Source organism: Equus quagga, unplaced genomic scaffold, assembly GCF_021613505.1.
Source record: "Equus quagga isolate Etosha38 unplaced genomic scaffold, UCLA_HA_Equagga_1.0 73442_RagTag, whole genome shotgun sequence".
NCBI classification, from domain to species: Eukaryota; Metazoa; Chordata; class Mammalia; order Perissodactyla; family Equidae; genus Equus; species Equus quagga.
Window position 1 is genome coordinate 1911898 of NW_025802777.1, and position 142971 is coordinate 2054868.

The window sequence follows — 142971 nt, forward strand, 5'->3', positions numbered from 1 at the left end:
GTTGGACAAGTCAACAACTGAGTCATGAGGGGCCGAGAATGTCTATAGAGTTTGCATCTCAAGACCATCCCAACTGTAATAAGCAGTCCTTGTGTCTGGGTCTCCTGTAATGGTGACAACAGCACCAGCTACTAGCCCAGCGATGGTGATTTACCCTGGGCGCTGCTTGAGCCTCACACCTACCTAGGGAAGCCTCATGGTTATCCATCAGGAAACAGGGCTCAGCTGTCCAGGGAAACCCACAAAACCTTGAATCCCAGTCTTTTGACTCTAGACCCTACAGGAACATCCTCTCTCAACCTTCCTGGACTACAGCAAAGATGGAGGTGAAAGGCCAGGCCATGACCACTGTGCTCTGTCCTTGAGCAGCTGCCATTGGAAGCCAAGTACTGGGGACTCCTCTGCCCAGGGGTCATCCAGGGTCTCTTCCACCATGTATGCTCCAAGTCTCAGGACTGTTACGCTCTGCCCCGATGCCCCAGGAAGAGACATTTTCTTGTTGCATCTTCATTCATATTCATCTTTCTCATGTTTTAGGCAACACACCCCATTGACTCAAAGACATCAGTTCTGCCTGGCAGAGCCCAGTTCAGAGCTTCCCCTAATGCTTCCTCTGTCAGGAAGAAGGATGTGCTAACGTCAAGGTCCCAAAACCCACACATCTTTTCCTCTCACAAGGCTGCATGTGTATGTGTGAATTTATTCTTGAAATTAGCATATTCACCTACTCAATCCTTCTTAATAGGTGGAGCCACGGGAAGGCAGTAGCTACGGCAAGAGGAAAGCTGTGTGGATTCCATACACAGGTCTGAGTGGAGTTTCTGAGGACCCCTCTGTGACTACAGCTTTCTTATCAGTAGTGACCACATCATCTTCTTCCTCTATAACCTCCCACAGCACCTGGGCTGAAGCCTGTGCACACAATAGATGTTTAGTAAATATTGACTGATTACTCTTTGTTCAATGACGTATCCACCTGTAGGAGTTCAACAAATATTAACGTTTTGGTTAAACCCTTCAAGATATTCAAAACTAAGATATCTTCTGAGTGCTTTGTCTGTATGAGTAATCTATTAATGAACCTTGGTATTTAGCTTCTTGCCATTTGATATGCAGAAGAGGGCTATTATGAGTCTTGAGAACATGTGGGCACCCTTACAACTAAGAGCTGTGGGGAGGCACTGGCTGTTGAGGTAGGCTCTGGCCTGTGGACGTTGGCATTCTTTGTGCTGTCACGCTTTGCTTCCAATTCCCTGGTGGATTAAATGCTTAAAGAGATGAATACACTACAGCAGGGAAAAAGCGGTCTTTGAAACACTGAAATGATGGTGGATATGAAGCAGGTCAATGTGAAAATTATGCTTGCTTCAAACCCAACAAATGTCCACATGGCACCTGTAGCAAAAACCAGCCAGAGTCCCTGCAAGCAGCAGCCCTGGAAAGATGGCCAACCATGAGGAATTTCTCCTCCATACGGAGAAATCTCCCTTCCCCCTGTGTAGATGGGTTCAAGGAATCATGTGGAGGCTCCAGTTTGGGCCATCTTACACATTTTCTTTGCAGTTTTGATGGTCCAGTATGTTTTTGCTTTTGGCAAACAATACATTTCCTAAGGGTGGGATCTGCTTTCAATTTCTTTTGAATTCCCTAAAATCTACTCTCTACGTTGCTGAGCTAACAATCGTTGGGGATGTGGTGGAAAGAACCAGGTATGGGGGAGGAAGACATTTCCTTTACCAGCTCTGGGTTCTTCTGGCCAGAGAACAAATTAAATTCACATGAGACAGAATAACAGGAGAAAGTTAAACAAAACTTTAGAACATGTATACATGGGAGAGGCTCAGGCAAACTGAGTAACTCATCAAAATGGCCAAAGCCATCACCTTAAATATCATCTTCAGCTAAAGACAAAGGAGGATGTTAGGGGTGGGGGAGTCAGTTACAGGAGGTTACCAGACAGGTACAGTAAACAAGAGTGAGATTATTATGCAGATTTAAGTCCTTGCCTTTCTCATTGATTAAGAGTTTCTAGAGACAAGGTCGTCCCCCCTTCTTCCTGGTACTGAGAGGGAGACACCTTTACAGACGGAGATTTCCTTTACAAATGTAAATGTCTGTTAACAAAGGGTATGTAAATTCTACTTTTCAGAGTTTCTTTCCTATCTGCAGTTTTTAAAAGTAACCAGCCCAAAATAACCCTCACGCCAAAGAGACATATCTTGGGGTGGCCAATTCCCATCCCCTACACAGGTGGGAGGTATGGCTGTGTTTCACGATTTGTAAGATACTTTCCATTCTGATCATTCTTCTTCTACATTTTAGTGAAAAATCTAATAGGCCATTTATTCTCCTCTGCTGGAACTACCTGCTCTTTGAACAAACTAGTGGTCATTTTTAAGAAGTTGGAGGCATTATCTCTAGTTTGTTTTCTCTGATGTACTTTGAGGTGAAGGGGAAAATGGTATGTGGCATGGGGGACATACTGAGAGCACAGTTGATCCAGAGATTACTAGCATGCAACATGATCACTTACTTGGTCTCGTATTAGCTAGTTGGCCATCTATATTTTCTTTTTAATACTTTAAGGTTTACTTTTCACTTTTGGGCCTTTAATTCTTCTGCAGGTTTGGGTTAATGGGTTGTACATTGTGGATCTAAATGTACCTTTTTTTCCCAATATGGATAATTAGAAGATGCTTAATGGTTTGAGGTAGGGATCTTAATTTATCTTTTCCTAATATGGATAACTGATGGTCCCGACACCATTTATTCAATTATTCGTTCTTCCTCCACTGATATGAAATATATTATTATCCAAGTTTCCTTGCATGACTGGGTCTATTGCTGAGCTTTCTGCCCTGTTCTAGCTGTCTCAGATCCTCTCTCTGTGCCACTCCTCCCCTGCTTTAACACAGTAGTTTCCTAATCAGTCTTAATTTCTGATTGTATAGAAACCTCAGATTCTTCTCTTCCTCTTTTTGCTGCTTGTTCTTTAAACTTTTACTGGATATTTTTGGCCACTTACCTTTTCCATATAAATCCTAGGATCTATTTGTGGCATTTCATAAAAATCTCCCTTGGGGACTTTGATAAAAAATTCATTGAATATATATGTTGACTTTGAGAAAATCGCCTCCTTTACATCAGTGGTCTTCTTTCAGGAGCTTCAGTAAAGTACATGATTTGCTTGCATATCTAGCCTTTCATTACTCTAAAAAGCCCCCCCAAGAAGGAAATGGATGTCATTTCCTGTGTTTTCTCTCACTAGTGTCTGTCCCAATGATCTGCCCTTTTGAGGATCTCAGGAAACAAATTTAGAACTCCTGTCTGTGTAATAAACAAATGGTGTAAAACTAACTCGGCCTGACCTTCTTTTTCCAAAAGGGCCTGACGTGGCCATTGAGCATGCATTGTATATCTACTTTAGCATGTGCTGTGTCCCAAAGACAAGAACAAATGGCCTTTAGATAAAGACGCAACTTCCCCCACATTGGCATTTCCTTAAGGATAAGCATCACTCCCTAGGCTAGGAATTGATTGCTGTGCCTACCTTGTGACCACCCAGCTCAAGACCAGACCTGCTTCCTGCTATGTTCACCGAGAGAGCAGACCTACTACCTGCTGTGTGAATCGCTGTGCCAGCTAGGCAGTCTTGTGACTATTGTAAAAGGGACATTCCAATCATATGTGATAAATGCTCTTTGATGGCATATAACCATTCTGTACACCCCATTTCTTTGGTGCCCTTCCCTCCTTGGGGAAGGAAGGCTGGCCCCAGATCTGGCTTATAATGAACTCACCCCAATTTTGATTTATACATTGGTTATGGATTGTTCGCATTGACATTTGGGTTTTATATTAAATACAGAATCCAACGAATAAATATAGTTATAACCTCCCCTATTGCTCTGATATCAGCTTCTGTTGGGCTGATAGAGTGGAGGGTCAGCTGAGCCATCCAGAAACAACAGATGTCATGTTTCACAGTGAGATGACAGACCATGAAATTTAAAAAATAACTTGGCTATGACTCATTAGATCATTCTCCAATATGGTACCTGCGTTGAAGCTACAGGAAGTTCAGGGGAAGGGAATTTTGGAGAAAATGACGTGGGAGATTTAGAGAGAGCGGCTCACGTGCTGTGAGTCCTCCCGCTTCCATCTTGCCCCGAGGGGGAGCGTGGGGTGTGTCTGCCCCTAATCTCAAGCCTGGTGAATACAGCGGTGGTGGGACCACCGAGGGAGCCTGGTCCATGTCCACCATATTGGAGATGACAGAAGGCTGGTTTGTGACTCCCGAGAAGACTCATGTCCAGCAAGGAACAGGATGAGCCATAGGATCTGCCTGCATCCCAGTTTGTTGGGGTGGAGGATGAATAAATGTTTCAGTGGACCAGAGACGGTCATGGGCCCCAAGAGAACTGTGTGCAGCCACTCTAAGACTCACACTAGAGGTGTGGACGCTTGAGGTGTGAACAGACGTCATCCCAGAGAAACTCAAGACTTCACCACATTTCCAGGGGACGGGAGGAGGAGTTGATGAGCTGGGGGAGTTCATCCCCAGCATCAAAGAAACTGCAGGTAAAGCATCCCAAACGAGCCCCCCAAAGCAGCCCCTGAGATAAGGAGTTTGTTTCAAAGGTCTGATGGGCCCAGAGAGAGTGGAGCAGCCAGGGAAAAACCAGTTTAGGAAGAACTTCCCATACCCCGTACCTCTCCCAGCCCTGCCCCCGCCAGCCCGGGGTTTCTACCCTTGTAGGAGCAAGTCAGGAGAGGAGAGAAGATTAACTTTTAATTATGGCAAATTTCAAACCTATATTAAAGTAGAGATAATAGTTTGATGACCCCCTTGTGCCCACTCGTTAGTTTCAACAATGATCAACTTATGGCCAATCTTGTTTCATTTTTATCCGTCCCCTCCTCTCCTCCATCTTGGATTATTTTGAACGAAACCCCACAGATTGTAACATAATACTCCAGTATATATCCCAAGGAGCTAAGAATATATATACACACACATGCATGTGTATATCTGAATGTGCGTACAGATGCACACTCATAAATCTGCAATACTATTTTCCTGTCACAAAATTACCAGTAATTCCTTTATAGCATCAAATGAAATCAAGTTCAGAATTTTGACCATCACGAGGAACTGGACGCTTCTGTTCCTGAAGGACAGCTATGTTTTGTGACTTCAGGGGTCATAGGATCACCTGACTTTTCATCCCCAAAGGGAAAGAACAGTCTTCACTGAGAAGGAGATGAAAACAAAGATGCTTAAGGATGAAATCCCACGAGCCCTGTGTGGTTACCCAGCTTACAGGGTCTCCTGTAGCCTGAATGTTCATGTCCCTCCCCTTTGGAAATTGAGATCTAACCCCCAGTGTGATGGTATTAAGATGTGGGGCCTCCTAGAAGGTTATTAGGCCTTGAGGGTGGAGGCCCCATGAATGGGATCAGCGCTCTTATAAATAAGGCTCCAGAGAGACCCCTCACCCCTTCCACCACGTGCAGTGGAAAGGTCTGTGAGCAAGAATGCACCGTGGATGAACCAGGAAGAGGGCCATCACCAGAAGGCAACCATGCTGGCGCCACGATCCTGGACTTCCAGCCTCCAGAACTGTGAGAAATCAACGTCGTTTAGAAGCCACCCCAGCTGCGGTACTGTTACAGCAGCCTGAAGACAGGGCCAGAACACGCACTCACGTCCACGCGCATGTTTCCCACCAGCGCACAAGCACGTATGTCAGGATGCGATGGAACATGACACACTCGTGTGTGGATCCATTGGCTTGTGTCTGCTTCCCGGACTTTGGAGAATGCCCATGTCCGTGCTCCTTCAAAGTCACACAGCGCTCCAGTGAGAATCGGAAATGGCTGCCTCCCAGTGAGGAGGCTGCTGGGGTCCCCCTTGGTAGATGGGCCTCGTCCTTTTGGCCCCATTCACACCTGTTGTCCTGGCATAATCGTTAACAGCACCCCATACACTCTGAAAAGCGTCCCAATCTGGATAACTCATTACACAATCACCTCCCTATTGGGCCTCCCCGAGTGGCTGCTCCCTGCCCTGGCCCTCTGGGAACAAAGCCTGGCCGTGGCCCTGACCAGGAAGCGAGAGTCTTAACATCCCCTGCCAGCCTGTGTTCCCTTAGCCTCCCCTGAGACAGGGAAATTGGAATCAAAAATCCCGTGGGGATTATTTATGAATCACGTGGGAGCTCAGGAGGAGATTTAGCAAACACCTGGTGATTCATTATAGCCAACGATTCACAAAGACCAGCAATCAACTGTGCACAGGGAGGCCAGAGGCGGGGCCCCCAGATGGTGCGGAGTCACAGCTGCAGTCTGCAGAAGGGGGCAGGGTCTTGGGTGCGGGGGCACCAAGCACCGGGTGGAGCTCAGGGAGCCGGGTCCGGGTGGTAAAGGAGAGGGTCCCGGTGAGAAAAGCTGTCGAGTCTTTAACCGTGTCCATCCCCTCCCCTCACACAGACTCTCAGAGCCAGACGTGCCTTGGCACGCTGGCTTCCTGGGGCCGCCATAAAAACGACCAAGAACTGGGTGGTTTGCACAACAGAAATCTCCTCTCTCACAGCCTGGAGCCCAGAAGTCTGAGATTAAGGTGCGGGCAGGGCTGAGTTCCCCTGAGGCCCCAGGGGAGGAGCCCTCCTGCCTCCTCCGGCTCCCCGTGGGGGCCTGCAGTCCTTGGCGTTCCTTCGCTCTCAGCTGCATCCCTCTAGTTTCGGCCTCCGTCGCCACATGGCATCTCCCTGCATGTCTGCGTTCATGTCGTCTTCCCTCTGTGTCTGCATCTCTCTTATTAGGACACCAGCCAGAATGGAATTAGGGCCCACCCAACTCCGGTCTGACCTCATCTCAAGTTAAATAGTTACACCTGCCCCAACCCTGTTCCAGAGAAAGCCACGCTCTGCAGTTCCAGGAAGGAAACGGATGTGGGGAGGACACGAGCCACCCTGGCACACTTGCAAGTCCCTTAGTGACAATGGCTTAATTCTCAGGGAAGCAATCTGCAGCCCAAGAGCATAGTGGTCTGTCCAGTTGGGCTGCGGGCTGGCAGAGAGCAGTGCCCTGGGTCCTCCCGCCATTGCCTGGTGCCTTTGTACTTCGCTGCCTGCGCGGCGGGGTTTCAGGGAGCGTCTGCCACTTTCCCTGGCTGTCCTCCTAGGGCACAGCTCAGTGCAGGGCCACGGGCTGGGGTGCGTCGGGCGAGGGTCGAGGGCATATCCAGGTCCCGTCACGGTGTGCTGGAGCCCGTCGTCTGAGTGCACAGGGTGGGGCTGTCAGGAGGGGCCTGGTGCCCGCAGCACATCTGCTCCTGGCCCTCAGCTCTGTTTATTTCTGACTTATCTCTGCTCCTTTGGGCATCCTGGTCCTCTGTTGACTCATTCCTGGAAATCTTTCCTTTTCGTAATAGCACCTGGGGCTGAAGCAATCATTCCAAGCCTGAAGGAGTGCTGGATTTAGAGGTCACTGTGGCTGAAACCACCAGAGTCCACCTGCAGCGAGACAGTGGCTTCCCCTGAACACTCTGGGGCCGTCACACGCCCCCCGTACATGGTCGGATGGGCAATGGCCCGGTACTGGGGGCAAGAGACTCATGGTTCATGAGGGGCTTCCTAGGGCCCATGGCCTCCATCTCGACTCACCGGGACCCTCTGTCCTCTCCTCCTCCCCCACACAGTTTGTGGGCAACAGGTTTTCATGGCCAGCCTCCATGACCCATTTGTCCTCAGGCTAAACCACCCCTAGGGACAGCAGCATCCCTGAACTGGTCGCTAAGTTTGCTTCCCCAAGACATCTCCCCTCGGGTCCTGGCTGCTCAGGAGGATCCGGCAGGAGGAAGCCATGCAGAGCACAGAAGGTGGGGCTGCGCCCAAGACAGCTGCAGACCAAGGTGACAGCTGGTCAGCAGGAAGCTCCCCGGGAGGTATGTGACCCCAGGGCCAACCCAGGGAGGTTGATTAGCATGTCTTAGTACCTTCTTCTCCCACCCAGCTCTCTGCTGGCTTGAGTAACCTGAGAGTGACAATATTAGAAAGCTGAGAGGTGGCGTGGACTAGCTAACCCTGCGGAGGCCACGTGGGCTCTATGTGTTCTGGGGGGTGGTGAGTTAGGGGTGCCTGCCTGGAAGTCCCTTCTGACCCTCAGCCATCTGTGAGCTGCTCCCCATCCCTCAAGACCCGCTTCAGATTTGACTCCTGGTGTGAAGCCTGCTGCGTGGCATCCTGCCAACCCTGGTGGCATTGCATCACAATTCACGCTTCAAGGCTTGTTCTCCCTCTCAGGGCTGTGGGCTCTGAGGTCAGGGGCTCTGCCCGATGTCCTTAGGCCCCAGCATTCACGGGCCATCTGCCTGGCCTGGGATCCACACTTAGTCCGTGCTTGTTACATATACGTGCCGATGGGTACGCATCCCACAAATGGAAGGTTGCAGCCCCAGAGCTCGGGGACAGATGGCTGCTTCTCAGAGCCATCCAGGGACGCCAGCACACAAAGCCCAGGGCGGGAGGCATTGGAGGAGAGGGCTCCCAGGACAGTCCAGGCAGAGACGCGGCTGCAGAGGAGGAAGGAGACAGCCTCCAGCAGCGCCAGTGTGTGCTCATCCCAGGTTCAGGGGTGCACACGGCAGCCACCTGTCAGGGTGCGGTCGACAGCCAGTGAGCCTGGGCCTACAGCTTCCTCCTTGGAATTTGAAATCCTCTCCTCAGTGGAACAGGGAGGCGGGGGACGGCTATGGGACTGTGATCCCTGGAAGCGAGTGCAGGCATCCTCTGCTCCTGGTGGGGAGCCCAGGGTTCCTGGGTCAAGAGCTCACTGGAGCAGAAGGATGGGGGCACACAGGAACTTTCCCCACAAACACATATTGAACTGCCCAGAAAAGGTCCCAGGAATTTCCTCCAGGGCGATCTTTTTAGTAACATAAAGGTGGTATCTTTTAGCTCGGTGCCCTCTCTCCCTCTGAGAACAAAGCAAACGCCCAGAAAACAGCAAAGAAATTCCTTTTTCTGTCTTCATGCCTGCACTTGCCTTGGAAATAGTGACAAGCCAGATGGCGAGTGTCGTCTTAAGCGGATTCATCGAGGGCTCGCTGAGTACGAGGGGCTGGGCCTGGGGAGTCCCGAAGTGGGACACGGTCCTTGTTCGCAAGGCGTGCACAGTCTGGCCCTGTTAGTCTCTCAGTGAAGGAGAGCTCTGTGGGCGAACCCTTGGGTGGTTCAGGCCCCCCTCCAACACCCGACCCCCACTGGGGACTCAGTTCGACCAGCCAGGTGCACCTGGTTCTGGGATGATATACTAAGTCCATCCCGAGGTTCTGGAAGAGTCACTGGGTATCATCAGTGCTCAAGAGATGGATGAGAATGTTCCAGGCAGAAAAGAAAGATGGGACCCAACTCTCCTGTTCTCACTGGTCAGCCAGCCGCGTGGGGGTGGGTGCTGGGATCGGGGAGCTGAGACAAGATCCTGCAGAGGTGGATCCAACTCCAGCTCCAGCAGGTCGACTAGAGTGACTCTGGCAGCCACCTTCAATTTTAAGCCTCGTTTGTTCCTCCAAAAAATGGGTATCATTATTCCTGTGTCACTTAGATATGCTGTTATAAAACAACTTCCAAGACCTAGCCTTCATTTAAAAAAAAGGCAAGCTGGGAAAAGGTAATAAGTCCCCATTTGTGTTAAAAACATGCTCGGATCTAGAGAGAACATTTCTGGAAAAACACGTAAGAAAGTGTTAAACACAGACGCCCCCGGAGAGGACGGGGGTCTTTTGTATCGTCTGATTTTAAAAATCAACTGCACGTGTTATGTGTTTATTAAAATGTATTGAACAAGATTACGTAGTACATTTATTAAAATGTAGTTAACAATGAAAATTTTTTTGCTGGAAAAGAGCAAAAAGGAAAGGAATTTCTGCCTTTCGAGAGTCGAGAGAGAGAAGCGAAATTCGCACGCACGGTGCCCCTCACTCATGGTTGGCACCTGTCTTTTCAAGCACCCAGGGCTGATCCTGGATTAAGTGGCCTGGGAACTCCTGTCAACTAGTAGAGAACCTTCCGGACGGCTTCTGGGTGGGTTGTTGGGACGTATGCCCAGCCCCACACTGAGCCTATATCCTTTTCTCCAGGCCAGGCTGACTGGGGGATTGACAGAGCCCTGCTCCCTGAGAGAGAGGTGATAACCCTGGAGTCTGGAATCCACAGTTGCCCCTTGCTTGTCACCAAAATGGTGGGGTCAGAACCACCCTCTCTGCTTTAGGACGGAGGAGCATCTGGGGGCTTTACAGTCTGTACAGGGGAAAGGCAGGCGGGGCCCAGAGCTCAAGGGAAGGGCTGTCTCCAAACAAACAGGATTCAGGTGCTCGTGCAAACACAGGGGTATAAATGAATCTTCTTGGCTGACCTGGCTTGTCCTCTGAGCCCGCCCGTGACCATGGAGCCCAGGGTGCTCTGGCTGCTGGCGGTTGTCCTGGCCTTGGGGTTCTCCAGCTCGGCCGGGGAGTTCGTGGGCCTGTGTGAGTACCCCTCGGACCTTTCTCCACCCCACAGCAGGGAGGGCCCGGAGGGTGGCAGGGTAGACACACAGGATGATGGGAGGGACACGGAAGATACAGGCCTGGGGGCTTTCTGTGTGCTTGTGGAAGGTGACCAAGCCCCCGCATTGATTTAATAATTGCTGTTTACCAGACACACGCATCTTCTCTCAACAGCCCTGTCAATTGGGTCTTGCTGTCCCCATGTGGCAGACAAGGAAACTGAGACTCACGAAGGTCCATAACTGACCTGAGGCAGCCCTTCTGGTCAGTGCTGAAATCAGCATTCGGCAAGGTCTGCCTGGCTGGCGGCCGATGCCCAAGGCCGCCTCCCTGTTCCTTCTCTGCCGGAGATTTCTGAATTACAACACTGGTCTTTATTCACGGTTTTGGCATGTTCACAAAACAAGAAGGAAAGACAAAGGAAAATGATTATTTCCAGAACATTTCAGTACATACAGACAATTTTCGGGTAGCTATTGCATTGCAACTCCAGGTGGGGGACGCGGCTGTCCCACTAACCCAGTTTGAAGAAATCAGGTGTGGCTTTAATCAGGTTATCTATGAAGCCGTGTTGAAGCCGGCGGCTCCCAAGCTTGGTGCCTGTTAGAATCACCTGGAGAGCTTTTAAGACTCCTGGAGGCCAGGATGTGCCAATTCCATCAGCATGTCTCTAGGTGGGAGTGGGCATCAATAATTTTTAGAGATCCCTGGCGATCCCAACATGAGCAATTTGGGAACCACTAGAGTAAGGAATTGTGGACTGGCAGCAATAGAAGAGGGTTTCAGAGACTTCTCATGATTTCTATTTTCTTAAGGAAAAATCCAACTAGGTAATAAGGCAGAGTGGACTTATGCTGAAGTTTGGACATACAGGCTTGCTAGAAAAATGAGTATCGGAGACTGAGGGATGTACAGGGCAACTGTGACAAGCCAAACAATTTGGGGACAGGGAGATGCAGAAAAGAAATAGAAAATAGATGCGCTGTGATTTTTCTATTGAATGTATATCTCCTATTATACATTCATTTTTTTTTTTTTTAAAAAAAGAGGGAAAGTTATCATTGATAAAACAGTGAAGGGGAACTTTGGAGCCCAGATTCCCAAAGGCTCCTGCCAGCTGGAGGAAACCCAGGCCCGTCTTGTACTGACTTACCGACAAGGGGCTGGGAGCCCGCCAGTGAGAGAGACACCCCAGCAGACGGCCAGAGTTCCTCCTGAACGCTTCTCTTTAAACATTTACGTGGGAAAAGGGTCCCCTGCAAGCAGATGTTGATGGCGGTGTCGCATCCTTTGAACTCAGGAGCTGGGGGGAGGGTGCGAACTTGCAGAATGCAGCCAGAATGACTGGGCTTTGTTCCGGACAGCGGCCAGCCAGTGTACCGTCCCCGCCAAGGACAGGGTGGACTGCGGCTACCCCAAGGTCACCCCCGAGCAGTGCAACAACAGGGGCTGCTGCTTCGACTCGAGCATCCCCCGGGTGCCCTGGTGCTTTAAGCCCCTGCAGGAGACAGGTGAGCCGGCCCCACCGCATGCGGGGTGTCCTTTGCGTGCCTGGAGTGGAGTCTCCAGTTCCCCAGGAAGTTGCACACACCCGGGCCCTGGGCAGGACACCCAGCGCCATGGCTGTCCATTGGTGGAGGTCTCAGTCACAGGCTTCATGCCCAGGACAGCCAGTGACTGTCCCCTTGTCCCCTGCTGTCCCCTTGCTGAGGGATTTGTGCAAAATACAAAAGCAATCATTTCGAAAACGTGTTCAAAATCGAGGTACCATGTAGAGGGAATGAGTTCAAAAACTATCCTGGAAAGAGACGGAAAACACAGAGGTTTGGAAAGCTGGGCTGATGTTGGAGGCCATATTCAGCCAATGGACCACCCAGAGTCTCTGTCATTTGTGAGGAGCTCTCAGCAGACGGCAGACAGGTGGCAGTACTGGGCATGGAGCCCTGGCGCCTCTCTGCATCCCACTGTCTTCCCACCACCCTGAGCCCAGCAGGAAGTGCACCACCCCTTCTGTGGTGCAGTGGGTGCAGGACAAGCACCCCGGGGAACCCTGTGTCAACAGCAGATGGCTGTGCACACAGATAGCTTGCTGACCTGGCTCCATCAGCCCCGCCTACCACATCTTGGGCGTGGAGGTCTGCTACAAGCCACCTGGTGGCTGGGGTGCTGCCTCACCTCCTAAGAAGGAGATAGCTTTCCTGTCGCCTTCCTAGAATCAGCACCCGAAGGGGCCACGCTGGTCCTTTGAGCGCAGCTCCCTGATCAAGGACGGGTCCCCTGCCCGCTGTCAGGGCCTCCTCCCCCTTCCCAGCAAATCCCAGCAGAGTCCATATAAGGCTTTGGGACCAGGAAGGAGAGTCGCCTACTGCCCCTTCCCTGGTTGTCCCCATTCTTTCAGCTCCTCAGCCAGCGATGACACCCTCTTCTTTGAGCACCGGGTGACCCTGCAGTGGCCATCTCATTTATCATCTGCCCCAGTCCCCGGGGTCGTGGTGGGGCATGTAGCTATTCTCCCACAACATTTCCCCAGCAACCTGGGGGACAAGGCAGCGCTAAGTGCTGACCTTGAAGCCTGTCTTGACCTTGAGAACCAGGCAGCCGGTGGGTGGAGACGAGACTGCTCACAGTGACGCACGCCATGCTCTGTTTCCAGAATGCAAATTTTGAAGCGATGCCTGCTGCCGGTGGACACCTTGGGATGTGACCTTCCATGCTCTGGGCACCCTGCCCCCCGTTCTCAGCTCGTCTCTGCTTTCCTATCACCCTGCTCCTGGCAAGCAATTCTGTGAAAATTAGTGTCTGGGGCCTGATGTCTTAAAGAATAAAGATCCCATACTTGGTATGAGGACAGGTCTTCCTTCCTGAGACTTCATGCTGTTGTGTTTTATTTCTGCCAAGTTGCTCTCCCTCCTTTCTGAGCTATTCGCAGAGGGGGCTGGCGGGAGGGTGTCACAGCATCTCCGAGCAGAGGGTCTGCCCCCAGCCTCGGGAGCCGGAAAATAACCCCTCAGTAGCCACGTGGCTTGTGCAGATCCAGCGTTGACATGAGGCTGCCGTGGGGATGTCCTCATGTCAGCTGAGAAAAGACATTTCAAATCTATGCTTCAAGAAAGATGATTAACGTCTTTCTCGGTGAAGAGAGCGAACCAACAAAACCACCTCACAAAGTGGCACTTTTGGGCATTGATTTGCAAGTCAAGTTTAACATCTTGCGTGGCCTTCTTGTACCCTTTTCTTCTGGAAATGGATGCAGCTTTGTGAGCAAATCAACTAGTGTCACCATGCGGATCCCACCTCAAGTCCTCACGATGTCTCAACAGCCCCTAGAGGGAGGGTTGTCCCCCCACCCCCGCTTTCTGGGACGTGGAGCTCTCCATGGACATCACGAGGGTCTCCAAGGGGAAGCTCAGCGTGCACCCCCTGGTCACTTACAGTCCCGCCGGCCGCGCGTCCTGCGCTGTCTCCGCTGGTGGCGCTCTCCTAAGGCACAGACACAATCCTGCCGTGCGCTCGTTCACACTGCACAGCGGCCCGAAAGCAGCACAGCTTGCCGAGGTGGGGTTTCTTGGTCTGAGCCACCCTTCCCACTGGAAAAGGGACACCGGCTCCCTTCAAAACAACAGGCTTTGTTTGGGGGGCTTGCCCTTACGGCCGGCTCCCCAGAGCTGACAGTACCCCTGGACATGAGATATTATTACACCTGTCTTACAGATAAGGAAAGGTAAGGAGAAGAGATTAAGTAACCTGTCCAGTAGCCCCCACTGAGCAGGGACCACATCAGGACGCTGGGGTCTCTGCATTGGAAGCCCTGTATGTCCCTGCGGATGCCCAGCAGCTGTGCCTTCCGGGCCCCGGGAGAGAGCCCTTCCAGGAACAGCTCAGACCATGCGGCACATGTGAAGTGCGGCCTCCTCTCCTGGGGACCCTGCCGGCCTGAGCAGTTCTTGCCCAGACGTCACCCTAGGCCCGCCTCTGGATCCCTCTCTCCCCACAGACCGAGTCCAGCCTTTGAGGCCAGGCCGGACCTTAGCTGGAGGGGTTTAGGGGTCACTCTGGGCCTTGAGCCTCAGCCTCAGGTCACTGTGCCGTCTGTCTGGCTCTGATTACCGGGTTCTGCCCTCTCCCTCGCTCCCCCACTGCCTTTCCTCTAGGGCGGGGGTCTGCTGCCTCCTTGCCGCCCAGCCTTATCAATGGGAACAGCCTGCCTGCACTTCCAAGGAATTCCTCACCTGTCTCTTCCTACCTCCCCCACCCCTGAGTTCGGGTCTGGACACCTCCTCCCACTGTGGTCCCCATCCCGCCCCTAGACTGCCTGGTGTCTGCCACCGCGCTCGGCAGGGACAGGTTCCAGCCCAGAGCCTGCAGCTGGGGCCCACCTCCCTCCCCCACCGCAGAGCCTGTCCCTCCCTTGCCCATGACAATGCTTTCGGCATGCTCTAGACAGTTCCCCAGTTCCCCTCATTGCCCCATGTGTGGGGGGGATGGAGTCTGCTACCATCCAGTGGAAAAGAATTCGGTTGGGACATTGTCACGTGAGGTCCCTGTGACACGGCACATAACCCCCCACGTGCAGGTCCCCATGCCTGGGCCAGGGGCTGCCCTGCAGCTGCTGGTCGCCGTGTGCTCCCCACACCCTCCACCCTTCGGGTCCAGCCTTGTCCCTCCCCTCCGACTGTCCTGAGTCCCTGTCTGCTCCTGGTGGCTACCCCCGACCCTCTCCAGGTGTTCAAAGATGCAAGCTGGACTCCGCTGCAGGTGCAAACAGGGCCCAGGTCAGGGGAGGGCAACCTCACCCCTGCAGCTCTCAGCACCAGTTCCGACACCCCTGCGCGGCCCCGTGCGAGGACTCAAGGAAAATCACTGCGGCTCTCGACCAACAGCTGAGGAATCAGTACCCCAGGGGCCGGGCGTCCCGAGGGAGTGCTCCAGTGGCTGAAGAGCGGCTGCTTTTTCTTGCTCTCTGGCTGCCGGGGCCCTCAGAGGAGGCTCACCCCCGGGAAGGACATGGCAGTGGGAGCCACTCTTGCTTCCCCCGCTCAGCCACACAGCCCTGCAGGGTGAGGAGAGAGCCAGGGCCTGGGCCAGTGACAAGGGACAAACCCCCCGGAGGCATGAGGATCCTTCAGATGGAGCCCGTGGCCCAGCCGAGCTGCTCAGCAGCTGTCACCTCTCACAGACACTGCTGTCACCATCCACCCTGTCACTCGGTGGCCAGACCAGAGCCACTGCTTCTCTGCTAAGGCCATGGACACCACCAAGGAGGACGGTCCTCGCCCACATCCCCCAGCCCCCAGATAGCATCTTCTATTCTGTTCTTGGCCGTTCAGGGCCCCCGTTTTGAGAGTGTGTGTCCCTAGGAATTTGGGAAGAGCCCAGGCCAGACTCGGATGCTGAAACAACCTTCACGCCCAGTGCAGGAGCCTCCTTCCGTGACCTCCGTGCTCAGGAAAGTCATCCGCAGGTGGGGGCTGGGGAGACGGGGGCTTAATTTTCCCGTCCTGGGGCTCAAAGCTCTCTCCCCAAACTCTCTGTTATTCCTGCAGAGGGTGTAGGGGGCCATCACGCATGTCAGGCTTCTGGCGGGCCGCCCCACGCTCCCTGGGGGTCCCGGTCAACCTGAACACTAGCCACCTACTCCAAAGCCAACAGCTTGACGAATGGTCCAAGGACTGAACATGGATCTTAGAATCATCTGAAGAGTTTTCAAAGATCTCAGAGACCCAGAGATTAGATCACAGCCTTGAGGCTGGGCCGGGCCCCAGCAGTGTCCAGCTGGGTCGAGAAGCGGGGTACCTCCACCTGTGCAGGGTGGACACCCGACAACGAGAGCAAAGTGGGTTGTGAGGGGCTGAGAGGTCAGCAGGGACGAGAGCTCCAAGCCGGAGATGCAGACGCTGACCCAGAGAGCCAGATTGTTGCCCCCCGGCCCGCGTACGTTAGTTACAAACTAAACAAACAAGAAAAACCTGAGGCTCACTTGTCCCCACAAAGCCTCTGGCCAAGAAGACCACAGACATCTGGGCACCTCATCAGGCCACTTTTTAAAAATGTTACCTTAAAATATCATTTATCTTGGTTACTGAGTTTTGGGGGCACCCCCTGCAATTTTATGTCTTACCCCAGCCCTGTCCTTAGCCCGTGGGGGGCCGTTGATATCCTTGTAAATGAGTTCACAGGGCACCAACATCGGCCAGACTGCTCTGACCCACATGGAGTGAGACACACGCAAGCTCATTTCCCACCCCCACCTGACCTGGTCCAAACTGCAGTGACCAATAGCCCCCTCTGCTGGCAGAAGTGAGTGACCGCACTTCCTGCAACCCCAGCTCCTTCATGCCTCCTCCCTTCCAGTTAAGATTTGATACCCCATCACCCAACTATCCTGCCTCCTGACAGCCTCCAATCCTGAGCAAAGCCCCATTTCCTTGCAGCTCCCCAAAATCATGTAAAACAAACCCAAATCCTAGAATAAATCTTTTCTTTTCTTTTTATTTTTTGGTGAGGAAGATTGGCCCTGAGCTAACATCTGTTGCCAATCTTCCCCTTTTTGCTTAAGGGAGATTGTCCCTGAGCCAACATTCATGCCAATCTTCCTCTACTTTATATATGGGATGCTGCCACAGCATGGCTTGATTAGCCCAGGATCTGAACCTGCAAACCCCAGGCCGCCCAAGCAGAGCGCATGAACTTAACTACTACGCCACTGGGCTGGCTCCATAAATCCTTTCTAACAGCCAACTTGATGCACAGATGTTCCTGTGGTCTTTGGCAGCGGGATGTCAGTCAGCAAGACACAGGCCAAAGACTTGGTGGGGGAGATGGGGGCCCGTGGGCATGTGGTTTCAACCGGTGGGTCTCAGTGGGGCCTGCATTGCCATAGGGGACGTTTGGATCTGTGGGCATGTTTCTGAGTGTCATATGAATGGGCGGCGGCACTATTGGCATTGAGGAGGCACAAGGCTAGAGATGATGGCAGGGATCTGGGATGTGCCAGACCATCCTGTGGACTTTCCAATGCCCTGCTGGACGCTCGGGGCAGCCACAAACCTGTTTATAATGATCTGAGACCAGAACCACCTTCTGTTTAAATCTAAACAGAAAGTTGTTGTTTTGTTTTTTCGAGGTTTGACTATCCCAGAATTTTCTGGGAATGCAGTATCGTGTCACTCAACCAAAGGAAGGCTCTTGTTTAGCTTGGAGTGTCAGCCCAGTTGACCGTTTCAAACACGTCTTCTCCGGGGACAGCGCCCCTGGTTTGTGAGCTGTCTGCTCAGCCCGCCTGGGGTTGCCCGCGTTCTCGGGTGGTGCACTCACAGCGGCTCTGTGCAGGGGACTCTGTGTAGGGTCCCGCCTCCACTCCACGCTACTACCATCTCCTCTCGTCCAGTCGTGTGGACTGGGGACACACTGAAACACACGGTGCTATTGCATTAGATATCACAGTCCTTTTATTTCTCATATTTTTATAGGGCATTATGCATATGTATTTTATTAAACGTTGTGCGTAGGCGTGTATATTAAGTATGAATTTCATTTCAGGACAGCAAAAGGGGGTCTTGTGAACAACCTGGTGTAAAGAAGATGCGGGTTCTGCTGGGGTGGAGCACCTCCCAGCCAGGCCCCCTTGCCTCCCCTTGCTAGCAGGGTGTTCCTGGGAGGGAGGAGACCCCTGCCTGTGCAGTCTGAGTCGTTCCCATTTTTTCAGTCTTAAACCTGAATCACCAATTTTGAACTTAAAAAACCCCGAATGCTGACAAACGTGTTCTCTGGTCCCCCTAGGACCACCTCGCTAAAGCCCCCTCCCCCTCCTACCAGGCCGAGATGGGGGAGGGTCACCAGGCCCTGGGGTGGGGGAGGGGGCTCACACCACCCCCATCATCCTGCACCTTTACTGCCCATCCAGGCGTCCCTTCCCTCTTTCCAAGACAATCCATTTCTCCCCAGCGTCCTCCCAGCTGTGGGGGCCCAGCGGGTAAAACCTGGGGTTTCCGAAGGGCTGGCCACCCGTGCTGGACTTCCAGTGGTTCTCCCAAGACCGTCCCGGGGCACACCCCGCACCCCCGCACACAGTGATGGGCGACTCAGTGGCAGGCACCTCTGTCCACCTTGGAAGGTCCTATAGCACTGCAGTCCCTGCCTTGTCCCCACCCCTCCCTCTCTCCCTCCTCCACCCTTTCTCCCCACGCCCCCACCCCAAGCATCTCAAAGGGGCTCAGTGCTGGCTCCAGGAAATCCCTGCGTCAATGTGTGTGGGATGGCCCACCACGCTCCCCACAGGTACAAAAAAACCACCACCTTGTTGCTCCCTTTACAAACTGACACCCGGTTTCCACCGATGAAGGGAACACTTCATTTTCACAGATATCTCGGAGTTTTTCCTCATTCTCCTTTTCCCTGGGGTTGAATCTAACCCCAGATATGGACCCGGGCCCTAGGGCCCTACGGAGGGGTAGCCCCTCAGAGGGGGCAGGAGTGGGGGGGAGGCGGCTCCAGGGCGCTCATTTCAGTGAGTAACCACGGCTGCTGTGTGTCCCCCCAGGGGGAGCTGGGAGCAGCCCCGCTGATCCTGCAGGCTGCAGGAGGGCCTGGGAGGGCGTCCCAAACATCCTGGGCCCCCACCCAGGTGCGTACTAGCCCAGGGGAGCTGGAGGGAGTGGACGGGAGGAGCAGAGGTCTGGCGGAGCTTGCAGAGCTCCACTCCACCCACCCCAGCCTCTGAGAAGTGTCCCAGGGCAGGCCAAGGAGGACCCTGCCCAGCCTGCGGAAGTCAGGGCCCTAGCAAGCCCCAGGCTGGCTCAGCAGGGGAACCTGGACAAAATTTACCTGAAAGTGCCTGGGTGTGTAACCGCGAGATGGTAAGTTAACACGAGGGAAGCCATCTTAGGGAAAAGAAGCAACATTGTAACTCTGACCCTGACTCCCTAGCCTCTGTGAGTACATTCGAGCCTGCACGCAGCCTAGATGATTAAGCACCTCTCGCTTCTACAAAATACCTGATCTGCTAGTTCTATGACTCTTGCTTACGCAAGTCTCCCAGCTGTGATAAGACAACTTTGTTCTCTGAGGTCCCCAGGAACATGACGACCTCCAGAAAGAAAAACTCTGCCTTGGTGCCCGTCACGAACGACAGAAGACAGAGGTAACGTGGCGCCTTGAAGTTTGTCACACTGGAGGGTCAACATCCCTAACCCGCCCCTTCCCCGCCCGTTTCCCGTCTAACTGCCTCAGGATCCTGTATGATTGGAAGACGGTTCTTCAGGACACTAGTCTGCCATCTTCCGACAACGCCGGCTAATCGTGTAAGTTTTCCTTTCTCAACCACCGGCTTGTTTGCAATTGATTGGCACCAGATTGTGGCGAGCAGAATGAGCCCCTTTTTGCTCAGTTACAGGTGGGGGCTTTAAGTTCACAACAGAGAAAAGTCAAGTCACCATTTCGCGCAATAAATTTTAAGGTGAGGGTGAAACGTGTCCACTACACATCTGTGTGTCCACCCGAAGTGTGCAGCTGCCTCTCATCTCTCCAGGGTCGGTGTGAAGCCCCCCCATCCCCCAGCTCAGAGTGGAACCCGGGGCAGGAGGAGGAATGTGGAGGCGGATTCGGCTCCCAAAAGTGCGCCACGTCTGGGGCAGGGGGGTTTCTGCCCTTAATCCTTCCCCCAAGAATGGACATCTCATGGGGCAGCCTGCCGGGCATCACTGTGGCTGAATCCCAGAGCGGTTGGTAAAGACAATCTAATACTGACTGAGCAGGTGGCATGTGTCACACACTGATCAAGCCCTTGAGATTTGCTAACTCGTCGAATGATCTTAAACAAGCCCACGAGATGGGGGTGTTACCATCCCCATTTTCAGATGAGCAAGCAGACACGGAGCTGTGTAGTAATTGGGTCCAAGATCCTCGGCCAGGACAGCCAACACACCAACAGCAGGAGGCAGCCCCCGGCAGGGAGCCCTTCTAGAAGGTTGTGTTTGCATTATAGCACCTCCCGTAGGTCATTCTCATCTAATTCATTTTATAAGTTGCAATCTACTGTGAGTAAAGAAATTCAATAGTTAACATGCTCCCCGCCTTGTGCAAAGGTTCATAATAATTTGCTAGGTTTACCAATGAGACACTGAAATGCTAACGAATCTTGAATAATTACGTTTGCCAGGAGCCAGCAGAAAATCCCAGGAAGCCCGATTCTGCCCTTGAGCTCTATGTGACCTGCTGGGGGTGGCCAAGGGGTCCGTGGTCTTCCTCGGGAATTTTAAACAAGGTTCTTGGCTCTGGATGGTTGATGTCTATTAAGTACCCAGAGAGCGCTAACCAATTTTAACATTTGGGGTTAGGAAGTGCTACCGTGTGGACCAGAAATGTTTTTTTCTTTTACCCAAAATGCACTGAATGATTTTGTATTAATTCTTACTCTACCAATGAGGAACTTGAGAGAAATTTGCTCAAGGACACAGCCTTGCTCAGGTTCGAATCTGGAATGTGTTGGACCCTTTTCCTGGGCTACTGGTCATATCCTCGGTGGACTTCGGGCCTCCTGGGTACTCAGTTGATGCTGACTGTCCGTGGCCCAAATGGCCTTGACACCGTCCATTAAACGCCCACGGCCCCCCCCCCCCCCCCCACCCCCCCCCCCCCCCCCCCCCGCCCCGGGCAATCGCCTCTAAAATTTTCATCTACCAGTGGCATGAGGTAAATTAGGAAAATGAATTGGATTCTGTAGGACCCAGGGATTATTTTCATATCAAATACCTTCCTCACTGACTCGGAAATGGTACACATTTGTAGAACCTTCCAGAACGCATGGAATGAGAACTTTGACTTGCCCAGGAGAAGTCAGACCCCCTTGCTGCTGGTGGAAGGGGAGAGAGACACTGGACTCCCCTGTCCCAAAGCTCTGTGGCCGTTAAACCTGATGATTCTTTCCTATGCTGTTTACATGCCTTTGCCCCTCGAGTCTAAGTATGGTTGATCATTAAAAGCATCGCTTCGGCGTTTCTTTTTTGGCGATGGTTCCTTCCTTGTCAGCTGGGTAGCTGTGTATTATTCCACAACATGTTGGATGTTTTCTGGAATTCATCACTCTGTTCAAGAATTCTTAAACTTTCAATGGCATAGAGAGGAGGGTCTTTGCTTCAAACTGAGACACGAATACAGGGTCAAATCAACAGAGTCGCTGGGGAGACGTGAGAGGGAGAAGCGAGGGCAGGCATAACGAGAAGTCTCAGACCTGGCCGAGGGTCTGACATTTCTGAATGGAGAGGAGGAAGGAAAGAGTGGGTGGGGAGAGCCTCAGACCATGGTCAAGTTCAGCGGAGGTCTCCAAAGGGCCGATGGACAGTCCCCAAACAAAAGTGCCACTTCAAGGAATCCTGTTTTGAGCAGGAATGGCCTGGCATGGTGCCACGGTGGATCCTGAGGGCCAGCAGCTGGCATTGTCAGTCGGCTGTGTTGCCTCAGGTTCTCCTGGAGGGATGTCTGGGTGGCGGGTCGCGTATCTCCAGGGTTGTTATGGAAACTCCTCCCTTGCTCCCTCCGAGGCCCTTCAGGGTCTTGGGCTGCAGAGGCTGGAAATTCTCCTCTCCAATGTCCAGTCTTTGGGAACTGGATGCACAGACCCTCTGAGCCTCAAAGTTCCCAATGGCAAAATGGGGACAATGGCACTAGCAGTGTCAGCGAGTGTTCAATGACTGCAAAAGCAAGAAGCAGGCTCATAGAGCCCTTGGGAGGTCCGAGCCAGCGAACCTTGGTTGGCCACAATGCTGTGTGTGGGGCTTCTCCGTCCTTCTGGGCTGTGGCCCCTTTCTTCCTTAGCTGTGTGCTGCTTTTGAAATTGAAATGTGCTTTAAGCTGAGTGAGAAAAGCCAGACACCAAGACCACATGTGTGATTCCGTCTACATGACATGTCCAGAATAAGACAATCCGGGGAGACGGGGAGTAGGTTGGTGGTTGTCAGGGGCTGGCGGGGGGGGACGATGGGGAGTGACTGCTGATGGGCACAGGGTTTCTTCTGCAGGTGAGAAAATGTTCTGGAATTAGAGAGTGGTAATGACAGCACAATTCCGTGAAATACTAAAAAGCAGTGAGTTGTACACTTTACAAGGGTGAATTTTCTGGTATATGAATTATATCCCAATAAAAAATGCACATATAAAAACCCAAATGTGCTTATACCGTTCTTTGTGGACTTAGTGATTTTGGACAATGTCTGACTTTCTGCACTGAGAATTGAGAGTTTAGTTCCATGGATCAAGGTGTGGGCTGGCTCGTCTGGTCCTGAATGGCATCGGTCCTGCCAGATGGCCTCTGAAGGGGCCTTGTCCCCTTCTAGGTGGCCCCAGGCTGAGGGCTCTCTCCAGACCCCACTAAGGGCACAGGAATTATTAGCTACTTCTCTTGGGGCAGCTGTCTCTGTCGCTGATGTCCTGGATGTGGCTGCCTTTCCCTCTTGGGTTCTGTGGGGCACAGGCGCTCCCCACTTCTCCCCATCCTACACACCTGCTCTGTTCTCTGCGAGAGGCCGTGCTCAGCACCCCATGGGGCACAGCCCCAGCGCCCACCAGAGGGAGCCCTCAGACACCAACAGCCATTCTCATCGCTTCTGTCTCTCCCATTCCCACTCCCCAGCTCTCACCAATCCTGGGGATTTTTCTTGACGCATGGAGCTCCCTTTTCCTTCTGACACCACCTCTCAGATATGACAACCAGACGAGGAAATTAGGAGAAACGAATCAACTTCCAAGGTCACGAGCCAATGGGTGGCCGGGTTGCTGATCACTCCTGGCTGTAATTGCATTGATATCTTGCAAGTGTGGCAGCACTGAGCACGGATCCACACAGCTGCTCACACCGGGGAACCAGCTAAGAAAGGAAAAGAAATATCTCGGGAAAATCTGTTGATTCTCCTAGAAGAGTACCCTGGGTTTTACCTCTGGTTCTCATGTCATCATCTTCCTGTAGAATGAGGTTGCCAATGAGAGGCATTTACTTTTACTGCCGAGGCCACAGTGATGTTGCCAGTGAAGACCGGCACTCCTGGGTGAGGCGGGACCCACATGAGCTAATGGCTGAAGCCCTGGCAGCCTTGTGTGGGGTCCCGGCGCCCTGCGCGCTTGCAGTCCCCGAGAGTCACTGGAGGCCAGAGGGCCGGATGGGACAGCCCTGAAAGCCCCCTTGGGGCACCGTGAGAGGGAGGGGCACACGGGGGTCTGCAGGTCCCACCATCAGTGGGCGCTCTCTCTACGCACCTCATTTACATCTTGGATTTCCTTCCACTCGGGTTTCCAGAAATCCTTCTGTGGTCTAAATTGTAGCTTATGAGGATATCACTACAAGGATGCTGTCCAACTTTTCAGACTTATTGAAGCATGTTTGTTATCGTGGAAACAACCATAGTGTCAATCAGAAGGGAAATGGCTGCACGGATTCTGGAACGTTCCGGCAACAGTGTGCCCTGCAGTGGTTAAAGCTAGAATGAGGAGCCCTGTGCTTCTGGTCTGGAGCGCTGTCTGCAGTTCAGTACAAGGGAAGGCCAGCGCGTGGGGAGGCGAGCCAGTGCCGTGCCCGTCTCTTTCTTGGGGGTGATAAGCGGATGAGAGAATAAACTGTCCTTTGGTTGTCAAGGCTGGTTACCTCTGGGGGTGTGATTGGGGTGGGTTGGAGGTGAGATGATTAACTTTCGTTTTATTTGTTAAAACAAGTGTGTGGAATATTTGTAGTTTAAAAATGATGATGGAGATCATTTTGGAAGAAGTGGGGAAGGAAGGGGGATTTTGATGGGGGAGGTGGCGGGTGGTTTGGGGGCACAGAACAGCATCTAGGGACAGAGAAACCTAGGCAGGAAGAAGGGACAGGGAGCCCTGGCTTTTCTCTCAGTCCTGTCCCTGAATGCACACCGTCCTCCACACCCACAAGGGTTACCTTGTCCTACCCATCATGGCCATACCCAGCTGACCTTCCCAGAGTGACACCCGGACCCAGGCCCAGCCCGAACCCAGTACTGATCCATATGGGGCCCTTAGATCCCCAAAGTGGACTCCTGGGGACCTTCGCCGTCATTTTACCCCTTAGCAAAGTGTCTGGGAGAAGTTTCCCCCGGTCACTGGGGACAGATTCCCCCAGGCCACTTCTTGTGACAAATGGATTCTCTTCCTCTGCTGTCAATTCCTCAATGCCTTCTTCCCAAGGTGGGGCGTCAGGAGCCCTGGCTCCCCAGCTACAGTGAATTCGGCCTCGGGCAAACTACCTGGTCTCTCTGAGCTTCAGTTTCTTCATCTGTGAAACTGGACCACTGCTGGCTCTCTGGCTCCGAAGATGGCAGTTAAATGAGACGGTGAGTGAGAAGGCACTTCACCCTGTGTTACCACATGACAAGCGGGGGCTGGGGCTACGTCACTCTTACTTTTCTTCCCAGCTCCATCTGCAGCCATTACAACACCTACCAAAGGCACTGCTCCATTAAGAGCAAGGGCCGTGCAAGAAGAAAGTACCCCGCTTCTTGGGCAGACCCGGGGCCCCAGTCTCCCGGCAGGTCTGAGAGCTGGTGTTTTCGAAAGCAAGAAGGAGAGAGAAAGAGAAATCTGAAAATAATGATGCTTTATTTGATTTATGTCACATATTCATAAATGGCATCTAATTTCAGAAAACAAAGTTCAAGTCTGCAAAAACTGCACATACAAATCTTCTAAGGAGATAACTCCACAGAAATACGCAGAGCGGGACCATGGAAGGGAGAGTAGAAAGCCCACATCCGAGGGTCTGCTCGGGTCTATATTCCAAAGGAGGGAAACAAGTGCCCAAGAGAGCTGAAGTTATTTTTAAATATATATATATCTATATATATATATGTACGTATGTATATATGTTGTATTTATCTACAACAGTGCAAACCTCTTGCAGCGTGCAAGCAACAGCATTTCCTAAAGTAACATGGCTAAGTCAATAGGAAGTTACCCATACAGCATTATAAAAATCTGGGACTATATAATTACATATTAGATATACAGATCTATGCACATATTTGCACACTGATTAGAAATGTTACTTGCATTGACTCTTGCTTTGGAAGGGATAACAGAGGGGAAATCTTACGTAGCTGCTCATCAAACAAAAGGCAACGATTCATGACAGGTTCAGCTATGATCAGGTATTGCACCAATATGTCCACAAAGGAAAAAACGAATAAACCAGAGTGAGGGGGTCACTGACAGATATTAATTTTTTAAACATCCACGTTCCATTGAGAAGCCCGTCTCCAGTCACCTGCTTCCACGGGGAGCGTAAGATGATAAACATGGAGACCCATTGCGGGGTTAGTGGTCCACTTTACTAGCAGTTTGGGTAAAAAGCCTTGGGCTACAATTTTTAATCGGCTGATAGCTTAAAAATGAGATACTTAGAATGAAGCCGCAGGCAGCCTGTGATCCACAGGCCATGGAAAAGAGACCCCCAAGGTGCATGATGACAGAATCGTAAAAAAAACCCATAAAGTTATAAAGTAGAAGAGCTACCACGGCCAGTAAAACACCGTCAGAAAGTCAGTCCCTCCGTACCATTCAGAGCGGGCTGCCCCTGGGACCACCGGGAACCCACGCGTCCAGGGCTCTCAGCCCTAACCCCGCACACCCCGTGGTTTCCAGCCTTTCCCCTCAGGGCTTGATCCACTTCACCCAGCAGGACAGGGCGCACTCAGGGCCCCTCAAGAGGGCGGATAGTTTTGGTCGCTCCTCCCCCAGAGACGGCTGAGCCTGCTGTTCCAGCACAGCCCCGCTCGACAAACACTGCTTTCTGGTAAGCTCCGTGTGCTGATCCAGGGCTGCGCTGGGAGGAAGGGGCTGGTGCTGGACCAGCCTCCGGGCAGACGTGAAAGGAGACTGGTCCACTCTCAGCGCTGGCAGCAAGGCCTTTCTCAGCTCTCCTTCAGGGAGATCCGCCTGGGCGACTCGAGAACCGGCCACCACACAGGCCAGAAGGGAGGGGCCCCCCTCACGGCTCCGAGGCTTGCCAGCCGGGCCTCATTATCTGTCCCAGCTGCCCTTGGCCCCTGCTGCACGTGAGGAGTGACCCCCACCAGGAGGAGTAAGAGCGGGTGGCTTACAAGTTCCCCCAAATGAGTAACATCAGTGAACATACCAAAGGCCGTCGAACTGTACACACTCCCAGGGCCACGTCTGAATTCATGTGCAAAGTGTAAGCCAAAGGGGTCAAACAGGGGTCTCTCGTGTTTATTCAGACAGTCCAAACAGAGGATGATGAGAGAAACTTCCGCTGAAGGCAATCCTTTTGAGTTTTGCTGTTTTTAATTTTCTGTGGCTTGGGCTCACACCATTCCCAAGATGTGACATTCCCGCTTGGGGGCTGAAAGGCTGTCTCTAAAACCACAAACTCCACAGGGAACCTCCCATGGTCCTGGGGCCATGGGATATCTCCTGGGAATGGGGAGCAGCCAGGGCGCGCTCAACCATCCAGCTGTGGGAGCCCCACAGCTGGCCCCGCCTCCACGGCACAGTGAGCCCTCAGAAAGCGGAGCCCAGACCCAGCCGGCAGGCTCAGCCGGGTGTGTGACAAAACAAGGGCACTTTTGTGCTTCTGTTCCTTTCTCTTCAGCTTTACAGTGGTCCTTATAATGTGGAAAAGCCCCAAAGCGGTGCCCCACCAATGACAATCGCTCGCCCCAGAGGGAACTGGGCGCCAGTGTGCATGGATCATTTTCCCCTTTTTGATGCCGGGGAATACTTCTGAGAACAGCAGATATCAGGGTCTGTAAGCCTGACCTGTGCGCACGTGCGTCACTCATCAACTAGGTGGCCGTAAATGCACAGCAGGTTTCCTTGGCTGGCACAGGACGCACTGGAGTGGGCTATAAATGGTCTGTTGGAGGAATGATTCCAAGTTGGCACATTCAGAGATAACATAAAAAACTGGGCTAAGGCGAAACTCTTCTGTTTCCTCAAAGATAGGAATAAGGAATGGGGAGGGAGAGACAGTGTTATCAGAAAATCTAGGCTGCCCCCAGCAGAAGGATGGGCATCTGGGCGTCATCTTCGCTCACACTGTGCTCCTGCCCAGGAGGCATGGATTTCAAGTTCAGGCTGAACTGAGCTTGTGAGCATGAAAATTAGACTGTGCAATGGGGGTGTGGGACTCCCCACTTCTGGTCCCAGGCGGGCCCTGAACACAGTCATCAGAAGCCCCTGTCTTTGCAGAGGGCAATTATCTCAGAGGAACGTCCCTGATGTGAGAGGCCCAGAAGGACCAGGACCCTGATGTAAGCTGGATTGAAGGAGGCCAGGTCTGCAAAGGCAGAGAGGTGTAGAGGAGAAGTGAAGGCAGCAGGTGGGCCGGCACGCACTGCCGTCACGAGGTTGTCTCACACCTGGGGTGCTCTCTGATTGTGCACACCACTCCTCCCTCCCTGTCACTTAGGACTGCGGGCCATCGGTTCTGTGCCTTTGCCCAGCCTTGCTCTCTGTCCTGTGTCCCAGGTGGGAGGGAAGGCCAGTCTGACAGCCCAGCCTAGCACCTACCGCTGTCCTTGCAAGTCCTGGCTCTGTGTACGTGTACCAGCGGCCGTCTGGGGAGCTGGCGAGCCAACGCAACACGGGACTTCAGGCTCCTTCTGGGTCCTGCTCACTGTGACTCTGGGGAGGTGATGCTTTAGCGTAGCAGCTGACCTAGAGAGGCCGGGGCCTGAGAAATGGGTCTCCCAGATTGCTAGAGTAACAAACGAGGGGTGTCTTTCTGGTGGAACTACCTCCCGGGGCGCCCACGTCCGTGGGACCATCGCAAGGGTGGAGAGGACTGGACGGGACCTCATGGACCACGAGCATCTGGGGCCTCGGCACTTTTCAAGGCCAAGGCCAATACAAACAAGGCAGGAGGAAGTGGGTGAGGGGTCCGCGAGAATGGAGGGGAAACACAAAACTCGAAGACAGTTCAACCTAAAACGTGAAGGTTTCGGAGAGAGAAAGGTGACAATTTACAGTCGGGCGTAAGATCAGAACACGACGTGGAGAAGCAGAACCCTTACCAGACGGACGACAAATGTTTTCAAAATACCACTGAAAAATCCCTTTTGCCTAATACGATTCCAGCAAATCATTTCCCATTTTGAAGCATTTACACTGAACACGAGTAAAAAGTTTTATATAAAATACTTTATTAGCAGTCTTTATTTCTTAAAAGTATCTAACTCAAATTCGCACCCTCCACACCTCCCACCTTGGCGGCTTTGTTTTGCTTTTGGTCACAGTCTAATTTATCACATCTGACAAAAGCCTTCATGAGGCCTGACTACACTGTCATTGTCTGCACAACAGGCGTGAAGGGAGGGAATTTTTTTCTTTCCTTCTTGGAGTAAAGGACAAGCGAGGATTTAGAGACAAAGGAGACACCACAGAAGAGCCATCAGATACACACCCGGAGCAAGCCTACACGTGTGCACGTGTGTACATATGTACACACACGCACACACACCTGCCCTCTCTAGTCCTAGTGAGTGCACACACACCCACACCCCCTGTCTAGACCCAGCTGACCCACAGGTGTGCTGTGTTAGGAAGGGCAGAGCAACGCGGCTCTGCACCCAGCCGGGAGGGAGCTCAGCCCCCCGGCCAGCTCACACGCCCCTATGCAGGGCCATCGAGGGCGGGGGCCGGGCCAGCCTCCCATCTCAGCTATCTGCTCGGAGACAGCAAGTCCAGAAGGAAAAGCCCCTAAACTAGTATTGCACTTCAGACGCGACGAAGCATTTTCACGCACGCTTGTACAGCATGAACAGGAGACAACACGGCAAAGCAAAAACAGGAGAGACTTTCGGGTCAGACTGGGGCTCAAATTCCAACTCTGCTCTCTCCCGGCCCTGGGACCCGGGCCCTTACTGACCCTCTCTTGGCCTGGGCGTTCTGCAACTGCAGGATGAATACAGCGAGGCCCCCTGGGGGCAGGTCTGCAGCTGAGTTCTGGCCCCTGAGCCCTGGAGCCTGGGACAGCACCACGTACGTGGGGATGGGTCGATAAATGTGTGCTGAGTGAGCGAATGAACAGAGGGATTCGTAAGGCATCCAGTGCAGGGCCTGGAGCACTCCGCAGGAAAGATGCTCAGTGCCCTGGAGCTTTCTCTTCCCAGGGAAACAACCACAGTGATGTCCCCCTCACGGATACAGCCTGTCCCTGACCTCCTGGCAGTGCTTTTGTCAGGGTGAGAAATGGCCTTTTTGTGGGTCTCTAGGAAGGGTTTTGACCTAAAAGCTCATGTCCCATTTCCTGGTCCTGAAGGCCCCTCCCCCAAGGTGGGACATCATCAGATTGCAGCATCTTCCATGTAAAATATTCACACGGGTTTCCTCCCTTCTTGGGGAGAGACTCCCACTTCATCCAGGCAGGAACTTTTGAAGAATTTAATTCTGTAGCTGACGTTCAACGAGAGGAGGAGAAGCAGCAGCATGAAACGCTCTGAATGAGGACAGAGAGGGGGAAAGGGTCCCGAGATGGGGCTGTCAGCAAAGACCCAGGCCCTCAAGCTGTGCCGGAGTGGGAAGGGCGGGCAGAACCCACCGCGTTCCCCTTTCTCTCCCGACAAGTTTCACTGTCAAGTGATTTTCTCCACACTTCCGTTTTTCTCTCTACTAGCACTGGAGAGGTTGTGCATCCTTTATCCAAGGTCTAACCCTTCCTTCTAAGTGAAGAAGCACTATCAGAGATGAAAAGAATATTTGAGTCATTCCATCAGAAATTACTGAAAAGAATTAGATTCAGGAAGTTGGTCTGGTTTAAATTCCACAGTAGAAGGACAGCACGTCACCACCTACCTCTTAACCACAACTACGTAGAAAACAAGTCAGTAAGTCGCTTGGATGTTACCTTAGGCCGTTGGAACAAGACGTTTTATCAGACTACCCCAAAACAAATGGCAGCATTTGAGTACATGCTGCCAAGGGTTAATAATGAGAAGGCGAGAGTGAGGGGTACTTGTTGACACTTGAAGGGGGATGAAGGGAGCATTCGAGAACTGACGCATCCGTGTTCCACATGGCTGTGGTTCCTTCCTAAGCAAATTATCCAGCGGTGGGGACTTCAGAATACTTGCTACACTCTGGTAGCATCCTTTAAAAAATAGCTGTGTTCCTTTGCCCATGCGATTCCCTTCTCACAGCCCAATAGTCCTCAGGTCCCCCAAGATCTGCCCTTTGGGAGGAGCTTGATCAGTTCCCCCTCTATTAAGGGATGGATATAATCTGTTAACAGTGGAGGATGGAAATGCAGGGAGCATGAACTCCTAGGGAAATATTCTTCCCGAGGGCTTCCACGTGCTTGGAAACCAGACTTAAAATCTTGGGGAATCTCACTGTTTCCTTCCAGAATTGCTGAGATGCAGCCCCCTGGGCTCCATGAATGAGACGAAGCTGCCTGTGGAGAGCGGAGATGGGCGGCCCCACACAACGCAGCTCCCGCCCACACCTCCTTCCTAGGGTCACAGGCCCACAGCCGGAAGGACACACCCGGCAGGAAGGAGTCCTCTGAGTGCTGACCTCCCCTGCTTAGTTCTCAGCCACCATCCAGGACTCTCTCCTCTCCCGATTCGACACCTGCACCAGGCTGTTCCTGTGTGGGTCTTCCTCTGTCTGTGTGTTGTCTCGCAGGCAAATCTATCCTGAAATTCAACGAGGGCTTTTATGAAGGCTAAGCGTGACCCTGGTGAAAGAACTTCATCTGGAAGGCAATGCCTCATTTGCGTAGAATAAGCAAACTTAAAATTACATTTTAATGTATCTCAATTGTATTTACTAAAAGGGATCTAAGGGTGAAAAGGATATCTCTAAGCATTTGCAAATCAAATCCACGTACACATGGCCTCTTCTCATTCTCTTAAAGTTGGAAATAAGAGCTTCCAGAACACAACTGAGGGATCTCAGAGCTTTACAGAGCTGAGCACAGCCTTGAAGACGATCCAGGACAACTCTCTACAGAGGCGCACACTGAGGCTCAGAGAGGTTAACGAGTTTGCCCTCAAAAATACAGTCCTTCCTTCGGAGACCCCGATTTCAGGATAATGATACTCCAGAGGGGAAAGCAGTTCCATTTTCCTTCAGATGACCTTCTGTGGCCAGAATCACCTTCCACCCTTAGTCACACTGCCTCTGACCGCTGACAAGCTCAGGGCGCCCTGTGGGGAAGTCAAAGGCCGTCCACCCTGCAGATGGGCCCACCGTGCCCGCTCTGGAGGGATTTCACTGATAGGATTATGTCACGGGAAAGGAGTGTCCAGTTCTTCAACGCTACAGAAGCCCAACAGTGAGAGGGCGGTGCAGCGGAGACGCCACGGCGCGTGGACCTGGGAGACGGACTCGCCCGCAGCTCTAGGTGCATTGTTTGACGGAGCTACAAACCCCTTGGACGCACGAGGTCTTTGCCAGTGTCCTGCGAAGTCCTTGGATGCTAATGAAGTTTCAGCACCTTCCCTCTCATGCAGGTGGCTCGTCTCTCACCTGCTGCGCCTGCGGAGCCCTCAACATCCCCAACCGGAATTCCCCAAGCCCGGCTTTCCCAGGTCCCGTGGAGGTAGCTGATGTGACAGACGAGGAAAGAGAAATGTTTATAAAATATCAACAGGGTTGACCTTCTGGAATTTTTTTCTTAGGCAAAATTAAGGTGCTCAGAAAGTTAGGAAAAAAGAAACAATATATTTTGCTTAAAATATGAAGTATGGGGAAAATAAAAGACTTTGAAAGACTTGGCCGATTACACCTTACAATGTTTTTGTGTAACTTTTTAAAATTTCGGCACAACAGAGCCCATACAGTTCCAAAGTCTTCCTTCCACCCGGCGCCTGCATCTGCGTCTCACGCAGGTCCTGTCCCCAAATGAGACCAGCTCCGCGCTTCAGTTAGACTCCTCGTATCTCTAAACAAAGCATGTTATTTACCCTGAATAATTTTCTTCAACAAGTACTAAAAAGATACAGTTTCTTAAAACAAATGAAATCTATCGACATCTGGCTTGGAAAAAGAGGCAAACGGTAGAAAGATGAAATTAGGAAAACAATAGTCATAAAATGGACTCACGCTGCGCCTCGCCTTTCTGCCCCGACGCCTAACTGCACAGTGATCAGCTGAGAAGCTGCTGGAATGCTCCATCCAGGACCAGCGTCACCAGAAGGAACAGACTGAGAGAGCCTCTTGTCACCAGCTTTGTTGCAGTTTTAAATTCTGCCCTACTTGCAGTATTTTAAAATTCTTCACGTAAAAAAAAAAAAAAACAAACCTTCCTACATCTTCCTAGTGAAAGCTAGAAAGGGTAATGGACAGAAGACCCAACCCAGCTGGGCAGAGAAGTCGAATGCGTGACCCCCGTGAAACCAAACGTGGCTTCTAGGGGTTGCGTCACCGTGGTCTCTGTGTCCGTGGCACAGGCTTGCCTCCACGATCCTAGACGTGGCCCTGGGCCACAGTGTCTCGTTTTCCTCTCTGCTGGCATTCCACTGCTTTACCTCTCCGCCCGGATTTTGTACCTCAGGACAAAGTAGGCGATGAGGCGGAGGGAGATGAAGAAAACCCCCAGGACGATGAAGTCCAGGTACAGTTTGGCATTCTCCACATCCAGTTCTCTCAGGATGGCCTCCGACTTCTGGAAGTGGCACGTCTCGTCGATGTCGCAGTGCAGATCCTCTCGGTCGAGGCCATAGATGGAGAGGATGACGCCTTCAAAGCCGTACCTGAGGAGGGAAGAGCGGGGGATGAGCGAGGCCCTGACCCCACCGGCTCAGCTGACTCCCCTCCTCCCCCACTAGCCTCCCTTTGCGGAGGGTAAAGCATCATCCATGGAAACACTTCCGAACCTCTCGACTGCTTCCTCAGATAAACACGTGCAACCGCTTGACCGGGTCTTTGCCAGTTTTGTTTCCTCCAGGCTCCACCAAAAGACCCAGATTGAACGAATGGTGCATATTTGTTCAGTGGTGAAATGAATTGAAAAACACTCTAATTACTTCTGATATTACACTCTTCTTTGAACAGTCAGATATAATCAAGGGCCTCGCACCTTCCAAGGACTTTAGAGCATTTTAAATAATACATTTCTGCACCATCTATCGTTCCGTTCCAGCCCTACGCGGTCAGAACAAAAACACGAGTTTTGAGAAGAAAGACGTGGGTTTCTGATTTCTTGGTGTCAGAGCGTGCACAGACTGCCGAAACTCTGTCCAAGTGCTTTGTTTCCATTTTGTTTTCCTGAACAATATACCTGGGTCTGAACTGACATTCTAGAAAACAAAAGCTTGTTCCCAGCCTCGGATCTTGTGTGTCACGTGGAATCGCGACAGCTGGGGAGAAAAGCTTTAAAGATGGGCATGGCGCTCCGAGGGCTACCGTGCCAAAGAACCACAGAACAGAGAGAGTGAAATCTGATCGCCTCGTGCCCGAGGCGCCGGAACATTCTTGTTCAAAGATATGAGGATGCGTGAAACATGACTTGTTTCCCACTGGATTTCTTATGAAGGTTTTACAAATCTTCAGAACCTTGTTATAAGCAGCATTTATTCCAGAGAGGAATGAAGCGCCTAAAAGATGGAAACACTCCCACCCAAGGCAGTGCTCCAAAACGTGCAGAACACGGGCCCACCGTGGCTTCTCCAGGGCATGGATCACAAGTATTTATTTTATTCTCGTGTGTGCGTGCGTGCGTGTGTGTGTGTTGGTGAGGGTCATGGCACACAAAACTAGGAAAAAAAGGAAAGGCATCCACAGTCTTGAATTCACGACCTAGGAGGCACGCGGACATTTAGCCAACAGCCAAGAAGTGGCTTCTGTGAGCGTCCGCACGTTAACCAAGTCCCTTCCCTGTGTCTTGGGAAAGCCCCCCACACGCTACCTGACATAGGAGATATAGGACATCCATTGCAGATAAGTCGGGATGGTGTCGAAGCTGACGAAGAATCCCGAGAAGAGGAGGACGGGGATGGCCGTCACGGGGCCCACGAACGTTGCCACCTGGGGGGGGAACAGAGGGGAACTTACTGGGAGGGAGCAGGTGGGCCGTCCCGCCCAACATCCTCCCTAGGCAGTGCCAGAGGCCACATTCGACATTCCTGGACAGTCGCCTGGACAGCTGGGAGCAGGGCAGAGTTTTCAAGATGGGTGGGCCCCCAAGGCCAGGATGGCGCTGAGAAGCGTCTCGTTTCTGAGTGAGCAGCCTGGTGTCCTGCACAGAGAGGGTTGGGGTTTTGTGCCCAGAGGCTCAGCTGGCCCAGCAGAGGGGATGAAGGTAAAAAAGAGTAAAGCCCCCGCAGAGCAGCGGCAGGGCCGCTTCAGAAAATGGTGATGAGGGAGCTTAACGTGGGGGGGACACGGCCATCTGAGGAGCTGACCACAGGCTGGGGTCTCAGCCGTGTCTGAAGGAAGAAGGGGCAACGAGCTTCCTGTGGCTGGTGCGGGCCGAGCACTTTCCGTGGCTGTCGGCCATGCGATGGTACGGCGGCTGTTCCCACCTACGGATGAGGAGGCCGCCCTGGAGGCTGAGCAGCTCCGGGGCAGTGGGCTCCGAAGATGGAAACGGGGTCCATAGCACCCGGCAGAGGACATCGGAAGGCCTCGGCGGCGCGTGACTCACCAAGTCCTGGGTTTGTTTTTAAGGATAGGACAGGCCTGAGCACCCTAAAGCCACGAAGGTGGAGAAACCCATATGCACGCGGGTTTGGTGGGTTGGGGTGGGGTGTATAGGCGTCTAGCAGGGGCACTCGGAGCCCCAGGGAGCAGGTGGAGGGGCTTAGGGGGCGGGAGCGTGGAGTGCACTGGGGGCTCGGAGGGATGGCCGAGAGGATCACATGGAGGCAACAAAATGTAGGCACCAAGAGCTTGGCCTCCGAGCCAGCTGCGTGACTCTGACCAAATCACTGTGCCTCTCCAGCCTCAGTCTCCCCACCTGTAGAATGGGGATAGCATGGCACCTAACTCATGGATGTGCGTGGGAATAAATGAGCTAATATTTGGAAAGCACCCAGATCAGCCCTGGTATACACTAAGCACAACAGAAGGGCACCTGGTATACAGTAGGTGCCACATAAGGGCTCCCGCTGTTGTCAATTTGCCAATCCTGCCTAGCCCGGACAAGGTGATTCCTTCCCTGGGGATCAACCCAGTGAAGCCAGCCTAGGAAGTTGGGGTAGAATCAGAAGGAGGGGTCTTAGGAAGGAGGGGTGGGCTGAGCTCCACCAGGACAGCAGCCGCCCCGACCCCCACTCCGTGTCGGCCAAGGTGGGGAAGGGATGCCCGTCCCGCGGCCGGCACCTGCAGGGACGTGGAGGCAGCTCCGATCAGCAGGCCCAGGGACTGCGCCACCAGCGAGGTCATGGTGCCCAGCGCGGCAAACAGGACGAACCGCACGGCGTCGGACGGCTGCGATGTCATCCAATACACGATGCTGCAGTACGCCACGGGGAACATGATCTGGAAACACAGCGTCCGTCACCCTCTGGGGGACACCAGTGTCGCCCGCCCGGTTCACCAGGGTGTGACAGAGAATTCGTGCCCCGCTTCGAATCACGGCCCTTCCCTTACGCACCTGGAAGGGGACGTCGGCCATGGTTTTGGCCAGGTAGTAAGCCTTCAGGCTGTACCAGTAATTCAGGTGTTCTCGAAGAAACACTCCCATCTCCAGGGGAACTAGGAGACGGGAAGACGGAAAAGGGCGTCAGGCAGATGTACCTAGCGTGCCAGATAGCCAACAGGCGATCCTGTGCTGAGCGCTCTGCGACCCTGCCTGGCCTAGGCCCCGGCGTGGGCCTTCTGACACCTACAGCCCCAAGAGTTTGAAGGGAAAGGTATACCACTATCTACTAGCCTGGGAAAACGGCCGACCATTTTTAGAACCTGGAGAGGTATCCAGCGGAGAACACCCACACTACACGGATCCTGATATTTTCGTGATTAGCACAAATATTTGCTACTAAGCTTACTCTCATTGAGTGACTGTAATGACGCGATTCCTTCCCCTGGGTGGGACCTCGCAAGCTGCTCTTGGAAATTCAGGGCAATTTGAGGGGGAGGCGTTGTGGGGAGGAGGTGTTCATGCTGGAGTTCCGGTGAAGCAACAGATTCCTGCATGGCCAGTCTGAAGTGGCCAAGGGCAGCCTACTTTGCAAATAATCTAGAATTGCACGGAAATCCATCTAGAACAGCCTCATCCACTCACAAACTTGGCCATCCCAGGGATTTCTTAATAACTGAATGAGGTAATGCTTAAGGAACAGAATTTGAGGGGTTCCTGATTAGGAACCCTTTTAGTAACCTCTCTCTCATCAGCTTTCCACTATGCTCAAAAACCCTCCGTTAGTGATTCATTCCTTTGGCTTAAATATTGTACTTATTTTCTTGTCTAACAGAAAATACAATAATACCTACATCTGTCAACAAAGAAAGTGGTATTTTCAAAAGACAAGACTCTACGTGTTGAGAAAACTCATCTATTGGCCAAGCCACGCCCTCGGTCCTGCATTGGTGGGTCGGAATCACAGGTCACGAAGGAGAGGGGTACTGTGGTCAGGGAGGCACTCACACGTGAGGACGGTGGGCATGAGGGCCGCGAACATGAGGAACAACATGGAGAAGAAGAGGAAGCCGGAGTTGCTCAAGACCTTCTTGGCTTCATTCCCTATCCCCAAGTAGAGCAGGCCAATGAGGAGGCCGATCCCAATGTGGGAAGTGATCCGCAGGTGCGTCAGGACCTGGGGGCAGACACGGGTCTCACTCATGGAAGTTCCGAGGGCGGGCAGCGAAAGAATGATGGGGCCAAGGCCTTTGGAGCATCGGCCCCTGATTTCTCCTCCAGAAAAACAAGTCCCCAACCCTGAACCAAACATACACGCACAAGGCAGCCTTTTATGGCTGTTAAAACAAAAGGAATTGTTCAAAAATGGCACGCAAAGGCAGTCTACCTTCAGAGGAGAGGACGAGTGGAAACAATGGGGTGAGGGGATGAAGAGCGGACACAGCAGAGGCCTGCTCTCCAGGGGCTGCTATCAGCCCCTCCATCTTTCACACTTTAAAGGACGGACGTTATCATGGCTCCTGACCATTCACCACCCCCTTCCCCATAAGGCTTTGTAAGACCCACCAGTGCCCCATGCCTTCCAGTACTTTCTTAGGGAGGAATGTATGCCCTGATGTCAGGCTTGGCCACACGACTTGCTCTGGCCAATGGAATGTGAGCACAAGAGACCACCTGCCACCTTGAACCAGAAGTTTTAAGGGCTGCCCTTTGGGTTCTCTGTTGCACTTTCCCTTTGCCATGTTCCAGAAAGGAGCTGTTCCTCCATTCTGGGTCCCAGGATGAGAAGACACTTGGGGCAGGGCCACAACCCACAGATGCCAACACATAACACAAGCAAGATGTAAATATTTACTGCCGTAGCCGCTGGTATTTGGGGAGTGTTTGTTACTGCGGCATCACAGAGTGAAAGCTGACAGATGCAAATGGAGGAAAAACAATCTGAAATTCCTCAGGAGGAATCAACAGAAAAGGACAGACAGCTTCCTTTGTCACGAGGGACTATTGCAAAGCCCCTTACCGAGTCCCTCATGATGCTGAGGAAAGTCCTTTTGAAGAGGATGCAGAACTGCGTGAGGCAGCTGGCCGAGAAGCTGTGACAGCCTTCCATGGAAGCGGAGTCCTGAGGACACAGGAAAGGAACAGAGGTGAGACTCCAGCCCCGCCTGCCTCTCCTCTCGGCTAACAGCGTTCTCATGCAGCAGTGCAAGACGCAGCATGCACGCTCCGCGGGGCCCGGGGAGTTCCATTACCTTTCTCAACCCCTTCAATCGTTTTGCCTGCTTTACCTCTTCAGAGGGACGGTGCCAAAGAAAAGGGGTCACCTCGGCATCGCCCCCGGGCTCCCTCCTGTAGTCAGAGTCGCACATGCCCTCCCGGACGGCTCTCACCAGGCGGCTGTTCTGATCGCCATATTCACCAGACGCCACCTCCATCACTGCATGAGACACAGACGAAGTCAGCCCGGGCCCCAGGAGAGGCGCCCTGACATAGCCAATGCGAACTGAAGGCCTCTTTCATTTTGCAACAACACAGCCATTAATCCAGCAGGAATATTTTTAACGGATCACATTGATGCTGCATGATGAGGATGATGATGACATGCTAAAATCATGGAGCAACCCATGTTTGAAATGTTCAAAATCGGCTCTAGAACCCCCAGCAAGACCATTTATTCTGGCGGGAGCCTGAGAATGCAAATATGGATTGTGACGTCAGGGAGCCTGAGAAGTCATTAGCTCACGCATCCAGTAACCTGTTCATCCAGCCAGTATTTATTGAACACAGGCAAGCATCAGAGCTGGAGCTGGGAGCAGAATGGAGCGGGATTCCCATTTGGAGAGCTCGCATTTTGTGCCTGGGGAGGAGTGTGAGTGACGAGGTGTGGCAGTTCTTCAGGACCATGGAGAAGAGCCCGGGGCCATGAGGTGTGCTTGGCACCCTGGGGACCTTGAGGTCTGGGACCATCAGCCCCATCCTCAGATCCCCAGGGAGCATCTCCTCCACTGACCCTCCTCCCTTGCTCCCACCATCCCTCCTTGGCCCCAGGCATCACGCTTCCTCTGCACTCTACACTCATTCAAGGTCCCACTCTGCCTCATTGTCTCTCCTGGTTCTACACTCTCATGGCAACTGCTCTCCTTCCTGTTGCAGACCTGCTCTCTCCCAGTCTATCTGCCTTCTCCTTTCCCACGTCCTTCCTTGCGTACGTCCAGGCCTCGCATCTCAATGACTTTCTTGCTAATTCCCACAGTCCCCCGGGCCTTGGGTTTTTGGTACTCTCCTCCGGCAAAACCAGCTATCTGTTTTCCCTGAGCCCGAACCAGGGCTGCCGAGCACTCCTAGATCCAGTCGTAAACCAGGACAGTTTGGCCGCACCAGAACATCATCATCAATGATGCCATACGAGCCCAGCACTGCCCACTCCCCTGCTTACTCACACCCACCACTCTCTCCTCAACTCTGGCCCTCTCTCCAGGTGACACTGAGGGAATAGAAGCCACCAGAAGGGACACACTCTCACCTTTCTGGGACCTCCTCGAAGTCCCATGTGCCCTATTTCTTTCCTCTGTCCGTCCTGCTCTCTAAGTTCTCACCTTTTTGTAGGCCGTGGGCCTTGCTGCCCTCCCCTGCTCAGCAGCACCTGCCGCACCATCCTTCTCTCACTCGTGAACAAACAGGCAGCTACAGACAGGACCTGTCCCACTGCCTTTTCAACAGGCTCAATTCCCTCCCTAACGAAGCTCTCTCCCCGCCCCCATCTCCTTCCAGCTCACCAAGCTCTCCATCCTCTCTGTCATAGCCCACTTTGTGTAAGAGAGAAGCATTTCCCAGGGACAGTGTCTCATGGAACACCATGTGGGAGATGATGTTGGAGGAAATATGGAGTCCTGGGAGTGGCGTGGCCAGAGTCAGAAAGAAAAACTGAGCAAGAAAGGTTGATGACTGGGGGACCCAGGAGGAGGGTTGTAGAGTGTTGAATAATGTCCCCTGAAAGTTTGTGTCCACCTGGAACCTCAGAACATGGCCTTATCTGGAAAAGGTTCTTTGCAGATGTAATTAGTGATGGATTTTGAGAGGAAATCCTGGATTTATGGTGGACCCTGAGTCTAATGACTGGTGTCCTTACAAGAAGAAGAGAGGACACAGAGAGAAACACAGAGAAAAAAAGCCATGTAAAGACAGAGGCAGAGATTGGAGCAACATGGCCACAAGCCAAGGAATGCTGGAGCCAACAGAAGCTGGAGGAAGCAGGAAGGACCCTCCCCTAGAACCGTTAGAGGGAGCAGAGCCCTGCCGACATCCTGACTTCTGGCCTCAGAACCGTGAGTGAATGAACTTCTATTGTTTTAGCCCACCCAGTCTGTGGCACTTTGTTACGGCAGCCCCAGCATGGCAGGGTGCAATGGCAAGGACTGGACCCCGAGCACAGTGCTGAGGGGGACAACGGGACTGGGTAGGCGGGCGTTCGAGCACTTGGTGGCCTAGTTAATACAAAATTTGCAAGGATGAGAAAGCAAGAGGGATGCCAAGATCTCCCACTTGGAGAGTGGAATGAAGGAGGACAGATCTGATGGGAGGAAGAGGGCATTGGTTTTGGAGACACAAAGAGGCTGTCGAGTCTGCTGATAGACAGGTGGGGTGACATGTTGTGGAGAAGTGGTGCAGAGGATGGAGATCTGGTGGGAAAGTGATGTCTGACGGTGGCGGCGATGCCCTGGAGGGTGTGAGCTGAGAGGAGAAGGCAGAGGAGGAGCAGTCAGCATCGGAGGTGTCAGCTTATAAACCGCACGGCCTGTGCAAGTGATGATGCGACCGGCTGCTAAGCATTGCAGCCTGCCGACCTCGGCACCTCCACGTCAAGAGAAGCACCTCAGACCATCAACCTGGTCTCTGGACTCCGAGGGTCACCTTTATTGTCACATTTGGTCAAGACTTAAATCAGCATTTTAACATTTCTGTTAATCAATGCAAAAAGTGCCCTTTTTTTTTTAGAGGTTATTTCTTTTTAGAATAACACAGCAAAGTGTTAGGAAATGTTGCTCCTAGTCAGAGCTCCTTTGCTATAGTTTCCAGATATTTTATCTGGAGGAAAGAAAACCTCTTTTTATCGTTCTTAAAAGTTCTACCACAGGATGGCACTTGGGCCATCTGTACTTCAGGTAAAAGTGGTAACCCACCAAGATTGGAAAAGACCCCCTTTTCTTTTCCTTCTCTCAGGTCAAGGCTCTACTTACCAAAATCAGCTGGGTTGTGGTAGGTTGGGCAGTTCAGACCTAAATCTCTCAAATATGGTACAAGATTTGAGACTTTTCCCCGGTACACACATTGTCCTTGACTAAGGACATAAAGCTGGAAAAAAGTAAGGAGGGAAAAATCATCAACCCTGCTTTCTTCCACAAAGCAATAGATCTCAACCCATCCACCCATCCATCCATCCATCTGTCCATCCACCTACCCATCCATCCAACCAACCACCCCTCCACCCATCCACCATATACCCATCCACCCTTCCATCCATCCATCTGTCCATCCACACATTCATCTACTCACTCACCCACCCATCCATCCATCCATCCAACCAACCACCCATCCATCCATCCACCATATACCCATTCACCCTTCCATCCATCCATCTATCCACCCACCCATCCATCCGTCTACCCATCAATCCACCCATCCATCAATCAATTTCTCTCTCTCTCTCTCTCAGGAGAGATTTACATGACCTCCCGAGGACTCCAAGTTCAAAGGGAAATCCATGATAAGTCAGGGAAGACTGAGGATATCATGTGGCCAGGAATTACTTTATTATATTGCTTTTGCCCCCTCACAGTAACCACCTGATTAGGAAAGATTTTGGAGCTATACACATTTCATCCCTTGCTATTTTTTTTTTGCTTATAATAATATCAAAACCTAAGATTTATAAAAAAAGTGATATTGTACAAACATTAAAGCCTGCCATTTAATTCTGTAAAACAAGTGTTCCCCATTATAATGGGGAAAGGGGAGTGAAGCCATAGCAATGTCAGTGACTTGCCCAAGACCCCATGGCTGGACACCAGCCCGAGGGAGAACACTGGCCAGCTCTTCCTACCCGCTCCCACCCTGCCACCTCTGCTGCTTATAGTCTTACAGTCTTATGAAACATAGAACTTAAGCCCACTCAAAAGTGAAGACACCCCCATGAGCTACCGGGAAGCCATGAGTACCCGGGACCTGAGTCCACACGGGCTGACCACAGCAAGGCCTGCGTACCTGGTCGAACAGCTCGAAGAGCTTGGCGCTGGGCTGGTGGATGGTGCAGATGATGGACCTTCCCCCTTGAGCCAGTCCTTTCATCAGGGAGACCACCTGGAAGCAGGAGGCGCTGTCCAGGCCGCTGAAATCAAGGGGCACCATGAAACGCCTGCGGGACCCCCAAATCCTCCCGCACATTCAGAGCACACCGGGTAGGTCTGGACCCACAGCTGTCTCCTGGTCTCAGACAGGGAGAGGGAGGTAAGTCAGGCCCCTGACCCAGAACAGAAGGCAAACATGAGGCAGGCAGAGCACACAGCCCCCTTCTGAGGCCACGGCAGAGCCCCCGGACAAACCCCTGGCTGAGAGAGCAGGGGCTCTTCCCGCTGCTTCCCACTGCTCCCCGTTACCTGGTGGGCTCATCGAAGAACATGACAGGGGGGTTGTTCACCAGCTCCAGTGCGATGGCCAGGCGCTTCCGCTGGCCGCCCGAGAGGCTTCCAGTCCGCGTGTTGGCGCAAGACAGCAAGCCCAGAGCCGTCAGGATCTCCTTGACCTGGGGGGCAGCAGAGCCAGAGTGACTGTCAGGGACCACCTGCCACACCTCGCCACCTCCAGGGCCCAGGTGGAAACACCCACTGCCTCCCCCATTTGCTGGCAGCCACACGTGGAAATCAGGGCCCACCCCAGGCTGCCATTGCCAAGTGGGCAGGCGCGTTTCCAAGTCTGAGGTCCTGATTTGGGTCCAAGAGGCTAAGGAGCTGGAGCCAGGCCCCCCTGGGCTGGAGTCCTTGTTCTGCCTCCTGCTGGTGACCTTCTCTTCTAAGCCTCACTCGGGGCCCCGGTCAGGGAAGGCGTCAATAAACATTTGCAGAAAGGGGGATGGGTGGACACATAGACAGACGGATGATCAGGTTTCTGACCAGCACAGAAGGGCCATGGGAGGGCATCGGAATGAAAGTGCTTGGCACAAGATTTGGCACACAGAGCATTTAGTCAACAGCAGCTATTAACATACTATTACTAATGCACATGGCTCCAGCAGACACACAGCCACACAGGCCAGGCCTCTCGGAAAGAAGGAATGGAGTCCCTTTGGCACTTGTCGATAGGAAAACAAAGTCTCTGATGTGGCAGCAAGGCAACGACACTGCTTAAAGCTGTCACCACCTCCGACGGTGGTCCCACCGATGTCCGCCCCCAGGAAGCAGACTAGCTTCAGGATACAGATAGTCCACTGTGACCCGAGCCCTCCCTGTCTGCTCCAGATTATTGACCCAGTATCGACTCAGGGAACAGAACCGTCAGCAGCCTTCAGTGCAGGCTCGGGTGCCGGCTTCAGCCGCAGGGTTCAGGTCCATCCCAGCATCTTCTCGGAGGCAGCCGCAGGAAGGGGAGGTTAGCTGCCGCCCTCCCTGCCTCCGCGTCAGGCTCACCTGCTGGGAGCAGCCCACCTTGGAGGTCCCTCTAGAATTTGCCCAGCCATCATCCTGGCCCTGGTGGCAACAGTGGGCAGACCCCAGTCCAGTGGCTTCTCTGGGAAGATGTGGTCATCCAAAAGGAGAAGGAACTCACAAGGAAGGAACTTTCCACTCTGGTTCTTGAATTACTTATGTAGGGTCAGTAGAAAATGTGGTTTTGGTGACAGGAGGAGCCAGGGCTCCGTTGCTCCAGGGGCCGGGCAGCAGCTGAGTCAGACAGATCTGAGTTCGAATCCCACTTGGCCTCTCCCTTGCTGATCCCTACGGCCAACTCCCCTGCCTCTTCTAGAACGCACTGCCTTTGAGAGAAACCAACCAGGGAGGAAGGCCATCAAGGTGGGCAGGTGGGGAGGGATTTTTCTGGCACATGTTCCCTCCCATACAGACTGTGTGGGTCGGCTTTCCTAGAAAACAAGGCCACCGCCGTCTTCAGAACCACAGGCCGAAGCTGCAGGATGAAGAGTTGTTCTGATTGTTCCAGGCTTGCTTCGGGGCCTCCACAAACATGGCACATGCCCCTTCCTGGTCCCCCATTTTTCTTCCCAGGCCTCCCCCTTGTGGTCAAGCATGCCTTTGCCCTGACCTGCCCTCAGCCCCCATGGAGAGGATGCTGGAGGTGAAAACCAATGTGGGTGCCTTCTTGTTCCCTGCCTGTCCAGCGCACGTTCTCCAGTGTTCTCGCAAGGGTGATGCCCTGCAGGTTGGTTTTGTTTTAAAACTAGTCAGAAAGAACAAACAATGTCCCGGCCGCGGGAGACCTCGCTCCTGACAAAGCTCCCTTGCGGGGGGCTCTCGAGGGCTGAGGCTGCTTTTCCAGGAAACAAGGAAGGCTGTGGATAACACATTCCACTACCTGCTAGAACATTCCATTTGGTTGTGTTTGCATGAGATATAAACAATAGAGACCTGGGTACACGCAGACGGTTGGAGGGAAATGAGTCAAGGCACGCAGTCAGTGTTGTTTTATCTTCAAAACAATCACACGACTCTGCTGACGGCTTCTTGGGGGAGGTGGAACGTGCACATGGCTGAGCACCAGGACCGAGGGCCCACCCGGCCCAAGCTGGGGCTTCCCGTGAAATGGGTGCAGGACCCAAGAATGCCTCTAGCCCCAGCAGGGGTGGCTCGTTGTCCTGTGCAATCCAGCAGCAGTTGAATCTGAAGAGAGAGAGGCACAAGGCTCTCATGTTCTCGGGAGGATTCAGCCACACGGTGGCAGAGAAGGTGCTCACCAACTTGACGTGTTTGTTCTTGTAAACCCAGCTGAGAACAGCACAAGGCTCTCCTCCAGTCTGGGTCTTCAGACAGGCACCAGGAGGACATGCACATGGGCAGCGGCCTCCCAGGAGACATCTCCATTCCCGACCAAGACGGCCATCTCCTGCCTGTCCGTTCTGCTCTAGCAGGCAGAGCGGCTTCCTGTGGCCCTCCCCTGAGACCTGAGCAGCCATCCGAATGGGGCCTGGAAGCTGGCCTCTGAAGGCCATCACTTAACAGACAAAGCTGGTGCGGGAGGCAAAAGGCTGGCTGGCTGTGCTCCCCAATCTAGAACCTCAGCTGAGACGCACAAACTTGTCCCCCCAGCCCTTCAGGAAAACCTACTTTCCTCAGTTTCCCTTCCTGCCTGGAAAGGCTGGTCCAGGCAGGTCACACTGCAGGGAAACCACCCCACGGCCTACTGACTTATGGATCACATCTGTTCTGTGGAGCTCAAAGACATGCACGACATCATCGAATTCAGTTGCCCGCTGAATTAGAGCAGGTGACCCAGGGCAGGTGGGGCCGGGTCTTCCATCCCCCCATTATGGACGGAAGCCCGGGGCGCTGGAGGCAGTGGGTTCTAGGAGGCCAAGGCTGACGGGGCTCCCCCGTGGGCTCATTTCTGCTTCATTACAGGGTCCTCTCCACGTCAGCAAGCCCCTCTGACCTGACCTCCCTCTCCGCTCACCCTCACGCTGTGTGATTCCTGTTCGTAAGTATACACCGGTCCCTGCCTCGCTATGTGGGGCTTTCTGGCCCCCGCTGGGTCTGCCTACCCAACCCCCTCCCTGCTCCCTGGGGTGTTAGGGAACCGCAAAACAACAATGAAAGGATGAGAAGGTCTCAGTCATCCCAGGACCTTGTTTATTTTTTATAAGGCTGGTTAATAACACGTAAGAACCAAATTTCTTCTTGCCCGTGTGTGCGGGCGGAGGCTGGTTATTTTTAAGCAAATGAGTAACCATCTTTATTGTTAGTGTTTTATAAAAAAACAACTGAGTAGAAAGGGTACCAAACACTAAAAGGAGCAGAGCGCTTGGTCCAACCCTAAGGCAGGCTCTCCCGGCCATCCAAGCTCTCAGGCCGGGGTCCTGCCGTGTCCTCATGTGGCAGCATCTGGATCTGAGAGTCAAAGCCATGGCTCTTGAAGTGGAGTGCTCACTCCTGGGCCCTGGTGGCCAGGCCAGAACGCACACTGAGATGTCACCGTCCCCCCACCCTCAGAGAAGACTAGGTGACAAACCAACAAACAAAACCAGCGCCAAAAAGTCCCTCCACATGTGTTTGTCAAATGGATTTCACATGCTTTCTGGACCACCTGAGGCCCAGACACACACTTACCATCTCCCTTCTGCCTTCATCCTTCTCCTGGAGCTTCAGATGTGCAGACACCTGCAGGGGACAAGGACAACGGTACGGAATCAGAACAGGTGGCCGTGGGCAGGGTGCACCTCATGTGCCACACCGTGGGCCCAGAATCCCAGCGGCCCCTGAGCTGCTGGATGGTAGAGGAGAACCCTCGGGGGTCTTGGCTCCTCCCCTCGAGCAGCTTAGCAAAGGCAGGGTCTGGGAGAGCAGCCCGTATCGGGTGCTTCCTGTTCTCTCAGTGGAATTCTCTGCCGTGCCCACGAGAGAAGTCAGATGTGGGCAGTGGGGAGCAGGAAACCCCAGGCATCAGGGGCCTGAAGGCCATTGGTGCCTACTCAAGAGTTTCACAAGCCACCTGTTAAACCGATGACAGTGTAACGTGATCCATAGTGGCAGGGTCTACACCACAGAAATTGGCAAGTGCAGCCTTTCAGGATTCGGGTTGTATTGTTGTTGCTTTGTTTTGTTGAGGTCCTGTTTGTCAGCACACCACGGGGTCCCAACCCTGCTTGGAAAGACCTGAGCGGCCACTGTCCTGCCCCAGCATCAGCCTTGGCCGTGTCCTGCCCTGCCCACTTCTGCGGCTTTGGGAAACTGGGAGCCTCAGTTTCCTCGTGAGCACAATGATGAGGCTAGAACCCGCGCACCCAGTGAGCTAGTGAAGTTGCCATGAAGACCAGTGAGGGACTGAGACGCGGGCGAGACTGGTGGAAAGGCCCCGGTCCCAGAGTCAGACGGGACCGGGCCTAGGTCGGCTCGGCAGGGCCAGCTGCCTGCCGTGTGACACCGGGTGTCACTGCTCGGTCCTCCTGGTGGTTGTGAGGTCAGAAGTAGCACACAGAAACGCACGACCGATAGCTGGCAGCCAGTTTCACCCCTATGTGGGCGGCAGGACCGTGAATAGTCAAAAGGTGTCACTGCCTCAAGTTGAAAGTATTTTTTAGAGCTATTGAGAAATCCTCAAAATCAAAATCTAATTTAGTTCTGAAAATCAATGGATTTCACAGCAGAGCCTGGTGACAGGGTAGGGGGAGGACAGAGGTGACAATAGGAGTCACTAATCTTGTCTGCAACAGAAAGCAGTGATTGAGCTGGACATCAAAGGAAAGTTTCTCAAACAGGTGACCACGGGCTTAATTCAACAACTTGCTGAGAAGCTAAACTCTGGTCACCCAGGAGAGAGGTGAAGCAGCAATTCAGGAATCCACAGGGTACCTGAAAGCTTGTATTTACTAAATTTACCATCCTACTTACACACTCCTCTAAGTTCCCTGGGCCCCCATCAGAATGCTCATTTAGAGACAGGATAAACAATTAGGACCACCCGGCACGTGTGCCTGCAGGGTGTGGTGGCCAAGCCCAGTGGAGAGGTCTCCTCTTACTTACAGAGCACGCAGGGCCAGGGACGAAGAATGAGGACAACCCCTCAGGGCTCTCTCTTTCTGCTTCCCCACAGGTTAGGGAGCAGCTCTCATACCCTACACCTTAACCTGCTTCTCTCGGCCCAGTTAAGATTCCCTTGGAATTGCCCCTGGGATGACACGCTGGGCAGCCCCACTCTCCGACACCCCAGGGAGGAAGCTCTGCCCCCCGCAAGTGAGGGGTGCGGGGCAAGATCTATCCTGGTGGAAAAACCGAGGCAAACGCCCATCTACCGGCCAGGGCTCCAGGCAGACAGGCTGAGAACGTCCCCCAGTGCACCAGGGGAGGCCTGGAGGCTAGGCCCTGTCTTCTGCAGTGGACGAGGAGAAAGAAAAAAACAGGCAGCCCAGTGATGAGCAACGGGCTGCCAATGGGTCTTCCCATCTCCTCTTAATGGGGGGCATTCTAGCACCTCCCACTGCCCACAATTGGGTGGGTGTGGTACTTGTCAGCATTATGTTAAAATAACGGCCCTGGAAGTCCAATGTCACGACACTTGGCTGGGTCTGGTCTGTCCAGGCCAGGCTGTTCCAGACCCCTTCGAGCAGGACATCCTGGGCTAACTGCTCAACTCTCGGAGGGACTCATTCTCATGAGCTCTTGCAAGATGACATGTTTGATGACTGTGTTGGGCTACATGCCTGCAGGGCCTGGGACCCAGGAGGGTATCCAGAAAATGCTGGTTTCACTCACCCACTCAGCAGGCAGGTGAGTCAGAAGAGGAGACCCTCGGGGCCCCAACCCCGACACCGGGTTGGCTGGAACTTGGGCCCAAAGCCACAGAATGACTCAAGCACAGCTGATGAGAAGGAAGGACCCTCAGCCCACAGGCAGTAGGATTGTGGCCACCCTGGAAGTGGTTACCCACATCCGTTGGGTCAATAACCTTCCCAGAAATTTGACCTCGATTTTGTCATCCAGGGTCTATGAGAACGCAGGATCTTGGGGGTTTTTCAATGAAGCTGTCCAAACAGCATGTCTGGTGCCAGAACTCCGCTCGAGGGAGGGGTGGTGCTGACTCTGTGCAGGGCCTGGCAGAGCCCTGGCCCACTGGGGGCTGCTCCATCTAATGCGGAGGAGAGAGGGGCAGCCAGGTGCCAGAGCACAGGCCAGTGGGTGGCTCACCATCATGGCCTCCTGCACGGTGAGGTGGGGCAGCAGCATGTCGTCCTGCATGATGTAGCAGGACACCTTCCGGAAGCAGCGCAGGTCCCGGGGCAGGCCGTTGATGAGAACCGCCCCCTTCATGCCGGTCTCCCTGGAAGGCCAAGGGGAGGATACTGTTAGCCCGACTCCTCTGCTCCTCCTCCTCCTCCCGGGCCTGGGAGGAGAGTGAGAGAGAGGTGGCCCCCCTAGCATCTTCCCGGTTGGACCACCTGCCACAGAGACACCGAGGGGCAGGAAGGGACGGGAGGCCAGGAAGAACAGCAGCACTGGCAGGGAGGAATTGACGGAGAAAAGGCCCAGCGTGGAAAGGGGCAGGTGGGGCGAGCTGCCTCCGATAGCGTATTTGTAACAAGTGCCCCTAAACGCACAAAGATAGCACGGACGCTCCTACCCACAGCCACGAGGTCGGATATACATCCCTGACTTTTTGGCCATTTGTAAGATTGGCTTCTGAGCAATCCTGTGGGTAGCTGAGGCTACAGCCACAACCCCAAAGGCCAACACTCTGTAGTCATGGTATGGCTGCCACTGCAGAACCAGTTCCTGAGGATGCGACTAGGAGGGAACACAGCAGAGTCCTTGGGCTCAGGTGGCTCAGAGAGCAGGGGGCCTGGGCCCTGGATCCCCCTTAGCCAAGCGCATGGTCCTTCTCCACCGAGGAAGTTGTTCTCTCTGACCACAGTGGGCAGGTTGGGGTGTCCCGTGTGCACTGTGGGAACAGAAGGTGCAGAGCCCTGCCAGCCACTTCCCTCACTCCAGACCCACTGTGCATCTCTAGTGCCCGATGCTCTTCTGGGTGCATCAGCTCAGCCCGGGGAGGCGGTAGGAGCCATGAGCATCGCAATAAGGACCCATGTTTCCAGCCCTGCCTCCTAGATGCCATGGAAACAGAAACATGGAGGGTCTACGGAGACCAGTGAGGTTACGTCTGGTTTCTGACTTCATCAGCCCGTCTCTGTGACCGTGGGCCTGTGGTGGGCCCTTCTTTCCCCCAGGAAATGGGCTGGGGTCAGCTGGCTTCCCCAGGAGCCAGGCTTGGTGCCCACCAACTCTAGGCTGCCCTCCACCACTCCAGGAGGCCCAGGCACTGTTCAGGACGGCCAGGAGCTAGGGTGTGGGATGAGCTGCCCCACAGGAAACACTCCCCTCTCCTCCATTCCTTCCGTGATGCTGGGCGTCGGCAGTTTGGCTTAACCTTCGGGTGTGAATGCAACAGGCAGGAATTTCTCATGAGGGTTTTTTAAAATTTTAATTTCTAGTGTTAAGAAGTAATTCAGAAGTCCCAAGGAAAGCGGTGGTACTTGCTCTTTTTTCCCAGTAAATTAAATTGTTATTATTATTTGCTAAAGTTAGCAAATGGGCCCATGAGAACTGAAAAGAACTGGCTGTAGGGGAGCATTTTTGAACACTTGCAAGGGTTCAGTTTTCACAGCATTCACACAGGGATGACGCTGGGCAGGACATCAGGGATCATGGTTTCCAAACCTGGAAACAACCAACAGCCACGAGCAAAAGCCCCATGGGCTCTGGGCCCAGAGGACGGTCCTCGTCCTTCTCTGACAACGTTCCCCTGACTTTTGACCTCCAGTCATGCTTGTCTCGAGGTCTCCTGCGGGCCCCCTCCCCTCCCCTGACCCTCCCACTTCTTCCTGTCCGGAAGGCCTGGCCAGGCTGAGCTCACTCAGCAGGCTGCTGGCCGTTCTGCCCCTTGCCCTCGCTCGCTTGCGTCCATTCTCCCCGTCATGTGGCAGCAAGCAGGTGGTGCCTTTTGCCGCCTTCAAGGCCATTCTCTTCCTTGGGCTGTTTCTTAACAGATTCCAAAGCCTGTTACTGCTAACCCCTCAGGCTTTATGGGAGCCTGCACAGAACCTGAAGATGTGACAGGATGGCTGAACAGCCTTCACCGGTCACCTTGTTCCCCCAGGCCCACAACTGGGCGAGGACCTCATTCTCCTCGGCAGGGGCTGCTCACCTGTATCCGGCCAGAATGTTCATGAGCGTGGACTTCCCAGCCCCGGAAGGACCCATGATGGCCACCAGCTCCCCACTGTTGAACTTCCCAGAAATTCCTTTCAGAAGAGTCTTGTATCCTGCAGAAAGCAGATCACATTCATTTTCCATCACAGGATTGATTTGGTTTTCCCCTCGAGGCTGTATAAGCAAACACACGGTACGCCTGACTACAGAACCCAAGCCAAACGCAAGACCTTCACACCATAGTATGAAATGCCAAGCTCTCGGCAAGAAAATGGACCTTGTGTCTCTTTTACACCTTTGTCTGCTTCCTCAGTTGCATTTCACGGGTTTTATTGATGACGATGACCATTACGTGTATAATGCTTTATACAAAGTACTTCCCATATGCCATATAGGGTACGAGGAACCTGCCATTCTCATTTTGGATGAGGAAGCAGGTGTCCAGGCCCCCACAGCCAGTGTGAACAGATCCTAACCCAGTGCACCCCCAGCCACGCAGCTTCTGCCCCCACGATGGGAAGCAAATGTCTTTATTAATTAAATGATTAATGTATTAGTTGATTTACGAATTACTTATAACGTACATATTTCTATAAACATAAATTATTTATATAGAAGGTATTCATAAATCCTTACTTTACAATTAAATAATTAATATATTAATGAATGAATAATTCAAAGTTTATCATTTTGCAGCCACATCCAATTGCTTTGAAATTTCTGGCAAGTCTCCATCCCAGGGCTCTGCGAATGGAAAAAAACTACACCTCCCAAACAGAGCCACATTAATCTTTTTTTCAAGTAGACTGTTCAAATCTGCTATAAAGAATAAAATAGAAGCGACCAGATTCATAGATAAAGACTTCTAACTCAGAAACAGCTCTCAGTTCCTGAGAAGGCTGCAGAACGTACCCTGAAATAGTCAGTCGTACAAAGGCGGTCTTTTAGCTCCACACACCAGGGTTAAGGGCCCTGCTGAGAAACGGTGCATGTGAGCCCCTTGTCCTGGGCCCTCTGGTCAGTCACTAGCTGGATGCTCCCTGGACCCCCAGACCTGTATGTTGATGCAAGCCCCCCAGGGTCTGGGGAGTCTGCTCGTCTTTCACAGATGGGACACTTGAACACCAACCTGTCACCAGGTGCCACCTGGATTTGGATGCGGAGTCCCCGGGGCCTTGTTTAATCAGGCAGAGTGAAGCGGAAGCAAAAGGCAGGAAGCCAGAGGCCCTGCGATCTGACTCATTACGGAGAGTGACAGTGCCTGGGGAGGGCTGGGGAGTCGTCCCGGTGGGAGGGGGCCAGTCTAGAGGAGAGCCAGTACCGCAAATGAGTCAGATTCCTACCACTGGGATGTCGAGGATGACAGGTCAGCAAACACGGGCACTGACAGCTGGAGGAAACCAGTGTGGGGGAGGGGACAGGGCCCCCAAAGCCCCATGATTGCCCCTCGGTGGAGAGAAGAGCTGGGGGACAGCAGAGACACTTCAAGCTCCGGGTGGTCAGGCTCCTCATCAGGATGGAGCTCTGCGATGCGGGGCCAGGCACTCTGGGGACCTGAGCCACAGGGGACCGGCATGACATCACTGAGGGAGCGCTAACCGCCAGGCGTCTGCTATCACCAGGCTCTCATCAGCTCAGATCGGGATCAGGGTTACTCCCAAGCAAATCCTCCTCTAAGCTCTTCTCTCTCAAAGTTTGAAGCTAATCCCCAGCTGGGCCCCCATAAACCAGGAGCTGCCTGAGGAGGCAGACGGGTCACTGAGATGACCACCAGCCATTTGGAGGCCAAGGGCAGTCTGCAGAGGGGGGCAAGGAGCCCTGAGGGCAACCTTGTGTCTCCGGGTTCCGAGAGGCCCTATCCCCCCAGGCAGAGCCCATGGGTGCTGCTCTCACTCTGATAGCACAGGGGGCCGGCCCTTGGTGTTGAGGTCCACACTGGGGCACCACGTACTAATACTGGCTGTGGGAAGCTCACACAGGCTGCGACGCCCACGGCCAGGTCGCCAGGGACAGACCTGCGTGTGGGAGCTGCGGGAGCATCTGGCCCTTCCAAGGGAAAAGGCAGACAGAGTGAGGGTACAGACAGTGCGCTTGTCATTTAGAGCCACCAGGCTGGAACTGTGGGTCCAACCGTGAACTCTGGCAATAAGCTGATACAACGTTGAGGCCAGTGAGTGACACTGGCTCACGAGGCTGACAACGCACATCTCGGAGAGGGACGTTGGCTCCCAGGGTGACACGGAAGGATGGGGGTACCTGTGACATGCTGCCGGGCAGCTAAGGGTCTTCACCTGTGGGACCCAAGTGGGGTCCACCAACTCAGGGCTGCATTTCTCTAATATCAGAAACCTTTTTTTCTTTAAAAAACGACAAACATGCACTCGGAATTGGAGAATCTTAAAAGTGACACTGGGAGCAGAAGTCAAGAAGGCATCACATCTGTCCTACTCCTGGACCACGGAGGCTGGCCCGGGGAGGCAGTGCATACTCAGCTCCAGGGGAGGATTGGGAACACCAGCTGGGGGCCGTCCAGTTAGAGCCGGGTTTGTGAGTGTCCAACACGTGCAAATCCCTCTGTTTATGTAACGAGATCGTCCTTCACTGCAAAGCCCGGAGTTTGGTTCCCTTATTGAAATATGAAATGCGGACGGAGCCATCCCCCCCTACTTTCCCGCCAATAAGCTCTGTGCAGCCCAGTGCTTGCCCTACTGGGTAAGCCGCCTGCTTCGTGAGCTGTGGGTGCTTGTTTATGGGGGTGCTTGTCCAACACTGCTTTTCTGGTCGGGACAGCGAGCGCTCAGAGGACCACAAACATGAAAAGGACCCAAGAGGCAGGGCTGTTGAATGCCCAACAGCTCCATGCAGAGTGAGGGCGGCTCATCCTTAAAACAGCCAGACCGGAAGCCAGATCAAAACCCAGACCAGAGAGGAGACAAGAGATGGAGAGATGGAGAGACAGACAGAGAGACAAAGAGAGATGGCAGTGTCCGGGCCCATCCATCACAGGGAAGAGAACTCTGCTCAGACTCGGTCCCCGTGGCAGAGCTCTGTTAGCTGCGAGCTTAGTGAGAAGACAGGGGCGGAGGGAGGAGAGCAGGGCCCACCCCGGCAGCAGAAGCGCTGGGACAAACAGGCTGATGGGCAGGAGGATGGTCCCCGGGGGAGGAGCAGATGGACACCCAGGGTTCCAGCCACAGAACCAGGGCCGGCCTGGGGGCAGTTTGTCTCACAGACCCTGACACTTTACATCTAGGGGATTTTGAAGGGGGTCTTCTTGGAAAGAGGACAAACGTAAAATGCGATGCTTGGTTCTGGCTGAAACACAATTGGAGCCCAGTGGTCAAGAAAGGAAATGCCGTTGTTGGCAGGATGGATAGAGTGGGGATAGAGTGGGGTACCCCCCCGGGCTTGGGGGAACCATGTCTAAGCTAAGGAGAGAGGCACCCAGGCAAAGGAGCAGACCCCCCGGCCATAGGGCAGCCCAAGGACCACTGCGCCTGGTTCCATCTTTGCTGTTGAAGGGCAGTTGGGGAGAAACGGGATTCACTTTCTAGAATTCTGCTCTACAAATTAGCACGCTGTGTTTTGCAAGCAGAGCTGTAGACGTATCACAAAATAGCAAATGGGTCCTGTGCCCCACTACACTATTTAGGCTTCTGGGCAGCTCAGAGCTGGCGGACGGGCCTTGTGCCTTCTCAGCAGTACCAGGAAGCAAAAACAGAACCAGTGAGAGCTTTTTCCATACACCCCGCTGATGCCATCCAAATGAAGCCAACTGGAAGGGACTTCTCCACGATCTAATCCTGTTTCCAGGGGAGTTGTGCTGTGTTCAGAAAATCCTAAGGGGGCCACACATCCCCCCAGCACCCACCTGGTGGGGCTGTAACTGCCTACCATGCACCTGCCCCTTCTGGTCATGTCACCTTTCATCTCCAAACCTCTGGCCCTGGCTACTGCCCTGCCCCGTGTGGACACACAACAAAGGATAGTGAACAAAGGTGTAAATGAACGGAGGTTTAAAACCTTGTAGATAGAGGCATTCGTGAACAGTCACCATCAAACGAAAACGAAGGAGCTTCCTTAGTTATCTCTCCGGGATGAGTTACTTTTAGAACGTTAGCGATTCAGAAAGAGCCTGTCCAGACATCCTGGCTCCCAGTGATCCCGAGGGTCCTGAAGTTCAGTGACGGTGAGAATAAAGCGGACATCAGGGCAAGCCTGTTCCTCATTACAGCGACGCCAGCCAGCCCCAAACTGAACGCCCGACACGAGCCCAGCTGTCTGACAGCTGCCCCCAGCCCAGGGCTCATCTTGCCTCCCAGCTCTTCCATTGCCCCAGACGCCGCTGGTCTGAGACAATGTGACCAGAACTGTCTTCTGAATCACCGTGTCCTGTGTATAGAACAGGGCAGGGCATGTAGGGGTCACTTAAAAAAATGTTTATGGAGTTAATGAAGTGAATCCTGAGTGACAGCCACCGTCCTGGGCCCCATCACCTGGTAGGCATCTCTTTCCCACTCAGTCCCCCCAATAGGACCAGACTCCTTTGGGACGGGAGCCATTGCATGCTGGGCCAGCAGGAAATGCCCAGGAGCTCCTGGGTGTCCAGCTGTTTGGACAGTCCCTGAAGTCAACCCACAGGGTCCAGTACTGCCACGCCATGTGTTTTAGAGGGGCCACTGGTATCCCTCTGTCTCACGTCCTGTACGCATAAACCCATGCCCAAGTGGACAGCAGAAAAGCTGCCCATAAGCCCCTGTATAGTGGCAATCTAAATGTGCATATTCTATTTATTTCGGACTATTTTACTCAGTCCTGAAGCTCTCTGTCTGATGCAGATTTTACTAAAGCATAGCATACAGAGAGAAAAGTGCACACATTCTAAGTGTACAGATGGCTCAATATACTCCCCCAGATTGAACACGGCCGGGCAACCAGCCCCCACATCAGGGAATGGAACTCGAACAGCCCCTGGAAGCCCCTTTGCCCCCTCCCATCACATCAGCGGGTAATTGCTTTTGAATCTTAAGTAGAACCCCCAGGGGTGTTGATTTTTACACAGAGGAAGACATTTTTCCCAAACAAAGGGTAAAAAAAGGTATTTTTCTCCATTGAAAATGAAGACACCATGCCTTTGCCCGTGGAAAAATCAAGGAGGCCTCCTTGGAAGGGGAATTGCTCCCCAATAAGCCCGTGAGCTCCTGATTGCTGGCCTGGGAGCCCCTCTGGATGTGGGCCTCACCCCTCGCAGATAGCTGCTCCCGGGATGAGCTGACTCCTGCCCAGAAGATATGTCAAGAAATGATCAAGAAACAAACGGCCAACCATTTACATTTCCCATGACAACTCACAGCGCTTTAAAGAGAAACGGCGCCTGCCAACTCCGCCAAACTTCTGGGGACACACAGCAGCCTAACTTCAGTCGGGTGGAGACAGGTGGAGTGTCCCTGAAGGAGAGGCCCGGGGAGCAGCCCAGTGCTCCGGCAAGCGCCAGCGCTGGGCGCGTGCACATTCGGGAAACGATGAGCATGGCACCAGCTTTGCTCCCATCTTTTCCTTTACGCCTCACAGCAAGCTGAGGACCCCATACTTCTCCATAGTTTGCAGATGAGAAACAAGGGCTCAGAGAAGCTTAATGACCTACCCAAGGCCACAGAGCGAGTCAGCCCAGGAGCCAACATCCCAGCCACTTCTGCCCAACTCGAGGCGGCTCTTGCACCCGTCCTCAAGCCTCTGCCAGCCCCTGCAGTGCAGTGGAGTCGGCCCCCCTCCTCCCCGGCCCCCCGTGTGCCGGCTGGCTCCCACCAAATTGCCACAGTCAGCTCAATTCAGGAGAGTGCACTCAGTCTGCTGTTGCATGGAATATTTCACAGTGTGGGAAGAAATTACACGCCTTTCCTCCCCAGAAGACAAAATGCCCTTGGTCACCGAGGGCCAAGGTCGCCCCCTGGGTGTGTGCGCAGTGCCCCCAGGGCTGAAGTGGCGAGATGTTCCGGAAGCCCAAGGCCCCAAGTCCCTACGTGCATCCAAAGAGCTCTCGGCTCGTCCCATCGCCCCTGATCCTTCAATTTCGTTTTCATCCCGCAAAACGTCCTCAAGCTAAAAACAAAACAAAACACTTCTTGCCGGGGTGTGGGGAGGTCTTCTTTCGTTTGGGGAGGACTGGAGCCCTGCTTACACTAAGGGCCCCTCACTGCACGTGCGAGGAAATGCACATCCTCTGGCAGAACGGACGCTCCCCTGTGGCTACCTGTTATTAAACACCTCCCACCTCCTGCCCACACCCCGCTGGAGCAACAAAGGATCCCAGCAGGTGGTTCCAGAGCAGCTCCCAGTGGGCGGTGTCGCCGGCAAACCGCTGTCTGTTGCCTGAGCCCCTTGGGAACCATTAGGCCCCCTGATCCTGGTCACCTGCAGAAAAGAATTAGCAGCTTGTCCCTCAAACTCCGGAGAGCGACTCATTCCCTCAGGTTTCATTTGACAAGGTGCGGTTTTGGAAGGGGCGGCTGTTTCCAGAGAGATCCCGGGGTGGGTCAGTCACTGGGTTTGCTTTCTCAGCTGCACTAAAGGCATGTTCCCTCAGTTGCCAGGTGGGGTGGGGCCAGGTGGGCTGGGGCCAGGTGGGGTGGGTGCCCTCCAAAAAGCAGGGCTGGTTTTGTGCCTGTCCAAATGTCAGAGCCACACTGAGACCTCAGTGCCCTGAGCCCTCCAGGGGGTAAGGGTGCCATAAAAATAATTGTGGATAAGCAGCAGTCACGGCGGGCAGAGCTCAGCAGGCAGAGGCCGCAGAGGAGTTACGGTCCTCACTGTGTTCGCTCACCCAGGACTCTCGGAGGTAACTGGGACGTGCAGAACATCCCTCCTCCACGCCCCATGGCAGAGGTGAGTCTCGTCAGATGAGGGGTCCCCAAAGTGCAGAGAGAGGCCCAGGCTTCAGTAGAGAGAGGCTGAGGGAGCTGCCCACCCCCCCGACATTCCCCTCTCGTGCCCCCGAGGATCCCTGCCTCCATCAGTGGGGGCATGGAGACAGAGCTGCAAATATCTCCTGGGCACGTCCTCCTCGGAACCCCTCCTCCCACACGGGACAAGAAAGCACAGACTGAGTGTCCAACCCCACCAGCCACACGGCCTGCACTTCACACCCAGGAGCTCAGACTTCCAACTACAGAAACCAATGGCTGTCATCACACCTGACCACCAGGACACCCAAACTCCCTACAAATGCCTCCTTGGTGGGTCCTTGTGCAGCCAAAGGAGGTCCGTAAGCACCGGGTGGGAAGGGGGTGCCCTTCTCCCCTGAAGACGGTGGTCAGGGGTTACCTGCTGGCAGGGGCGGGGGCAGGGGACACAGCACTCAAGGAGCCAGCAGCCCACATCCAGCCATGGGAGGGGCAACTTTCCGGGTGCTTTTTCTGCTTTTGGGATGTCGCTTGCTTTTTTCTTTCTGCTGATGGGTATCTTCCTGCCGTCAGCTCCCTGGTTCCCCGGCAGAATCTGGGATGAGGGTGGGCGCAGGAACCAAGAGACCCATTCTGCTTCCTGTGCCGCCTCTAATGCCTCCGGTCGGGGTGGGGCTGGGGGGTTACACCCTCCTCCTGGCCACCTCAGGTTCCTAATGGTCCCTGGATGCCACTCATGCATTTCCAGGCTCTCCTTTCTTCCTTGCAAATGGCACGGTTTTAGATATTTGGGTGAGCTCTTTATAAAATCTTTTCAACAGCAAAAGAACCACAACAAAATCATCAAGAGGGAACACTGGGAAGGAAGAATGTGGGATTCTCAGTCACCTCCTGGTTTGGGCTCAGTTCACTTTTCACAGGGTGTGGACAGCGCAGCATCTCCGGCCCCTAGGGAGGAATCTGGTCCCAGCTCAGCACCATCGAGCTCTGGGACGCAGGCCAGGTCCCAGAATGGCTCCGTGCCCAGCCTCTCGACGCCACCTGCAGGCGGGCTGGAGGGAACCTTCTACTCGACATGTGTCTGGCCCATGTCACCGGCTTTACCAGAGAGGCGACACAGAATCCTGACCTTCCTCCGCGGATTATCCAGGAAAACCTCCACCCTTCGCCTTCCTGCCCCGTGAGCCACTGATGTGACTTTGCTGTTGACAAAGCAACATGCCCAGGAGACAGTGACCCTCACTGTACTGGGATTGGCCATACAGGCAACACTGCGGGGAGGCAGTCACTGTGTGTATTAAATGTCTGTACAGGTGCCTGATGGTTTGCAAACACGTGGGTCTTGCCATCTTTCCAGTTTGATAAAATGAGTGACACTGAGGAAGGCCCGACGATGACCCGCCCCTCAAAAGCCACGCAGGGCGCATTTACCTCAACAGTCCCAGGGCCAGCACGGTGCCCCCAATCAGGGAGGCCCCCAGTAAGTGCTCCTGGAATGGACGGTTGGACGCTGATGCTGCAAAGGCTGGAATCGTCTTCTGTAAAGGGCTGGACCATAAATATTTTAGGCTTGGCAGGATATACAGTCTGTCGGAACTGCTCGACTCTGCTGTTTCGCTGCAAAAGCAGGCATCCGTAATGAATGGGCAGGGTTATGCTCCAATAAAGCTCCATTTACAAAACCAGGTGGTAGGTGGACTTGGTCCCCAGGCCATGGTTTGCCAACCGCTGCCCCAGACTTTGCAGCTGGGCTTGGCTGAGTACCAGCAACAACTGGGCTCCCCTCAAGTCACATCTCTCGGGTAGGTGTGTTCTCAAGGTTGAAGAAAGGGCAGGTAAGGATGGGGAAGACCAGGAGAACTGAGCAAGGTCTGAGGGGAAGATGCTCTTGATTCAACGCAGAGGAACGAGGAAGCCAGTGACACAGACCTCAGGGAGCTCTGAACGGTATGGTTCTCCAGAAGTCCAGAATTAACTACTCCAACTAGCCCAGCAGGAGAAGTGACAGCCTGCTGGTGTGCCAGCCGATAGGAAAGCTTTAGAGCTGCTGGTCTCCCCAACATGCCCAGACTTCCCACTGTACCTTCCCAACCAGGGAATGAAGCTGCTGCCAGAGGCACCAGCCGGACACGGTCGGCAGGGCCACAGCCTCCAGAGCCGCCCACAGGGGCAACCCTCATCAGAAGCCCTTAGAGCAGCTGCTGGTGGCTGCCCTGCTCCCATGAGAGCCTGAGGAAAGGCGACCTCAGGGCTCGTTCTCTGATAGAATGTTCTGGCCTATGTCTCCAAAGCTCAACCATGTACACGAGGAACACATTCAAGCAATCCCCAAACGCAACTCCCAGCGTGGTCTCTAGGCCTTGAGTGTTGGGGACTCAGGGTGAGAACTCTGGGTGGAGGGCAGTATGGAGGGATGGAGAAAGGGAGGGTTAAGGGAGGGGTGGGTGGAGGGAGGGAGGGGTGGGTGGAGGGAGGGAGGGGTGGGTGGATGGAGGGAGGGGTGGGTGGAGGGAGGGAGGGGTGGAGGGAGAGAGCAGTGGTGGGATTTGTACCCTACTTCACTGTACTGGGCAGAATAAAAGCCCCCAAAGATGTCTGCACCTTGGAACCTGTGAATATGTTATCTTACACGCCAAAAGAGACTTTGCAGATGGCATTAAATTAAGGATCTTGAGAAGGGGAGATTATTCTGGATTCTGGGGGTGGCATAAAATAATCACAATTGTCTTTATAAAGGAAAGAGGGAGGCAAGAAGGTCAGAGGCAGTAGTAGAGATCCGATGATGGACTCAGAGGTCAGAGAAAGACGGAGATCTGAAGCTGCTGTCTCTGAAGGTGGAGGAAGGGGCTACAGGACGAGGAAGGCAGGCAGCCTCTAGAAGCTGGAAAAGGCAAGGAAAGCATTCTTTCCCAAAGCCTCCTGAAGGAACACAGCCCTGCTACCACTTTGATTTTAGACTTCTGGCCTCCAGAACTTTCAGATAATAAATTTGTGCTGTTTTAATTTGTCGTTATTTGTTACAGCAGCAACAGGAAACTAATACACTCACCCGTGCCCTGCCCACACCAGCTCAGGTCCTCCCTGGGGGACCGACTTCCCTCTGAAGAGGACTCCCTTCCTCCTACGTGAACATTACGTAAAAGGTACACTTTTTAGCCAGCAAGGCTTCACAAGGAGTCCATAAGATGGAACAGCCGTGATTCTGAGACAGAAGCCACGGGCTGTCCTAGAAGAGATGAGAGCTGTCATCCTGCAGCCCGTCCAGGAGACCTTCAATCCAATGTCATTCTCAGACTTCCTCGCAGAGTCCACGTGGGCGCGAAGCTTGGTTAGAACACATCCCCAGTGTAGACTTTTCCCAATGAGGTTAAGGGAGCACATTAAGATCTGTGCAATTAAAGGTGGGAAGAAAAATGATTGGCCTTGGAGTTTCCGGTGGGGACCTCTGGACAGAAAGGTGGTGGGAGACAGCCGGGAGCTTCATTCCAGCCCTGCTCATGATGAGGGAGTGGCCATGGACAGGCAGTCTACCCATCTGGGCCTCAGTTTCCCCATGGTAAAAGAAGAGATCTGCTCTCCAAAGCCCCTTCAAGCATTAGACTTCGCCAGTAGTGAGGTACATATGGCCTTCTTTCCTTAGACAACCGCATGGCAGCTGAGGTTCTCGGGTGGGTTCCTACAGAAATGACCCTGGGGCCCTGATATAAGGGTCAGAGACAGGGAATTCCATCTGCACACACCGTGCTTGTGGTGAGCGTCTCCTATTGAGGCTGGACCCAAGATCATCATCAGGCAGAGCCTGGCACAGAATCTTCCCTCAGTCTGACGCAGATCTTTCCTCTCACATAGATGTTTTTCTGTTGGTTCTAAACAAATGACAACAAACAAGAAACGAAGGAGCCACGAGCAAATTATGGAGAGCCAGGTAATAAATATGGATAGTTGACTATTTTTAAACAGATGCGTGTCTTTAATATTTTTAATGGTAGAATTTTGCATAGCACACTCACAGAGTTCTAGAGCTGGACATTTTCTAGCTCTGCCAGGCAAGACTCACCCATCGCCAATGCACCGTCCCTCGCACCACATATATCCATGACCCTCCATTCCCCAGAACTGAATTTCATTGACACTTTATTTTCTCAGCCACAAGGCAGAAATGCAGTCAGACATTCCCACTGGACTGACAAAAATTAGTGCTGATGTCACGGGGAGTGAAAATTACAGCAATCAAAAGATTGTCTGATCTGGTTAGCACAGAGATACACTAGTTCATCCTCAACGCAAACCAGGAAGGGCCCATCACTTAAAGGATGAGAGAGGGAAGTGGGGGGTGGGGAGTCACAGAGCAGGCATCTGCGTTCTGGAGAGGCTGCTTTGGTGGTTCAAGTGAGGGCAAATCACGTTCTGATTGTTCAGGTGCCCTCCGAAGTGCAAGCATGTCCAGTGCACATCAGTGCTGTCCGTCTTTATCCAGGCTGCCTGCAGCCCGGTTTCGCCTACATGCACACGTTCCATTGTCACGAAGCACCATTTGCAGGAACACCTTCGCCAGCATGGGGGCTCCGGCTTCGCTCCCACCGTGCAAGGAGGCATCTCCTGGCTGTGGACATGCCGGTGGCCAGTTTAAACCACATCCTAAAGTGTGTGGAATTCTTCTTTGCCAGTAATTTAAACACATTCTGACTTCTGGAGTATTGTGTGTACTGTGGGAGGCGCTGAGCATCATGGACAAGGGGCCAGAGGGGCGTGGTTGGCCAAAGTCTGGACCTTTCAGCATTGCGCTTTCCCAGGGTCGCTCACCATACCCTCCATACTTGCCCAACCACAAGCTTTGGGACAAAGTGCTCAGAGGAGGGTGGACAAGGGGTCCAGCACATCCACCCCCAACGTGAAACGGACTCCAGCACATGTCCTGCTTGCCACATCTCTGTTCACCAGTCCTGTGTCCCCTTGTTAACAACACGGGTGAACAATGAGGACTAACTCCCACCTGGCGCTGTCTGTGACAGAATCCTAGACAGCCTCCAGGCCAGGGGTTCTCAGTGTTGCCTGCACGCTGGAATCACCCAGGAGCTTTGAAAAATAATTCTGGTGGAACCGGTCTGGGGCACGATCCAGAAGATTCCAATGGGCCGCAAGGCTCCGAAATCAGCCTAGCATTCTGCCTCCCATTAGCTGTGTGACTGCGGAAAGTTCCTTCCTCTTTGTAAACTCGTCTTCCTCACCTGGTAATGGGCGAGAAAGGAGTTCTTAACCCTGACGGGGTTTGTGAAGACCAAACCAGATCAGGTCTTTGAAGCGCTTCCCATGGGGCCCACACAGAAAGTGCCTAATGGCTGGTGGTTGGCTGGAGTCGAAATTGAGACAAAACGTCACCACAAAACACACGCTGGAAAATGCAAGCCGTGTGATGACAATGTCTCTTCGTCTTGGGGAGTGGCAGCTGAAGGGACAGCCCTACTCCTGTGGATTGAGGATCTTGTGTGCATCCTGGCGCATCGAGAGGAAACCAGCTCCCACCAACAGAGCCTACCTGAGGGTTAACCTTCTGGACCTTAGTTGCTTAAGCTTGTGATCATTTTCAAAGAGCCACAGCCCGTTTCTGGAACACTCCAGAACCCCTCTAAATGCCGCTGTGTGCAGAGAGGCTGGTCAACCTCTGTGAGAAGGGACAGGGCTGTCCGGGAACCCAGCCCCTAGCACCCTCGGGAGCTGACGTGCGCCTGTTCCCTTCACGAGAACTGCTGTCTCTCAGTGGGTCAGCGTCCCAGAGAACACTGATGGGATAGTAGCTGTGACATCATTTTCTGTCACCCAGGCTGCGCAGGTCACCTGGAGCCACAGCCACCTAGAGCCAGCACTCCCAGGTCAGACGCTCAACACCACTCTGATGCCAATGGCTTGTGCCCACAAATGTGCGCCCACATACCGTGTACACTATGTACACACACACATCATGCGTGGGCACACTCCCCCACGCCCCACGGCAGGCCAATTCATCAGAGTGCCGGTGGTGAAGCCCCCGCGCCAGCGCAGGGACTGAAAATAGACAGAAGTCATTTACATCTGCCTGTCAGGTGGGAAGCGGTTTTCTATTACCGAAGTATTTTTATACCTCTAAAAGCAGAACCGGTCCTTTTCACAGGCTAGAACAATGAAGAAAAGAATGCTTCTGATTATTCAAATTATGCCAGAAACACCGAAAAGGGTGCCAGATAACCTCCAAGTATCATGTCAACGTCAGCCTGAACACAGCACAGCAGTACCCACTTTCTGCACCCAGAGCCGTGATTTTCCTCTAGAAGCCGAGATTTATAAGATGAGCCATACACCTCTCTGCTCCCTGTCTCCTTTAGTCTCGGCCCCAGAGCTGAAAGGGGCTCTTGGTGAGGACAGACTGTCGTGGTCCACAGACCCTCTTTCCTCCTCTCCAATAGCAGCATCAGGCAAAAGGACAAAAGTCCTCACTCCTTTACCCTCCCCGCTTCCTCCCCAGAATGCCCAAGGGCCTTCCAATCGACGCCTCAGTTTTCCTTAGTAAGCGGCAAAGCCACACCCATGGGTCGAACCTCTTTCTTCTTGTCTTCTGCACCTTCTGAAATAGGAGGGGGGCTTTTGAGCTGATGAGAATAACAGGAACCAGGTCTGAGGAGCTGAGCTTAATAACATCAAAACGGACCCGAACATACGTGTGAGGCCTTCGAAGTCTCAAGGAGCAAGAACTACTTGTAAAATGTAGACATTATCCTTTGTCCCCGAAACCGTGCCGAGGCACGTCCTCCCTCTGTGCCATCCCCCCGGGGGTGCTGCGGGAGGAAGTCCATTCCGGCTTCAGCACAGCTATTTAATTTGTCAGACTGTGACAGTCTACTCCCGGATTTTTAACAGGCTCTCCGCTCTGCAAGTCAGCTGGATGACAAAGCAGGGAGCTTTCTGGATGGTTTCCTCTAGCAGGACTTTCATGGACTTAAAATGGTCACCTGACCACAGCTCAGGGATGCTTTTTCATCCTTTTTTTCCTGAGAGCCTCTCCCCGCTTTGCCATCTGGGTTCGGTGGTCTCCCTCATGTCCAGCGCTCCCTGTCTGTCCATCGGTCTGTCTGTCTGCCACCCCACTCCCCACCTGCCCTGCCCCCGTGCCCTCCTAGGTTCCACCTCTGCCTCTGAGTCTAAGCAGAAGCAGCTCCCTCAGGCTTCCTGCCGCCCGGGTCTAGGTATTTTGAACTGTGATGGGGAATTACCACGTCAATAAATATCATGCAAAATGATGCTCCATGTCCCGCAAGCAGCCCCTGGAGGCGCACACAGCTTCCTCTCGCCCCCGGTCCCAATGATAATGGCTGGTAGACCAACACCTTAAAACGTGCCCCACAGGACGCAGGGTTCCTTGTCTGTCCCTCAAAGCCTGGTTACTCTGCAGACTCAGTGGGCAGAGGCACGTCAGCGGATACTCATCAGAGCTGTTAAAATGCAGTTTCCCTTTCGTGGTCCCAGAAACCAGTCACAGAACCTGGGGTGGTGCACCCAGCTCCTCTCCATGTGGGGTTCCTGGCCTGGGGGACAGTGGGATGTTGACAGCAACTGCCCGGCGGGTCCTGTCAAATGAAGGTCTTTCTCCCCAACATGATGGGAAGAGGCCTTTAATGGAGGGCTTTGGGTGACAAAAGGACAAAATGGGCATTACCCCGTGCCTTGTTGAACTGAGTCTGGTGTGGTTCAGGCTTACTCCTGCCCTCCGTGGTGACTGGGGCACTCTCCCCACATGGGCACCGGCTCATCCCTGGTCTGACCCTGTGACCTGCAGTGGACACCTACCCTCGAAAATGCTGCGGGTGACCAGGTCTTTACGCCTCTGCCCCTTGCCCGTGAGCTCTGCCGACATGCCCAGCGCCGCCCCCCGGTGTCTCCCACTGGGGTAGTGCCCCGCCCTTGATTCAGGGCAGGGCAGGTGCACTCCCTGGGGACCAGCTGCCCCAAGGCTGGGACCTGGATTTTAGACGTCACCACTGCTGCATCCTGAAGCTCTGGCTACGTCCACCCCGCATGCTGGTGTCACACGCCAGCATGCGGGGACTTTGGAAGACAGAACACGCAGGTGGCAGCCCCTGGCACAAAAGTTCTTCTTTCCTCTGCCACCCCCAAGCAGCGGCTTCCCAGCCTCCGAAGCTTGCTCACTGCCACCACCACCTGGCCTGGGACATCATCGGGAAGAGCAATTCCCTCCAGTGATTCCCCAACCCATCCCAAAGTGGGTTAAAATCCGAGTGTCGCACCTCAAAACCCAGAAGAAAGGCCCTATGGGGAACCAAGAAGAGGCAGCGGTTGCCGGGGAAGTGGGGAGGAAAGATCTAGAAAAGGGAGGGTCCTCTCCCACCTGCAGTCATGGTGCCAGGAAGCTGCCCCGGGTCTTCGGAGCAGCTTTTCTCTGAATAAAGTTTCATCTTGGGACACATTTCAAAGCTGAAGGACATCGGAGCCACTTCCCGTTAAAGAAAGATCACAGTACAGTCCCAATTAGAAGCCACAAACTCTCAAAAAAGCCACAGGTGAGACTCTCCGACAGGACGACCTAAGACCCGCAGGCCACACAGCAGTCCGCGCCGGCTCTGTGCTTCTCTCGCGCTCTCAGGCTTACCAGCCCCACTGGGTTGATTTGCACTTAGTGTGTCTATTTCATGGAAGCCAAGAGCACTGCTCTCATACGCCAAATTACCGCATTCCCCATCCCTAATCCAAACTCGGCCGGAGGAAGGGAAGACGCGGCGACACCAGCACTCGCACAATTGCGGGAGCAGAGAGCTCTGGATGATTTTGGGAGCAGGACCAGGTGACGACCACTGGGCTTTGTCATGCTCCCTGAATGTTTATGTTGATGACATTTCTCAAACGGCAAAGGCAGCCAACAGCTCCTTCTCCTGCAAGTAGCTGTGCAGAGCCCAAGATACTCATGCAGCCGCTCGCCACTGTGCGTGACCACGGCCGAGAAGCATTTGGGGATGGCTGCAGGAGGACCAGCTCAGAGGACTGCTGTATTTAGCTGGGATTTCCAAGAATCCAGTGATCTGGCAGAGGTGGCCGCCAGGCTAAAGGATGCCACTGGCCCCCATCTGCTTCGTGGCTTTCTCTGTTGTTCTAGGTGAGACAGCCATGGGGAGGACCCCACACACAAGCGCCAGCTCTGTGTTCATCTTGTGCCATAAATCCATCACCCGAGCCAAGCTCAGGGGCTGCTCAGGCCCAGAATGAGTTCTGCCCAGAGCCTCCTTGGTCACTGGTGACTCTGGGCAGGATTCCGGGCATCTCCCGGCTCTCTCTGGATGAGGTCCCACCATCTCCCTCCAGGACCCACTCTATGAGCCTCGGCCTAGGCCTTAAGGCCTTCCTCCACAATTGGGCCCCTCCTGGCCCATCTCCCATTACACACTGCCTCAACTGTCCCCACACACCAGCCTGGTCTGCTCAGAGTCTCCCGAACACACCTTTGCTGGTGCACTTCACCCCATGGAGACTGTGCTCCCTGTCCTCTCTCCATCCTCAACATGCCTGCCCTTTGAGCCAGTCACGTGACCCCGGGGGAAGAGAATGGCCTTTATAGGGTGCCTGGCCACCGCTCAGATCTTAAATCCACCCCTGGCTTATCACAGGACTTTGGGAAACTTAGTGTACTTTGTGAGCCTCTGTTTTCTCATCTGTAAACTGGGGGTAACTATATCCACCTGATGCGGGTGCTGCTGGGAAGATGAGATGAGGTGAAGGATAGGCAACATTTGGCACATGGCTGGGCCTCAACGAATACAGGTCCCTCCATTCCCCATCCAAACCCAGAGCGACGGCTCCTTCCTCCAGGCAGCTGGGCCATTTTCATCAAAGTGTTCAATCTGCCAATTCATCATTTCACACCTTGAGAGTCAAAATGGCACGCCTGGAGGCAAACCAGGCAGATCCCATTCTCGCCTCCCTCCTGGGCAAGTTCCTGCGAGGAGAGGGTGACGCAGCCCAGTCCCAGGGCTAGGGCTATGGTCAGGTTAAACTAAGCAGCGTGTATGAGGTGGGGGACAATGCCTGGCGCGTGTCGGTGGTCATCGTGTTAGTTACTATTATTGCTGTTGAGTTGAGGTCGCCTCTATTGTTGGCAGGAATGTGAATTGGCTCTGCAATTATGTTCCTTCCCCGGTGTCTGGTGGGTGCTACCCTGGAAGCCCGATCCTGCTGGGTATGTGGGATGGGCCTTACACATACCGCGTATCTATTCCTTGGTCTGACTCCCGACCGAATTTTGAAGCCAGCAATAAAAGCAGGATAGGGAAGAAAGGTGTAATGGCAGGAGAAACGAAAAAGCTTACTGTTATCTTCCCTTCAGTGGACGCAAGACCTAGAAACGGCCGTGTTCACCTACCCTGGGAGACCCTGACACAGACAGCTGTTCCGTCCACTTGTGTTCACAGCATGTGTGACCTCAAGAACCAAACTCGAAAGGAGAGCGAATGGCCACAGGGAGAACTCATGAGCTGTCCAGAGAGGAGACGTGGCTCCTGAGCAGTCTTGACTCATTCCCTTGGACGCCCCAATGCCCACCTTCAGGGGCCACTACCAAGGAGGCAACTGGAGAGTGTGGCTCCTCCGTGTCTGAGCGCCACTGCATGCAGCTGCCTGCCCCTGGGCAGCCTGGAGTCCTCTCCTCTGTGCAGGACACCCACAGGCACCCAAGGAAAACAGAGCCACGAGATGCCCAGCAGCACAGGGAGAGGGAACTGGGTTCGAATCCGGCTTCTGCCCAATGAAATGCCTTAAAATGTGGCCCGAGGTGCCAAACTTCCCAACATCCCAGCTGGACTCTAGCCTTTATCCCCTGCAATGAAAACAGGAAAAAACAAATTCAAATATTTTCTACTCTGAAAATGACTCAGATGGAGAAAGAAGCAAATTCATCTAGAAGTTGAAAAAGGGTCGGCTAGAAATTGTTTCTCGAAAGTTTACAAGAGCTCACAGTTCTTACCTTACACATTCACATCTAAATGAAGTAGAACAAGCTTTCCCCAGTGTACTTTTAAAATCACGGTCAAGTTGACAGCCGTGTGGATTTATTATAATTGTAGACTTTTGGCCATTTTTTTAACCTAATTTGGTACATGAGACTTTAGTACTGACAGCAGCATCAAGATACATCATCTTCTCACCCAGAACAAATAAATGTGCGCATATAAGATACAAATTTAGATGTGGCAGTAATAGGAGTTGGTCTCAAAAGCTGGTCCATCCTAACCCCAAAATCTCTCAACCTAGGCTTAGGTATTCTAATCCTTAAAATGAGAAGACTGGACTACAGGGGTCCTTACGGACTTTTTCTAACTTTAAAAAATAGTCTCACATATCAACATAATCATACACGTGTGCATTTATACAGACAAGCACAAATATAACCGCACACCATTGTATCTTGAAATTACATTTCTTACTTTCTGCAAGGCAAAATTATGAAGAAACTAGAAAGCTCATGGGACTTCTATTTCATTCCTTTATACAGTGAGGAAAAGCTGTGTCTGGTGATCTTTTCCTCTGAGTCAAAGAAGCTGTGTTTACTCTTTTTGCACTGGACTGAGCTTACTTTGTGAAAATATTTATTAACCAGTAAATTATTAGAACTGCTTTATGGTTTTGCCAGTATCTTACATGAAAAATGTCTCGATAGCAATAATTCCTTTTAAAAGCTATTTTATATCCATTGATGACTATTTTTGCCCGTAGGAGACTGCCTTCTGGATACGGCCTCTGTAAAAATCCTCACCTTTACTCCTTTGAAGTGTTTGGAGGGCAAACTCAGTGACTGCCACCTCACAGATCTCGAAGCTGACACCTGCAACTTCAGGGAGCCGCCAGGTGTTGGAGCTACCGGGTGGAGAAAAGCAATCTCTTCGCCCCTCGCCGTCAGTTCGCTCTCTCCACCTGCCCACAGATCCCCCCTCCTCCAGCGAAAGGGGTCCCGCACCCACCCTGGCCTCTCCGGGGTGCTCCCGCCGAGGCCACTGCTCCTGAGCCAATTCCAGGAGGTTTTGTGGGAGAAGAGTCACGTGCAAGCGCGTCTTGTGCTGCTGGTTCAGCATTTTCCCTGCCTGGTGCCCCGAGTGTCCCGTCAGAGCTCCACCAAGACACTGAGCTGTGCAGGTGCCTTCAAGAAAGGGGAGAGCTCAGGAACAGACAGGAAAATGCTTGAATTTCCCCCACAGGTTGGCCCAGTGAACTCTGACTCACCCTCTGCCCTGGCCTCATTTCAGCCCTGAGCCACTCTCTCTTCTCTGCCTTCATGGGAGTCCCGTCCGCGTGCCCAGCCTCCTGGCCTCTCCATGCCTCCCTCACACAAGTGAACCCAGCCTCAGTCTCTGCTTCTGCTTTCCCATCTGCCCTGTCCTCGTCCTGTACCCTGGCTGGCTGTCTCATCCGTGCCAGATTGCAAGATGCACGGCAAGCCCCAGCTTACACATGAAAGGACCCCACTTTCCATGTGGGCGCTCTACCCAGGCCGCATCACGAAGTAAACTGTGGATAAGATGTTCTCTTTACCTCACTTGGTAATCCTTTTATCAGGACCGAATGCCTAAAGCCAACTGGAGAAGAATGCGATTTTCCAGTTCCTTATCATTTTTATGACAACAAAAACCCAACCCAAGAGCTTCCTTATAAATCAGCCTTATACACGAGCCAGCGGAAGGCTCAAGCTTTTATGAAAACCCCATTTTCTTTGTGGGGTTTCTTTGAAAGTCCCATTTACGGACTTTCAAAAGTCCTCTGATCCTGGAGTTTGCTTCCTCCTACACACCTTGACACAAAGCACGGGACATCCAGAATTCACTGGAGGAGGCCCCAGAGGCAGCCCCAGGGACTGGTCCAGCAAACACTGTCTTCACTCATAGGCTCAGCTCCTAGGATGCGCCTGGATGGCAGGAGGCCTCGTGGGGGCAGAGTTGGGCAATAATTGGGGGATCCAGGACTGCCAGGCACAGGGTCATCTTATGGGGTGGTCACTTTCGGCAATGGAGTCAGGAAACGGTGGCATTTACACTTCTGGTTCTACTCGCCCCTCCTGGTACAACTCTCACCAAGTCAACAGCCTTCTCTGAACCTCAAGTTCCACCAGTAGGCTTGGGGTTTTCTCTGAGCGGTCATCCTGCATGTGAAAGTGCTTCCCCAGGGGCGAAGGTCAGCAGGAGTTTTCCAAGCTTTTTGTGTTGGCAGTCATTTTTCGGCTGGGAAATGGACGTGCTGTCAACAGCCCTGCCCTTTAGCACGGAGCGAGAAGCCTTCGCATCACCCAGCTCACGCTCCAACCATCAGGGCCACTCCGTGTTCCAAGTATAACTTTAAAAATTCATGAATTACATCCCTGCAATTCAGAATGTGCCATCTGTGAGACAAGGAAAAGGCTCAAATTCTTTACCAAAAAAAAAACAGCGGGGACTGCAAAGTAAGATGATACCACGTACGAGACGGCAGGGGACGTCGTGCACAGGAGGACAAACTCCTGAGGCCTTTAGATGCATCAGCTTACTGGCAAAGCAATGACTGTGCCAGCTGCCCTTGTTTCTTATCTGGTCCCCAGAGCTGGTGCAGAGGACTGTGGAAATGCCAACCGTATCCTGCTGTGGTCGAGAATCACTGAAAACAGAGAGACTGGCCCAGGAGGTTGGTGCTGGAACCTGGCACCGCAAGAGCAAAGGAGAAGCTCAGGGTCTGGATGCCCATCTTGAGCCCCCAGGTCTCTCTGGCTACGCTCTCCTCACCCAGGCCGACCTCAGGCTCCAGCCTCTACGGACGACTTTATTGCTCACCGAGATGTTGGAGCCAGAGAAGAGCAGTTTTTCTTTTAGTCAAAGACAAGGGAGGTTTACAGACGAGGGAGGGGACAACCAGGTGGGGCGCACCTCTCTCTGCTCCCCTCCCTCTATCTGGACAGTCCCGGGGATCCTGGACAGACACACGTCCCTTCACACCAGCCCCCTGTCCAGATTCCACAGAAGAACTGGCCAGTAAATAAACCGAACGGCGATAGGGACCAAAACAGCCTTATCTGGGAGCTGGGACAGGTTTTACAAACAAGCAGAAGGAAACTTTATCATCTTTATCCCACACAGCGAGCATACACACACACACAGGGGTGTCTGAAACACGGTTCTCTGGGTCAGATGAAGATAAAAATATAAACTGCATTCTCTGAACCCAGAATAATACAAACTGCTGAATCCAGGCATGCCTGCCCTGCTACCCAGTGTCCCGAAGCCTGCTGTCCCCACAGAGATGCCCCGGGGGACAGTGAGCTTTTACTCTCCCGTGGAGGAGGGGCTGACAGGTTCCCCAAGTCCAAGGTGGGGGGCTCAGAAGACTGTGCCTGGCCCTGCGTCCCACACAAAGCAGCGCCTGCAGCCTTGTCCCACTGTCCTAGTCCCCAGGGAAGCTGACTGTGGGTCCTTGAGCTGCTGAGATCCTGAGACCCCGGAACCTGGTCCCCTCCACCCTCCCCCGTCTCCCCCAGCCTCCAGTGGAAAGTGGGCAAGGTCATTGTCTGCTTCAGCTTTTAAAGGGTCAGCCTGGCTCTCAAGAGGCCATCAGCTCCCTTTGCTCTAACTCAGTGGTCATCAGAGCAGGGTCCCCGGACCAGCAGCCTCAGCATCACCCGGTATTTATCAGACACGCCAACTCTCACCTGTCCCAGACCCGCTGAATCAGACCCTCTGGGTGGGGCCTGGCCACCTGTGTTTCCAGGTCATCCTGGCTCACTGAGGTTTGTGACCGCTCTCTTAGTTGCTCACGTCATGCTTCTGGAGGCATGAACAATCAAAATACCAGCATGTGGGCCACTGCTCCCTCCAACCACTCTGAGAGGATGCGTGGACGTGGGAGGTGAAAACAACAAAAGAGCTCTCGAAAAATGAATGAGCCCCCTGAACGGTCAGCATTCTCCCAGCAGCCACTTCACCTCCTGTATCTCCTGGCATTGACCTCTGTCCTTAGATTTACTGTTTGTTCTGGATATCAGACTCTATGTTCTTAATTGCCATGGCACCCTCCGCTCTCATAGTACAGTTTTTTAAAAAGCCAATATTCCCTAATGGAAACTCAGAGAGTCAAATGCAGTAGTAAGAACGGTACACACTTTGATAATCTTGCTTACAATTAAATGCACCAGAATCTACCTTATCACTGGCCCCCGTTTCTTAGAAACTTATCTCATTCTCCCACATTCTCAACGACTGGCACGGCTATGAAACCAGTAACCAAGCGCCAGGGGCACTCTCAGTACAATGGAACTTTTAGGAAATAGTCTAAAATTACTGAAGCCCTATGGATTTTCAAACTCCCCACAGACACAGCCATGACGCCCTCTCCCCTCTCAGTTTACGGCGAGCCCATCATTGTCCTGGGGAAAGAAGAATGTCCACTCTGCAGTGGTTTTCATGAACCCTGGCAGCCCAGCCTGGGGCGTCTCGTTCCGTGTCCTGAGAGGCAGTCAGCTTTGCAAGTGGGCAATGCTCTCATGGGGCTGACACCATCAGAACCACATTCCCACAGACCCTCACGCTTATTCCCTGGGCTGCAGACGGCCGGAGGGCCATTCCAGACCCCGTGCTCCGTTTTCACCTGGTGAGCTTGCCGCACCCTGTGCTGAGTGACAAAGTGGCTGAATTCACCCCTAACTACCCCACTTGCCCTCAGTCACTTGGGTGGCGCCCGGCAGACACGCCTGCCACATGTGAGCACGTGTGGCGTGCACTTGTTGTGGCTGTTGACTCCCCTGAAGATGGGCAGTGGGTTTTCATCCGGGCCAGGTCCAGAGACCGAGCTGTGTGCCTCCCTGTTCCCCAGCCCTCCAAGCTCACCAGACTTCTCTCTGATGACACTGCCTCGCTCTCGTTGAAAACAACGCTTTAAGGCACAAACGCGCAGGAAGTATACATTTTAATGTTTCAAGTTGACTAAAAATGGCTGTGTACCTGGGTGGTCACTGATCTGTTTGACAGGATACAGGGCGAAGGGGAGGAGCGTGGGGGACAGTCAGGTTGGACTCGATCCCGGGGTCCTAGTGGCCCTCGCAGGAACTCTGAACCTGTTGCTTACACCTCTCCAGCCACAATTCCTCGTTGATGACGGGGTTGTTGGTGAGGGGCCACCACCTTCCTCTTCCACCTGCACTGGGTGTCTCATAGGCCACGATGAGCACACAGGACCGGGCCCTCCCTCTACGATAAGTCTTACAGCCCTGTGACAACCGTGAAGTCCCATGGCCTCCCCTCTCCTCTCTCAGGCGGCCGTCATGAGCGAGCATCTAGTGCAAGGCCTGGCACCTGGGAAACACTCCATTAAGTTGACATGCACCATAACTGTGTACCAGCTCTTCTCCTTTTATTTTTAAAGCCTAACATTTTACCCCAAACTTACTTTTAGACTGATAACGAAAAGGCTTTGGTCCACCCTACTGATTCTAGGCTGTTGTTATGTTATTGCATCACACGCAATAATTCATAAGGATTGGAGCTGCTGCACAGTGAACACTATATGTTGGACGTGGTGCTTCATATGTATCAAGTTATTTGATCCAATCAGATGACGATGATGATGACGATGACGACGATGATGATGCCCTTTGTACAGCGAGGTTAAGTAACTCACCCAGCTGCCCAGCTAGTACGTGGCAGAGCAGGGTTTTGAACCCAGACTCTCTTATTCTGAAGCCCACATTCTCCACCACCCTCCCCTGCCCCATTTTCTGAGAAATTTTCTGCTAATTTTCCCATGATGCTAAAAGGTGCTAGACCTGGAATCATTTGATGAAAAGAAATGGAGAGAGAAAGAGAGAAAATTTTAACCAAGCCCCATGTACTGTTGAACTCATCTTTAACCTCCTTTCTGATACACATTAACTTAAAATTACTGCAAAAGAGGGAAAATGCACTTTCTAAAAAGCTAGGACCTGACAGGATTTCACATTAAACATCTGCAAATGCGAGAACAGCATTCACGCGCCAGCCACGCCGCGGCCACCCTGAGCCTGTGGCTCACCGCCGATGCCCGCCACGGCTGCCAGTGGAAGCGGCGGGCACATCTTTAATTTTCAGTCATGAAAATCTAACCACAACACTAAAATGCACAGCACCTGATAAGATCTCACATCCTCCTATGATAACCTACATGAACCTCGCTCCTGAGCCAAATTCTGAAGTGTAATGTTGCTGGGTGCTTTGTTCCAAAGGTGGAAATTTCCATCCAGTCGCTATAAATGTAGATGCTTCAATGTAACCAGCTTCAGAGCTGAAACACTCATCAGCTGGCCATCCCACCAGTTCTTGTAGACTGCCCAGAAATAAGAGAATCTCTACCTAGCTGGTGCACAGATGCACACAGGTCTTAGACAAGAGGCATTTGTTCGCATCTCAGAAATGCTGGGGTTGATTTAATCCTAATAGTAACCGTGAGCACGTAAGTGGGACACCTTAGGGAAGGAACAGTATAGAAATTATCACGAAGAACAACTCCAGGAAGCTTGTCAACTGTCTTCCTCAGGGAGGGCTGAGAGCTGAGGGCATCGGGATGAGAGATCCCGGGTTCTGTGTAAGAGACAGCAGACTGCGCTGTCTGGACAGGTGACTTCACTGCTCAGAGCAACACGGGAATGGTAAGAACACCTCCCCAGGGGATTGCTGGGAAGACGGATTAAGTTACTGCGCATGAGCTAATAAATACCATGTCGGTATTATGATTATTATCGTTCAAAAGTAAAATCCTGAATAAAGTCAAGAACTCAAAAACCAACCCTTCAGCAGATTGTGATCTGCATTCTAAGATGCACTGAGCTCACTGTGTGCCGGATCCTGACCTAAGTGGATCTCAGCCACTCCCCACTCGGACCCTCTGAGATCTGAGCTCTGATCAGCCCCATTGTGCAGATGCAGAAACCGAGCCCCAGAGCCGTGGTTAACAAGGGGTGGAGCCAGGGTCCAAGAGCAGGCTGCCTGACCCAGAATCCAGGCTCTCATCACCACGCAATACCACGCCTGCCCGTCCACGATGCTGGATGTGAGGCCAGTGGCTGGGCTGACGGGAGGAATCAGCACCCAGAAACCACCTCTGGGATGGTTAATCAGAGATGGCTCACGGGCTCCACTCAGCAAGGGAGATCAAAACATTCCACCTCCTGGAGGCTCTTGCTTTTCCTCCCCACTTCCCTCTGGGGTGAAGGCTTAGGCTCCTCTGCTGTGATCCTCATTTTGTTATTTTATTCACTCGGGTGGAAGACATCTTTGAGTGCCGACTCTGAGCCAGGCCCTGGGCTGGGTGACAGGGGTAAGCTGTAACTGACACAGTCCCTATTCGGAAGCTCAGAGGAAGACAAACGCAAAATTGTGTGCTGAGTGCAATGATCATAGCGCACAGGGGCACAGGTACCCAGGAAGGACCGTGGCCACCGAGGTAAGGACGAATGAAGGAAGGCTTCCACCAGCCTGGGGAGGCCAGGTGGGCTCCTGGCACAGGGGTGCTCCTGGCAAAGCACACACAAACACTGTGTGAGCAGACCCCTTTCTCAACTGGCAGTTGCCCCAGGCTGGCCCAGGCTGAGTGGCTTCGGAGAACAGAGGCTGGGAGGCAAGAGGAAAGGGCCCAAAGAGGGCCTCTTAGACCTGGCTAAGGGTTGTGAAATTTACATTATAGAGACACATCCCATTCGGAAATCAAGAAGCACAGAAAGAAGAGAGAAAGTCATGAGATGATAATCGTCATCCTCTCTAAGCCAGATAAAAATCGGAGATGAGAAAAAGTGGCATGGTTTGGCCCAGTGCACATGGTGAATTTATGACAGCTAAAGGGAGGCAGGACTAGAAGGACATGATGAGATGGCTCCCTGCTCACACTATTTAGGACACAACCCTTCTCTGGACCAGCTGATACCCAGGTCTTTAGAAACCGGAAAACCACAAGCCTCCTTTTGCAAGTGTTAACAGGGATTCTGATAAAATATGAAACTAAATGTCAGGGCTCCCCACTTTTCAGCCAGACTTTGCATACGGTAGGTTCTCATGTTAGCAATACACATTCCTATTGTCTATAGTAAGAGAATGTCTCCGGGATGGTAAACGTGCACTTCCTCCTTTTTCCAAAGGTTTTCATCCACCTCACCAGCAAAACCTCAGGCAAGCCTAACAGGGAATTTATTGTATAAAAGTTACCCACCGTCGTCTCTGACTTCCTGTACCCACCTTCAGCTCAGGGAGTCTCAGAGACTTGAGAACTACAATCTCCACGTAGGTTGACAAAAATATCAACTGTACAACCGCAGAATCAAATAAGCAACCAAGTAAAACCCAAGACTATGAGAAAAGTCCCCAGCCCTTGGTCTCCTTGCGTTTACTCAGGGACCCAAAAGGTTGAGAAAGCATATGAATGACGGTGTTTAACCTCTCATAGCACACCTTAATTAAGCCCAAAGGAACCAGACCAGCCTGGTGTCTCGAGAAGGCCCTGGTCCCCAGGGAAGGCAAGCATGGCACCTCGATTCCACCAAGGCAGTCCCAGGCCTTCAAGGCGTTGGAATGAAGCCCAACTGGTAGAAATCATATTGATGTTTATCATCACATTGACGGGTACTAGATGCTACACAAGAGTCAGCCCTGGTGGTCTAGTGGTTAAGATTTTGCGCTCTCGCTGTCTTGGCCCCCGGGGTTTATTTCCCGGTCAGGGATCCACACCACCTGTCTGTCGGTTGTCATACTGCGGTCGCTGTGTTGCTGTGATGCTGAAGGTGTGCCACCAGGATTTCAAATTCCAGCAGGGTGCCCACATGGTGGACAGGATTCAGCGGAGCTTCCAGACTAAGACAGACGAGGAAGAAGGACCCGGCCACCCACTTCTGAAAAAACTGGCCATGAAAACCCTAAGGATAGCAGCATTGTCTGATGCGGTGCTGGAAGGTGAGAGGACGGTGCAAAAAGATTGGGCAAGGTTTTGCTCTGCTGTCCACAGAGTCGTTAGGAATTGGCATCGAGGGCACAAACAACAACAAGATGTTACAGAGAACACACCTTAAAGTTCAGCTATTGTTTGTCCTTGCATCTAGAACGTGCCAGGATGCAAGTGAGTCAGCGGGGAGGAGTGTCGCGGCGACACTGGATTCCGGCCGGCTTACTGGATCTGCCGCTTCAGATTCCTAAGGGGAGTTCCAGGAATCCCAAAACCGCCCGCTCATTTTTAAACGCTGACCAGGAAGAAGAACCACGACTGGTTGCTTCCTGCTGGACCTGCCTGGCCCAACCCGAGAGGCCTTGACTTTATCACTTCACCCCCAGGTTGAACCCCAAACGAGAATGTTTTATAAGGATTCAGAAACCGGTTGTCTCTTGGAAAACGTGTGCGACCTGATCTGACGGCGCTTTCACTTTAAGCAGAAGTCTGGGAAATTCGTGAAGCGTTCCCACTGTGATGAAAGCTATAAGGATGCAGACACGACACAGGACGCCAGCCATTTTCCTGAGGATGTCCTTTCTGAATCTCTGTGTGCTATTTCCGCTCCAGCGAAGTCCCCCAGTTATGCTTAAACAGACATCAAAACAATAATCATCTGGCAAAAAGCATCTCCATTCATCAGATCCATTGTGGTGACGTCTTCTAGAGTGAAATTAGGCTACTGCAAAGGTTCTCGCACTTTCCAGGTCCAGGTGTTCCTTGGACCTGGGGTGGAGCGCGGGTTTGCACGCCCAGGGGTCCCACGTGCTGCCCGGGGGAGGTGGAGACCCCAGCCGGCAGAGGCCGCAGCATCCGGGCCGAGCTGCTCAACATCCTCCGCTCCCGCCTGGCAACAGCGCCCCGCGCGCGGCGCCGGCGAGGTTACCCGCGAGCATTGACCGAGAGTAACCTCGGCGCGGGCGGCGGCGGCGGCGGGCGGCGGCCACTGCGCAGGCGCGGCGGCGCACACCTGCCCCACCCGCACTTGCGCACGCGCGGGGGGGGGGGGGGGGGGCCCGGCGGTGCTGTTCTCGCCCGACCATTGAGAATTTAGGGTTCCCAGGAAACGCGAAGGTCTGCAGCCAGCCTCCGCCAGACCTGCGGCAGGTCTACATGTGAGAGCAGGTGCATCCCGGCCGCCTGGTGGGGACAGAGCGAACGTCACCCTGGGCCCGGTCCTGCAGACTCGGCAGGGCACAGCCGGCGAAAGGGATGGGCTTTTACTCCATATTTAAAGCCCGGGAAAGGCCGCCGGCTGGCCAGAGCCTCGCCTTCCCCGGCGCGTGCAGGTGAAAATTGCCCAGACTGAAGTCGTTCCCTGGAGACAAGCCAGTCCCATCGCCCTTGTAAGGAATGTCCGAGTACAGGACAGCTGGCCAGATAACCCCATCCTGGAGGGCGAGGGCGAGCAGAGGTGCCCAGCATAGCCCTTGGCCACGTGCCTCCAGGCACCGGACGGAGACTGCCCCTAGCCCAGCCCATGAAGGAAATCTGGGGGCCCCGTTTCCCGGGAGGTGGGGAGGCCTTTGAGGTGGCACCTCTGCTGCCACCAGGGTCTGCGATTGTGTATGTCACCAGCAAAGAGGACACAACACAGGTCATTTAACACAGGCCTGAAAAACGAGGAAGGGAGATGAGTTCCCAAAGGAGCTGCTTGAGAGGCTGCGAGTGAAGAGGAGGTTTAAGGCTGACTCCAACCTCTGCCTCCCCCTCAGCCTCCTTTCGTCCTGGGCAAGATGTCCAGGCTGATGTGCCCTATGGCTTTCCGTGAGGGCTCAAGGATGCAGTGTGCTAAAGCAAAGAGCATCTGCTTGGTAAACAGTTATGTTTGATGAAAAAATAAACACTTCTCCTAAAAGAAGTGGGAGAGCAGAAATAACAACTGAGAAATCCCAAAAAACTCTTGCTGAAAGGCTCACTTTTGAGATGGGCCACTGAGATTTCAAGCCGAGGGACTTTTTCGTACAAGCGCACCAGCTTACCTTATGACAGTAAGAGAAACAGAAAGAGTGACTCATAATCTGCTGCACTATTCAGCTCCACCCTTGTCAGTGTATAAACCGAGAGCAAGAACATTCCAGCCGGGCCTCCTGCTCACTGCCCTGCCCCCCAGAGATGCCACAGTGATGTCTACTCCCAAGGTGGGACACTGGCCTCATTTCCTCCCAGGGCCACATGCTTCTTATTTCCTCCTTTCCAGGCAGCCCTGGGTCTTGAGGCACTTGGTTACTGTTTAGTACTTGGTTAGGCTTTTTTCCTCCTAGTTTGTGAGCTCATCTCAAGGCCAAGATTATATGTGTTCTGCAGAGTCCCAAAAAGCAGAACTGGGATCAACAAATGAACATTACTCGAATTCAGACTTGAGCTCAACAGACAGAAGCCTTTTCTAAGAATAAGAGTTGTGCAAACATGACGGGAGGTGTCAGGGATCCCCGGCTGCTGGAAGTGCTCAGACAGAGGCTGGCCGCCTGTTGCTGGGGATGAGGCAAGAAGCATTGCTTCATGGGGGAGACGTCAGACGAGGGAGCCCCAAGATTCCGGCTCTAGATACAGGTTCTGAGTTGGACATAACAGTTCACAGGCTTGAAGTCACTCTGGCATGTCTTAATTTTTACACCAAGTGCCATTTACCCCACAGAGCACAAAGGTGATTAACAACAACACAGCTGACAAAGTGAGAAGTGAAACCAGTGGCTGTGTGTCAGACCTCTTCAGGCCCATCCGCTGCCATCCTCGACCCTCAAGACTCCTTTTGATGCCTTTTCTCATAGAGTAGCCGAAAACACTTAGTATTAGATATATTTCATTTGAAGGTCAGCTTTCCTGTAAAGGTTTTAGAACTTCATCAGCACGGGTTTGTAGGGAATGCACCCCCATTCTACAAACCCCTACTTTGTACAGTTCAGTCTTTCTAAATATATTTGATCTGATCCACGTGGTGACCTTTGTTTCTTAAATAAGCAAATCTGTTGGTTCTGGAACTGAACTCAAAAAGAGCAGGTGTATGGTTACTAAACGTTTTTTTCCTGCCAATTTGTAAACAAAAGAAATGGTTTCATGTTCAGCAATATGTCACCTTGGGGTATTTTGGACTTGGCCGATTAGGTTCTGGCATATAAGGGAGGACTTTAGTTTGAGAATGTGGAGTTTTCAAGATACAAGCAGATTCGAGGTGTTACAGGAAGGCAGGAAGGCACCCACTCAGGAGGTGAAAATGAGTGTGGCAGGGATGTCCTCAAAGAGTGAAACAGTGACACCAACCCCCACTGAGCAGAGCACAGTCCTGCAAAGTCCTACTGAAGAGACCAGAAGGCTCAAGAACAGGAGTGCTCTCTGGGAAAATGGAAAAGTATTAGCATGCCCAAATAAAGAACCCACCGATCGGAAGGGGACAAGTGGCCAGACATTGAAGCAAAGGGGAATAGACCTCAAGGCCAGTGTTTGCAGGGCTGCCTAAGCCATGTCTATGGGGGCTGTTGAGCCTGAGAGTGCCACACCCTTGAATCATGCACCTCGGATCCAGGGTCCCAACTGTTGATGGCTTGGCTTCCACGCAGCATGCTCAAAGGGAGAGGATGTGCTGGCTGGAGCAGGGGAGCATCTAGACCCCCGGGACTTAGAGTTCTGCTTGTAAACTAGCAAAGCCTTTCGGTTTTGCACATAGTCACCATACACTCATCTGTCATGCATCTGCAGAGAGATTTGCTCATCCTCAACATTTTTTCAAAGCCTTTTTGGAGCCTATAAGGCAGAGGATCGGAACTGTTCCAGAAGACCTCATCATCAAAGGGGCCTGAGTGGGTGGCCTGCCTACTTGCCCCAGGGAGCCGCCAAGTACTGAGAACCTAAGAACTGTCCCCAGAGGGGAAGAGAGGAGCTCTCCAGTCGTCTGGGTTCACCAAGGCAACGTAGGGCCATTAAGATCCCATTGGAAACCCCTAGCCTCAAGCAGGGAGCCCCTGGAAGCTGGGCTTAGATTCTCCTCACTGCACTAAAAGACAGCTACAGCCTCAAATGAAGACAAAGGCAGGGCATTCAAAACAGTTTCCTTCTGCGCCCCAAAGAAGGCCCACCTTAGCATGAGAGTTCCCAGGAAGCACAAAGGTAACTCATTCACGCTAGGAGAATATAAATCCCCCTTTGAACCGGAGCAGCCCACCCCTCTGAAAACCCGTAGCTGCCTTGGCATTGCTACGGTCCTCCTTTAACTGGCCTTCCCTTCCCATCCCTGCTCCAATCTGTTGCATCAAGTCGCCCAGCGCTTGGTTGGAATCCAGCCTTCCCTTAATGGAATTCCTGAAAGAGATTTATTAATGGCACATTCCACTTATTTTGGCCAGCCTGTCACGACAGGCCTTGTGAAATAGCTGTGGAAATTAAGAGAAAAAAGATACTTGAATTTGAGAAGGGTGTTCAAACTCATCTTTATAGCTTAGAAGCAAACCAATACAGATAATCTGCCATGGAGCTGCCCAGAATGTTTAACTCCTTCCTGGCATTTGGCAAGGATGAGGTTGGAGGGTTGGATTTCAAAGTGGGAGATGCTGTTCCATTCCATCAGAGTGTTACCATGTTGAGACAGCGGCCTGGCTCAGGAATAGTAAAGAAAACTCTCTAAAGCCCCAGATACGATTACTTTTGTTCTCAACCTGAGCTTCATCACAAGGTAATCTTGGGAGGTGTATTTAATCTCTAAGAATCATGTCACCTGTTTGTGTGCAAGCATGCCATACACATCAGCGTCTCCTCTCTGCTGAGGGGACAGGAGGGCTAGGGCCTCTGCAAAGGACTAGGACCTTCCTTTATGCGTCCTCGTGATGGCAAAGGGTGCCTGATACACAAGCAGGTCAATTCAAGGGAAGGTAAGTCAGCGTTAACAGTCAAGGCAACCCCTAATGGTTTTGTAGGATGGGGTGAGGCGCATCCATGCCATGGTGGTCCAGGGGTGTGCCCACCTCAGCATCACATGCTTACTAGCTTCCTTGTTGGTCTTGGCCTCAAATCCCGCAGACCTGCTTTCAAGTCCCACCATCTGTGGTTCTGCGACCTGGGCTCTGTCTCTGAGCCTCATGTATTGCACAGAGAGAAAGGGCAGAATTGGCCCCTGCGCCAAGTGAACTGAAGACCTGCTCTCATTTTACAAATGGAAACTGTGCTGGTCTCCTTGAGGGGCCCCATGATCCAGAGAAACCCCAAGTACTCCACTTGTCCATGTGATCACTCACGTCCTAATAAAAAAGAGACCCTGTGTGAATGGGCTCTGAGAGCAGAAAGTGCTATTTACATGTAAAATCTTCTCATCACCACCACCCACACCTTCTAAGAATTCCATGATGTGGACGCTCTTCTTAACGAGGGGGCCTCAGTGTTACCAATGTAATGTCTATCTTACAGGAGGCAAAAGGAGCTTGCAAAAGTAAGTGGCACTGAGGGGTGTGGGAGAACAACTGAGGCAGATTGTTCCAATGTGTCCCCTGACACGATAGTTGGTGTGACGGCACCGAAGTCCATATTGTTCCAAATCCTTTGCCCCATCAACTTATGCTATGCGTGTGAATTCCTTGAGGGAAAGTAATTACTGTATGAGAAGCCAGTGAGGTTATCCTTGGGGTGTACTTTCCCCTCCCGAGAATAGTTCCTTTCACAATTATGCTCTCTACTAGGAATCTATTATATGATCCAGTTTTTCCTCCAAAGGCATCATTAATCATATGGTGGAAATGGAACCACAATTGAAAATACAAGATGTTTTGTTAAATGCCATGTTCAATGCTTGGCAATCGTCAAGCTCCAGGATTTTAAAGAATCAGTGCCTGACATCTCCTTAAAAATACTGCTGTTGATCCACTCATCACTTTTCTTCTAAGGATTATGAAGCTCTCTTTCTCTAAAGTCATTATGTAGGAGTTTATGTTATTATTCTAATCACAATGCCGAGCTTTGCTACAGCATTCGATGTCAAGTTTGTGTCATGGCACTGTGTTCTGGGAGAAATCCTGCGAGAAGAGGCCTTCCCTGGGATTTACTGGAGTGGTCCAGTGTCTTTGCGATGGAAAGAAGTCTGGACTAGGAGTCAGACAGCTGGTCCCAGAGTTGGCTCTGACCTTGAGCAAACCATTCCTGCTTTCAGGCTCCTGCTTCCTTCACCTCAAGACTACTCTCGAAACCGCCACAGCTGCATGCTCTGAGAGGCCACTACCCCTCCTCCAGGCCATGACGTCCAGCCCCGGTGTGGTCATTATAAGGAGCTCAACACGTAAAGGTGAATTTTAAAAAAATTAAAAACTTGATATGGACAGCAAAACTAATACGGTGACAGCAGTAAGAGAAAGTGCTCCTGCCCCCAAGGCCGGTCTCACTTGGCGGCACACGGAGGTGATGCCAAATATAGGATTGCCACAGTGAGAAGAGGGAGATGCAGAGAGCCACTGGGATTTGACTTCCAAGCTTCACCTAATCATGGCTGGGACTGAGACAATCGCCAGTGATCAGAAGGACAAAAGCAGGAAAGATAAGACCCACATGGAAGGGAAAGGAGACAGACCCCATGAAGGAGAGGGCTCGGAAGCTGACAAGGAAGGCAGGGACCCGGGTGGGAAAGAAGCAGGTGGCCTCGACATGTACCACCCAAAGGACCCCCTCTGGGCAGCCGCGATGCCTGGGTCCAGAGTTAACACTTTTATTGTTTGTCCTGGGGGTGCTCCTTTGTTGGGTAAACATGGTCTCAAGTTCTGAGCCAACTGAATGTAGCACTCCAGACCCCACTGGTGACAAGGACGCAGTAAGCAGCTACCTCCCTTCCTCGGGAAAAATCTAGCTTTTCCTGGATGCAGCCTCCAGTCTTAATGGGCACCGACCCACCCAGCAGCAGCAGTGCAGGCCCTGCGGGCACCGAGCCTCGAGGAGCACTGCTCCCCTGTGGCTACAGGGACCTTGGCCCCGTGGGCCCTGTGCCAGGCACGGCATGAGCACCCAGTCAAACTACAGAGTTAGAAATCCCCGCCCCGAGCCCAGGCCGGCCTCCCCAGCTCAGGCAGACGGGCAACAAGCTTCTTAACCACTCAGTCTCCTTTTCCCTTTAAGGAGAAGGTGGACAAGCATTTCCCACCCTAAGGTTTTGCTAGAGTGAAAAACCATCTACATTCTGAATCGCAGGGTACCAAGAACAAAGGAAATGGGGGGCCCATGGGGGAGGAAGGGCAGGGAGGGCAAAGCAGACACAGGTGCTGCTGCTGAGGGGAGGCTGGGGAGGAAGTCAGAGAAATCAGGCCTCGCTGGTGGAGAAACCAGCAACTGACCTATCCTGCCTGTCTTCTCCTCTGGCCCTAGCCATCTCTGACTCACAGGCAGGTCCCTCAGGGCTCAGGGCTCACTTCCTACTCCTTCCCTCCTGAGCCCACAAAGGTTACTACAGGGCAATGCCTACTGGTGGCCGCCTGGGTGGAGCTTCCAAGGTTGGCCCCTCCCTCACTACCTCAGAGGCCATCACCATGGGCTAACTTTGACCAGTCCTAACATTTAGAGAATAAAGGGTTGACAAGTCACAGAGCTGCCTAGGAAATGATACTGTTCACTTGCAAACACCAGGCCAGCACCTGCTGTGTTGGATTTCAAACCAAGATTCTGCCTCCGTTTTCACATGTTTGCATTTCCGCATTGCAAGCTATCTTCACTTTAGAGGGTACCCATCCAAGCATTTCAACCATCATGACAACATTTCCAAAGCCACACGTGACAGATGGACAGAAACTGATTTGTGTCACTCACTGGGTTGTCACTATTTGTCTATATAGACAAATCAAAGCAAAACATAAAAGGTCCTCCTGGTTACTCTGTGCGTTTTTTCGGTAAAATCTTTTTACAAGTTGAGAAGGAAAAGGCTATAACCCTATACTGAAATTTCAGTAGGCTCCAACGAGTGGGCTCCACCCTGAGCCGGCCACAGAATTTCTTTCTTAACAAAACAGGCTGGCATACTCTGAAAATGTAAGTGTCAGATAACAATGCTGTACGGTCAGCCGTTGAAAAGGTTCAGGATCTGTTCCTGGTTGTGTAAACGGACACAAAGTCATCTAACAACCACTTGGCTCACAGGTGCCAGGGACCAGTCAATCAAGGTTCTAAAACTGTGGTTACAAGAAGTCCAGAGTGGCCGCAGCAGCAGTCTCAGCCGCTTAGCTTCAAGAGAGCAGGAAAAGAAAATGAAGGTAACAGAGAAAAAAAAGAAAAAGAAAAAAAAAAAAAGAAAGTGAGTCTTGGTGGGTCTTCTTTAAAAAGAAAGGCTGAATGTAGATTTAAGTTGAGAGTCTTAAAAAGTTAGACTATTCCAGTGGTACCCGAGTCACTTTGTGAATTGTTCCAAATACTTCATAGATTTTTCAAGTTGTTTTAGATGATTCATTAGAAGCTAAGGACCATTGTTTCCTGGCAATGTCCTGAAAGATGTATGGATGGGTGCAGAGAGCAGAGGGAGATGAGGAGTAAGTTCCACAGGAAGAAATGTCAGGCTGGAAAAAGATATACCAGCCCACGGAGGCATTGACTCTATACACTTTGAAAATCTAAAGTTGGCAAAGGAATATCCAGGTAGCTAAGAAAACTCAAAATATCGTCCGTGGTCAATTCCGGGTAACACCCGGCGGCCAACCCCTGTGCTGTGTGGCTTTCCAGAGACCTCCAGAGTTCTATCCTCTCGCCTCTTCTATTTTATTTCCATGGCTCATTTGACTATAGTTTATTTTTAGCCCACCAATACCACCCAAGAGACAGTCCTTTCAAGATCCTCAAATGCAAATGATTGGTTTCCTGAGAAGTCACTGTAGGTCACTGGATACTTTTTAATACTTCAAACTTGAGAGGGAGCACCTGTCTTCCATTTTTCTCTGAAACACTGAAAAACAGTCCCATCCTGAAAGACTAACTTCAGTGAACAGCATCCAGTAAAGGGGACCCTCTGTGTGCACGCCGGAAGCCAGCGCACATGGACACTGGTCGGCTTTGTGAAATTCTTTGTGATCATATCAGAATTTAAGAGCCACCGTGAATCTTGAGTCATCTAAGCCAGCCTGTTCATATTATAGGTGAGACAAAATCAGGCATAAAGCAACTAAATAAACTGGCCACCACAGCAACGGAGTGGAAAGAACGCTCGGCTCCCAGCTTCCAGACCCGGATTTCCCCAACAACCTGCAGCCTCCTTCACAGCTCCTCCGGCCTCCTAACACACACACAGCAGCCCCTCCCTACCTTTCTTCTTCCACCAGGGGCCCTCTGGGACCGAGTAGGAGAGGTCCTTGAATTCGATGTTCACAGCCGCCCTCCGAGGCAAGGAGGAAAAGCGCTGGGCTTCCGTGAGGTTGTTGTCCACCTTCTTCAGATGCCCATTCAGCAGGTCCGTCTCGGTGGCCTCCATGTTGCTGGAGACCACCTCATCCACTGAGACGCACACCGACTTGGGCTCCGTCATCGCTGCAGAGTAACTGCTGGCGTTCTAGAAAAACGAGAGGAAGCACCAAGAGAGGTGGTGAGCTACATCAAGGGAAAGAGCACAAGGGGCTCGCCATCAGGCTCAGGGTCTTGATTATTCATGGCAACACATCTTGGTTATTCACAGCGAAATACAGGCAGCCTCGCACGAGAGGATAGGTGCATACCTGGAGGAATCTGTCATCTCTGGCCACCACTTTTTCTTCTATTAAAACATGCTGAAGATACAATATTAAACTGATCTACCAGTCCTAATTTGGAATCATAAAATCTCATCACAAAGCTGTAATAAATGAATCACTTGTCTGAAAGAATGAAACGTCGCCACCATAAAAAAATTATCCAACTACAGTCCGCTCATTAAAAAACCCAATAAAGATGCATCAGGCTCCTAACAAAGGTATAACTGAAAAAGTTTTATTGAAAGTGAGCTCTTGTAGGGCCTTCCTTGTGTCACCTTCCTTGTGAGCATTTCTCAGTAGTAATGACACCTCTTGAACTGCTAGGTTTTATGGGAGCTGGCCTTCAGATCCTCCTTGTACATTTTCCAAATCACTTACAACTCTCTTCTCTCATTGTATTTCCACTGTAGCACTGAAAATTTGGAAAGGTTGATTTTTTTCCCTCTCTTATACAGACGAGCAAACTGAGGCACAGAGAGTTTAAGGAACTTGCTCTGAGCCCTACAGTCAAGTGAGGGGCAGAAGTGAGCCCAGAATTTGAGTCATTAAAAAAACCCAGTCAGGTGTTCCTTCTACTGCATCACCAGAATCCCTAATATATTGGAGCTCCATTGGCTTTTAAAGCTTCCATGGGGAGCCAACTGAACAGTTAGAGATGTGCCAAGAACCAAAAGTATTTATGCAAAGAAAGGAATATCTTTTACTAATGGCTTGGCAACCCTGAGTGAATCAATATGCTTCAGGTACCTCCAAAATACAGAAGAGCCCTGGGCTGGACAAATGTTATGCTGTGCTTTCTCTCGCTGTCTCTTGAATCAAGAGAGAAGGATCCACGGTGCCAAAAGCATGGGCCTTTGGCAACATCCTCCATCCTGCTGAAGGCGGTCTGCCTAGGTGGGAGAGCCCGTTGAGAACCATCTCCGATCACTCAGGCCCTTGCAAGTGCTGTGGGATGGGGAGACACTGCTGTGTTATTTGTTCTAAAGAGGGATAACATCGGACTGTTATTTTTCCATACATTTATCAGGTATTTCTTTAGAGTTGAGAGCTTTTGAATCATTATTGTTTCTAATCAAAAATCCAAAACAAAAGCAGAGACTGGGTCATCCATAAATATCCCTATAGAACCCAGCAACTCTAGCAGCCACAAGGAGCCCTTCCCGCATGAGAATGCCCTCCAGAGGGTCCGCGACCATCCTTGAAGAGCTGGCATTATTTCCATCATGGTCCTTAAGGGCTCAAAAACCTTGGAGGGCGTGGAGGTTTTGAGTATTTAAAACACAAATAGGGAGATGGGGAGATGTGAGCATAGGGGCTTCTGGTTCTTGGGATGTTTGAAAATGTCGCTTTGCCGTAGAAGAAAAAGGCACGCGTGCACACACACACCCCTCCCGGCATCTCCTACCTCTGAGAAGCTTAACCGAATCAAAACTTAGCTCACCGTCTATAACATTCTGTGGATAAAAATTACAGTGCAGGGTAAAATTCTGGCGGGATTAAGCTTGGTTGCTGCTGGCCTCCAGCATGTGAGATGTTTCAAATGCAAACATAAGGAGCTTCACACATTCCTGGCAAAGTCGCGGAAGGTTTGTGTTAGCTAGAACCGGGGTGGGTGTGAGAACGTGCCTCCCCAACTCCCAAGAGGGAGCCCCAGGACATCGCCTCTGCAGCTGAGCTCCCCCAGGGCTTTCTGTGTTGGGGCCTCGTAAGGAGTAATAGGAGACCCTGACTCGGCTCAGCGTGTTGGCCGACAGGGAAAGAGTGTGCAACTGCAGCTCCAGCCCCCACAGCGGGCACCAGAGGCCAGCCCCTTGCCCACCTATCCTGCCCTTTGGGGGCACGAGCTGCCGCCCCAGGTTCATAACCCACTCTGACTCCACAGGAGCCCCAGAAGCACCAAACCCTGGCTTTGGGGGGTAGTGGAGAGAGCAGTGGGCAAGACAGTTAGCTCCAGGCCTGGCCCCCAAAGTCTGTTTTCACCCCCACCTTGCCACCTAAGTGGAAAGGCTAAACATCTGGTTCCAAACCCACATCCTGCTGGAGGACTTGCGCTGTCCCAGGAATTCCCAATCACTGTGAGCTGAATTGGGGGTGGGGAGCATCAGCAACTCCTCTCCAGTGGCGGCCCCCTCGACCTCATTCCAGCTGCCAGGGATCATCCGTACGCTCCCCCAGCACCCACCAGAGGTGTCAGCGCCTGAGGAAGCCCAGGATATTCCCGGCTTTCCTTTTTGATGAAACCCACATGAATACAGGGAGAGAGAGTCATGACTCCACGCACCTACTGACCGTGGCAGGTGCCAGACCTGTATGATGATGAGGGTCTGACTTTCCCCTCTAGATTCTAACCTTTCTATTCTCTCACTCACTCACTCACTCATTCATTCAACAAATTGAGAACCAAATAAAGCCCCAGGGGTCAGTAGTCAGCCAGAAAGACATGGCCTGTGGCCTCAGCAAGCTCATGTTCAAGGTCAGGGGCAATTACAGTACAGTGAAGCAAGAGCTATAAGGAGACCACGCAGAGACCCGGAAGGGACTGCTGAGGCAGCGTGGACCCTGGGTGGGGGCACACAGCACAAAGTGTTTCTGAGGAAATAAAATCTAATCTGAGATTAGTGAGGTGGTGGAGGCGGGGCTGGTTCATGAAGCTTCCTGTGAGGGAACAGCATGTGCAAAGGCTCAGCAGCAAGAGTGAGGGGAATATTCGGAGATGTGAGAGAAATTCAGGGGCTGGGGCTCTGATCTGGGGAGGTGGGGAGGGCAGGAGGGGAGGGGGCTGTGGAGAAAGATGAGACCAGAGAGACACACAGGGTCCCCATGGAGAAGGGCTTGCACACCTTGTTAAGGGTTTTACACTCAATCTCGAGGTCTTTGTGGGGCCACGGAGGGCTCTCAAACTGGGAAGTAACGGACCAGAACTGCATCTCTTGCAGCAATGTGCAGACGGGAGGGGGGCAGTGGCCTTAACCAGTTGGTGGCAGTGGGGATGGAGACAAATGGACAGGCCAGAAGGACAAAGCTGGGTGACTAAACTGATTTGGGGGAGAAAGAGAGAGAGAGGAGGCAGGGTCAAGTACCTACTATTTAAAGTGTTAAATGCTAGCACGTCCTGCCTACGAGGTAAGTGATTATAAGCAACAGTTATAATGTGCCCATTCGGATTACTACTGATTCAGCAGTTACAATGCGCCCATCAAACTCCAGTCTGCAGGGATCATGCCTCTTACTATCTCCACAGCTCTAGCAGGAGGTATTATTTCTCCCCTTCCTCCAGCTCAGAGGAGGGAGCTAAGGCACAGAGAAACTGCCCTGCCTGCCCTGGACCCCTTGGTTAATGAGCAGCCAAGCCGGGGTCCAGCTCTGTGCACCCTATTCTCCCAGCCAGCATCCTTAACAGCACTTGAACATTGCTTAGCTTTCCCTAGGCAAGTTGTAGGTGACCCTGGGTCATCCTAGCCCCTGTCCACTGCAGGGAAATCCACAAGAAACTGAGGAAACCATACATGCAACCCCACCCCCAAATGACCTGACCCCAAAGCAGTGCCTACCACTAGCCACCTTTCCTCCAGGGCTGTCCAGCGCCTCACTCAATTAATAAAATCATGCAATCCTGTATGATGGGAGGCAGTGCTGTCACTCCAAAATAGACCAGCTCTCTGGAAACGCATCCTCAGATGAAAGTGGCCAGCAATGTAGGTTACAGCCAGTTTGTCCTTAGCCTCCTGAGCTCATTAAAAATGAAACAGATACAGCTTCCTTCCCCATTTGCCCCTTTCATTGAATGTTCCCCTATCTTACTGAAGCGTTGTCTTTGACCTCCCCCCCTTCACACACACTTTGTGCTGCATAATAAATGGTAAATAATGGTAAGTCCATTCACAGGTCTCGAATGCCAAGGAGACCCTATTTGGATTGTTCACGAGAATATTTTCTTGCTCCCTGACTTCAGTTTGAATGCTGGGCATGTAGAGATGCCCGGTCAGCTGGGGAGGGTCACTAACAGTCAGCAAGCCCCCCAGGCCCTTGTGAGGCTGGGTCACTCTATTTACCAGGGAAGCACGGTTAGAGAGAGAAACTTTTCCTCACAGCATCAAGGAAAGGCAGGAAAGAGAAAAGGAACGCAGCCACCAGACATGGGCATGCACCTCTCTCTCACATCTGTCCTCGGTTCATGGCCGCCAGCCTTGGTGCCCACCTAGAGCAGCGGACCCTTCAGTTGGAGGGAAGATCCATCCCTGGTACCCTGGTTACATAAGGTGAGAACGCACTGGCTGAGAATCCTCAAGGCCACTGCCTTTAGGAAAATAACCCAAATGGCACGCCCTTAACTAAGCGAAGGGAAGATGCCACTTGAGTGGCCATTCAGAATACTGACCTCACCATCACCAAAACCCCACTTGAAACAGCTCCAATACCACCATCACATTGGGAACCTGTGCCCACTCCTCCCAGCCCAGCTCAGGGATGCCAGCACCCCATCTGGGTGCTTCACTCTCCAGGGCACTGTCTCACACCCGGCGGTCAGCCCTGGGCTGGACCCAGAGCAGGGGGCAATGGGGAAGCAAAGCTCAGGATCCTGGGGAATCTCTCAAGGCCTCTTTGTTTATGAATTGGGTAGAGTTTTTTTAATTAAAAAACAAACAAACAAACAAGGTTTTCAGGGGTGGGAAATGATTTTCACAGAAGACAACGTGCCCTGAAAAGATGCGCCCAGCCATTAGCATCTCCACGTGAACGAAACACTCCAGTTCTGGGGCTGTATCAAACCATAACGTAACGTAATCTTGACATTAAAAAACTCTATACCTTAAAACATAATGATTCATTCTTTTCCACACGTCTAAGCCTCTTTTGCAGCTCTGAAAGGACTTCAAGAGTAACCCAGCATCTCAAAGATACAAAACTTTCTTTATCTACAACTAACAACAATAATCTCCCTAATTTTCCATTATCAACATAATTTTAGAATCCCAAAGACAGGAACAAATGTAAAAGGAAGAATTGCCAAGTGTTACACAAACATTCAACCAGATAAGAGCAAATGTTACGATGAAGGGATTGCCTTTCTATTTTTTTCATCCTCTCTGATGCATAAGAAGCTAAGTAATAAAGGCAGAGTATGCCCAGAAATGAGACCTGACCCTGGCCCTCCCTGGCCCTACCAACCTCCTGGACGTGTCTGCGGCCCCATTCTATCGGTTTACACAAAATCATTATATAATGAGCTGGCGAGGGTGGGTATGTTCCACAGTAACCTGTTTGCAATCACAGGATGCAGTTGTCAGAGCTGAGCATGCGCAGAAACTCAGCTACTTTTTTTTTTTCTTGAGCTCAAGGCAAGAGGTAACTGTCGGTCAACTCCCGCTGAGCCCTGCTGACTTCAAATACAGGATGCTAAAAATGAAATAAAGGCGAGGGGTGGGGGTGAAAAGCCGGTGCTTGCTGTGCGCTGTGGGCTTGCAGCCTACGGGGAAGAAACTAGCAGGATAGTAAATACATAGGCGACAGAAAGAGGGATGGATAGGGTGGGCGAGTTGGGCTGGTATACGAAATATTTTCTATTTGGACTTTAGATGGGCTGAAATCTGGTCAGTAAGTACCTATGTTGGTGTGCTGGGCATGGAAACGAAACGTCCTGGGATGGGTGGGTCATGGTTAGTTTGTTTTTCCTAAGGTGAGTTTACGGAGCTATTATAAATGAGCAAGAGGAGACTCTTGACCACCCCTGGGAATGGCACTTGCTGTAACGGTGTCTAGCAGTGAATTCGCCGGTACTCGGTGGTCCCCCTACGCAGCTGGTACCCTTGGGAGCAGTGAGATGCGCTCCTCTGTCCCCACCCTGGTCTCTCTCCAGGGTGCAGAAAGGTGGCCTGCAGGTATCCAGCCTCGCCCCTTGTCTGCGTCCCTAGACTCCACCGCCTCCTCCTAGAGCAGGTCTAGGAGAGGCTGTCCCCAGGGTGCGCAGGGGCAGCGCAGACTCTCGTTCTCGGGGGGAGCAGCTCCCTCTTTTGTTCCCCTGGACCGTGCCCGGCATTCCGGAGGGTGGCGCGAGAAGTGCCCGCTCCCCCGGCCCGGCCGTGCGCGCTGGCAAAGGGATTGGATCCCCTTCCCGCGGGCGCGGGCTGCCGCCCTCCCCAGTGCGCTCTCGGACCCAGGCCCCACGCCCCTCACTGGGAGGCAGACGAGGTCAAGGCCATCTGTCCACTTACGGGGCTGCCGGGGGCCTCCCGCCCATTCCTGGCCCCTCCGCCTTCCCCGCGTCCTCGCCCGGTGCAAAAAGCAGCCTGAGGGGCCAGGCCAGGGCGGGGGGCGATGGGAGGCGGGCGCCTCCCCGGAGACCCAGGGGCGGATGTCAGGGTGAGGGTGCGGGTCTTTGTGCGTTTCTTGCTTTCCTGGAAAATAGAACCAAGCCCCGGGGAGGAAGGATGCTCTCACTCACCATGGCGGTGCCGACCGAGAAAGCGGCCATCAGACAGGCCATGCCCCGGGGGCGGCGGCGGCAGAGGCGGCGGGGACAAGACTGCGGGCGGCGGGGACGGGCGTCGGGCACGAGGCTGCGCTCGCTCCTGCGCCCCGCGCGGCTCAAGCTCCAGCTTCTGCTGCCGCTGGGGCTCCCGTCCCGCCCCGGCCCCGCCCCCGCCCCGCCCCGTGGTAGCCACGCCCACTACCGCCTGCTCAGGCCCCGCCCACTCCCCGCGATTGGCCGGTGCACGGGGGGCGTGGCCAGCAGGTGCGCGTGCTCTTGTTTTGCTCCTGTTGAGGGCGGCCGGCCGGCCTCGGGCGTTCCCGCTCCCCGAGCCGCCTGCGCCCTTCTCCAGCCCCTGAGACCCCGAGTCCAGAAACTCGCGGGGGCTGGGCCAGCAGCCATGGGCACCCGATAGACAGAGGGGTCCATGGTCAGGGAGCAGGCCACCTCCAAGCCTGTGTGGCTGTCAGATGGGGCCAGAGGGGGCATCAGGGGAAGGAGGGTGGAGGGGTAGGAGGTCTTCTCTTTTGTTGTTTTTATTTTCGTTGTTGGGCACCTCGTGAAGCGTAGGAGCGTTAGGACTAAAGAAGAGATGGTCCTTCCAATGCCCCTCACACACACTAGAGCTCCGTATCTTGGGTGACCCCACACTGAGACAACGCGGGCACTCAGACATGCAACGTTGCTGTGGCTAGGGGCAGAGCTCAACGTTGGGTGACAAAGGGGCGCTAGGTGAAGACGCTCCGGCTCTGTCCTCCCCGCACCCCCCACACCCACCCTAACGAAAAAAGAAAACACTTGTTTTTGCAGAGGTAATGTTTCCAGTGCCTGGCCCAGAGCTATGTTCGTGTAGCTACGTAAGGAATGACACTCCAGGCACCCTCTCATTTGGTCCCAGACTGGAATATCAGATGGCCTGGCGTCTGCTAGAGCCCTTATTATACATAAGTGGGACCATTTCCTGGTAACCATGGTGACAAGACATTCTTTACTCCCAGTCTCAGAGGCTGGGTAGTTTGCATGTTGGAACGGCACACAGGAATGCAATTCTTCTCACCTCCAGCACACCTAGGTCAGCCCTCCCCACCATACCATGAATAAGGGAAGCCCCTGTCTCTCTCCTCACCTTGACAGGAGACACAACTTTTCATGCCGGGCAGGTGGACCTCACACCCACAGGTCTGATGACCGTAGCCAAATTCTCCCCTCAAAACGAAGGAAGGGAAGGGGGTGTGATGCATGAGTTCAAGGCAGAGAGGGCCGTGCTTGTGTCTGAAGAATTTCACTTGAAGAATCGATGTTGACCTCTCTTCTATCCTTGGCCGTGACCTAGGCAATCTGACGGCTGTATTTCCAGGTGCCACTTTCTGCGTGCTGGACCCAGGAGGCTGTGTGGTGCCTTAAATGTACTGAAGAGGGAGGCCAGCAAAGCCCGAATGTTCTGGAAAGAGGATTCAAATCCACAAACCTCCTGGGGAGAGTTTAGGCCAGAAGACAGAGGCAAAGGTGCCTCATCTCTGGGGCCCAGGGCTGGTGGCCCGCCCTGCAGCCCCCGACTTGCTCCATGGGCAGACAGGACCTAAAGCAGGAGAGGAAGACACAGAACACAGCTGGGAGGGATTCTCCTTGAGAATCCAGCTTGACACTGCCCAGCTGTGTGGCCAGGGCTGGTGACATGACTGACATTGTGGTCCCATGGTGCTGGCATCTGTTCTCTGTCCAGTGACCATTGTCCTCACCCCCAGGAATGTGTCCAGAATTCCCTTCTGGACATCACCCCTGCCCCCTAGTTCTGTGCCATGTGATTTGTAGCAGTGGTGGGTCAGGAACTGGAGGTGTAAGGCTCCTGGGAATGGCCAAGGGGACAGTGTGTGGAACCTGAGGAGGAAGCCAGAGAGGGAAGACAGTGATAGAGTAGGTCCCTGTTGGTGTGGCTTGAGCTGCCGGCTTTTCTGTTACAGGCTACCGAAAAAGTCCTCACTCATGTATTTGTACTTTAAGGTAATAATAATCTCAGCCACGTGAGAATTAGTGCATTTCCGGCACTTTCCACCGTGCACGGCACATAGCAAACACTCTAATTCTAATCCTAACTCATGTTATCCCTCTTGTGCCAAATGAGGAATAAGCAAATGGTATAGTTGGTTAGATCCATGATGTTAATATCAGGGCTTGTGGTTGTGAGTGACAGAAATCCAACTCCAACTGGCTCAAGCTAAAGGGAATGCATCGTCTTAGGAAACAGAAAGGTTGGAGGTGTGCTGGTTTCAGGCCTTCCAGGGCAAGCAGCCACACTGTGTCCCCAGCCTTTGGTCTCTAGCTCTCTCCGTGCCTCTGCTTTCCATCTGCTGGCCTCCCCCTCAGCTAGGCTGTCTCTGCAGCCCCAAGCTTCTATCTTATCAGCCCGCCTCTGTGCCCAGGGGGCTGCCAAACACCGATGGGCCAAGCTTCAATCACATGGGCCAAATAGGCCAAAGGGGAGGTCAGCCCCAATGGAACCCTGGATGCTTTGCCAAGGCCATTTTGGGGCACTCTGAACACAAGTGTGGTTGCCAAGCAGGCAAACACAAGAGCTCATCACAGCACTGACCAGACCCCAACCCCAACAGGGATTTCTGCCGTGACATCACTGATCGGGGGATAGGCTGGACTTGGGGGTTTCTGGTGGGGAGGCATCTTAACAGACAGCCGCTCCAGTATTAAGTAGCTGTCATTGCTAACAAGCGGTCCCTCTGCCTAATCGGATGCCCTGTCACCTTGAGTGCTCTCTGTTCCACAGTCACATAGAGTCAGCGCCTCCTCCTCATGATAGGCCTTGAGCTATTTAATCATGGTGCCATATTTCTCTCCAGGCCTTCACTTCTCTGAACCGAACGTCCCTGGTCCCTCCGATATTGCTTCATAGACGATGCTCCTTCCTTCTCACTTTTGTCTGCATGAGTTCTGTTTTCTTGGTGTACCTTGTGAAGCTTGGGGTCCCTGGTGAGGGGTTACAGGTATGTCAGATGTCTAGGAGGGCTTGTGGGAGGCCTGTGGACTGACCCAGGTAAATTCTTTGGGGGAGCCAGCCACAAGGGAGGGGGCTGGCTTGGCATTTTGGATTGCCCCACCCATGGAGGTCCCTAACAAAGGTCTGGATCCCTCCAGAGAGACCTTTGAGGACATCCCATGGCTTCTCAGTTGTCTAGGAGGAACTCTGATAAATGTATTCTTTATTAATAGAATCTTCTTCACATTTTGGTGGTTTGGCTCTCAACAATTTGACCTTAAGCCTGCTTTGATTACAGAGTGGCCAGCTCTTAATTAGCCTAAGTGGACCCCACTTGGCTGACTTTATTCTGCTCAACTACAGAGCTACTCCAACTGGAACTTTGTTTTCCACAACCTGGGATTTCAGCCGCGTGTTCAGCAGATGCTCAGAGACGGGCTGCCGTGCCAGGAACTTATCCCAATGCTGGGAACACACACGGTGGACAAAATGGACAAAACCCAGGTATAGTCCGACAATAATGGGGAGAGACTGGAAAGCTGAAGCTCTTCTCTAGATCAGGTATGTTCTTAACTTGTTCCATGAGCTTAATATATTTTAGAGATAATTCTTGGTCTAAGCTAGAGGATTCTTGCTATGTAGTTTCAGGGAGAGCCGTCCAGAGGCAAACCGGCAACATGTGGGCGTCCTGGTCCTCCACAGTCCTGCCATTTTGGAGTCAACCCTGCAGGTGTCCCACCCGAGGTACTTGATATCATGTTGCATCCCCTCAAACCGCCGCATCCCCAGTGCTGCGCCGGCTTGTAGTCTGTGCATCACAGAATCAATTTATTGTTGAGTGTCCTCCACTCCCCTCTGGAATGTAAGCTCCCCATGGGCAAGAATGACTGACCACTGATAGATCCCAGCCCTGGGAACATTGTCTGGAAAAAGATTTTGTCCAAGCTCATTAAATCGATGAGCTGAGGCCCCACTCTGGATCCCTCTGGCTCCCTGACCCAGGCCATTTCCTGCATGCACGAAGCCCCCACTGTGGACAAGTGCCTGCCCTGCGTGCCACGTTCCATCAGGGGAACCTCTCCCTCATTTGGCACATCACCATTTCATGGAAGAAGGCAAAAAACTAAAGGAGCCTGGTCCCCCTGCCCCCTCTCCCCAGCTCCCCTCCCACACATTGACCACCGTGCACGGCAACATGAGGGTTTATGGGATTTCTTTCCCCAAAGTCTCAATCAAACTCGACTTGGGAGGCAATGGTGGAGGGCAGTGTTTGCTTGCTTGCTTTTGACAAGCCAAAGCTCTGACTCTGAAGGTAGACATTTTCACCCAAATAAAAGCGGAATATGGTGCTGCCACAGCCAATAGGAAAAAGAGACTTGTCCCTTCTCCTGACTGACAGTGAGGGGAGACGCCATGGGGGCTCCTGGGAGGCAGGGAAGGCAGAGGTGGGTCCTTCCCTGTTGTCCCCCAGGCCTGTGACAACACAGCACGTGCTCATTACTGGAGGCATGCGTGTCGGAAACTTGCCCTGGGCCGGGTGGAGACCAGCATCTGGTCTCGGCCTGCCTTGGTGGCTTCCCCGAGCTTCCACGGTGTGTTAGCCGAGAATTAAGGGCCACTGGCCTTTTCTACATCTGTTCACATAAGAGCCATTGCCTCCACTTTAAAAAAGGAAGAGAGAGAGAATGAGAATGAGGGTGAGAGAGAGAGAATGAGAAAAAGAGAGGAGGCAGGAGGGAGAGAGGAAGGGAAGGAGTGAAAGAAAGAAAGAACCTTAAGAGGTAAAAATAGTTGCAGAGGAAAACCACACTGTAGCCGTGATGGGAAAGGATGGGAAAGGGGAGCAGACACTGGGACAAAGTGCGTCAGGGAGGTGACAGCCCAGTCTGGGTGGGCACACCCAATAGGTACTCTCTGTAAGTTGGTCCACTTTCAAGAGACATTGTTTTCATCTCCATGGTTCCCTTGCTTCCTATTTTGCTGGCCCTCCTATTTCCCGCAGTGTTCTGTCTCCAGTGCCCAGATGTCCCCCCAACCCCATTTGCTCCTCTGGGAGCCATCCAGCTCCAGAGAGGAGCCCCTCCTCCCAGCCTGCCAGGAGGTGGGGGCGGAGGAGGGGCCATGAGCTGGGAGTGCGTGCAGGGAGGAGGGGGGGAGAGAGAAGGTGCCCAGAAGGCTGAGATGGAAAGACCAGATTAATGGGGACATTTTTCAGAGAAAGAAAAGTGCGTGTAAGTATTTCATAAACTAACTTAGGAAGAGGCCAGTTAAGTATTGCAAACAGATTGGTTCTGTTTTCTTTCATTAGCATGGAACAAAGAGTGGTGGGAAAGACCTGGAAAACAATTTCTACAAATGAAGAAAGAGGAAGTAACATCTGGCAATGAGATGACCTTCAAAACTGAAGCTTAGGACACAAGTCTCAGAGACAGACCTTGGAAACTTGCTAGAGGCCTCCTTCCCACACATAAGTAAAAACCTTCCATCACCCCATCGAAGGTCCCAGCTGGGAAATTACTGGTAGTCTGTGGGCCACTGTGCACCCCACTTTTCCACTGAGGCGATCCCCTCCCTGACTCCATGTCATCAATCCTAGAGCACAACCTCTACCTGGAGCCCGTCAGAACATCCCATCCCTCGGCCACTGCAGTTGCTCTGGAAAGCATTTACGAACCCAATGGGGCGCTTAGAGTTCTCCTCGGGACTTGCGTGTGCCCTGACAAGGAGATGGTTTCTTTCCCTTTGGGGGTTGATAGCTATGTACAGTGGCCGTCTTTCTTGCCTAAGGAGAGTGTCTAGCTGAGAATGAAGTGGATGCTCCCAGGGAGGCAGAGCTGAGAGATGGAGAAAGTGACAGAGCCCTTTCCAAGAGGCTGGGCGGCATGGTGGTGGGCGCTGGGCCCTAGAGCCTGGTGGCCCGCTCCCTGAACACGTTCATCCCTCTCAGTGCTTCCATGACCTCAGTTCTAAAGCGGGTGGCAGTTGTGGCCATCTCAGGATTGTTGTGAGGATTAAACAAATCCATTTCTAAAAATCACGTCTGGCTCCTAGTGTCTGTCTGAGAAATAAATGTTGGTCATCTTTAGTATTTATTCTCTATTATGAGACCCAGTACTCTCCCTCTGACCTCGAACCAGTATGAATTAGGTTTCAGTCACTTGCAGCCTAAAAAGTCCTGATTAGGAGAGTCTGACAAGGTTGTTAAAAGTCAGGGGCCTAAAGCTAGTTTATAGGAAAATCCTTGCAAATAGTTTATAGGTCAACCCTGGACCCCTTTATTGCCTTAGCCCCTATTCACCCTGGTCATGCCTTATCTCCCCAAAGAGATCATAAATTCCAGCGTCTCTCTTATATTTCTTTGCCTCCAACATCACTCTTAGCATGGCATCCAGCCAGAGTGGGTACTTGACATAAAGCATGAGTTGTGTTTGAACAACCTCTAATGGTCTGGAAAGTGCCGTAATGAGTATTACCCGTGTAACGCTCAGAGTGCCCCTGCAGGGGAGGAGGGCAGGTGCCGTTACTGGAACACCGCCCCAGCCCCAGGTGTTCTTTCTATCAGTCAGACCATCTGCCTCTGGGCCGTGCAAGGCAGTGCCTCCCGGCTGTGTCAGCTGGGCCCAGATGGACTCTCTGTGGCACCAAGGCCACAGCTCAGGTCGAACGTGCTCAGCACCCTGGAAACCCCAGAAGAAGTCCTCTTACCTCCCGTAGACACCTGAGCCCTCCTGGGATCTGTAAACCCCTCCTGTCCCCTCCCCAAGACCTGGGAAATTGTTCCTGAGCCTCTTGCCTCTCCCCTGCAGAGCCCCAGCTCTCCATCACCTCCCCTCCCCTGCCCCTCGGCAGTCACCGTGTTGAGCCCTGGCTTGTGAAAGCAAAAGTCTGATCAGGGGAATTATCTTCTGCATGCCTGGAAACTTCTGGGAAGGGCCCTGCAACACAGAAGTCCCCAAGGCCAGAGATAAACAATTCAAGTTAAAAAAAAAAAAAAAGAAAGACTTGGCTACTTTTTAAAGGAGGGGAGGGGAAAATAGCTAGGGCAGGGAAATTAATCAGAAATTATCTCAGTAAATTATCCTGCCACATGCAAATAAGGAGATGTTTGAGACTACCTAGGGCTACCACGCCCAGGCGAGGACCCAGGGCTCCTCACTCCCACTGAGCACCTTTTTTACTTTTCCACAGCTGGCAAATAGCCCAAATCGTTTTCAAACAGGGAGAGAGATCCACAAGAAGCCCAAGTTCAATCTGTTAGAAGTCACAGGCCAGGCTAGGGGGGAGATGGAGAAGACGCGCTTTTCTCTATTTCTCCCCTATGCACAACTGCGAACTCTGCACTTGATACAAAACAAACAGGAGGAGGCTCTGAGGGATGGAGGGGACAAGGCAGGCTAGCCAGGGACCTCGGGACCCAAGGAACCACACACCACACTGTGGTGGAGGCAAAATAACCAACCATTCTATAGATAAGAGAGGTCGGGTGAGTTTGACTTGAGCCAGAGTGAGGATTATAATCTGGGAAGGCTTTAGAAAGGGCTCCGGAGAAGCATGGCTTTCGGTACAGTCTTATATCTATTTAGAACAAAGAACATGTATTAAACACGCCCAGGATACATATTCATCAAAGATTCAAAGAGATAAGCAGTTGCAAATTAGCAGGTCAACATGACCCTGATGTCTGGAAAGGGACTAATATGGCCGTTACCAATAGGGCGTAGTAGGAGGGGAAGTATGCATCCTTATCTGAAGAGAGCTCGTTCTTCACTTTAATGGATAAGCAGGTGTACAGCGCATGTTTGATAGGGCATAGGTCAGACTTCTTTAGTTCAAGTGGAATCAGTTTTGAACCCAAATAGTTACCCCGTATACCTCAATATGTGAAAATCTCTTGTCACTGTGGTGAGGTCCCTGGGTTTTCTTTTTGTCCCATATATCCCAGACTTTCCGCTGAAGAAGCCAACAAGCTGGAAATGCTGATGGGCACAAACGAACCAAAAATGCCCCAAAGGAAGAATGCTCTCTCTAGCCAAAGGAGCAACCTGGCAATACAGAAAGACTTAGACAATGGCTGTTATATTCCAGCCAAACACCACACAATAAACTGTGCCCCCTCTCCCACACACACCAGCAAAGATGAGCAGAGAGCCTAGATTTCCACCCTCCCCAGGTTGTAATGAGGCACCCAAACCTACCCTCATCCCCAGTCAAAATGGCGGCAGAGAAGGCCAAACAGAGAGGCTGGCATCCCCCATAGGCAGTAATGAGGAGCCCCTCCCTTCCTCACGGGAGTGGTGGCAGAGGAGTTCCAGTAGAGGCAGGAATTTCACCAGCACCCGGTGGTAACAAGGGCACTACACTCCCCCCAAACCATGGTGCCTTTGGAGATCATGTGAGGAGCAATGATGAGGTTTCCTATCTCTCCCAGCCAGCAAGGTGTGTGTGGTGGCCCAGTGGGGAACCAGAACTCCAACCCTTCCCAGCAGTAACGAGGAGCCCCTCCCTTGGATGTCAACAAAGGCTGAACAGGGAACCTGGACTTCTACCCTCAGCTGGCAGGAATGAGGCCTGCCCCTCCCACTTCCCCTGCCTGAGGGCTGTCAGAGGAAGCCAGCTATAACAGAAGGCTTAAAGAAGATGGACAGTCTCGTAACATAATACCAAAAATGTCCAGGTTTCCATCAAAAATCATCCATCATCCAAGAACCAAGAAAATGCAATCCAGATTTTTAAAAAAAGGACTTGGTAGATGCCAACCCTGAGATGACAAAGATGTCACAATGACCTAACAAAGATTCAAAGGCAGCCTTCATAAAAACACTTCAGGGAGCAATTATGAACATGCTTGAAACAAATGAAAATATAGGAAGTCTCGGTGAAGAAATAGAAGCTATAAAGAAGAATAAAATGGAAATTCTAGAACTGAAAAGTACGATAACCAAAATAAAAAACTCAGCAGATGGGCTCAACGGCAGAATGGAGGGGAGAAAGGAAAGAATCAGTGAACTGGAAAACAGAACAAGAGAAATTATGCAATCTGAATAACAGAGAGAAAACAGGCTGGACAAAAGATGAGCAGAGCCTGAAGGACCTGTGGGACTGTCACAAAATATCTAAAGGAAGCTCTAATAGTCTCAGAAGGGGGCTGGGAGGCTGAAAAAGTACTCAAGAAAATAATGACTAAAAACTTCCTAAATCTGGCAAAAGACAGAAATCTACAGATTCAAGAAGTTGAGCAAACTCCAAACAGGATAAAGCCAAAGAAATCTACAACAAGATACACCATATTCGAAATTCTGAAAATGAAAGGCAAAGAAGGGATGTTGAAGGCAGTGAGAGACACGCCATCTTCCCTGAAGAGGAAAAGCGATTCAAATGACAGCAGATTTCCATAGAGGCCAGAAAGAATTGGCGCAACACTTTTTCTCTTGCTGAAGGAAAAATCTGCCAACCCCATCCAGGAATGAAGGGAAAATCAACTCTCAGGTGAAGAAAAACTAAGAGAATTTGTTATCAATAGACATACTCTAAAAGAATGGCTGAAGGAAGTTCTCTAAACATAAAGAAAATGGTAGAAGGACACTTTGCATATCAGGAAGGAAGAAAGAACACTATAAGTAAAAATGAGTAAATGAAATAGACTTTCCTTCTGCTTCTGAGTTTTCCAAATTGTGTTTTATCAAACACAATTAATTATTAAAGCAAAAATTGTAATACTATCTGATGTGCTTCTGAAAGTATGTAGAGTAAATATTTAAGGCAATTATATTATAAACAAAGGAGGGTGAAGAGATGCAAAGGGAGGGAAAGTTTCTACATGCACTCAAGCTTATAAAACTATGATACCAGTAGGACAATAACTCATGTAAGTGTAATAAAATACCCAGAGAAACCACTAAAAAAGCTATACAAAGAGATATACTCAAAAACACTATAGATAAATCAAAATGGAATTCTAAAAAATGTTCAAGTAACTCCTAGCAAGGCAGAAAAAAGAAATCAGGGAAATGAAAAACAGAAAATACAGAGAAAACAAAAAAAATGAAATGCATACTTAAGCTCAACCTGTCAATACTTACATTAAATGTAAATGGACTATGCCAGTTAAAAAACAGAGATTTGCCCAGTGGATTGAAAACATGTCCCAAATATACACTGTCTACAAGAAATTCGCTTCAAACATAAAGATATAGGCAGCCTAAAGGTAAAAAGATGGAAATGATGTATCATGCAAACATTAACAAAAAGAAATCAGGGATGGCTATATTAATACTAAATAAAGTAGAATTCAGGCAAAGAAAATTACTAGAGGTGGAAAGGGACATTATATAATGATAAAAGGGCCAATTCTCCATGAAGGCAGCAATCCTAAATGTGTATTAACCAAACAACAAATCTGCAAAATATATGAAGCAAAAACTGATAGAACTAAAAGGAGAAATAGATAACCCTACAATTACAGCTGGATGCTTCAACAACTCTCTCTTAATAATTGTTAGAACGACTAGACAGAAAACCAGCAAAAACACAGAAGAACTCAACACCACCACTGACCAACAGGATCTAATCAATATTTATAGATCACTCGATCCAGCGACAGGAGAATACACATTCTTTTCAAATGTTCATGGGACGTAGACCAAGATAGACCACATCCTGGGCCATAAAACAAACCTTTTTAAACCCGATGAATTTAAAAGAATTAAAATTGTACAAAGTGTATTCTCTGATCCAAACGGAATCAAACTAGAAATCAGTAAAAGAAAGGAAAGAAACACTTGGAATCCAAACAACACACTTCTAAATAATCCATGAGTCAAAGAGGGAGTCTTAAGGGCAATACAAAATACAGTTAATGGAACTAAAATAAAAGTTCCATTTTCTAATCAAAATTTGTGGGACCCAGCTACAGCAGTGTGGAGAGGGAAATTTATAGCACTAAATGCATAGAAATTGGAGATGAAGTGAAGTCTCAAATCAACAATCTAAACTCCTACCTCAGGAATGCAGAAAAAGAAGAGCTAAATAAAACTAGAGAAAATAACATAAGAGCAGAAATCAGTGAAATTAAAAGAAGAAGAACAATAAAGAAAATCAGTGAAACACAAAGCTGGTTCCTAGAAATAATCAATAGAATTGACAAGCCTCTAACAAGACTGACAGAAAAAAGATAGAGGACACAAATGACCAATACTAAAGGTGGAGCAGGAGATAATCATTACAGGTCCCACAAACATCCAAACGACAATAAGGGAACACTGCAAACAAGTCTACACAAAATTTTGACAACTTAGGTGAAATGGACCAATTCCTCAAAAAGTACAACTCACCAAATACAAAATAGGTTATTTGAAGAGTTCTATAACTATTAAGGAAATTGAGTTCATAATTTTAAAACTCCAAGTAAAAAACTCCCCAGGCCCAAATGGTTTAGGAGGGAATACTTCCCAATTCATTTTACTTGGCTAATATTACCCGGATGTCAAACAAACATAGTGTGAAAAAAAGGAAACTACAGACCAATATCCCTCATAAACGTAGATGCAAAAATATTTAACAAAATATTAACAAATAGAATTCAGTAATACATTTTAAAACTTACACACTATGTTCAAGTGGGATTTATCCCAGGCATGCAAAGCTGGTTCAATATTTGAAAGTCAGTCAGTGTAGTTCATCATATTAATAGACCAAAGAAGAAAAATCACATAATCATGTCAACTGATGCAGAAAAAGCACTTGGCAAAATTTAAACCCATCATCATAAAAAAATCTATCAGAAAAATAGAAATAGAGGGCAACTTGCTCAGCTTGATAAAGAACATCCACAAGGAACCTACAGCTAACATTATAATTAATGGTAAAAGACCAAATGCTTTCCCCTTAAGATCAAGAATAATGGAAGGATGTTTGTTTTCAGCACTCTTATTCAACACAGTGCTGGAAATTCTAGTCAGTGTGATAAGGCAGAAAGAAATAAAAGGCATAAAGATTGGAGAGGAAAAAATTAACCTGTCTCTATCTGCAAATGACATAATTATCTTCATAGGAAATCCCAAGGAATCAACAAAAACACTCCAAGAACAATAAGTGAGTTCAGCAAAGTTGCAGGATATAAGGTAAACATACAAAAATAAATTTTATATGTATATTCTAGCAATGAACATATGAACACTGAGGTTAAAAATACTATATCATTTATAATTGCTCAAACAAAAGTAATCACTTGGGTATAAACCCAAGAGAAACATGTACAATAATTGTATAATAAAAACTACAAAATGCTGATGGAAGAAATCAAAGAACATCTTTAAAAATGGAGACATCATACTTGTGCATTGGGAGAATGAACGTAGCAAAGATGCCCATTCTCCCCAGGTTTCTATACAGGTTTGACGCCATTCCTATTAAAATCCCAGCAAGACTTTTTTGTGGACATAAGCAATATTAGTCTAAAAGTTTTGGAAAGCAAAGGAATTAGAATAGTTAAAACAGTTTTATGAAAGAAGAATAAAGTAGGGAAATTGATCTCCCTGATTTCAAGGCTAATTATAGCTATGGTAGTCAGGACTATTGCGTATTGGCAAAGGGATAGACACAAAGATCAATGGAATAGAATGGAAAATCTGGATTTATACCCATGCAAATATGCCAAACTGATTTTTGACATAGGTACAAAGCACTTCGATGCAGGAAAGACCTTTTTCAACAAATGGTGCTGAAGCAATTGGACATCCATAGACAGGAAAAAAAAACAAACCTGGGCTTAAGGCTCACATCTTACGCAAAAATTAACTCACAGATTTAAATGTAAAACAGTAAATCTTTTAGGAAAAAAATAGCAGAAAATCTTTGGGATCCAAGGCCAGCCAAAGAGTACTTAAACCCCAGAAGCATGATCCATAAAATGAAAACAATAAATTGAACTACATTAAAATTAAAAACCTTGACTCTGAGAAAGACTCTGTTAAAAAGATGAAAAGACAAGCTACAGACTGGGAGAAAATGCTTGTAAACCTCATATTCAACAAAGAACTAGTACTTAGATTGTATAAAGAGCTCTCAAAACTCAACAGTTAAAAAAAATCAAACAATCCAGTTAGAAAATGGGCAAAAGAATGAACAGACATTTCCCTGAAGAAGATACACAGATATCAAATAAGCACATAAACAGAAATTCAACATCATTAGCCATCAGAGAAACGCAAATTAAAATCACAGTTATATGGTACCACACACCTGTCAGAATGGCTAACAGAAAAAATAGGGCAACTCCACGAAATTGGAGGATGTACATAAACTGGATCACTCGTACATTGGGGGTGGAGTGTAAAAGGCACAGCCACTTGGAAAAACAGTCTGGCAGTTTCTTAAACTGAAGATGCAGCTACCATTCCACCCAGCATTTGCACTCCTGGACATCATCCCAGAGAAATAAAACTTACACCCACACAAAAACCCACACGCGAATGTTACAGCAGTTTTACGTGGAGTAGCCAAAACCTGCAAACAACCCGGATGTCCTTCAACAGGCAAATAGTTAACCAAGCTGTGCTCCATCTGCACCATGGAATACTACGCAGCAACGAAAAGGACTAACTGTTGACACAACAAACTGAATGGATTGACAGGGAATTCTCCTGGAAAAAGCCAATCCCAAGAGGTTATATATTGTATAATTCCATTTATATAACATGCTTGAAATGACAAAATTATACAAATGGGGGACAGGTTCACGATTGTCAGAGGTTAAGGAGGGGATGGAGTGGAAGGAAAGTGGGTGTGTCTATCGGATAGCAGCAGGAGGGTTCCTGTGGGGGTGGAGTGTCCTGTATCTGGGCTGTATCGATGTCAGTTGACACTGTGATATCGTACTGGAGTTCTGCAAGATGTTACCACTGAAGGAAACTAGGTAAAGTCCTCATGGGATCTCTCTGTGTTCTTTCTTATAACTGCAACTAAATCAAAATACTAAGGTTAATTTTTTTTAAGTTACAGGACAGTCCTGAGTGAGGCCACTTTGGATGAGGTGGCCTCGGACCAACCCTGTGGCAGAGAGTAGACATCACATGGAGTGTGGGGAGCGAGGAAGTAAGTGGAGGAACTCTGGGGTCAGCAGGAAGAAGACATGGACGCAGAGATCGCCAGGTCACCTGGAGCCAGACAACTCACCTGCAGGCCGGGGGAGAGTTTGTGACCATCCTCTGTCAACTGTCAACTTGAGAAGGTCAATGCAGGGAACGACACTTTTCCTTCTTACTAGAACTGGTGTGCGTGCACACGTGCGTGCACGCACACCCAGGCATCTGCAGGCAGACCGTGGTAGGTGGGATGCCAGCCCCACCACTAGCCATCTGTGGTGCTGGGCTGGTTCCCAACCCTTCAAAACCTCAGTCTTCATCAGTAAAGTGGCAATAAGAAGAGTACCGTGGCGACGGTTGGGTGAGATGGAGCAGTTAAGGCGCCCGGGAGCCGAGAAGACAGGAGAGAGGGAGGCTTGTGCGCATCTTACGTTTTCTTCCACATCCTGAGACACAACCTGCCTCTGACAACCCCCACTGTGTTCACTGTTCACCATCTCCCCAGATGGCTTTACTCCTCTTTGCTCCTTGTGACGAACTATTGTGTGGGACATTCTGCAAGGAAAAATGTGCAAAGGAACTCCTAGGCACCAACCTCAGAGCAACAACATTTCAATATTAAATACTAAGGCACCAATATGGTGGTCAAAGACAAAAACTTGTAGCTGTGAGATAAATAAGTCCTGGGGACGTCCCGTACAGCCTGGGGACTGTGGTTACTATGCTGTTATGTATACTTGAAAGTTGCTAAGAGAGTAGGACTTAAAAGTTCTCATGGAGAGAGAAAAGAATTGGTAACTATGTAAAGTGGTTGATGTTAACTTACTGTGGTGATCGTTTTGCAACATGAACATATGTCAAATCATTCTGACATACACTTTGGACTAACACAATGTTACGCGTCAGTTATATCTCAGTAAACCTGGAAAAAATATGAAGGCGGCATCTTGCTTTTCCTTGACACTCAACCCATCCAAGCCTACAGACTCATTGTGTTTCCCTCCCTGGTCTCTGGGCCCTGAGCACAGAGAGGGTCTGCCTCGTCCTACGGATCCCCTACATGTCACAGATAGATGCCCGCCTCTTGGGCAGCTCTCCAATACTTGTTGACTGACTGATTAAGCCACAGACCCCTTACATCACAGTTTAAATCACAAATTATTGTTTCCTGCCTATGCTAAGAGACACGATATTTTCTTTGACCTACAACTCATTAGTTTCATCTACTCCATACATTTACATTAAAAATATATATATTTTTACTAAAAAGCACTTTGTCAGTGACTTACCCACAAGCCTAGGTGTGAACACTTGCCAGGGAGCCCTTCTCTGCAAAGCAGACCCCCCCCCCCACCCCCGCCCCGGCAGGGGAGCATATTTATTTTGCAATTAATCAAGGGGAGAAGCCCCTGCCCCAGGTAGGACAGAATTTCAGTTTTCACCACCGCAGACATGTGACAACCCCCAAACCACAAGCAATGATTCAGTTTCTGTTTTATGCTACAGGGAGAATTGTTTTAAAATAGGCGTGATGCAATCATCTGTGTCATAGTATTGCCCAATGTAATTGTTCCCGCAGCAAAGAGGAAGCGAGAGAGGTTACTAGCGGGCACTCCGCTCCCTCAAAGGTGAGTGACCTGGAGTAGCACCCACTACCTGTCTGTGCACAGGCTGGCCAAGGGTGAAATCTAGTTATTTCCCACTTTGGGTCAGATGATAGATTTTGCATTCGTGAACATGGTGGAATTTGTTTTTTATAACACACACTGAAAACAATTACAGCAAAACCCTGAAATTCGTCGGAGTCTATAGGGTAATAGTTGAGGGTAAAGGGAGCTTTTCCTAGTGGAAAGTCTAGAATAACTTGCATAACATCATGTCATGATGGGTCTAGCCCGTGATTGCTGCTACAAGTGGGGGCCGAGAAGCTGGTGAAGCACCTGAGATCTCGCAGCTTCGGGACTATGAGCCACAGAGGCTGAAGCAGGTGCGCGGCACAGTGCTTTGAGCTTTCTATCCCTTCACTCACTTAATCCTCATCACAAGGCTGTGGCCCAGTCCCTAAATTATCCACAATGGGGAACTAAGGCACAGAGAGGTTTTGAAACTTGCCTGAGGTCACACAGCAAGTACTGAATCTCAGATCCAAAACAGTCAGGTCTGTCTTCACAGATTGCATTTTTTTTTCTTGTTATCTTTCACAACTTAGAAAATATTTGGCTATTATTTCTTAAAATATTGCTTATCTCCCTCTCCCTTCCTCTCTCTTGTCTTTTTCCGGGAATCCTGTTACGTCTGTGTTGATATTGATCATGTCCTTCCTACATGTCTTACTTTTTTTTTTTTTTTACCATTTTTACTGTTTTTTCCTCTCTGTGATTCATTTTGAATATTTTCTATTGATCTTCTTCAGACTTACTTTTCTGTGTACTGCTGCATCCAAGCTTCAGTTAAAACCCTCTGAAACACCCTCCTTTTATTTATTTGTGCTTCTAGAATGTCCCTTTGATGATTTTTGTAGATTCCAGTTCTCCACTGAAACGCTCCCTATCTGCATCCATTTTGTCTATCTTTTACTCTATTTTTAACGTATTTATCACAGTGATGTTGAAGTCATGACTGCTCTCTATTCTCTGGGTCATTCTTTGAAGTTTGACCTCTAACCATGAGAGCCATTTCGACAGAGGAGATGAAATGAAGCCTGTCTCCTCACTTCTGTCACCCCTACTGTCACGTAATGTCTCACCTACAGCTTGTGGCTGTTTGGGTTGGTGTGTTTTGGGGCCCTGTTTCTGCCCTCTCAGGAACCAAGTAGGAGATGAAGCTTGCAATCCACCCTTAGTAATAACCCCAATGCCATAACCCAAACAATGTTGCCGCTGGACGTCAGGAGGCATCTTTCCATTCCTAGGAACAATTTGGGAAGCTTTCTTGGGCAATACCAGGTCTATAACTAATCGTTTTCATCATTTTCCTTGAATTGGCCCGTCCACATTGAGGCTTGCCAACTCACCCAATTACAACCCACAATTTGACTAAAACGTTCTTTATTTTTAAAAAAACGTCGTAACATTGACCTTAATGGCAATTTCATTAAAATCGCATGTTGTGCATTACAAACTCTATTCTCTTAAAAGCAAAGGTAACTTACGAATACCATCACCGGCTCCCTGGGGTTTTTGTCTGCTTCTGTGGATGGAGGATTTCAGAGAATCTGTGAAGGTTTGCGGTTGGTTGCAGACAAGCCCCCATGTTGCACTGAGATTCCCATGGTAAATACCTCCATGGAAGAACTTGAGAGTGTTTCTTATCAGTCTCAATTGCTGCACAATGTAGAATTTGACACAATGTAGACACTTCACTACTTCAATTGTATCCAGTGGGCAACTCTTAACCATGTGAGAAACTGCAGGCGCTGCTGGGGCAGCCAGCTGGAGCGCCTGGGAGGGGACTCAATGGGAAAACTCGATGCCAACCAAGGATAGACCTAGAACCCAGGCTGTGAGAGCTGTGCAGCTGGGCCTCTGGACCCGGGGCCGGCTAGGGTGTGCTTTGCGATGTCTAATGTCCCTGGAGCCTTTCTGGCCCCACCTTACCCAGCCAACCTCATCCCCCACCACCCTGAGTCCCTCCTGGCCGTGCACCAGCACCCCGCTGTCCCCACACTGCCCTTCAGGCCTCCAACCTGAACAATCCTGGCCCCTTCACCCACCCCTCCCTGGATATGGTCTCCGACTGCCCTGCTCTGGGTGTACCGGAGTTCCTTCCAGTGCGACAGCTGAGCACAGGCACCTGCGAGCCCACGACAGAATCACGCAAACATCGGGGCTTCACAGGGCTGGGGGAGCACAGAGAGAAACTGCTGAGGCTAGATTTCACCTTCTTCCCTTTGCTTCGTCATCTCAGCAATCAGGGATGATGGACACATGCCTTTCCAGCCCCACCTGTGCTAATGGCCATCTTTTCAAGCCAGCCACCCTCCTTCCCATCCTTTCCCTGGTGACCTGGCTCCAGGCGGGTCTCCAGCTCCTGACACTCTCCCTCTGCCCTTGTCTGATGAACTTACTCCACACCCCTCCTTATGCCCTATATTGAAGTCTGCAAGCCAGGACCTCCCAGAGATTTTGATGGGGAAAGATCCGGGCATCAGGAGTTCGAACAGCTTCCCAGATGATTCAAATAGGAATAGAAAATTGAGAACTGATGCGCTATGCCTAAGCTTGACTGTGCAGAGGAACGACCAGGGAGCTTGTCAGACACTCCACCCCACAGCTGATCAGTGGGTCAAGGACTGTGCATTTGTAACCAGCTTCTCGAAGCACCTGCAGCACTTCTATCTTCCTGTGGATATGGTGTCACCATGAAGTCTCACCTGGTTCCTGGACAAGGCAAGGGACAGGAGACCTGGTCACGTTGGATGTGTCTTGGGTGCAGGGGCTGGACGGCTGGACGGCAAAGACATCACAGGAAAAGGAGTGAGTAAGCCTGGAGGTGGCTCAGGCAGAGGGCCATGTGCCCCCCGCATCTCTCTCACAACCCTTCGCCAGTCCCCCATTCACACCCCTGGTGGCTTTGTGCCTCTGCTGGAAGTGGCGGATCTTCTTTCCTAACCTGGCCTGTTGGTCTAAGTCTGTCCAGCTGCCCGGGCCCTCCGTGGCTGTCCTACGTGGCTGTGTGCTCCGAGGCCACTATGGGGCAAGATTGTGGCATACAGGCTCAGACCCTCGAGGAGATAAGGATGGTTTGAGACCCATAAGGACATGAGGTGGCTCTTCTTTTCCCGATGAAGCACAGGATAAGAAATGAGAAGTCAAGCATGAGCTCAAGTCACTGCCTCATTTGCTCTTCCAAAAAACTGTCCCCAAATATTTTCTTGATATGGCAAAGGTTAAATGGCCTTGAGAAGCAGAGCAGCCACCAAAGAAAAGACCTAGAATGTTGGGAGCAGAGCATTTTCTTCCCCAACACGGGAAGAGGGATTCGAAGATGTGCCCAGGTGACAGCGGCAGATTCTGACAGCCACCCCTATCTATTGAACAATTTCAGAACATGGAAACTGGAAAACCACATAAGAATATCTAACACAGTTGGGATTGAAATGCATACATACATATATACATGCAATTCGATATAAATCACAAAGCTGTTGGCCATTCCTCAAATCTGCTCATAAGACAGCCTAGGTCCTGCTCACATGGCTGGGACAGTCCCAGTGGCTATCAGAATGACTGTTTGTGCAACCCTGAAGCCAAGAAGACAGACAGCAGCGAACCTGGCAAGTACGTCCTCTGAGGTCAGAGGACTTTGAAGGCAGAAATGCCAGGAGGCTGGGGGTCTACGTAAGTGTTCCTCATCTAATGTGCTGCAAATCTCCACACGGTCACCATCAAATGTGGACAGGTGTTTGTCACAATCAGGTCTCCCGGCGATGACAGTGGAAAGGCAAGCTGAGTGGAGAGAGTTATGCAAGGTGACATCGAGGGTGGAGCAGCTTGTGGACAGGGCCACAGAAACATCACCTAACGTCTAGAACCTGAGAGAACCAACCTTGACCACTGAGGATCTAAGAAAATTCCATCAAGACAGTAAGCAGTCCTATTGCAACAGAGCAGAGCTGGAGGGCAGCCGGGGGAATAAATAGTGTGATTCGGTTTCAGCCTTGCCGTCAGCCAGGCGTGCTCTGTAAGTCACACAGGACCCAGGATGCAAATGTGCCCTTGTTATTAGGGCATCAACTTCCAAAGGCTTTATCTTTTGGAATCATAGAAATCCCAACTTAAAGACTTTGCCTATTAAAATCTCTTTACAAAACCCTGACGGAGCACTGGATAAAGGACTCTTGAAGCTCGGCTCCCTCACTCAGCCCCCGCACCGCTCGGAGTGAAGGATGCACGGCTCATGGCTGCAGCAGCATCGGCTCCACCTCGGTGCCCAGCCCCGGTACTCGGAGGACACGCCACATCCGGAGAGTTGGCAGCCCCTGTGCAGGGCGTGCCAGCCCTTTCTCCAGCTTATTGTTTAGAATTTAGAATGCCTTTTCCCACAGACGCAGGGGTTAGGTTCCCAGGCCAGCCTGTAAAAGCCTGTTTTTGTTTCATTTGTGGATAAATTGCATTACTGCAATTCTTCACGGCACTAAATTGTGGAACCCAGTATAGAGAGCTCTACAACGCTGCATTTGTCAGAAAATATCCCAAATTCAGCCTCCTTCCTCCAGGAGGTGGGGTACAGCTCCGTCTTCCCCCTTGTACAAGATCAGTCTTCAGCGACACAGGTCCTGGGGCACCCACCTGGGTCCAGGTGTGGGTTAGTGTGTGGGGGCCACCATGGCCCAGCATTACCCAGGGGCTGGTCAGGGCTATGATGGCAACTCCTGGGCCAGGGAGGTGCAGCGGGGGAGGAAGAGATGGGAACAGCTGAGTCCCAGACCGAGGCAGCCTTTCGAACATAAAGGATACCAGTTGGTATAGTAATTTCTGAAGGGGAAGCCTTGAGTGCTGTGCTGACGTTTGCAACCTCCCACACGAGCAGGGGCAGATGGAGTGAAGTCAGCAGAGCTCCCCATCAGGACAAAGCCTCTACCCCAGAGAGGGGCAGTTAGGGTTCATCTCGTGGGCTGAGTTGGATCAATCAGTAAGCCTGTCATTGCCTTCATCCCTGTCAGGCAGAGTCCAGACTCAGCAAGACCCAGGGCTCTGATCGATTAGTGATGTCTGCCAAGGGAAGGGGCAGGGACAGTGGGTATGGCCGCCCCTCACTGGGAAAGTCAGTACCTGCCATATTTTTAGCATTCCCCAGAGAAAGACGTGCTCTTATGTGCAAGTGGACACTTGGATAATTTTCAGAAGTCCATAATAGAAGCATTCTTTGTCAAGGATTCTACAGCTGGGCACATAAATCTGAAAACGTTCTATATGGAATGATGTCTATGCAGCATAGGGGAGAAGGAAGTGGTCAGGTTCCGGGGGAAAGGTATTGCTTTTCTGTACGTAAAATGAAGTGCATCCTGGATTGCTGAAACCTCTGCTATTGAAAGTTGTGTGTTTCTTACTTCAGTGTCTGGAAAAATGCAGCCACATCATACATTTGTAGCCGCTGAGCATTGCACCTGAATTTCACTGTAATTTTATCCTATGTTATATCTCTTCAAAGTCATATATTAATATATTTGGGGAAGTAAAATAGTATTTTATTGATTGATTTACAACATAGTTTGAAAGATGTTTTCTCTATAAAATGCTAAAATTCTACTATTGTCATTTTAAAACATTTTTCATCTGCAGCTACCCTCTCAATAGGTTTCAATGTGTCTGTGAATTTCTCCCGAGGTGGTTCCTAGGATGCAAGCAGGTATCCACAGGGCTCAAGTGTCCACTGTGAATCCTGGGATAGTGGAGGACCTTCAGATAATGGAGATTTCAATATTCATGATGCCCCATTGAAAGAGTTTGCTTTGGCACAGCCCAGCTCAGGACCAAGATGGCGGACTGTTGACCTAAAAGCGTTCACATGACCTATGACTCGGTTCTCCAGCAGAGCCACGTGTGCTGGGCCTGGAGCTGCATGTGGGAAGTGCTGGCTAGTTCCCTGACCCCTGCAGAGGACAGATCTCCACTGAAATCCACTGCAAACCTCTCCTGCTTTTCAAATAAAAAACAGATCTTGTTATTAATATAAGTGAGCTCAACTCACATGAAGAAACCACATTTAGGACATCTTTATGAATGAATGGATGAAAGACTGATAGATAGGGGCTGGCCCCGTGGCCGAGTGGTTAAGTTCGCGCGCTCCGCTGCAGGTGACCCAGTGTTTCGTTAGTTCGAATCCTGGGCGCGGACATGGCACTGCTCATCAGACCACGCTGAGGCAGCGTCCCACATGCCACAACTAGAAGAACCCACAACGAAGAATACACAACTATGTACCGGGGGGCTTTGGGGAGAAAAAGGAAAAAATAAAATCTTAAAAAAAAAGAAAGACTGATAGATAGACAAATAGATAAATGATAGGTAGATAGGCGGATAGGTAGGTAGGTAGGTAGATAGATAGACAGATGGATGGATAGGTAGATAGATAAATGGATAGATAAATGGATGGATAGATAGATAGATAGATGGATGGATAGATAAATGGATAGATAGATGGATAGATGATAGATGGATAGATGGATGGATGGATGGATGGATGGATGGATGGATAGGTAGGTAGATAGATAGATAGATAGATAGATAGATAGATAGATAGATAGGTAGGTAGATAGATGGATACATGATAGATAATAGATTGATGGATGATAGATTGATAGATGTTAGATGGATAGATGATGGATTTTAAAATGAGTAAAAGCCAGGTACCTTCTTGTTGGTTTTTATGTGACTTCCCCTCTTTGGTCTGAATTCTCAGCTGCGGCCACAGCTTCTCCTGGTGGCAGGTTTGCCCAGCGTTCGAGAGCCTACTCCTTAAGCACTGGGGCCCTGCTCCTCCAGGTGCCCGGGTTCTCATGGCCTCGGTTGTGAGATTTGATAGCAGAAAATACCCCAGTTTCTCCTCTCAGCCTTGTTTCTGCTCACGCTCCCCACAACCTGGAGAGGAGGAGACAGCACTCAGGCCTGCACCCTCTAACACCTGGCACACTCTGACCTCAGATGGTGTGCGGTTCACCCTCCTGGGATGTCGGCACCCCTGAATTTATGCGGATGAGCAGCTGCTGCATTTTTTGCTGCTAGCAAAAAACATTAGCAGCAAATTTCCTGTTCATACATCAGGGCATTGCTGAATAAATTGTGGTGTTTACAGTTCAATGGGAGATCATGGGACAAATAAAATAATGGGGAAGATCTCTATGTCTTGCCACGGGATGCTTTCATGTTGGAGAAAAGTCTTGTGGCTGGTATTATTCCCTATTTATTTAAAAGAAAACAAACTCTATGACATAAATCACACACACACACACATACTTGAAGCAGACTCAGAGGGGCTCACATGAGGGGAGGGGGCAGGAGCGGGCCCTGCCGGCAGGCGTCCAGCCACCCCTCAGCTTGTCACTGGCCTGCAGAGTTAAGTAAAGTGCAAATATGCACTTCTGATCAGCCACTTACACTGGCTTGTTGATAATCCCCGATCTGTTTTGTACACTAGATTGTCATATCTCATACCTTCTCCCAAGGAGAAGACATCTGTACACTGTTTCCACTCCTATGAAGTCAACGATCACCTTTTATCAGGTGCCTGCCACGAGCTTGCGCCTTGCTCGGCTGTTTGATTACTTCGTGCACTTTACTCTTTAGGACGACCTAGAGGTGGGGGCATTATTTAGGGCGACCAACTGTCCCGGTTTTCCCGGGATGGGGAGGAGGGGAGAGGAGTTCCTGGGACGTGGGACTTTCAGTGCTAAAACCAGGATGCATTGGCCACCCTTAATATCTGCATTTTACAGATGAGGAAACTGAGGAAACTACAGCCCAGAGGAGCTGAAGCTTGTCCTGGGCGCACAGCCGGTGGGGCAGCCGGATCTCAGTCTTGTTCCTTCTGAGTCCAGGGCCGCTCCAGCACAGGCTTCCTCCTGCATGCTCTTACACACACAGAACTCTCCGGACGTCTTTCTTAGTGGTCTAGACACAAACTGAGTGTGTGCTGAGATCATCTCCTTCCAAGCCTTAAACTAATCCTGAAGACTGGAGGCACAGAGAGCAGGATGGACTGGCCGGGACATAAGCCGCACCGTGAAGTGCTGTGTGGGCACACTCCTCATCCTGCTCAGGCACCTGCACCGGATGTCAGCCCCCCACGGTGCACTTCACTCTGCTCCGACACCCCATGCCACATCTCCCCTCCGTGTGGACGACCCTTCCTCTGCTCGGGCCACAGCACCTGCCTCTGAACCCTGGCACTGCCCCATCCCCCCACCAGGGTAGATGCCTGCCCTGCTGGCACACTTCATACCTTTAGGACTGAACTTTTCGGAAAGTGAAAGGAAAAGGAAAATCTCTCTTTAAAAATAAGATAAATTGTACATGCTTATTATAACAAAATAAAGATAGATGAAAAAATACTTACAGCTTTCTTTAACCTCCAACATACGGACAAGACACACGTGTTACAAGTTTGTTAAATGTCTACTATGAACTGAATTGTGTCCCCCGAAACTCATATGGTGAAACCCTAACCCGCAACGTGATGGTGTAGGAGGTGGGGCCTCTGGGAGCTGATCAGGTCGTGAGGGTGAAGCCTCCATTATGGGATTATCGCCCTTATAGGAAGAAACTCCAGAGAGCTCGCTTCTTCTCTCTCCCTCTCCCTCCACCATGCGAGGACCCAGCAAGGAGATGGCCATCTGTCAACACAGGAGGGCTCTCACCAGAACCCAGGGATGCAGGCATCCTGATCTGGGACGTCCCAACCTCCAGAGCTGTGAGGAACCACTGTCAATGGTAAAACACTCAGCCTCAGCTATTCTGTGATAGCAGCTGGAGCTAACTAAGGCAGAAATTGGTTCCGAGAAGTGAAATGCTGCTGTGTAACTAATACTTAAAAATGTGCAAGCGGCTTTGAACTGGGTAAAGGATAAAGGCTGGAAGAGTTTTGATGGTGATGCTAGAATAAGCCAATACTGCCGTGAAGGGGCTGCTAAAGGTGATTCTGGTGAGAGCTCAGAAAGAAAAAAGAGCTGGAGAGAGCCTGCATCTTCTTAGAGAACGCGAATCATCACGTATAGAATGTTGGTAGAAATATGGACAGTAGGGGCCATGTTGGTGAGGTCTCAGATGGAGATGAGGAGTATGTTACTGGAAACTGGAGGAAGGGCGAACCTTGTTATAAAGAGGCAAAGAGCTTGGCTGAATTGCATCCACATTCTAGTGTCTGTGGAAGGCAGAACTTGTAAGCTACGATCTTGGATATTTAGCTGAGGAGACTTCTAAGCCAAGTGTGGAAGGTGCAGCTTGCTCCCTCCTGACGGTTTAGAGTAAAACGCGAGAAGAGAGAAATGAATCAAAGAAGGAATTGTTGAGCTAAACGGAACCAGAACTTAAAGATCTGGAAAATTCTCAGTCTATCCATATTGCAAAAACCAAGAAAGAGCGTTCAGATGGTCAGACTGGGTGTGGACCCCAAAACCGTGAGAAGAAAACTTCCACTGTTTAAGCCATGCAGCCTGGGACTTTGTTAAAGCAGCCAGAGCTGAGTGAGACAAGAGCTTTCTCGTTAGGCATAAAATAAGCATATGTGTGTGTGTATGGTTTATGTCAGGGAGTTTGTTTTCTTTTAAATAAATAGGGAATGATACCAGCAACATGCCTTTTCCCCAACATGAAAGCATCCCGTGGCAAGACATAGAGATTTTCCCCATTATTTTATTTGTCCCGTGATCTCCCATTGAACTGTAAACACCGTAATTTATTCAGCAATTCCCGCATGTATGAACAGGAAATTTGCTGCTAATGTTTTTTGTTAGTAAAGGCAACCCTAGCTACCTTTTTCTTTCTTTGTTTCCTCAGTCAGTGTGAATGTCCCTTACATCCTACCTTGGTTCTCAGAATGGTCAATAATGTCGTATTCTTTCTCTACGAGCCATGGTATTTTTCCTTACCTTAGCAGTTTGTTTCTAAGAAATTGACTAACAATTTTCCTTTTACATCAATTTTTCCAATTATTTCTCCTCTGTTTGTAGTGGGTTTTTTGCTTTTGTTTTTTTGCTGAGGAAGATTCCCCCTGAGCTAACATCTGCTGCCAATCTTCCTCTTTTTCTATGTGAGCCACTGTCACAGCATGGCCACTTACAGGTGAGTAGTGTAGGTCCATGCCTGGGAAGTGAACCCAGGCTGCCAAAGCAGAGCACGATGAACTTGACCACTAGGCCGTGGGGGCTGGGTCTGTAATGGGTATTTTTTGAAGGACGATTTTTGTCCATCCGTTTACCTAAGACCCTGAGACACTCACCTTCCAAGAAAAGGGTAGTTGCCTACATTGCTAAGCTCCTATTACAACCAAAACGACACAGACATGAGGGACGAGGCCTCATTAACCTGGAAAACCAAAAAGCTACAGCTTTAAGCTGTGGTGGTCTGATCAGTGTTTTAACAGTGGCTGTTGGGGAGGGGGAAAGCTCTGACTTGTAGAGTTTGCCAAATATCCAAGGTGTAAATATTCCCACCTTTGACCTATTTCCAGCTGCCAACACAATGTCACTGAACACGGTGTCAGGAAGAGCTGTGTGGGACAGACCATCGTGGAGTATTTCCACCATACAGGGACAACTGGCATAAATAGCCTCAATATCATAAATAATAGTGAAATGTGTTAAAATGATTAGGAAGTGATGTGGTTTGTGTATCTATTACCTTTGGTTTTAAAATTCTTTGATTTTGAATAATGACTGGGTTTGACAATTGTCTCTTGCCAGTTGGTGGAAGCCAGCTCTACACACCCTGAACTTGAGGTCCCAGCAGCTTGGTCATCTGCCTTGACCTTCTCCTCTTCTCCCTGCCACCAGCCAAATGTACGTCACTTATATACACATGGGAGGTCAGAACAACGAAATCGTTGACCAAAGGAATTCTTGACTTTCGTGCACAAGAATTGCTTATGATTTTACAAAATTATTTCCCCAACTTACAGCCATTAAGATTTTTTTTAAAAAAATCTTAGGCCCAATTTTCCAGTAGGCCCCTGACATGTTATCTCAGGGAGCTTCTTGTCACTTTTCTACACTCACACACACACACATTTTTACCTTTTCTAATACAGAAAAGGTTGGCTTTGAGCAGTTTATTGCTAAGCAGTTTCATGATAGTTTATAGAAGTTTTTGCGATTGTCCACTTACTTCACGGTGATTTTAAAGCCTGTTTTTAGTGCCGTGGAGTCACACGGCAGAGCGAAGAGAGCTCTGGAAGTGGAGATGGGAAGTTCTGCCCCTTGTCCCTTGGCTAAGCAACATGTGGTTCTGGGCAAGCGCCTCCTTCCCCAGAACCTCTTTAGTGGAAAGGGAGGTGGGGATTTACAGGCAAGAAGGTGCAGGAGGCTCATGTTGACCCAAACATAAAATCTGAAAAGTGAAATTAGCCAGAGCTGAGTCTGAAACTCTCGTGGCCTGGGTAGGGCGCAGAAGGGCGGAGCCACAGCCCTGCGGAGATCTGGGACTGCAAGCAGGAGCTGAAGGTCAGGAGTGAGGGAGGGACTGAGCTAGCATCCTTGCCTGAAGCCGGGGAGGGGTCAGCCCAGCCCTGCTGGTGAGATGCAGCTGACACAGGGCAGCTGTGGACAGCTATGTGGGTCGGGGCTTCCAAGAGAGGACACGAGAGGGTTATGGACACCATGGATGGCCACCCCCATGGGACTACTGGACAACAGCCCCCAACCATGGGGATAGACAAGAGGCCAGCCTGGGTGGGCGTGGGGGTCTGAGTCGGGCATAGAACCATTGATCAGTGAACAGGGTACAAGGCACAGAGAACCAGAAACAAAAGTTCTCACCCAAAATGACCCTGCAAATAAAAATCTAAAACACATGAAGAAAGCTGATGCCCAATGACGAGCCAACAAGACCAACATCTGGAATAGGAGTTCGCTTCAAATAAAATTAACTTTATAGGCGATTCTGGCATATATGGCATATCTGGCAAATAAATGAAGAAAACCCTTAAATTTTTAAAACAGAAAAAGAAATTATTAGAGAAACAACAACAACAAACATATATACATAAAAGAGCCACTTAGAAATCTTGGAAAAGAAGAACAGAATTATTGAAAGAAAAAATAAAACCCTGGGCTGGCCCCGTGGCCGAGTGGTTAAGTTCATGTGCTGAACTTTGGTGGCCCAAGGTTTCATCGGTTCAGATCCTGGTCGTGGACCTAGCACCACTCATCAGGCCATGCTGAGGTGGCGTCCCACATGCCACAACTAGAAGGACCCACAAGTAAAAATATACAATTATGTACCGGGGGTCTTTGGGGAGAGGAAGAAAAAAAAAGAAGAAGATTGGCAACAGATGTTAGCTCAGGGCCAATCTTTAAAAAAAAAAAAATGAAACCCTTTTATATCTGGCATAAAGTAAAAACAACAAACTAATATAGATATAAGTAGAAATTACTGAGTTAGAAACCAATTAATAGAATGAATGAATGAATGAATGAGTGAATAGGTTGCTCCTTTGGAAAAAATCTCCAGAGATAGAAAGAGGTTTGTTGCTGGTTCTTGAAGCTGGATCGAGGGTACATAGTGGTTTGTAATACTATTCTCTCTACCTTTATGCTTAGAAATTTTTATACTGAAAAGTAAAGAGACAGAGACAGAGAGAGAAGTAATAGGAAAATATTTTCCAAAGTATGTATATTAATATCAGACAAAATAAAATGCAAGCAAAGCATGAACAATAAATCAAGCCTGTCCAGTCCCCAGGCGAAGGTCCCACTCGCAGGACAATAGGACACTCAAGCTCCGTATCACCGAGGGTCCCTTCCCCAGCTCCCATCCTCACTGGCTACCTTTGCTGGCTTCCCTGGGGGTGTGGATTCCCAGGCGCTTCTGGCCTGCCCTGCCTTCTGTAGTTCGAGAAGAGCCTTCAGACACGGAGATGCAGACACTGGGGGTTGGAAGTTGGAAAGAACACCCCCAAATGATAGGCTCTGGGGCCATAGATGGACACTAACAGGGTCTGTGACATGCGAGAGCACAGGTATTTTTCAGTCACACACACAACATTTACAAAAATTTACCTAAATCTGGGGCACAGAGCAAGCCTCAAAAAGCTTCAAATTTGGTTTCACTAACATCACAGTCTTTGTCCATAATTAAGTGAGTAACTAACCACCAAGACAACTTAGGAGAGGAAGACACATGTTTGGGAATTAATAAATGCACTTCTAACTCACTCAAGGGTCATAAAAGAAACTACGTTGAAATTAGAAAATATTTTATACAGCCATATTAAAACTACTACATCTTAAATCTGGAAGGACGCAGTTAAAGTGTTTCTTAAAGAGATATTTAAAACCCTAAAAGCTTAGAGTAGAAAGGAGGGGAGGCTAAAATAATAAGGAAATGTTTCCAACGTAAGAAGTTAGAAACAAAAAAAAAACAAGCAAAAAAGCACAAGAAAAATAGGAGGAAGGCAGTAATAAATGCAGAACAGACATTAATACATTAGAAAACACATTGTCGCAGATGCCTGTATGCGGTTCACATCTACCTGGCTTCCGTCTGGTGCCAGCTGTGGCCTCAGCAAACAGGTGCAGGAGGCTCCATTCCCTTCCAGCTGACGCCTGCCCAGCCCCACATCGATCGTGTCCTGCCCACCACTTCTCTGATGCCTTGGAAGCAGGATGTAGGCTGGATCCCACTCTGCACTCAGCCCTGAGCAGAAAGACAGGAGTTAACACCTCATGGGGTAACTTCACCCATGGAGTGAAAGATGGGAAGCCGGGGCCCATCCTTCATTCCTTGGACAGAGAAGTCTGGGAGAATTCCACACACTCCTCAATAGGTCCCAGCCAGATCAAGGCCGCCATTGCCCAGAGCAATGGCCAGCATTGAGCCAAAACATAGAAGATGTGCATTCTTTCAAGGACACATGGAACTAGTTAATGACCACAAGCAAAGGTTTTTTTTCAAGTTTCAACAAATTTTAAAAATTGCCATCATCCAGATCACATTCTCAGACCTCAGTGCAATTAAATTACGAGTCAACAATACAAACACTTCAAAAGTATGTTTAGAAAATTTCAATGCTCTCCTAAATGACTCTTTTTTGTAAAGATTTATATCAACTTTACTATTTTTACTTTTAGGAAGATCAGCCCTGAGCTAACATCTGGTGCAAACCTTCTCCCTCCCTTTTTTTTCTCCCCAAAGCCCCCCAGTACATCGTTGTACATCCCGGTTGTAAGTCATTCTAGTTCTTCTATGTGGGACGCCGCCACAGCATGGCTTGATGAGCCACGTGTAGCCCCACGCCCAGGATCTGAACGGGTGAACCCCAGGCCACCAAAGCAGAGCGCGCAAACCCAACCACTATACCACAGAGTTGCTCCCTAAATGAGTCTTGAGTTAGGAAATTACAATAGAAACTACGAGATGCCGCTCCATCTGAATACATGGCTAACAAGAACACACGATTTTGTAACATTTAAATACCACCCCTAGAAGCAACAGCAAAGAATCAACAAACTTAAGAGTGGGTTCTCTGTAAAAACTAGGAAAACAGTCAAACCTCTAGCCAGGATGGTATAGAAGAGAGAGGGGGTGTGGGAGGGAGGGCGTGAGGCAGGGAGGGAGAGGAAGGGAGAAGAGAACAATTTATGACTAATAAGAATGAAAAGTGGGGTTTAATTGGAGTGAAAATTAAAAACACATTTAAGACAGACTATGAATAACTTTATCCAATGAATCTGAAAACAGCAATGAAATGGATAATCTTTAGAAAAGTAAAAATCACCAAAACTGAATCAAGAAGAAAACAAAAGGCTGAATACACCTATAACACTTACATAAACTGAATCAGTAGTCAGAATTCTCCCACCTCCCTAGGCACCCCAGACAGACGTTCAGGTGAATTTCATAAAATCTTCAAGAAAGAGATTCTCTTCATCTTATACAAATTGTTTCAAAGAATAGAAAAAGAGAGCACAGTATACAATTCATTTTAAGATGCTAGCCTATGTTTGATAATAAAAAACATCTATGTGCAACTCAACCCCAAAGACTTAGTATCTCAACTGTAGAAAGAAGTGCTACAAATTAACAGCAAAAACAAAAAAAAACACAACCTGACATTTAAAATGTGCAAAGTAGATAAACAGGAAATTCACAGGAGAAACGCTAGCATCCAGTGAACACTTGAAAAGATGCTCAAGTCTGTCAGTCAACAAGGAACTAGAAATTAAAACAATGAATAACATTTCACACCCGTTGGACTGAAAACATTGTCAGTCTGCTGGTGACAAGGGTACCCATGCGTGTGGAGAAACAGGACTTCTCGCACACTTTCGGTGGGTTTGGAAAATGGTACAGGCGCTGGTGAGGCAGTTTGGCAGCATTTGGTGAATGTGAAGATTTCCATCTGCTATGACCTGGCCCTCTCAAAGCTCAAGGAAGGAGGCACACGGTTCAGGTCACGTGGTCGGCACATGGCAGTACCCAGTTCTGTTCATCAGGACACCCACCTCTTGACTAAAGAGAATCATCATATGCGGTGATCAATCTCCCACGGCACTTGGTCATTTTAAGAAGTTAAGTTGTTTTCACTCTAATGATTATCTCACAACTTCAAAAGAAAAAAACACCTTCCAAAGTGTTTAATCCAAATAGAAGATCTAACCATCAAGTGTCAGTTTCTTGAGAGTGTCGATGTAAGCGTTGTCAAAATTGCAAGTAGAGAAAAAAACAGTGGGTGTATTTTTAGCTTTCATGCTAACGCAAAGCACCCAGTGCAATCATGTAAAAATGTTTGCAAGAATGTTTTACCCACTTAAAAATGGCCTGTTTTCTAAAAGAAAACCAAGGGTATCTTGCTGGAGGAAATCCATGTCTCCAAGTCGAATTGGATTTGGGGTGAATGGCCCTGTGTCAGGGCGGAATTGTCCTCCCCAAGCCGGCACACATCCCCTGAGTGCCTGAGTTGGGCTCTTCAGCTAGAAGGAACGTGGGGATGATTACCCTGGGCTCTTTATTTTACAGATGAGGCACATAACCTGGCGTTTCTCCTGTTTCACTGTGAGTTCTTAGGAGGCTCAGCCAACTGGTGACCCTTCTCAACTTTGGGAGAGCCTAGCGCCCCCGGGAGGGGAAGGCACCACTAACTCTGAGCTCTTCCAAAAGACACATTGATACTTCAGTGTTGGGTTTTGTACATTCAGATGTTGAGGTTCCAGAAAGAAACGTGAAAGTAGTTCCATCGTGACCCCGCTGTGACTATGCGGCAGTCGGCAAACCCCTAAAGGGTTCTGGGGGCTGAGGGGGCGCAGGAGCTGGCTGATTTGTGGGGGACTCTGAGCATCAGGGTGATGTACACAGCTGGGGAGCGGAGCACAGGAAGGAGAAGACGCGTTCATAAATAGGTCTTGAATTCATTTATTGAGCACCTGCTATGATCTAAGTCATCCTGCGAGCCAGGCGCTGCGAGGAGCCAAGAGCTGTGGAATTCTTGGTTCCCAGCCTGGTGTTTTACAGGCTCATTCACAGCTAAGTTCTACCAATGTGGGCACACACTTGAACGCACAAACACACACATGCCCGCAGGTATCCGAAACGTAACAAACCTTTAACCAGCATTTCATCGGGCATCAACATTTTGTAGAAGCCCAAAGAAGAAAGTATTTTCTGTGAGATGGAGCCACAGGATGGCTTCTAGAAAGAAGTGATAGTATGTCGGGTGTGTATTGGAGTTAAATTCACAAGTATTCCACACCCACCATGTGGAAGGCTGAAGCCACTGCGTGGTATTGCCAAATGACCCAGGATGGGGTCCCCCAGCTTTGAAGGTCTACAGCCGTTTGACACTGCTTTACAAAGCCAACTTCAATACCGTGATTTGAGGTCATTTCTTATAAAACCCACCAGGTTAAAATATCTCAATGGCAGCTAAGAGAAGGCACAAGTCGCCAAAAGGGTCTGAGAAGTTGTGAGGGGGTTTTGGGGGTGATCATGAGGTTTCTGCAGCAGGCAGGCGGCCTGGGGTGAAGGTGTGCAACTGAGTACTTGAGAACTATTGGGAAAATACAGAGACACTTCTAAGAACACTGCCAGGAAGAGCAAGAATACCCACGTAGCGTCCCCTGCAGAAGGCCACCCTGGCGGGTTGAGGTCGAAGTGTTAGGGAAATAAAGTAGCCAAGGACAGCGGGTGGAAGGACTCGCACACTGCAAAGACATTTCAGAGCTAACAGCTCCCCACCCAGAGAAGTTGCGAAATCTCTGAATTCTTGAGGTCAAGGTTGAAGTAGATTGCTGGAATGAGCGGACTCTATACGAAGAAACAAGGTTTGCAAATGAAACACAATGTATATTTATACATGTCTGCACTGACGCCCAGCCTTGCTCCCGAAAGGACCGCGGTGGCGGAATATGTGCTGTTTGTGGGCCTATCAGCGTTGAGGTAATTTAAAAGATAAACCTGGAGTCTGAAAAACAGGGTCTACTTTTGCTGGGTTTTGTGTATCCAGCAACTTCCCTGCTTTTCTTCAGTTAACCAGCCCCTGGCCCTGAGAGGAGTCTTTTGCACATGGCCCAGGTAGGGCCGACACCTTGCTAACCACGTGGTCCAGCGCTGACCAATCAGAGCCCTCTGCCTCCGGCCACGGTGATTGGTTTGGGCATGCTCATGGGACTCGGGCTGGGCCAATCAGAGTCCATCCTGGGTCTCAGCTCCCGGGGCTGTGGGAGAGATGCGCACGTTCGTGTGAGCCAGCACGCTCGTGTGAGCCAGGCTCTGCCGGTCTTCTTCCCAGGCTGACCTTGAGCGTGCCTTTGAGAGGTGGCATCGCTACAGCCCTGCCTGCGCTCCTGTGTGCCCTGGGCTTCCCGCTTCTGTGAACTGTAAATGCCCTATTTTGCTTAGGCTAGTTTGAGGTGGTTCCAGCTCAGAGAGACTCCTGACTTACATAGCCTTTTATGATAATGGTTTTTAAAGTGGCATTTTAAGGAAATTACAGCTAATAATTGCCTAAAATAGAAATAGAATTGGTTGTTAATTCAGGCCATTGAGAGAGGAATGATCTACATTTTAGAGGTACAGACAAACCTTTGCATTTATATGTTAGTTCCCCAAACTCTCTCTCTCTCTCTCTCACACTCACACACACACACTCACTTTAGAGAGTGTTATGAGATGAAATCAGCTTTACCAGGTGCGAGGATGTCATTAAGTACTAGAGAATAGTAATTTACTAAATGGTACCTTATCGTTTTGGACGAGTTAATGGAACTTCTAAAACAACACCTGGCTCACTTTCTTGGAGCAGTTTTTGAATTGTTGAATCAGGCTGAATACTTCCGGAAAACTCTAGGCTCCAGCAGTAGACTGCCATTTTAAATGCAAGGGAGATGTTGGCACTATTACATGTGGCAGAGTCGCATGGTGTCTTAGATGATGATCTGGAAAGTTCTTCTGGAGCAGATGCACTGCCTCTCTTCCCCATGAGCCATATGGGACATTTCCTGAGGAACAAAACCTACTCTGATTCCCCTTGGGGGTCTCCTGGATTCATTGACCTCTCCATGCAGTCTCTAGGTTAGAGGTCCCCGTGCCCCTGCCAGACACACCCGGCAGCTCTCCATCCTGGCTGGGGCCCAAATGGATCCAGAATGGGCTTTTTTTTGTTGGACCCTGGCCTAGCCTTCAGGGTCAGAGAGGTCCCCTAGACGCTGGGAGTCCCAGCCACCAACTCAGCCAGTCACCACCCCTGCAGCTCTCCAGGCCATTGTCCAGATGCCCAGAGATACCAGTCACTGCCTAAGGCAGCCCTTCATCTCGCCACCCACACCTCTGGCTGCCACAGAGGGACACAGCTCTGAGAATGTGGCAGCACTGGCCTAGGAGTCACAAAACCCCATATCCAGGCCAGCTCTGCCACTGGGGGCTGTGGGACTTTGGATAAGTCACTGAGCCTCTCTGGGCCACCACTTCCCCATGTATAAGTGAAGAGATTGGGCCAGGCCGTGGGCCGGTGGGGAGGGGCCAGAGATCCCCTTTGCCACCAGGCAGTTCCTCTTGCATCTGAATCCTAAACAGTGGGCTCCTTGGCTAAAAATAAAAGTTTAAAAACCACCACAATATATTATCATCAAAGGCCTTTCCAGTCCTGTGGTGCACTGAATGGGGAGACTAATGGCTAATCCATAAGCGCATGAGAAAGACAAATATAGATCCAGAGAGCGTGGGTGATCACTGGCGGGGACTGTCCCACGCCCAACTTGGGGCATGAAACACCGTCTGCCTTCTACCACAGTGACGGGCGCATGCTACCCTCCTTGTCCATGGAGAAGTGCTTAATGCAAAGTGCTAAATAAATAAAAGATGAAACAGGAAGATCGTTGAACTTAATTTTAATTTTACATTTAAAAGAAAATTTTTAGCTTTTTAAAAAACTTTACGTATGCATTAAAGATCCCTTTGAAATAAGTTCTCCCCTAAAACAGAAGGGTAAAACTAGCTGCAAGGGGGAAATGTTATCTTTGTTTTTTTTCTTTATTTATGTAGAGACTTTTTTTAAAGCACATTGTGAACATTTTTATAATCCTCTCAACATTTCAAGCATTAGAACATTAGAGAAAGGTCAGCAAAGCAGAGTAAAATCCATAATGCTCTGATTGTTCTGAATTCAAAATGCTAGAAGAGAAATGTTTCCACATCTTCATTTTCGGAACTCACTGCCGCCCGTTGGGAGCTGGTTTTAACTCTTCCTGAGCCGCCTAACCGCTTTAGCAAGTGCTCAGTACTTCACTTCAAAGCTGGGGGCAGAAATCTCCACAGCCCAGACGATGATGCCACCTGCATTGCTAAGCAGTCAATGCTCCAGTTCAGTTACAGAGAATTCTTTGCATTTGATGCTGCTGCTTAGCTGCCTCTGTTTCCCCAGTGAGATCCGGAGCAGTCAGGTCCACAAAGACTCTAGCAGCAGACCCAGGGCTCTAGACCGCTTGCCAGGCTCTAGAGCACAATCCAGAAGTGATCCACTCTGCACTCGCAGACCCCACCCACAGTCGCATTTGTTCCCAACACAAACACATCTGCAGCCTCCAGAAACCGTGACGTACCCAGTGGGGCACGCCCAGCAGCTCCTGGATGGTAGCCAAAGTCAGATTCCACCCTGAGTCCTGATCTGTCACCTTTTAAGGTCGTGCATGTTTGAAGGGAGCTTTGGAAGTCCATGTTTTCCTCTTCCTGCCTGTCAAATTTGAATGGGAGGTTGACGGCAAGAGTGAGGACCGAGGGGAGAAGGTACGTATAAAAGGGATCAGGAGGCCGTGTGCATCTCTGTTCTGCCTCCTCGAGCGCATTCCATGTGTGTTCAGTATTTGCATTTTCAGCCGTCAGTGGGTCAGTCAGTGCGTTGGGTAGTCAGGAAACGAGTGAGTGACCCAACATTTGAACTCCTCTGAGCCCCAGGCACAGTGCTGAGGTTACAGGATGAATAGATATTGTTTCAGCTTTCAAGGACTTTATTGTCTAATGCGAGAGAAAGACAAATAAATAATAACAGCATAAAAAACGCTATAATCACAGGACAAATGATCCACTCTGGAAGCAAGAGGAAGAAGCAGTGCCCTTGTGTGTTATTCTGGCATTTTATGTTCACGATATTTTTATTGGAAAGTTATTTTTCCTTTAAATTGTGATTTTAAAAGACCTGCTTTAAAAAAATGAGGACCACGTGTTGTGGGATTCCTAGCATGTGTACAAGTGAAATGTAGGAAAACAGTATTACAAAGGAAGGGATGGGGTAAACGAAAGTATGCAGTGGCAGCTGCAATGAATGTCTCACTCTCTTAGGTGAGGAGGCGTGAGGTGATGAATGTAGATTGTGAGGAGTTAGAGATACAACAGTGCATAACACTAAACAACAATGGAGCGACCACAACGCAACAATGAAGTGCGACCGACAAGCCAAAGTGGAGATAAAATGCAATACCAAAAAGTACTCAATTTAAAATGTATCTTATGTAGATTTTACCACAATAAAAAAAATACTCACTGCTCAATTGATTGACATATGGGAGGAAAAAAAGGAAAAAAAGAACGAAACGATAGATTTAAACCCAACCATATCCCAAATTATCTCAAACATAAATGGGCTACACACTCCAATTAAAAGGCAGAGATTGTCACAGGGGGCCAGAAAGCAGAATCTGAACAGAGGTTGTCTACAAGAAACCTGCTTTAAATACAACGACACAGGTAGATTCAACAGAGAGGGATGGAAAAAGATGTGCTGTGCACGTACTAGGCATGAGAATAGCTGGACCAGCCATATTAATGTCAGACAAAGTCGACTTCAGAACAAGGACTTTCACCAGGATGGAGAGGGAAATTTCAGAATGATAAAGGAATAAGTTCATCATGAGGCTGTCACAATTCTTAACATAAACGCACCTAATTACAGAGTTTCAAAAATACGTAAAGGAAAAGCTGACAGACTTGAAAGGAGTAACAGACAAATCGAGAATTTTAGTCAGAGATTTAAGTGTTCCTCCCTCGATCACTGCTAGAACAAGTAGATAGAAAATTAGTAACGATATTGCCTTTACTCAGGAGCACAGTATTAACCAACTTGCCTCGTGTACAGTCGTAGACACTCCACCCAACAGCTACAAAGTACATTCTCTTCAAGTCTACGTGGAACGCTCACCCAGAGAGGCCATATCCTGGGCCATAAACCAAATCATAATAAGTGCAAGTGGTTCAAATGATGTAATGTCTGTTTTTTGACCATAAAAGAATTAAACTGGAAATCAATAACAGAAAAGTATGTGGAAAATCTCCTAAAGTTTGGAAATTAAATAACATACTTCTAAATAACCCATGGGGCAAAGAAGAAATCACAAAAGAAATTAGAGAATATTTTGAACTGAATGAAAATGAAATCACAAAATATCAAAATTTATGGAATGCAGCTAAAGTAGTGCTTAAAAGGAAATTTGTAGCTTTCAATGCTATAGAAGAAAAGAAAAAGACCTCAAATCAATGATTTAAGTTTACAAGTCAAGAAGCTAGAAAGAGTGAATTAACTCCAAATTAAGAAGGAAGGAAATAACAGGTGGAAATCAATGAAACAGAAAATAGAAAAAGGGTAGAAAATTCAATGAAAGCAAAACCAAGTTCTCTGAAGAGATCAGTACAACTGATAAATCTCTAGCCAGAAAAATCAGAAATTCAAAAAAGAAAAAAGACGTAAATCACCAATCTTAGGAATTACAAGGACATCAATATAGATACTATAAACACTAAAAGAATAATAAAGGAATATTATGAACAACTTACACAAATACATTTGACAAGAAATTACCTGAACAAATTTTTTGGAAAACATAAATGACCCAAGCTCACTCAAAAAAATAAATAACCTGAATATCTCTATATCTATTAATGAAATTGAATTTGTAGTTAAAAACATTTTTTAAAGAAAACTCTAATCCCAGATGGCTTCTTTGGTGAATTCTACTGGGAAGAAATAATATTAATTCTGTGTAAATTCTTCCAAAAAATCCTAGCAGTCCTTTTTTGTAGAAATTGACAAGCTGATTATAAAATTTCATAAGGAAATGCAAAGGACCTAGAACAGCCAGAAGTTTTTAGGAAAATGAATAAAATTAGAGGACTTATACTACTTGATTTGAAGACTTACTAGAAAGCTACTGTGATCAAGACATTGTGGTATTGATGTAAAAACAGGCATATAGATTCGTGGCACAGAATGGAGAATCCAGCAATATACCCTCAGATATATGATCAATTAATTTTCAACAAAGATGCCAAGGTAAGTCAATGGGGGAGGGGATAGTCTTTCTAGCGAATGGTGCTGGAACAACAGGATGTCCCTATGAGAAAAAAAATGAGCCTCAAACTTACCTCATGTCGTATTTATTGGGTGTACACTTAAAATGGCTGTATTGTTGGCTAGGGAAATCATACCTCAATAAAGGTAAATTTTTAAACAGCTGTTTATTTTTAACTGATTACATCAGCATCAAAAAACATCCACAATACTGAATCCTCAGTCTTATAATAGTCACCCGTGAACAAGTAACTATCGATACACAAATATTTACCTGGCAAAAATTCATCTAATTTTTTACTTGACAAAGGAAGATGTATGAAGGTCAAAACGGCGCATGAAAAAATGCCCAACATCGTTAGTAGTTGGGAAAATCCAAATAAGTCACAAGATATCATTGCACACCCACCAGAATGGCTAAAATTAAAAGGAATGACAACACCAATTGTTAGGAAAGACTTGGAACAGCTGGACTGTCAAACATCGGGAGGTAAAATGGTACAACCACTCTGGAAGCGTGTCTGACAGTGTCTTACAGAACTAAACATACATCCACCCATGAGCCAACCTTCCCCTGCTAGCTTTTTACCGAAGAGAAGAGAAAGCATCAAAGGGATTGTTCCAGAAGCTTTATCCATAAAGCCCACATATTGGAATCAGCTTGGGCAGCCATCATCAGGAGAATAAATAAACAAATGGCGGCAGATTCATACAACGGAATGACACTCTTCAGTAAGAAGATCTGCATGACCATTACATCCAACAAGGGGCTTCTCCAAATATTACGCCAAGCGAAAGCACCCTTACACACAAGTGCACATGCTGTGCGATTCCATTTATATGAAGGTTCAGACCTGGCAACACTAGTCTATGGTGGGAAAAAATCAGAACTCTGGCTGCTTCCGTGGGTGATGGGGCCTGGGAAAGGCCATGGAGGAATTTTATCTTGAAAAAATGTTTGGATTAGACTTAAATTTTATGCATTTTGCTGGTAGTAAATTTTACCTTTAAAAAAGCCCCATAAACTAAGAATGAACTCTAATTAACGATATGCATTCTGAAGTATTTAAAGAGTGAAGTGTACTGATGTCTACAACTTTAAAATGCATCCCCAAAAACATGTGGATTAATGGGTGGATGGAGGGATGGACAAACGTGTGACAGAGCAATTGTGGAAAAATGTTAACTTTAGAATCTAGGCAGGGGTCGGTAAACTTTTTCTGTAAAGGGCCAGATAGTAAATAGTTCAGACTTTATGGGCCACAGCGTCTCTGTCCCTTCCTCTCAGCTTGTCCATTCGTGCAAGAAACCAGCCATGGACAATATGTAAATGAGCGTGAGCCCACACAGCTTTATCTGTGGATGCTGAAATGTGAATGTCACATAATTTTCATGTGCCACAAAATATTTTTGTTCTCTTGATCTTCAACTGTTTAAAAGCATAAAGCCACGATCAGCTTGCAGGCCTTGCAGAAACAGGTAGTGAGTGACGATCAGCTGATCCCTGATCTAGAGGGTGGGTATATGAATGTTTCATTGTAGAATTCTTTCAACTTCTCTGGGTATTTGAAACTTTTTCATAGTAAAATATTAGGGAAAATACAAAAAACAGTTAACAAATAAACCACGACCATGATTTTCTGAAAAGTCTCCTATTAGTACTGTGATCCTACATATCTTTCATTGTCTCTCCTGTAATTTTCACTCTGCTCGTGTTGAAACAGATCTGGTATGTAAGTATTCATGACTGGGATGTGTTTGTTGTGAATTTCATTCTTTGTTATTCTAAAGAGCCCTTCTTGGTCTTGCTTAGTGCTTTTCTACCTAAAAGTCAGCCTCGCCTGACATTAACCACTGGACCTTTGCCCATCCTTTGGATTTTTAACCTTCCACAGTCCCACCAGTGTAGGATTACCTCCTGGATAGGGTATACAACTGGGCTCCTAACTGTTAAGTTTACAGCATTTACATTCAGTGACCTGACATGCGTTTGATCTTAGCTCTCTCATATTTGAGTAGATTATGCTTTCTCTGTTTATAAGAAGATGTGGCATGCACACAGCTTCCTAGAGTGTGATTTGCCAGGTAATTCCTCATTCATTCCCACATGCTCTGCTTCTCAGACCCAGGTCAGGTTTGGGAAAGCTCCCTGTGGCTGCACGTGGACCTCACCTCCCCTGTCCACTCAAGAGATCGCGCCTTGGCCATGAGTGATCTAACAGCCTTTTCGAACATTTGCAGCTGCACGATCTCTTGCCACTGCTTTGCTATCCCTTCCACCTGTGTTATGGCTTGAAGTCTCACGTGCAGCCTCTTTTCCTTGCAGACAGAGTTCATACTTCTGTCCTCATCCCTCTTGTTCTGTGCAGGTCTTCCTCGGGGAGAAGGGGAATGCTGACTTAGACCACCATTTTGAAACCGGAAGTCTTGCCGTGCATTTTAACAGTGTATCAGTTCTAGTCACTGTTTACATTCTTACCGCATTTTTTTCTACGTAATAAGAAAAACAGGTGTTTTCCTTATTGAAAGAAAAGCTAAAACCATTCTTTTATAATGCTGCTTGGGTTGTTAAAACAAGGTCGTTTGTAGGTTAAATATAATAAGGTTGGTGAGTAAATCCAATTTGCTATAATGAACAAAATGTGAGTAAATATAATTTCTCAGCACAAATAAGTAAAACAAACATCACAGTCTCCAGGTTGTGTTACATAAAATGAACTCTCATAGTTTAAATAGAATGTCACCGGAAGCTTCTTGCTAATAGTGACTCCGTTTTATGACAGCAAGACACGGACTCAACGTAGACGCGATTTTAACTATGATCTCCGGGAGCTAGGATTCCTTTTGTTTTTGGATTTGTACATGTTTCCAGCACTCTCTGCTTATCAGCACAACATCAGACAATGTCCATCGTGGGACAGTCTCAAAAACATGTGTGTCCACCCCCTCTTCACCCCAAGGTTCTCATTTGAGCATCGTGGGAGGCTCTGGCCTCTGGTTTCACCTGTAATTCTCCCCGACGCTAAACCGAGGCCTGGGGAGCCAAACTAATCAGTTTCTTTCCCCTTCTTCTGGTCACAGCTCTCTGACTCTGGAGGCCTGCCCTTGACCACTGACCATTTTGTGCAGGATTAGGGGCCTGTCCACTGAGGAGCTCCATCTCCTGGCCAATGGTGGGGACCGGACACAGCTGGGCCAGTGGAACTCTCTGACCCTTGGCCTTGATCAGGGTGATGGAGGGTGGGGGGCAATTCCTCCCTGGACCCCTAAAGCTGCCTGGAAACCGCCCTTTCTGAAGCTTGTTCTTTGGCTGTTCCACCTGGTCTGTGAGTTCCTGTATCCTGTCCTCTTGGCTTTGCAGCCACATCCAAACCAAAGACACCTGACTGGCTTGGCTGATTGCTAGCTGCATCCTAGTACCTGGAGGCCACAGCAAACTAGCATAGGCTGTTAGGGGTCCTCCCAGGGGGTGTGCAGGTCAGTAGGCCGGGTTTTCTAGTTGGGTGAAAGATGGTGTAGAAGCCAGGAGGGGCCATGTTGGGGAGGCGCTGAGGGAGCCCAAGTACCAATGAGTCTTGGAGTCACGCGAGATGCTAGCACTGGGGGAAAGGGTGGGGTATGTCAGATCTCTCTGAATTATTTCTCAGAATTGCAAGTGCATCCACAGTTATTTCAAAATATGAAGTGTTTTTAAATGGTCATCGGCCCCAATCACTAACTGCCCATCATACTGCCAGCCCCTCGCTCTGAGCTCATGGCCTCCCCTCCTACTGCCGTGGGAAGCGAGCCACCAGCACAGGCTCCATACCCAGTCTCCACCCTCCACCTGGCCCCACACTGTCCGCACTGAATCCACATCTTCCCACTCCTTTCTCTTCCTTCTCCTACTTCCTCTCCATTCCAAAGCTGGCAGTGCCCCCTGCTCATGCCGTCCGCCCTGGAATTGCCCACCCTGCCCCATTACTCCAGTAGCCACTCCCTTGGTGCCTCTTGCACCCTCCCCGCCTTCTCACGGGCCTGCAAACCTGCTCCTGCTCCTGCTGAGCAAATCTGCCTTTAAACCAGGAGCATCTTTGGCGACTGGCTTGGCTTTGCCTGTCACTGCCAGGCTCCCTAAGAAGCAGCCCCTCCACCTGGCCCAGTCTGTCCTACCCACCTGCTCGCCTCGTCCAACACCACGTGCAGAAGCCCAGCTGCTCCTCCACTCCCACCTTCCCTGGCGTCTCTGCAGCCTCCCAGTGCCACATCCTGCCCCTGTTCCTCTCCCCTCAGCCCCTGCTCCTCTTCCCTGCCCTCTCCCCCCCCAGCTCCGCCCCTCCCTCCATCTCTTCTTCTTACCCGTTGCCTCTCAGGGGGCTCCTCGAGCCTATTTCTTCATCTGAAAAATAAACTGGGAATATCAGAGTCTCCCTCAAGAGACTGCTGAAGTGAGGAGATTATAACCGTGAGTACTTTGAAAACTCGCTTGGGTTTGGCAGTCTTAATACAAACAGGAGCCACCTGCACCAGGAGGGCGGCCGCTAAACCACAGCGCCCGCCATGGCCACTGGGGGCGTTTGTGTGCCTGTGTGTGTGTCCACATATCTATGTGTCTATGTGTCTGTGTGAGTGTGCAGGGGTGTCTGTCTGCTTGTGTGTGAGTGTGTCTGTGTGTGGGTCTCTGTGTGTCTGGGCGTGTGAGAGTATGTGCGTCTACATGTGCCTGCATGTGTGTGTGTGTATGTGCCTGTGTGTGTGTGTCTGCCTGTGTGCGAGTGTGTGTGTTGGTGTGTAACGCTGAGGTAAGATAAACAACCACCCGGGTGACCCTTGCCCGGGAGTCGTTCCCACCTCGAGCCTGTCACTTCTCCGACTGAAGCAATTCTAGGTATGTTTGCAAAGTCACTGCCAGCTCTGGCGATGTTCCCGGCCCAGCTACTCCGAGAACTCTTCTGGCCTTCAGCTGACTGTCCTGAATTCCTTCAGATTCTAAGAGAACGTGGCTCCTTGGGCCACAGTAACCCCACCACACCCAGGAGACGGGTGAAGGAGTGCGGGGGGCTCCTGCAGGCACTCAAGAGCAGTGGCGCTGGGCCAGCCGAGCCCCCGCTGGCTGTGGCCTGTGACTGGCTGCCGGTCCTTCTGAGCTTGGTCCATCCCTCCCCATCTCTCCTTCCCATGTCCTAGCCCAGCGAGTTTTCCTGGGTGCTCCTGGCGGTTTCCGCTGACTCTCGACTCCATGTAGAGGCACCAGGATGGGTGGCTGCTCCCGGGGGTCAGAGAGGGCCAGGGGTGGAGCCCCAGGCGAGCGGGGACGGAGGGCACAGGCGCCCCTGTGGGAGCTCCACAGCCTCAAGGAGGGCGAGTGACCTGAAAACAGCACTAAGTGTTTAAGACCACAGGGAGAATTTGGTGGTGGTCTCAGAGCCTGGTCTAAGAGGCTGTCCTGGTGCTGACATCCAGAGGTGCCAACCTCAGTCCCCCACCCGTAAAGTGGGGCAATTCTGAGTGGTGCCCACGTGGGCTTGTGTGTAAGGAAAGGGCCCAGCCCAGGCCTCACACTGCAAGGTGCCGGCCAGCGCTGCCACCATCACTGCTGCCCGTCTTGGCACCTCTCCTGGCATCCCATCTCATCTCCCCATCGTCCCACCCACCAGGAGCTGCTCCACAGCGTGAAGCCAGGGAGGCCCGCCTCGCCCCCCATCAGTGCCTCCTGCCTTTGCCGCTGAGCCCTGGTAAGGGTGGAGAAGGGGGGCCCACACGGACAGCAGCCTCCACATCTGTGCCAAGGGCTCCCCCCAGGGCCTTCTCCCTGTTAACCGCATTACCCTCGCTCCTATTTCTCCTCCGAGCACATGTGGTGCAGGATCTCAGCTACTGGGATCCCTCTGGGGGGGACCCTAATCTACCTGGGCTCCCATCCCCAGGGTATCCACAGAAACAAACTCTTTGTCAGGGACGCCAGGTGTTGAGGCAAAAGGCCCCCCCTCCAGACACAGGGGCTGATATGTGACACTCCCCAATCCCCCCACCATGGGGGCCTGGAAGAGCCCACCTGCTGGGAGGCGGCTCTCCTCAGGACTGTGTCGACCCCAGCGCTCTCTTCTCTCCTCTCCTCCTTTGCGTCCCAGGAAAGACAGGTGGAAGGGCCGGACCCAGCCAAGAACAACGCCAACTCCCTACGTGAGTCTTCTACCCATTCCACCACGTGAAGGTTTGCTGAGCACCGACTTTGGGGGAATTGCACCAGACTCCGTGCACAGCCGGGGCCAGTGGTAAAGCCAGGGAGGCGAGCCTGATTCTGTGGGGTGCACTGTGAGCCGAGATGGCAAGAATGGGGGAGCAATGAGAACCCAACCTGGGGCCAGGCCAGCTTCCCGGGAAGATGGCTCCCGGGCTGTGCCTGAAGGACAGGCAGGATCCGCTGGGTGATGGGACGGGGTGGAGTGGGGTGGGGTCACGCCATACTGAGCAAACAGCATGTGTACCAGCAGGGAGGATTCTGGAAGATGTGAGTGGTTCAGAGGACGGGAGCACAGGGCATAAGGTGCTGGGAGGTGAGGCTGGGGGAGGGGCAGGCAGTGGCGTGCTGGAGAGCCTTTAACAAGCAGCTTTCTACAAAAAGACGGATGTGTGCACGTCAGTACATCAGCTTATTCTCCATTTTATTGACAGAAAGGGAGGATAGCATGCAGTTTACAAATAATAATAGATGGTACTTTTTATTGTAAATTCCATATAGCCAATCGACTCACCCTGAATGGTTTCATTGCGTTTTGCCAAACTCTTATATTTGTAGCCAACCTACAGTTGCAGTTCAATTATGATCTGACAATTTTCTGTGCTGTTCGGCGATACAAACATGACACACTTTTAGGTTAAGTTGCATTACTAGTGTTTTCCCCGCCACTGAATCTTAAGTCTAAACAACCAATAACAAAAGAAAGCAAGCCCTGATTTGTAGGCACCTGCTGATTCCTGTGATGTAAGCACTCCGCCAAGGACAATTTCAGCCGCCACCAGGACGTTGCTGAACCCAGAGTTGGAAAGACACTTGCTGTGGGCCGTGTTAGGATTTCTGCCATTCGGATTCAAAAGAGGTAAGAAACCACAAGAGTGTAGATGATGGTAACGTGGAGTAAAATAGGTAGAAAGTGGTGAGTTTTGAGCACTTGTTACCTCTGTTTTAATATAATTCATTTAATTGTATGTTTATACAATTTATTACTAACAGCTGTTTAACACTTGGCTCTCAAAAGCCAGTATGAGCTGGCCCCAGCACACCCCTGCAGGTAAAGACTGGACCTCGGAGGGGTGGCCAGTCTGAGTTACAGAGTGAAAACCCGCCACGGGGGGCACAGCTGTGAACGTGCCCCACCGAGCTGAAACCCCGTCCCGGCCCTAATCCTGGAAGCTGTGAATGTATTATCTTACACGGCAAAGGGATTAAGGAAGCAGATGGAATTAAAGTTGTTAACCAGCTGGCCTTAAAATAGGGAGATTATTCTGGATTATCCGGGTGGGCCCAAAGTAATCACCAGATCCTTAAATGTAGCAGAGGGAAGCAGAAGAGAAGCTCAGAGTGATGCAAAGTGAGAAAGACTCGACCCCCACCCCCCGCCTTCTGCCTTTGAAGATGGAGGAAGGACCACGAGCCAAGAGAGGAGGGCGGCCTCTGGAAGCTGGGAAAGGCGAGGAACGGAGTCGGCCCCGGACCCTCCAGGAGGGACAGCCCTGCCCACACCTTGATTTGAGCCCAGTGAGACTCCCGTCAGACTTCCGGCCTCCAGAGGTGTAAGGTGATAAATCTGTGTTGTTTTCAATGATGAAGTTTGTGGTAATTGGTTACAGCAGCCACAGGAAGCCAGCACACGACTTCCATGTCTCCATTTTCTGTTCTGCCACCACTGGGAACGGCCACGTGGGTGCCAGCTGGGGGCCTGGGCTGAGCCAGCCAGGGCCTCGGGCAGTCACTTAGCGTCACTAAAGAGAACTGAGGATGGCAGGATTGATCTCAGCACGTTGTGGTGAGGTTTCAATAGGGTCATGAATGCCAAGGGCTTAATGCAGGTGATGTGCTGCACACGAGAGCCACGATTATCTTTACCACTGCAGAAGACGAGAGGCAGGACAGGGTGCATCCTTGTGAAGCCAGCTTCTCTGGGAAGACTGGGTTCTCTTTTTCCAGAAACGGCAGTTAGTTGAGAGCTTGCCCACGTCCTCAGGACAAGGGCTGCTGTGCATTGTTCCCCAACAGATGCTGCTGCCTAATTCCTGCCCACAGCGTGGCCTGGGGCCAGCCAGGCCAGTGGTGTGCTTGTCCATCTTTGTCCTTCAGTGACTTGGGAGAAAGCCATCTCTGGATGGTACGTCCGTCCTTCAAACAGATTAGCAAAGCAGCAAATGCCCCTTTTCTCGGCCACAGCTGGACTGGAAGTGTCAGGCCCCCACCCCCCGCCTTCGGAGTCCACCTCCGGGGCTTCCAGTTGACCGCTCATGGGGAGGCACCTGCTGCCAGCCTGGCGAGGGTTCTCACCTGAAAGAGGGTGGAGGGAGGCAGGCAGGTGTAAGAGCTAAGAGCCGTCAGAGGCTGGCACACCGACAACGACCAGCAATCGCATTCTCACAAACACATCTGCTGAGAGAATCGGGCATACAGATCAGAAAGCAGGACGACCCTTCCCATCTCAGAGGTTCCCCCCGTGCGCCCTCAGCAGACGTCATCCTTCACCATCCAGCTAAGCTGGACATCGGAAGTCCTTCCAGGTTCATAGGTGTGGGCCTCGGAGTCCGGAAAAATCCACAGAATGGACTTGCTGCCTCAAGGCAGACTGAGGGCAGAGTCAGGAGCTGGGTACCGGGCTCCCATTCCTGCCTCCTGCCCGCCTCCCCCCTCTGCAGTCTAATCAGCACCCCCCAGAGCCCGGCCGGGAGAGGGGGCGGAGGACAAGCCCCACTATCCGAGTATGAGGAGCTGGGAGCTGGGGCTGCCCCGCACCGGCCAGGCTGGGGAACGGTCCTCCCCAGGGAAGTTTAGGCCTCAGGGGAAGATGAGGCGCTATTTGGAGAGGCCAAGGGCTGGCCAGCTGCTGGACTGTCTGACGTTTGGACAGGGTTTGAGGTGTGTTCATGGGACCCCATGTACAGTGTCCGTGTCATCGAGAACCACAGGGACCCCGCAGCCTCTCATTTCTTCAGCCTTGTGGAGGGTGCAGGGGCTCACTGTGGAAGACAAGAGAAGCATCTCCTGGCGGCTCGGCCACGGGGAAGGTAGCTTCACTGTGTTGTGGGATCCTAATTACAAGGCGGCCAGGAGAGAAACCTCAAACTGCCATTTCTCAAATTGTCCTGAGAGTGCGTGGGATGTCAGGGGAGAGAGAAAGTTCCGGCTTGAAGAGTCTTGGGTCAGAATTGGGCAGGGAGGGTCTGCCAAGCCGAGGGTCCCCAGCAGGGCCGGGCCAGGCCCCAGGACACGCGGCCCCTACCTGCTTATGCTGGAGACAGGCTCCAGGGCTCGGCCCCCAGCAGCCCCTGTCCTTGGCAGTTTCCTGTTCTGACCTGAGCTCTGGCTTCTGCTTGCCCATCCTCCCTACTCAGTAATTAGTCCTCAGGGGCAAGGCTGTCTTATTCCTCGTTCTCTCCCCAGAATGTCTACCTTTGCTTTGCACAGAGCAGGTGCTCAAGTATTTACTTCATCTGCAGCTCCACGATTTACTCCACGGCGCCCCACAAAGACCAGTCCAAGGATCAGGGCCTCAGGGTGGGACCTCCGATTCCAGTCCTCACCAGCATCTACAACGCATGCCAGCCTGAGCTGCCTGGAGTCATGAGGGTCCGGCTCGCATTTCGAAATCTGCCAAGAAGATTCCAGCCATGCTTGGAGCCCTGTGGGAGGGTCATCTGAAGCTTGGAAAAAATGTGGATTAAAAAATGAGGCTAGGGGCCGGCCTGGTGGCATAGTGGTTAAGTTCACATGCTCCACTTCAGCAGCCCAGGGTTTGCAGATTCAGATCCCGGGCACAGACCTACCACTGCTGTTCAAGCCATGCTATGGCAGTATCCCACATAAAATAGAGGAAGATTGGCACAGATGTTCAGATGTAAGCTCAAGGCCAATCTTCCTCACCAAAAAAAAAAAAAGAAGCTACCTCCAGTTTATTGACTCAGAGTCCTGCAGGTCGGGCCCTGGAATCTGCAATACCCTGTACACGCCGCCCCCCCCCCGACACACACACACACACACACACACACACACACACTGGTTCTAATGCTTGTGACAGTTTGCAAAGACCCTTCTTGGATCAAGTCATGCTCCTGCATCATTGCACATTCCAGCCATCTTACAGATGAGGAGGCTGGGCCAGACTCTTGCCCCAGGAGCCCCAGCCCTGGGGCAGCCTGAGTGCCCCA

At 50.7% G+C, this 142971-nt stretch overlaps 2 protein-coding genes across 4 annotated transcripts; one reads left to right on the forward strand and one right to left on the reverse strand.

Moving 5' to 3' along the window:
- The first annotated feature begins 10443 nt into the window (after window positions 1–10443).
- On the forward strand, window positions 10444–13416 carry TFF3 (trefoil factor 3). Its single transcript, XM_046651757.1, has 3 exons — window positions 10444–10528; window positions 11914–12060; window positions 13203–13416. The coding sequence occupies exons 1-3, from the start codon at window positions 10447–10449 to the stop codon at window positions 13214–13216; spliced, it is 243 nt and encodes an 80-aa protein (XP_046507713.1). The 5' UTR covers window positions 10444–10446; the 3' UTR covers window positions 13217–13416.
- Window positions 13417–32207: 18791 nt separating this feature from the next.
- Window positions 32208–94156, reverse strand: ABCG1 (ATP binding cassette subfamily G member 1). Of its 3 annotated transcripts, none has more exons than XM_046651624.1 (15): window positions 94000–94154; window positions 87136–87379; window positions 51000–51117; window positions 48986–49118; window positions 46412–46462; window positions 42740–42885; window positions 42348–42471; window positions 41324–41438; window positions 38339–38523; window positions 38107–38208; window positions 37095–37263; window positions 36102–36202; window positions 35828–35986; window positions 34413–34531; window positions 32208–33258 (listed from the first exon to the last, which is right to left on the reverse strand). In XM_046651624.1, exons 1-15 carry the CDS (start codon window positions 94039–94041, stop codon window positions 33030–33032), a joined length of 2037 nt encoding a protein of 678 aa, XP_046507580.1. In that variant the 5' UTR covers window positions 94042–94154; the 3' UTR covers window positions 32208–33029. The 3 variants fall into 3 exon arrangements, with proteins under 3 accessions (XP_046507580.1, XP_046507582.1, XP_046507581.1); XM_046651626.1 differs by having other exon boundaries at window positions 38375–38523; window positions 94000–94151; XM_046651625.1 differs by having other exon boundaries at window positions 33109–33258; window positions 34413–34742; window positions 94000–94156.
- Between the last annotated feature and the right edge of the window lie 48815 nt (window positions 94157–142971).

Coding starts and splice junctions, on each gene's coding strand:
- TFF3 (XM_046651757.1), top strand. CDS start 10,447: ATGGAGCCCAGGGTGCTCTGGCTGCTGGCGGTTGTCCTGGCCTTGGGG. Junction 10,529..11,913: donor CGGGGAGTTCGTGGGCCTGT/GTGAGTACCCCT, acceptor TGTTCCGGACAG/CGGCCAGCCAGTGTACCGTC.
- ABCG1 (XM_046651624.1), bottom strand. CDS start 94,041: ATGGCCTGTCTGATGGCCGCTTTCTCGGTCGGCACCGCCATG. Junction 41,439..42,347: donor TCTTCGAGCTGTTCGACCAG/GTACGCAGGCCT, acceptor ACTTTTTTCCAG/CTTTATGTCCTTAGTCAAGG. Junction 35,987..36,101: donor TGGCCGACGTCCCCTTCCAG/GTGCGTAAGGGA, acceptor CTGTGTTTCCAG/ATCATGTTCCCCGTGGCGTA.